At 38.8% G+C, this 144,179-nt stretch overlaps 1 protein-coding gene across 1 annotated transcript; it reads left to right on the forward strand.

Moving 5' to 3' along the window:
• The first annotated feature begins 4,799 nt into the window (after positions 1-4,799).
• HIBADH (3-hydroxyisobutyrate dehydrogenase) lies at positions 4,800-85,916 on the forward strand. The gene is made up of 8 exons (XM_042888971.1): positions 4,800-4,883; positions 12,003-12,163; positions 16,600-16,709; positions 20,576-20,697; positions 72,440-72,573; positions 73,374-73,450; positions 80,442-80,598; positions 84,920-85,916. Exons 1-8 carry the CDS (start codon positions 4,802-4,804, stop codon positions 85,076-85,078), a joined length of 1,002 nt encoding a protein of 333 aa, XP_042744905.1. The 5' UTR covers positions 4,800-4,801; the 3' UTR covers positions 85,079-85,916.
• Positions 85,917-144,179: the final 58,263 nt, after the last annotated feature.

A 144,179-nucleotide genomic window follows, 5' to 3' on the forward strand; every position in this document is an offset into this window, starting at 1 on the left:
TTCTTTACATTGGTTTCTTTTTTAACTTATTTCTTTACACATCCTAGACCTTAGTGGGCATGATGTATCAACAAGAACACTATCAGTGTATAAATAGCATCTGCCTTCTGTATTGTAAGTGCTCTGCCAGTTCTAATATTTTAACTTGTATGTTACAATGTCACAAATACCATGGAGCACATCTAAGGCCTATACACATTTTTTTCAGGGGAAGAAATACATGTCAGTCACTAAAACACAAAGGTCTTCATTTAGCATCCTTTGGGTGTGATGTGAGTAAGTACACAGAAGTTTTGGATGATGTAAGACTCTGAGATGACAGCAGTATACCGTATTGTGCAGTATCAAGGCACCATATCTTTTCCTCTGCATTTCTCAGGATTCTGCAGAAATGAGCCCATATCAGTCTACAAAGCAAGATGATAATGGCAACTATGCATTAATAATAGCAAGATAATGTGGCTTAATGAACATGGAAATAATGGCAATTAGCATGGCATGATTATATGATAGGGACAATCAAGAAAGTTCTATTTTCTTTCCCTTTGCTGTCACTGATGGGTTGTGTAACACTGGGAGCCTCAATGATCTTGAGAGAGAGAAGAGCCTCTGGGATCCACCTAGGTTTGCAGAGCAAGGCTGACTTAGATTGATCTGGCAGCCAACAGATCAGTTTCTGTAATGGCATCCATACTCTTTTTGATAAAGCACTATAAGATCGATCTAGTGATGAAAACAGATACATACAGGTTACATATTTACTATTCTTCATTCTCACATACGATTTATTTTTATGATACCCTTTTTGCTGTGTTAAAAAAGGAACTATTTTCTAATAGTAGAGTAACAAGGAGACTGGCTAGCTTGCCTTTAGAAAATCCTTCCTTCCTTCCATAGTCAGTCAGATATTTTGAAGTCCCATTTCATGCCTAAATCATAAGGTTGGTATTAATGCTTTTAAGATACAATACACCATTGATAGAACAAAACTTTAAAGCCAATTAAATGTTGGCAATCTTCCTACCACTGGCAAAGTAACACTTGTTAACAGTTCCCCTTTGTGGCATGTTTGTAGTGCAATCGCTGATTTCTGGAAAGCTTTTTTGGCACTTCAAGATATTTTGAAATATCTAATGAATTTATTTTTATAGGCAATTTTAGACTTTCCTCATATTAAAATTTCAAGCATTTTACTTTAAAAAGTAGGGCTTTTATGCACCCAAATGAGGTACGTATCCACATTTTAATATATGGGAAAGCTATTCTTTAATTTGTAGAAATAAACTGAACAAACAATAATTTGTTTATCTGCATTTTAACTAGTTGACAATTTAAGAAATCATCTCATACAAATCTTTATGAAATACTCTCTTAAGTAGGTGTGAGTAAGGAGATACTGCTGCTTTACAAAACAAAAAAAGTCAGAACATTTTTATCCTGTGTTTTATTATAAGTAAAAGCTTTCATGGCTATTTACTTAAAAATATTTCAATCTTAACAAAGACTTTTTTCTTCATTTTGCATGGAAAGAATGTGATTAGGTTGGGAAAGAAATAAGAAACACAAAATAAAGTTAACTAGCAAGGCTTAATTTATAATGAGATAAACTTTTATGAAAGGCAAAATTATTTTTAACAAAATGAGCCAACTTTATGGCTGCTAAAAGTTCAAACATCACTGGAGGGCATTTTGGAGGGGGAAAAAAAGCAGCTAGATTTCATAGATTTCATTTTAGTCTGTTTTCTTATAAGTGTTCTGCAATATTTAGTCCGTACTATCTAGTACTACAAATGTTTTCTTCTCATAGTGTCTATCTTAGAAGTTCTAAAGTATAAGTTGTATCACTGCTCAATGTGTGAGCAGAGATTAATCAAATTTCTTGTATTTTGTTATCTCTAAAATCATGTTCTGTATAAAAGCAATGTAAAAAGCACAGTAAGATAAGAGCGAACATGTCAATGGACAATAGAGTTTATTCACAGGTGTGCTGGCAAAGCAATGTAAGCCTCAGTCTGCTACACTTTTAGCTTCAGGACTCTCCTTTTTGCAGTTTCTCATGCTATGTTTGGAAATATTTATATTTTGCTGGTACGAATCTCATATACCTATATAAATAAAATCCTCTTGGACATGATAAAGTTCTAGGAATATGCAGCTGTTCAGGCAAAGCTGTGTCTTGTAATGAGAACTAAAATTCTGTGTGTGACTACCACAATGAGTGATATCAGTAGATTCTGCTTGCTTGATCCCCACCCCCCAGAAGATCAAATCAATCGTTTTCTAACTCAGTTCAGCTCTAGTAGGAGTCTGCAGCCAACTGGAAAAAGATAAATTACTCTAAAATTGCAAGGCAGTGAAGAATCAGGCAGGAAGGTAAAAACCACATTAACAAGCTGAGTAAAATTTACATGTGATTGTGTGTAAAATTTAGGTTTTAATGACTTTCAAAGACCTTATTTGGACTAGTACAGATTTCTGCCAGCATAGCTATATTGATGGGGAATCACACCTCATCTCAACAGAATTTCTGCTAAGATGTTTGTTAGCCTCCTCATCACCACTGAGGAAATAAGTAAACATAGCTCAGTAGCTTCATTCACTTGGCACTCTTCAAATGGCACGCTGGAAGAAACAAGTGAGCTTATGAAAATACTGGCATATATGAGTCTCTGGAGCTTCAAATTATTTGCAAAGTGCTAGCAAGTTAAAGAGTTTCTGTTTTTCTGTCTCTTTCCCATGCCTTAGCTGTAGGAAGCAGCAACTGAGTGAAGGCATGAGATCAGCCTGTGGAGTGGTGACACATGCCAGATTAAAGCAATTGTATAACCACAACCTTGTTTCCTGCCCACAAGATGCCTTTATGTTGAGCTGCATTAATTTAACTGTGTATCATCCACTGTTTTATAGGGGCAAGTATACAAATATACACTGTGATACTGACAGAAGAGCCAAGTGTGTATTTATGTAGGGAGAGAGAGCCTATTCTTTCTGTACTAACACATAACTGAGTGAATACCTGACTTTGTGAGACCTGAGGTCTCCTGATAACTACATTCCTCAGGGAACAGCTACAAAAAAAAAAAAAAGAAAAACACAACACCCTCTGACACAGTACAAATACCCTAATGACTAAAGGAATACCCAACGCTCCTCTACAGTGGCACCACAACAAACTAAGGCAAGTTTTGCCTTCCAGAAAAGAGAGTAGCTGTTCTGTTCATGAGACAGAGATGCATCAGTTGCACAGCTCTATCCTGCTCACCCTTAGAGCCCAGCTCTGCTCCCTTGCACCCAGTCTGGGACTTTCCCCACACGGTCTGTAGACCTCCAGGCCCCTTTGGATCCTACATTGCAGACACACAGCACAGTTCTCACTAGTTGTTTGCTAACTGATGGTGGTCAGTCCTTCTGGAACTGCTCTTGGGATCACAACACAATGAATCTGGTCATGAAGCTGAATGGAGGAGAAAGATCTGGGAGTGTTAGTTGACTGCCGGCTGAACATGAGCCAGCTGTGTGCCCAGATTGCTAAGAAGGCCAATGGCATCCTGGCTTGTATGACAGTTAGTATAATCAGCAGGAGTAGGGATGTGATCATCCCTCTGTATTCAGCACTGATGAGGCCACACCTTGAGTACTGTATTCAGTTTTGGGACTCACACTACAATAAAGACATCGAGGCCCTGGACAGTGTCCAGAGAAAGGGAACAAAGTTGTGAGAAGCCTGGAGCAGAAGTCTTATGGGGAGTATGTGAGGGAACTGGGATTGTTTGTCTAAAGGAGGCTCAGACCTTACCATCCTCTACAACAGCCTGAAAGGAGACTGTAGAGAGGTGGGGGTCAGCCTCTTGTATCAGGTAACAGCAACAGAATGAGATGTAGAGGCTTTAAGTTGGACAAGGGGAGATTCAGGTTGGATGTCAGGAAAAAAAAAATGATCAGAGAGAGTGTTCAAGCATTGGAACAGGCTATCCAGGGAGGTGGTTAAGCAATCACCCATGAACGTGTTCAAGAAACATGTAAATGTGGCACTGAGGGACATGGTTCAGTGGGCATGGTGACAATGGGTAGATGGTCACACTAGATGCCTAGAAAAGACCAGCAGTCTTTTCCAAATTTAATTTTTATATGACGAATGCCAGCACCTGTCTTGCACTCAGATGAGGAAAAGGCCTTTCTCATCACAGCCAGGGTACCATGAACACCAGACCGTTTTCATGTTACAGGGACGAGCAATGGCCCACACAAAACCGTTTGTCGCCTCAGCCTCAAAGAACACCCTACCCACCACAAAACCCGGGCCCCGCCTCGGGAGACTCTCACAGGCCACCCCACAGCCGCGGGCCTGGGGAGGCCCCACTCGTTTGGCTGCCGGCCCTGCCCCGGGGAAAGGCAAACGCCTCCGCGGCCCACTGCCACAGCGCGGCCCGCTCCCTCTCTTCAGGGAATGGCCTTGGCACAGAAGGCAGCGGCGAGAAGCGCTGGAACGCCGCCGAGGGCAGCGGAGTTGAGTTACCACCGCCAGCTGCGCTACCCCTGCCCGGCCCCCGCCCCGCTCCGCTCCTGGCACCGGCCGAGAAGAGCTAGCAGCGCGCAGCAGGCACGGCGCGGCCGTCATCGAGCGGCGGGCGGAGCCGGGCGGTCACGGGGAGGAGTCTGCGCCGCCACGGGACGCGCTTCGCCGTGCGCCGGCCGTGGTTGGCTGCCGCGGCTGCCGCTCGCGGGGCGGCGGCGGGGTCGGGCGGGGAGGTACCGGGGAGGGTGGCGGTTGGCCGGAGGTCACTCGGCGCCGGGGTGCAGCATGGCCGCGGCTGTGGTGCTCGGGGGACCGGCGGGCTGGTGGCGCTGGCACCGGGGGGTGCGTGCCGCTCGCGCGGCGATGGGTAAGGACCCGTCCTCCCCGCGGCTCCGCGCTGACACGGGCGGCGGGCAGGCTGGGCCTGGCTCGGGGCTCGGCCGGGCAGCGCCGCCGATCCCCGCGCTGTCACGGGCGGCTCCGCGCCGCGCGAGCCCCGCGTCGCCCCGCCGAGCGGCGGCCGAGGGGATGGAACCCCCGGGAGCGCGGCGGGGCTGTTCACGGCGCAGTGCGGCCGCGCGGAGCCCGCTGCCCAGATGTGCGAAGGTCGCCTCAGGGGCTCGGAGTGGCCTCGCTGCATCGGTGTTCTGTCTCTTTTTCTTCAAATAGCATGCGTGGAGAGTGAGAGAACACTCGTGTTCTTTGCGTAACCACTGACACGTTAACGGTACCAGCGATCTGGATCTGTTCTGTTCAGCCGTCTTAATCATTGCACCAAGTTATTTCCCTTACCTGAAGGCAGACCCAGCAGCACTTTTTCCCGTGAGAGTTCCACAAGTGCTAAATTGGTGGTGAAAGGAAGGGATGCGTTTCAGTGTCCTTTCAGTGCTAGGGGAAGAGGAATGCTCTGGCAGAGCGGGTGCCCAAATCTTTTCCTTCTCTGAGCCTTGAAAACAGCCACACAGTTTTACCCGCTGAAGCAGATAACTGAAAGCATTCCCTCAGCAGCGTTTTCAGTGTCATTTTGGAAGCGATGTAACCAGCCAATATCAGTAGCAGCTCACATATGTCATGTTAGGCTCCCAATAGACTAGTAGGTGAAGACTTTTCAAGTAGTAAAATGGAAGATATATGTTATTTTGTGTGGTATATGCTTTTAAAATCATGGCACTTAAAGAGATTCGGGAATTACTCAGATCATTACTTTAAAGTAAGTTTTTAAATTCTGATTTGGCCTCAAACCTCCTTTAAAAAGATCAATGAAAAGTGTTTGACACTTAATTTTGAAATTAGCTTTCAGTGTTATCTTGCTCAATTTTATCTCTGTTCCTAATGCATGATTTTTCTTCATGGTTGCAGCTCTGATCTTATGCCAGGTAATAGCTCATGTGCAGCAGGTGTATTGGTCATGTGCTAGTAAAGTTAAATACAAGATTCCTGCTTGTGCATTTAGTACCTTTAGTGATACTGCCATTTTTGTAGCAACAGCTACCAATGCATTTTGAATTTTCTGTATATGATAGTCATCAGGAATATCTGCATAAGAGCTTTGACATCCCATCCTGATCAATATCCTGGTCGCCATGTTTCATGTTAGGAACACAGCACACATGAAGATGGTTGGTGGTGAGCGCAGCTGCAAGAAGCAACCAAAACCACCACACTGACTCTTTAAGTTGAAAAATACAGTTTGTCATTGACCGAAAAACCTGATCAAGAAACTGACTATAAGGAGAAATTGTGTCTTTCTGGTATCTCCCACAGAACAAATATTCACGCACAGTATTTAAGCTATTGTCTTAGTAGTGACTGCACTGAAAGTCCTTCTGACTCTGAAAACTGTTTATGGGATGAAGAGCATTAAGCTTTCTTATCCGCTAAGCTCTATTGCACTGTTACATGTCTAGGTATCCTCATATCTAATGTCTTTATTAGATTTGCAGCCCTTTTCTTTGACTTTCAGTAGACTAGAAGTTGTATTTTAATTAGGGATTTCAATGAGCATTGTTCTGAGTGAAACACCATGACAGAGAAGGAGCTCTGTCCACTCTGACGAATCTGTCCAACACAACATAGCATGTCCAATATAACAGCTTTGTCACTGGTTTCTTGCCATTCACTTACAGAATGTTCCTTAGTTTGTTAATTGCTTTTGGACAACAAACCGTGGTGGGTTGTTTCTTCTGTACATACTAGAGACTTAAATCTTCTGGGAGGAAATAGATGAAGGCACCTTGTTTATGTATGTTTGTGTATTGGCAAACTGAATAGTTGATGGAGAAGGTATTGTCTTGTGATGTTGCTGACAAAGGTGCTTCTTGGAGAGGGTGTTCATGATCTTAAAGCACTTTTTTGGGCTAGGTGTAGATAAATCCTTCCTGAGGACTGCTAGTAGGGATGAAGGAAGAGGGATTTTTGTGGCTGAGAGAGAGAGATTTACAGATGAAAGAAATGCATCATCTGAGGGAGCTGTTCATCAAAGAAGTGATACACTACTAGAGAGTGCAAATGTCATTGCCAACAGCTTTGGATGAGTAAAAGGAACCCATTTAACTGAACAGTTTAATAACACTTCTGTTGATGCACTAGCTGGGTGTGAACTGTGGGGTGATTCCATGCTCTGGTGCAGAGAAGCATTAATTACTAAGCAAGGATTACAACTGAAAGACCTACTGCTGTAAACCCCAGCACATTACTTAGTTAAGAGATCAAGTGTACACTTGATGTTCTTTTTAGATGAAAATACTTAGTACCTGTTTTTGCCTTTATTACATTAACAAACATTTAATGAGTTATACCTACAGATAAGAAAAATGTAAGATGTAAGAATACTGACACTTAGAAGATAGTGTGTCTGTTTCTCATCAGCAAGCCTTTACAGAGGCAAGGAGAACCAAGTGGGACATTTTCAATGTAAAGCTGGCCAAATTTAGAGTCTTGTAATCTTCTTAAATTATGATTTTGGCAGAGTGCAGTTCACAAAATCATTGCATAAACTTTAAAAGCCTGTGACCTTTGGGCAATTTAAATTTTATTGGCAAAGCTTCTAGGAGCAGAAAGACCTGATGCTACACAAGTACAGCTAACCTTCCTAACTTCTGTGTTTCTTCATCTTTTTCACTCTAGGATCTACTTCAGTAGTGACTGTAGGAGTTTCCATAGAGAACTCTGCACAAAATACAGAAGCTCTCTCTGATCCTTTTTTTTTTTCGAAGCAGGAAAGTGAAAAGGATGACCTTTTTTGTTGTACCAAAACTCCATATACTGAATCAGGGGCAACAGCTTTCATTTAGTGGCTCATACTGAGCTGCTGTCATGCTTCCCTGTCCATGTCAAAGTACTTCACATTCAACTGTACTTTCTCATACAACCCCAAAAAAAAAAAAATAGCCTTCTTTTTCAGCTTCAACTCACTATGGGCATCTTCTCATACTCCTGTTAACTCTCTTCTATTGGATGGGAAAGAACCCAACATTTTGTTATCTAGAGGGATCAGGATTGTTAGTATGACTCTCAGCCACTCTGGTTAGGGAATTCATACCAGAGATGAATTAGTGGGCTCTTATCCTCTGTGCCAGTTATATTTACCATGTTTGGCATGGGAGCTAGGAATTCCAGCCCAGGAGGTAGGCACTTTTCGTGAACATAGTTCAAGATGTATTTTTTACATCCAAAAAGTCACTGATTTCTTGGGCCTGTTCTTGGCCATTGGTCTGTGCCCTAGAGTACAGCCTTAGAGTACAGTACAGGCAGACTGGACCTTTTCCAGCCATACTGTCTGTGATCCTATCCAGCCACAAGTTTTCATTTAGTTTGAGTAGAGGAGGATGGACTCTGCACAGCGTATTGTATTGTCTGTGCAGTCTACTCTTTGCAGTGAATTCCACCATGGATTTGAAATCCCTTCTTAAAGCTCTAAGGATCATTAACTCAGGAAACAGTCTAAAATGAAGTGTGTGAAGTGATCTTTTAAACTTGTAGCTGTCATTGTCAAAAAGAAAGTTACTTTAAATAGTATGTAGTAGCTTTTGAGGTCATTGGCAGGCCAGGTATTCTAAGGACAGGATTAAAGACAGGTTGCTGTCTGTGCACTTCTGACTTTCCTTTCTTCATGGATATATGTTCAAGAAAAAGCATTTTGAAATTCATGAACTCGTACTGATTTTCTTTCTGAAATTATTTTTAAGGGGAAATTCTTGTGCAATTACACAGATTTAATTAAGCGTATATATTATAGGATAACTTGTCAATGCAAAATATTTATCTGTATTGTGTATAAGCCCCTAATATGGTGGGAGGATTGTGAGTAGATCCTCATCAGTGCAGTCTTAACAGGCACAGGATTCCTTTAGCACAAACTCCTTCAATAATAATGAAGACTCTCCCAGAAAAAGCCAAAATTCTTTGGAGTTAGTGTAGCTGTAGTTGGCTTTGCTAACAATTAATTTCATGTACAAATTAACCTAATACTACTAGTCCTATTTCCAGTGAAGGAAAATTAATTGCATGTGGTATCAGCAATTATTTCAGAGTAGCTTCTGTTGCTCCTGTTATTGATGTTCTGTACTCTGTTAGTTGTTGGAAGTGAACTGAGCATTTTTTCAGCTATTTTATTGCAGTAGCTTTTCTCATTAAAGTAAAATGGACTCAGTGCCACAAGGACAATTTCTGCAAATGCTTCACAATTGATGGGATTGGCTAGGCATATATATGTGGATTTGCAGAGTATGAATCCAGAGGTTCTTGAATTACACACTTCTTAAAAAAAACAAGTATGTGCCATGTATCCTGAACTGTAATGTAAACAGTATCTAGGTATTCAAGCTGGATATCACTTTCCATGGTGATACCTGTGGAGTTTCATCTAACATGAAAGTCCAAAAAATCATGTCTTCTTAAAGAGTCTGTCTGGCAACCTCCCATTGGCTTAAGCAGTCATTATGTTATATTATGTGCCAGGATTTTAGAAGTAGCTGATTAAAATGTGATTGAAATCAGCACTGGTATGTATGTTTGTTTGTAAGGTAATTTTATCAATCTTTTAAAACAGTTTTCTTGTGTTTGAGTACCTGAGTTACCAAATTATATAATACTGAAGTGGCCGATTTAATGTTGGACTGTGAGAAGTTAATGAAGAAGACAGAAGCTGAGTCAGGGATTGGACTATTACTCTAGGAAGTCTCGTTTCCTGTAGTTTGGAATATTAATTAGCATAGAAAAGGAAATGACATCTGATTCATAAATTTTTAAGAAAAGGGATAACTACAGAGATAGCCAAAAGGGGAAACAGTAGAACACAGTGAGACAAAACTGTTAGGACTGGTGAGGATGTTGCCTCATATTACAGCTGATCTATGTCTAAGCCTTTTGGGAACGTTGTGAAATAATGGGCCTTGAGGAAGGCATTATAGTAGAATGAGTTAGCTTCATAGACATTTATACTGAGAGGAGAGTCTTTGAGAAGTCATAGAAGTACTTGCTGGCAACAGGTCTGTTGTTATGGCCCGATTGCCAGTGGCTTTTCGTGTCTTAATCATAGGATGTGATGATAGGCGTTCATGGGAAGTCATTAAAACAAAGCAGCCTTCTGTGGTGACATGGTGATGGTGGAGACAAGCAAGGCAGTGTGAAGTGAAGAAATGGCACAAAGCAGTGTGAGCAAAATGTCCTTCTCAGTTCCCTGTATTTCCTTGAAGGACAAGACAAAATTGCACACGTTGAAGCAGGTGGAAGTTTTGATGTAACTGAGAGAGAGAGAGAAGCTGTATCTCACATGTGATTAAGGTTTTCCTAGAATTAAAGTAAATAACATCTTCTGATATTATGGGGTAAAGAAGGAAAGATGCTGAAAACCGGGACTTTGAACCTTTGCAGTAAGCTGGAACTGCTGGCTAGCAAACAGAGTAGTTTTAAGTCAATGGAAGTGATATACTTGGGAAGACTGACTCATAGAAACTATGACAAGAAGGGACTTTGAGATGATCTCCGTGACCGATGGTGGTGTTTTAAGCTCTTTGTTCATTTGTTTCCTAGATTTGGCATGTAGAGCTTAAAAAAAGCAGTGTGCTCTTTCTGTGACTTATCTCAGTTTGCACTAAGTGTTTTCCCAGTACAGTTTTATTTTAAATTGTGCTACTTCTGTAGCTATATAATTACTGCAGGCATCTGTTGAAACTGTCTCAGACCAAAGTTCTCTCAACAAACTTGATCTATTAAATGTGGCACTTCCAAAATAGTGCTGGAGATGAAAGAGCATGACCGTTGCTGGCTAAGAAGGAGCTTAAAGTCAGAAAGACTTTAAAATGATTAATCAAGTGTTATTGGCCTAGAGAGGATTCTTCACTAAGCATTGAGACCTCTTAGAGTCCAGATCCAGCTTAAGCACTTCTGTATGTGTGCTTCTGAGTTGCAGTAGTTCCATAGCTAGCCTTGTTTCTGCTTGCTTTGTTGCCACATGCTTTAGCGTTTATTCTGCATAACTTTTTCCTTTCTTGTAAAGGAGGAATTATCCTGTGTAATCAACAAAGAAATCTAGGAGCCACCAAATTTGCTGGCATTGGGTCAGGAGTGTTAAAAGTGGTGAAACATTGCTTGCAGTATGTGAATGCCTGCAACACTACTTTCTATCCAGCATGCTAGAGGCCTGCAAAACTAGTGAGTAATCCAGCATTTGATAGTCACTAGCTACTTGTAAAAAGTAGCTGGCTGAAAGTGCAATGCTTTCCATTGGTTATAGAATATACTTTATAGTTCTACCTTGGTAGTACAGCAAATAGAATACAGCACACATTCCAGTAAAAATTTAATCATTTTGTATTTATACTGTATTTTGTTCTATTTTTCAATATTTGCTTTTAAACTGTAGTGCAAGTGATTCTGTGGCTCAAAGAATTGGCAGTGATTTATTACGGAGAATTTCACCTTTAAATTTGGGCTTTATGTCTGACTGCAGGATCAGAATAGTCTGGTTATTGCCTTTTTGTTAGGAGCTGCAGGAAATAAAGTGGCGGCCTCAGTCCACTTCTAGAGAACAAGTGCAATATCCCAGGGCTGTAGCCAAGGTTGCAAAGAAGTCTGTAAAATATATATAAAAAATGATTTTGCTTATCCAGTTTAGGATTTAGACACATAACGGAACAGTGAAAAGCCTGCATGCTTTTAAGTCCTCTTCTCAGACTGAAACTGTGATTTTAGCTTTCAGGGATGTTGCTGAAGTTTGATTATTACTACACTTTTTGAAACATCTACATTTTCCCCAATAAAATAATTTTATCTGACAAGTAGGAAAATCATTCTGGGATGGTTATTTGTGGTTCAGTGTAAGCTTTACAGTTTAAATTATGTGGAATAGGATTCACATTTCTAAACTTTTTAAGCTTAAATATTTAAGTTGTGTAAATCGTTGCACACTAATTACGTGCTTTTTGTTGTGTTATTATCACATTTTAAGATATGGAAATATTGATGTTTATTGTTTTGAAATCAGTGTGTTCTAGGGCAATGGCTTCCAAAACTCCTGTTGGATTCATTGGTCTCGGTAACATGGGAAATCCAATGGCAAAAAACCTGATAAAACATGGATATCCAGTTATTGCATATGATGTTTTCCCAGAAGCTTGCAAGGAATTTCAAGACCTGGGTGCTCAGGTATAGTAGTACACTTTCTGTATTCTGATGATAACTATATGTATTCAGTGGTGCTTACATGTAATGGTTTTTAAATAATCTGTTTGGGTCATTTTTTTGTTTTGTTGTGGTGAAGATCCTATTCAGAACTAAACAATTCAATGAATACAATCACAATCTGTGAAATTTTACGTCGAGCAAAGACACAATTCCACCCTAAGCTATTTTCATACTGTCAGCCAGAATTGCTACCTGTTTTGTTTGTGTGTGTGTGTGTTTTTCTGTTGTGTGTTCTTTTATGAGAGTAAGTTGATGGCCTGTTCTTTCACCTCCTTTCTGTTGCTTCCTCCTCCCCCAGGTCTAGATGGCCAGTGAGCTGCTTTTCATCTGGTTCCTACTTTGACCTTTTCAGGTTAGATGACCCTAGTTAAAAATTCCTGCTGGCATAGCTGTAAGGGTTATAGGGACATATGAGCTTTCCTGCTGCTTCAAGGTGCTGTCCTCATGGGTTGGGGAAAAACCTAATTATTTAAGTGCTTATTTTCTTGGAGGTGAGGAAGGTTATAGTGAGAGAAGAGGAAGGAACAAAAAGGAAAATGGAGGGAAGGAAATTGATCACATTAAGGAGGCTTACCTTCCTGCCATATACCCTGTGAAATCTTGGCCTTGTTCCAGCCAGTGCTATTGCTTTTGTTAGTCTGTTAATACACCCAGAAACTCATTTCATTTCTCACATGGTTGGGGCTGTCTTTTCTGAATGTCTGAAATGTATTTGAGTGGCTTTGACATACTTCAAAGCTATAGCAGTTCAGATAGTTGTGGATGAAGGATAGGTATGTAGAACATAGAAATAAAGAATGTGCTTGAGTAAGGAGAAACCAAGACAGAAATCATTCATAGAAGAAATTTTGCATCAGTGGCAAGGAAATTTTAGATAATTCTAGATAGAACTGTATGCCACGAAAGTGTAAACTTTTGGAACTAATTGCAGCCGTTTTAAACAATGAGATAACATCAAGATTTCTGATAGATAAAACAATGAAGTGCACCTCTTGATAATTAATTATAGTTCCCCGGAAATAATTACAAAATCTTGGCTTGAAGTGGGAAAATAAGCTTTTCAGCTTGTTTTCCTAACTGCTGTTCCTATTCATTGAAGTTGGTGAGACTCAGTGATGAACCAGATCTTGAGTAAGAGGCTGCATGGATGAAATGGTTTGAACAATTACTTATGTTCTAATTTCACTTTCTGCAGTGAGATCTCTTTACTGTGCCTGCCCATTTGGGTAACTTATTGCCACAGTAATAGAATCTTCAGCATCCACTGCAAGACTTCATGTGTGATATTAGGTGATCTATAATGCTCTAAGAGCCAAAGGTATGTTTTAAGATTGTAAATCACTAATAGAATACGTGAGTAGGCTTAAACACAAATAAAACACACTTAAAGAAAATATTTGAACATAACTTCCTCTTTTTGATCTACAGGTGTAAATCCTACCTCAACACTTTTCTCAGAACTTAGAGACTTGTGGGTCCAAGGGGCCTTGTAGAAACTAATGTAGAAGGAACATTGGGCTCTAAGGACTGCTTTTTCTTTCGTCTGGCTGGTAGGGTAAAACTATCAGGAATGTTACGGAAGTGAAAAGATGCCCCCCAGGAAACAGTAAACGTCCTCAAATGTCCGTTGTTTAAAGTCAGTGCTACTGCCAGGGTAGATGGAAGAAGAGGGTTGTTTGATTATAAAGACTGCATATTGTATGACTCCAATTTCCTTATCTCTGAAGTAAGAACTGGGAAGTAGTATATGTAAGGAGGCAGCCACCTGCCTGCTGGTAGTAACTGATAAGGGAAAAACTGGATGAGTGGGAGTTATTCACCTCTCTAGCAGCTGGGGTGAAAATTGCAGGTTTACAAATGGGGAATAATGAGTAGTAATGTGAGCAAGTGAACTTCCTGCACTCTTGTTCTCTGCTGTATTTTTGCTTTCCTCATATTTAACCTTTTCTTTCTCACAGTGCTGTGCATGTATATTACTTACTTTGCCTCAGCTTATGTATCTATGAGTCATATCTCAAATTTGGAAAAACTACTGATGTCAGCTGATGAGTAAAGCAGCCTAAACATGGAGCATTTTTCAGTGTATTTAGTGAGAATGGCCTTTCAGGCAACTGTTAATTGACTCACTGTAAATATAAAGAAAAAAATAGGGAAGTATTTTAGAACAAATATAAGCAGATGTACATGCTGGAGGACATAAGCCAGTGACCAGTGTGAAGAACAGTCTGAGCTATTCAATTGCATACTGCAAGAACTAGCTTGAACTGACTTATGTCAGAAGATACATGGAATTTGGACTGCCAGTCTTTCCTAGTATGTTCTATATTAGGAGTCAGCAATTATTATTTGGTGGGGTTTTTTTTCAAAGTTACAATCGTATTCATAATAACTTCGAATGCTTAATGTTTTTTAATAACATCCAGATGATTCAAGTTGACTTACTAATTCTGAGACATAAAGTTCCAAATTTAAAAAAAAAAAAAAAGCATGCTGCTTGTTGGAAGAGCTAGATAGGTTTCCTCTGAGATTGCTAATTATATTTGTACCAAAAAGTCAAGAACAACAATTCCCACTTGAATTTCCATGTTTTTTGCTATGTACTTCAAGGTGGCAAAGTGATTTTCCTTTGCGTGATTGCAGAAGCTCTGTCACAGTTAGTGTGCATTCTTAGTCTCATTTTTTTTCCTTTCTAATACATTTTTGTAATTTGAAATTACTAATTGTAAATTGTCACATTTTGAAAGATATGAATGGAAAAATGAATTTCTGTGTAGATGACTACTGTACTGTGTCTTCTATCTGTGTTGGCTGAGCTTTCTTTATCTCTGCCAGACTACAATAAAACAGCTTCATCCTATCTGTACAGCCAAGTGAAAATGTGAGGTTGTTACAGTTTTTAATTTGTGTGCAAAATATTGCATTTTTCAACTTGTTGAAAGATTAAAATGGACCACAAGATCTTCAGTTGATAGTTTGCAAACCTTTGAGAATACTGGAGAATATACTGAGAATACTGGACTTTCAAGTAAGAAGATGTACATAAATCCAGGTTCTAATTACACATTTCCTCTCTACTCCTCTAATAATACACATTGGGACTGAACTGAACCAGAGACACTCTGAACTAAAGGCAAAAGTGTCATACACAAGTCATAAAATTAACTAATCAGGTATAGAATCTCTTCTGCTTATAATTGCCTCATTTATTCTTCCTAATGTTTGTTCTTTGGGCGAGGATATGTTTTCTTTTTCTATCTGTGGATGATACCAGATATTTTGTGTAGTATTAACTTACACTTTCAAAACAAAATGGATAAGTTTTTAAGTTCTGTTTTATTTTAAAACTTTTTTACAGTGAATTTACAGTCTTCCCTTCTTTTACTTATTTCGCAGTAGTAGTGGTCAAGAAGTTTATCTTGTATTCCAGGAGTCATTTAAGACGTTATTCGTCATTTTCTTCCCAACATGTACAAAAATGCTTTCTTTGATTCTAAGACCTTAAAAAAACATTGTATATTAGAAGATAATGTATTCACATAAGTGCCTTTAGTATCAAAACTAACACAAAAAGTTAACAAATACCTGTAGGTATAAACAGATAGGGAATGTTGAAACAAGATAATCTCTTTGCTCATTTGTATACCTTAGAGAAGAGAATCAATCTGTAGAAAGCTTTTGAACTGCAATTTCTTAAGCCTTAATGCCATGTAGAATGGAAATTCTGATTTATTCATACTGAGTAATAAATGCATATAAAATTGTACTTCAAATATTTCTTAAAAGTTCTAACAATGTATTTTTCAATTTATTTAGACATTTTGGTGAATGATGCTTGAACTGATAATTTTTTTCTTTAAAAATGTTGATATAGTATTTTGAGAAGCTTCATTTAGCTTATGTGATGTTATTTATGGTGAGGTTGGAGATACAGTCTTTTTTGTTTGTTTGTTTTTTGTTTTTTCCTCAGTCTTCCTCTCTCAGTTAAAAGAGAGGAATCCAAGAACTAAAAATTCCAAAAGATTGGAATCTGAGGAAAAAAAAGAGATTTTTGTGATTCTTAATGTTGTTCTTACTTAGAAACATAGAGCAGTATTTTCTTTAGAGGCATGTTCTAGAGCAAATTGAAGATTCATGAATGGATTACAAACATTTCCACTGATAGATGTCCTGGAGAAGCAGACATCCTTTTTTATTTTATTTTTATATTTTAATTTTTATGTTACTAAACCAAATTAATTGACATTTCCATTATAAGGGTAGATCTTGCTTTCTAGTTTTTTTACCTAGCCTAGTTGTTACTAATGAATTGCAAATACTTAAACTCAGCAAGTGTTCGGCAGCTCTTTCTCAAAAAGGGAAAGCTTACTTAAATTTTCTTTCTTTTTTTACTTTTAAAGGTAACAGATTCCCCAGCAGATGTGGCTGAAAAAGCAGACAGAATTATTACTATGCTGCCTTCAAGTCCCAATGCAATAGAAGTTTACACAGGAGCAAATGGAATTCTAAAGTAAGAATTTACTGTAGTCTAAAGAATTCCCTCTTGTACTCAAATTGCTGTTACAGTGTTTGTCACATGATAGCTTGTAGTGGAAATGCTGTCAGGGCTTGAAGCAGTGATTGAGCATCTGGTGAGAAGGCAGGGCCAGCTCAGGGGAGCTCAGGTGCAAGCAATACAATGCACCTGAGTGACTGGAAAGGACAGAACCAGGATCCACCCCTTTCCATACCTCATTTAAGGTTTGGCAGGGAAGGCAAGGGTTTCTCACTGGAGATCCCTATCTACCTGAGGGCTTTACAGACCTCCTGAAGGTAAGCAGTTTCTTTCCCTTATTTCTGTTGCATCTGAGTGGTTCTTTACTTGCTGTGACCTGGGACCTTGCTGCTTTGCTGTCTTGTTGCTCTTTCTATTGTGTTACGTAACTGTTGCTATGACTCTTAATGTGCTTTCAGCATGCTTAATTTGATACTCTCTTTTTTTTATTATTGATATTTCTAATTACAGGAGAACTCTTAAACTGTGATTGTTTTGATTGTCTTGTGGCTAAAATCTAATTTTATTTCTAGTGGAATAACAATTTATGTGACTATAAGACAACTGGCTTACTTACCAAACTTCTCAGGCGCTCGTGTCTCTTACAGATAAGGTTATGCACTGCAGACAAGTGAAAGTAGAATAATTGCTCACAGCAATTTTTTTTTACTCTTTTCCTTGACATCAAATCTCATAAATGAAATGCTCTGAAAAATGTAATTGTTTCTCATTGTATTAAAAGTGTGTTAACTTAGAGTAGCTGACGAGACTCTATAATCCCAACTTTTATCGTTTGTAGTCTTGGCAGACTCCTTACTGTTGATAAAGGAATTTGGGGATTTTTATACAAAAATGAACAGGAAGGATCACTGAAAATTTTTGAATCTAGTGTTGTATATCACACAAAACCAAACTGTCTAGTATGGTTAAGCTGCAGTAACGTCTGCGTCTGTTCATACCTAAGAGCAAAGATCAATGTTACAGTCAATTCCTTACTTTACAGATAATAGGCTTTTCTGAATATAAAAGGTGACTTTCTCATTTTGGCTTATTGAAAATATTTTTATATACAACACTGTTAACAATAACTCTATGTTCTGAATAGCTTGAGGCCTTGGCCCAGGGTTCAGTGATTTTAATGGATCTTGTACAGAAGTAGCGGACTATAGGGTTCCTTCAAGATTCAGTCTGACCTATGTTTTGCCATAACGTTCTTGAAGAAGGAGATGCTCTCCCTGTTCCAAAAGCCATGATAGATAGATTAGAGATAATTAGCTTCAGATTACCAGTTGTATGTCTGACTGATTTGACTGGAGGAAAAAAGAGTAAGAATTTGTCTGAAACCTCAGTTTTATTTTGCTATTATTTCCAAGTTCAAGTATGCTTCAGTCTTCAGATCTGGGAAGAAAACTGTTCACTTTGGCTTACCTTTCCTTGTTTATTAATCAAGAAAATACCTGAAGAGTTTGTTTAGTCTGGAACAGTGGTTTTATTAGCTTTTGTGGAGGGATTCTTGCTGAGCCTAAAATCCATTATTTGCAGAGTACTGATAACAGAAATAGTTTCAGGGCTTGCCAAATTAATAAATGGATAGTATTTTAAAACCTCTTCTGGCCACGTGCTCATTGCTTTCTAGCAAGACGACTAAGGCTAGTCATTACCTAGATCTTGCAGGATTGTACTGCTATCCATCTTAATAATGTAGAGGAAGAAACATGCATACAAATGAGAAAAGTACAGGAGGTCTTCTAAAACTGATAAAATTATAGTTGTTGATTGTAGGCTATGTTAAGGAGTAGTGACTAGAAAATGAAACGGAGAGCAGTTTTTCTTTGCTGCTTTCAACACAGGAAGTAATGGTTGCTTTCTTCCCTTACTGTCTATAGTTTAATTCTGCACAAAGTAGGACTGAGCAGATCTAAGTCTGTAGCTTATACCCTTCAGGGAAGAAGGGTAATTGGATCAGTCCCATAAATCTGAGCAAACAGCTGTGGGAGAACTGTATCCAGGATGGCAGTGCTTTGAAGACTGCTTGGCAGTACTTACTACCTGCATTATACCAGTTAATCTTCTGAGTACCTAATACTGAGGGAAACAGGATACAGAAAGCTGTCCTGTAGTTTCTCAGTGTGCATACACAAAAGAAGAAAGTGTCATTTGATAGCAGTTTTTAATTGCTGCTCTGAGTGGCTTCCTCACTGACAACTGGTTTGACCTTGATTTTTTTTTTTTTTTTTTTTTTTTTTACTTTTTGAGCTTTTTCTGAAGAGAACATTGGTGTTATGGAACATTTAAGGGTTAACTTAGTCATCCTGCTGTTTCCAGGAATTTGTTCCACAGCACACTGTATAGAATCATAGTGGTCTTTCCCAACCTTAATGATCCTATGGCTCTAAGATCAAGTCCAACCACTGACCTATTCCCACTATGCCCACTAATGATGTCCCCAAGTGGTACATCTACGTAGTTCTTGAATGCCTTCCAGGATGGTGACTCCACCACCTCCTTGGGCAGCTTGTTCCAATGAGCCACCGCTCTTTCTTAGAATAAATTTTTCTTGGTATCAGCCTGAAACTTAAGGTCTGAAGTGTTAGTCATTTCTGCTGACACAAGGGAAGTTCACTTCTTCTATGGCTTTAAACTAAAAGAGGGGAAACTTAGGTTAGATGTTAGGAAAAAATTCTTTATTCAGAGGGTGTTGAGGAACTGGTGCAGGCTGCCCAGGGGAGTTGTGGATGTCTCATCCTTGGAGGTGTTCAAGACCAGTTTGGATGGGGCCTTTGGCACCGTGATCCAGTGGGTGGCAGCCCTGCCCATGGCATGAGTTTGGAGCTCAGTGATCTTGAAGGTTCCTCTAACCTAAGCCATTCTGTGATGCTTTGATTATTACTTGTCTTATCATTAGTTACTGGGGGGGAAGAGGCCAGCCCACCTTGCTACAATCTCCTTTCAGGAAGTTGTAGAGAGCAATAAGGTCTCCCCTGAGCCTCTTCTCCAGATGCAGAAAGGCTCTTTGTCTAATGTAACATGTAGCTTTAAATTACTCACCTTTTTATGACTTAAAAATTATGCTGTTAGATTTCATAGTGCTTGTAGGTCCAGTGGACGTTAAATAATAGTGCAATTGAATGGAAAAAGGGCTAAGAGTATAGAAGGTTGTTGTTGTTGAAGGCATTTTAAAAGTTAATTGCCTGTTTTTAATCATGTATGCAACTTTTTATGTTCTGCCATTTGAGATACAATTTATCTGCATAAAATTACTGGTTGTCAGCGTGGAAATTTTTCTACAGGCTTTGCTTTTAAGTCTGTAATGGGCTTTTGATGTTCAAGTTGTGATCTTTATGTAAAATAAATTGTGAAAATAATTAAAAGAATGCAATCAGACTATTCTGGTAAGATGCTTAAAATATTGTATATGGAAAGAAAAGTGTATTAAGGTATATAAAATTTTAAGCAGTATCAGCATTTAGTTCCATAGCTTAGAATGTATCTTCAGTAATCTGTATACGGTAAACTGTTAAAGCTTGTAAGATGGCAGGTTTTCCTAGGGAACTCCTTTTGTGTAAGATTTTTTTTTTAATGTAGTATTTAGTTTTAAAAAAAAAAAAAAAAAAAAAAAAATTACTTTTGTGTGCCTGTGTGTTTTTTAGTTCTTACTGTGTTTTGAGTCATTCAAACTCAGTGCAGCGTACACTCAGGAGTATGTATGCTGAGTAGACCTTGCTCAGTGGATTTTAAAACTGTTCAATTACTAGCGTACGAAAAATGTGTATTTATCGTGCTGAGAAAAGTCACTGCCATGGTAATTGCATCAGATATTTAATAACTAATCTTTATTTCAGGAAAGTGAAGAAAGGCTCTTTATTAATAGATTCCAGTACTATAGACCCTACTGTTTCAAAAGAATTGGCTAAAGCAGTTGAAAAAATGGGAGCTGTTTTCATGGATGCACCAGTTTCTGGAGGTAAGTTTTCATTAACTGTTAACTCATTGGATGTCTTGTCTTGTTAGCAATCTTAGCTGCCGCTCTGCGCTGTTGTGCTCTTGTTAGTACGGGTTGCTTTTCTTGCTGTATGTATGCTATTCTTTTTTGTTTCATTATATTAAAGATGATGTTGTCTGCTTCCTGTGTCATGGACAGATATTTACCTCTGTGGAAAGAGTTTAATGCTTTCTGTGAAACAAGGCACAATTCTGTTTGTCATCTCTTGCCTGAAGGCAGTACTGTAGCAGTTAAGAACCACAGGCTGATAAACCAGATCTTCCAGTGCAGTGTATCTTTTGTTCTTTCATGTGGTTGTACTTCAGACTTTGGAGCAGTTGAGAAAGCTTGGTGTTTAAGTTGTTTTAGGGATGTTTTTACCTCTAGGAATCTGCTTTTGTGATAGATCTGGATTAACTGAGTTTTCACAAGTTTCGTGGTCCTTTTCATTTAGCTTCCTTCAGAAAGTTGTGTTCTGATGCAGGTATTCACATCACTTCAGTCTCCATGTGTTTATGTCTGTTAGGACAAAGCTATTTGGTTATTGTTGGGCAGTTCTATTTTGTATAAATAAAAGCTAAGAGAAAGGAGAAAAGAGGATTTCATTCTCAGTAAATGAGAATAGGAGGTTTCCTCCGATTCATAATGGTTGAAGTGTATGTGTGTGTGTTTATTCTTGAAGCTGGAGATTGCTAACTACTGATTTCTGAGTACTGCATCTATTGTAAAAAATAATAATAATAATAATAATTTAGAGTAGGGAAGTCTTTCATTTTGTGGATGAAAGAGAGCAGAAGCATAAAATCAAAGTTTTGAAAGCAGAACCATAGCTAGTTGTTGTTGCTGAATTATTATCTGAAACTCCTTGAATTAGAAGATGAGGAAAATTCATTTTGTATGAGAAAATCTTGTTTCTTTTTTCACAATTCACTCTTAAAAAATAATAATAATAATAATGTAATTAGTTTTATTTTTACTGTCTTAATTAAGATGATTCAAATAGTTACCCCTGAAATAATAAAAATGTAGGAGTATGAGAGAATTTGGTTTTACGTCATTTATCAAAGGCACGATGTACAAACTAGAAAGTGTACAGCTGATGTTTCAGGTCATCAGGATGAGTGTAGATGAGGATCAAAACCTAACCATTTTTTTTAATCTTCATGTGAAAACTGAAGTAGGATATGGCAACATACTAGACATCAAAATATTCATCTCAATTCTGTTGTGAATACGAAGTAGGAAGACCCAAAGGATATTCGAGATCACAATGGGGAAGACGAGATTCTTCTTCACAGTCAAAATATTAGACATTGTTTTGTAAAGTTAAGTTCTCTGCAGAGGAATACAAAGCATGGAGAAATGTATGTTGTGGGTGGCATATTTCTATCTGATCCTCTTCTAAATACAGCATAGCTTTAGTCTTATTTCTTGGGCAATTCTGACGTCTTTTATGTGGTTCTCTTCAATCCCTTTCCCCCAAATATCTAAAGGGAGTAACTTTTTTTTTTTTTTGAGGGGTGCACATCTGTAGCCTGTTTTTACTGATGATTTTTTGCTTAAAGGCTGATTATGCTGAATCTACAAATAAAGAAAGTAAAGTTTTATTCCAGAGCAACTCTAGCTGTCTTCTGGGTTTTGTTTCTTTGGGAAATGTTAGTGCTGAGACTGGGTTTATATTACACAATGCCATTGACTAGTCTGAATACACATAGCTGTTTTGGTGTTTAGTGGTTCATCTAAATACAAATTATTTGCTGTTTGATGTGAATTTCAGGTTAAGTGATATTCTGAAGGAAGGAGAAAGTGTGCTATTTGGTGTATTTACAGATGTTTTTCCATCAATGTAAAATGCAATAGCCTTGGCAGGAGCATCAATGAGAGAATGTGTAGGGTGAAAGGAACTAGTGAGCCTAGCTGTCATTTTTATACCTGTGAGCTAGCTAGTTGTTACTGGCAGGTTATTCCACGTGTGTATTCAAGTATTTGGGGCATGCCTAATGGACATGAGTTAATCTGCACTGTAATGAAACTATTTCAAAAACCAAATAATATTTCGAAAATAGCTTTATTTATTAACTTCATGGAGAAATACTACTGATTTTTATTCTTATTCTGACACTGCAAACAAAGTGTTTTAAGGCCTAAAGATAGAGCCAGATTACAGTAGCTTGCTTGCATCCTTACTCCTGAAAGATTCTTTCCCTTAATCTCTTTCAAGTGGGCCTGTGCTACCAATATAGTAATGCTGTGCTATTCATATGATTGGCTTATAGAATTTACCTGCAGCTTACGGTCAAGACCCATTAAGTGGAAGCTAATGTAGCTCATTCAGTAGTGTTATTTTGCATTGACTAACTTTGGAAAATACTTTGCATCCCAGTAAATGCATGCAGATTATGCTGCTAATGCTGTTTAGAGATAGCACTTGCTTGTCCTGGGATTAGGATCCCTTGGTCCCTGTGAGAAAGCTGTGTCAAAGCTTTCAGTGCAGTCCTGCTTTGTGAACTCTTTGTGAGTGTATGTGAATGAGAAGATGTCTTCATAATCCTAGTTTAATTTTTTTTTTTTAAATCTAGAGGAACAAGCATATATATATTTTTTTTAAGATTAGATTCTGCAACTTTGTATATGTAAAAGGCTTTTAATGAACAAATTATCACAGTCATATCTAAAACTGACTTCCGTTGCCACTGAAAGGAGTACTGAGGTACTGAGCAAGAGGTCTAAATTTAGACTTGGAGATTGGGGTCAAGTTAGTCTTCTCACTGAAAGTTTAATTCTCACTGTGCAGTTCAGAGCAAACTTTTCTAGTGTTTGTTTTGCAGATATCTGCCAACTGTAACATCAGTCTCTGTTTGAATTCAGTACACAAAATACAGACTGTAAAGTACAGTGGGTAAAATGTTTGTGGATTATTGCTTTTAATTTCCAGTGTGGTATCTTCTTCACTTTAAGCAGTGTTTGTGTTCAGATACTGTCTGTCAGCTCCTGTTTGGTCCAAAATATGTTGCGCTGCATGTTGCTGGAAAATGTATCAGCTTGATTAGCTTTTATGTTTTTGAAGTTACAAGTACATAACTGAAAGCTGCTTAGATATGGTTCTGTAGAAACTTAGCTCTTTCCCCTTGCCGTCTACGTTTGCCAAGGTAGAAATCTATAAAAATGTCACACTGCTAATTGTTAACAAGAGCTGTCTTAGAGAACCGGAGTCATGCTAAAATGGCAATAAACACGTTTTTGTAGGAACCATGGGTTGGAGTTTTTAATCCAGCTGTCACTTCAAATTATTTCATCTTGCAGTAGTGCTTCCATAAGCCCCAGCTAACTGTTAAGAGATGGAAGGAATATTACAAAAAACACTGACAAATGGAGTAAAATGTGAGACCTGGAAGAATGAGTTGCAGGCTTGCTTATGTTCAGCTGGATCTATCCTTAGCGTGGAGCAAAGTAAAACAATGTCTAGAAATGCTGTGGAGATCTCGTTGTTGTTCTGAGATTTTATTCTTTTAAGGAAGAATAAGGACACAATTTCAAAACTGGAGAAATGAATGTGTATCAGTGGTGTAATTTATGACATGATGGAAAAGGTGAAACAGGCCAATTAGAAATTGTTGAATGTTTCTCTTGCCCTAACACTGAAGGATCATTGCGGTGTCATCTCCAACAGAAGCAGAGACTTACAGAGGTTAGGAGTATGTCTGCGTATGCTTGCAAAGATTATTTGTGAGATATTTTTCACTGTCTTAAAATGGTAATAAGTGATTCAAATGCTGCAGCTCTTGGCTTATAAAATATTTTCTAATGAAGCATCAATGATAGATTTGTCATAATAAAGCTGGTTTTATAGATCTGTCTTTTGTTGGAGAACCTCAATAGAACTGCTCCTCAAACTGGCTTTCCTGGTTTGGATCCTCTGTATTTGTTGAGCTTTATGCATTTTTAAAGAGAAATTCAATATTATGAATTCATGGGAGTTGATTGGTTAGTTGATTGAACAGGAGCAGTTTTAAAGTAAAGGAGGTGACATTTATATTAGATGTCAGATTTCTCATTGAGAGGTTGGCAAGACGCTAAAACATCCACAGCTTTTTTGAGCAGTCTGCACTGCTGAAGGTGTTCAAGGCCAGGTTGGATGGGGCCCTGGGCATCCTAATCTGGGCAATGCTGCCCATGGCAGTTGGTTGAAGTGGGTTGGCTCTTGAGGTCCCTTCCAATTTTAACCATGCTGTGATTCAATGATTGTAACATCTCTAACTTCAGAGATGGTGTACTTTTTTACTACATGGATACTTTTTTACTACATGGAAGACATGAAAGAAGGAATTCTCTGTATTTAGTGGTGGGGAGTTTTTGTTAGTACTTGCCTTTTTGGCCTATTGATGAGGTGATTGGAATATGTTACAATCCTTGAAACACCGTCAAGAAGCCTGCATCATTATTTCTGCATTTGTGCTTTAGTTTTAAATCCCTTATATGCATATTCATGTTTGCCACAATGTTCTCTTTGCTCCCAAGTATGGAACTTCTACCTCACTACTTCTGCTTCTCAGTTTCTCTGTTTACATTCTTGCCAAATGTTTCTGATCTTAATCATTTTGTTGCAAAGCTTTGTGATTTTGGGACAGTAATAAAAATTCAGTGTGTAATCTTTTAATGTTAAGGTATTATGGAAAATGTTACTGAGTTTCTGAAACATACGTGAAGCTAAATTCATGCAGGAAGTAACTGACAACAGATGGAGAAGTATCAGGCTAACTGTCATTGAAAGAGGCTGAAATGACAACAAAGAAATGCTTTTGAAATCTGATATGTTTAAAAAGCTTCTGATTCCCAATACCTATGCAATATTTGAAACTTTTACAGCTTTTTTCAAAATAAAACTTCTTTAATAGAAGTCTGTTTCCTTGGAGAGAAGAGGGAAAGGAGCGATGATCTTAAATATACATGTTGTCAAAATGACTCTGAGGAAATATAAACCCTGAGCAGAAATCACTTTGTTGGCAGTAGCTTCCATTGCAGAAGGGTTAGTTCTTTTGATTACTGATGTGCTGACTTTGAGTGTATTTTTCTTCTGTGGGCATTACACTTCTTTACATTCTCGACAAAATGGAAATAAAGATAGTATATAACCAACCAAGAATAAACCGATTTATTGGGGGTGTCATCTGAAATACTGGGGTGGAGAGAGTCATCATTCCTACAATGACTTAAGGGGTGGAATGACTGATATTTTTTATTAAAGTACAGTGTATATTTTGGCTTTGAAAATGTGTGTAGTCTGGCCAACTAGTGACCCATGTGTAGGGAAACATATCTGTCTCCATTTATTCAAAGGTGTAAAGATGAGTTATTCAGGCAGGCCCAATGGGATATAACCAGGAATAGTGGCTTGGAAATTATTAAGGAAAGAAAAATGCATGCTGTGTCTACCAGGAAAAACTTCCTAACAACATTCTTCACACTCTGTGGAATAACTTTCCAGAGGGGAAGGTTAAAGCCAAGCATCTCAACATGCTTTAAACAGTACTGGGCAAAGTGCTAGGAACTGTTTTGCAGGGAAAAATTGTTAACTGGTGGAGGGATGGCTACATGATCTAATACATTTTTTTTCCATCTCTAATGTTTACAATTCAGTGGTGTACTCGCATGGTGCTCAAAAACAGTTAAAAGAAAATTGTCCAGATAGAAGTTGAAAATCCCTGTAGCACTCTTTGAAAAAGAGCAAGGGGTAACTCTGGAATTATGGCCAACATTCCTTTTTTCAATAAAACTGCTTCTAATATCCATGGCTGCATGTAAACTATTACTGACTTCATAATAGCTCCTCTGTTTACTTGTGGTTCATCCCATCAAGCATTTAGAGAGAGATACAGAATAAGAAAGATCTTCAGGTTTCAGCCAGTTGCAAGTCCTGGGAAATGAAAACTAATTAATTATTTATTTAAGATTTACTTCTTCTAGGGAACTTTTAAAGTTAAGGAGGTACAGGTGGTGTTTGGAAATGTTTCTGGAATGCATTGATGACTCTGAAGCTTTCTGCCAGATTTGTTCTGCTTTCAAATGTCCATGAGCATCATCTTCTATTTTTGCTCATTACATAGTGTGTGATTCAAACAGTGTATTTTTCATCTTGTTAAGGAACTTAGCACGACTCTTGTGCTTGTGATGGTGGGGATGACCAGCACCAGCTCTTAGTAACACCCTGTCTCCCTCTGAATCCTACTTTTGCTGCACTAAAAGTGGATGGCACACACCAGGAATGAGCCCAACACACACCAGGAATGAGCCCAACACCATGGCACACTGGAGCTAGATGGATAAAGTGGAGCAGGTAGCACAGAGCAGAACTAGAAGTACACTACGCCCTCACTGCAGCCTGCACCTTGAGGACATTCCTCACCAGCTGCAAGCACCTGGGGTGCCTTAGAGAAAGCACAGTTTATTCTGGTCTTAATTAAAAGCTGTTGTACTTGCAGCAATTCAGTGTTGCCAGTGTACTTTTTCAGTTTGCTGGTGCAGCTTCCTCTTGTTTAAACAAAAAATATAATCCCACACCAATCCAAAGAAACTGACTTGGTTAAGTGGATTTGGCCTCTGAAGACTTAAAATGGCAAGCTTTAATTTGTCTTATTCTGCAAAACAAATCAGTAAGTCTTACACTGAACACATAAGAAGAAATGTTAATATACTAAAGAACCTGAACCAGTGTCTTGGGACACTTTCAGGCTGAAAGTGCTCTTTTTTTGCTTAAAGGAGAAGAAGACTCCTTTGTTAGCCCCATTAAATGCACACTATTTCAAAGGAAAGGAATAAAGCAGGTAGGAGAAACTTTGCTGTTGGGTCAGCTGCCCTTCATCAATGGTGCAGAGGCGTTTGAGGCTGGTCTTTGAAAGTACAGTGTTCGCTGACTCTTTCAATGGCTGAATCAAGACCAGGAGGAGGAAAGGAAGGTTGATCTTCAGTTACCCCTCATCTGAATGATGTTAGTGTTATGAATTACTTCTGTTTTTAAAAATCATGGTCATGAGTGGAGTGAGGTGGGGGGTTTAGATGGGAAAATCATTGTAAGTTGCTAACTTGTAGAAAATTGCCTTATAGTGGAGAGCGTCTTTGTTCTGACAGGTTTCTTAAGTTGTGCCATTAAAGAGAGGGGAAAAAAAGGTAATTCCCTTTGTACTTCAAACGAATACCTGAATATTACTCAATTTTTATGTTGTTTTAGTATTGCTGGCTTTGAGACAATTCAACAGATTAAACTTTTGTTCTTGATTAATTCTCAAAGAGCATGTGGTAAAAACAAGATTTCTTAATACTTTCTGCTTCAGCCACATTTAAGGAGTCTGTGATTTGTATGACAAAACAAAAGCATAAGAAAAACAGTATGGTCTCTCACTGTTGATATGCAGTTAGAATTCAGGTGTGAGCACACAAACTGTGTAAATGTTCACCTTTCAGTGTCTTCAACGATATTTAATCCTGTTAGTTCACTCCCTATATCTCCTCTAATGCAGAGGACAAATGAGTTCCTGAACTGGAAAGATAGAGTTTCTAATTAAGGTTCTCTTAATGCAAAGCACAGCATGCAACCCAAAGTGGAAACAAAGTGACTTGCTGTACTGTGCTTGGTCTTCAACTTTAACTCTTAAAATGTAGTTATCTCTTTCATTCTTGTAATTAATTTAGCTGAAGAGGAACTGTGGAAGAATATTGAATTCATCTCCAGTAAAATTGGAAGTGTAAAACGTGGTGTATCACTTTATTAAGTCCTTTATGTATTTTAAATCACATAATGATTTGATGCTATCATTATATGGTATTTAACTCTTCATAAACTTCTGGGGCTTTTTTAATATGTAATTCAGATCATTAGCAGTAATATTAAACTGACATGATTACTCATTTATTTTATTTGAGTTGTTGTAAACTATTAGATCCTAGCTGCTTTGCAAATGTGCTGTCAGAAATGTGGTGTTGTTTCTTTTTTTTTTTTTGCTGTCTTTTTGTTTTCAATCTGCTTTCTGAGAATACATGGTAGGAGTGCATGGCTTGTGGCTGTTCATGTACTTGCCTCAGTGAGTACAGAGAAGATTACTTGAGCTGAGGAGTGCGCAGCATGTGTTTCGTTTGTTAGATCTCTTGGTTTTGCTTAAATTCATGACTTCTCAGTAATCAACATAAATTCAGGTCTTATCTACGGATAGTACATGCAGGTATATGACTATATGTGGTGAGTTCTTCAGACTTGGTTGATGTCTCGTGTTTGTCTGATATGAATCTATTTCCCCAAATTGTTACAATTGATAATGGCCTGAAAACTGTATGAGAGATCAGCTATGTAATCTTTTCTCTGAATAATGTGTTGAATATGGTGGAAGAATAGATATTTTTATTTCTCCTTGAGAATTTAATTGGCAGGTGGGGGTGAGAACCTTTTTGCTTGCGCGTTATCAGCGCAGGAGGCCCTGTTGTAACAGAGCTGTATTTTAGAGCTTTCCTATCTCTAGGCATTTTCATCTTAGGGCTTACATTAGTGGGAAGTTAGGGGTGATACTAGGGCACTGTGAAGATTTTTGTAGTGGAAGACCAAATGAGAAGCTGATTTGGATCTGGCAAACGGGAGAACTTCCTAAGCTGGAGCATCTTCTCATCAGCTTTGGCCTGAATCCTGGCTGTTTCTGAGTGCTCCCACCTGCTCCAAGATTGAAGTCCCACAGTGAATACTAATAGCATCACTCACTGCCTTTACGTGTCATAAGATGTAAGGCTTGACTGCTGTGGAACAATGCAATAAATGTTTCCCAGGGCCAACAGACATATAACTGTACGCACATGTTCCAGTGCTGAACAGAACTGGGCTACAGGAAGGCATTTCTATTAGTGATGAAGTAACTGACATGTAATAAAAAAGATGGCAGATCTGTTACTGTTCTGTCATTGACACTTTTTTTGCACTGTATGAGTATGCTTAGCAATTCATACTAGGGAAGGTGATTATGTATACTTACTTAGCATGTTGTTTTCCTTAGCAGATAGTTATACCAAATTTGATTGAAGCGTGTTTTGGTAAAATGGTTAAAGGACTCTTAGAGGATTGAAACAGTAGGCAGCAAAGCTTGTTAAGTAGGTTTTATTTTACAAGGCCTCAAGAATTCAGAATATGGCTTGTGTACTACTTAAAAGTCCATATGTCCCTTATAGGCTGTTTCAGAGCCAGCATCAAATCTATACTATACTTGTCTAAAAATGCAAACATGCACTCTTGGCCCTTACTGTTTACTGAATCTGAACCCTACTGTATCCATTTGCACTGTATCTGTTTTATCATTAGCTGACCACAAAAACTAAAGTTATATATATGTTGGCATCTAACAGCTCCACTATATTTAAGGGTCTGTTGGCATATCCATTATAAACCTTCCCTTTGAGAAGTTTATAACTTGGTGGTTTTACTTTTGCTTCAGGCTCAAATGCCCCATTTTCATCCAAGCACAAATTCTTGTACAGGATTTCATTTAAATCAGTTTGGTCGTTCTTTATTTTTGAGCGTAGAAGTTGGGGAATGGAAGGGATCATAACATTTAATTTTGGTTTCAGAAACATTTTGGTCAGACTATATAATGAAAGAAAAATGGCGCTTTTATTACCTTTTTTTGGTAGGCACTTAACCCTTCCGTGGATGTGCCAAAGCTATTAAAACCATGCTTTCTTTCAAGTCACTCCCAGTACTCACATGCCAAACATCCTTTCCCACCCACACACCCATCTTGTTTGCCTCTCCCAACAACGTGTTTCAAGGAAGCATCTCCAGGCTTCTGGCATCAAACACTTTGGGGGAAGTGGATGCAGTAACACACTGTAGATGTTCTGTTGAGAAGCCTGAAGCCAGCAAAGCAAACAGATGGGGTCTAATTGGAAAAAGACAGGCCAAATGCAGTTGTCAGTCAAATATAGCCCTATGCAGCTAAGAGTGGCATTTGCCATGGCTCTGCTGTTGCTTGTGGGATGTGTGTGAATTACTACTTGGGTGCACTAATCCTCTAAGTCTAAAAGTGGTATGCATTACCAGTTTCACATGTTCCTAAATGCTGAACCACAGAGGCATTTTGGCTCCTTCTAGTAATAAATTTTTACCGAAGTACTGTAGTATTATGCTAATTAAATTCTTGCCATGCAAATAACATATCTATAATGACTCAGTAGCACTCATAGTAACTCAGTGCCAGTGTTCTTTTACATGGTGGTTTAAGAATGCAAAGGAGGAGGACTGCGTACAGAGAGACAAACTTTTATTAGACCAAATAATACAGTTGAGAATAGAAAACAAGTCTTTGAGTCAGTTCTTTCATCACATTATGCAAGAAGCAGCAAACTACAATAGCTTTTTTTCCTCTTCTATTGAATTACACAGAAGAAAAAGCTACTGAATGGAAAACAAAGTGAGAAGAGGATATGTGGTTTGGCAACTTTTTGTGTCCTCGTCATTTTGAGGTCATCTATTTCAGGTAGTGCGTTCGGATTAGTAGAGTAATTTTTACTGATTGGACAAACATAATAAAACTGATTTGTGTTTTGTTGTCTGCTTTTGTTTTCTTGTCAATAAGACAAAGGTAAAATTAGTTGTGGAGACAAGTATCAGCAGCTTTCTGAACTGTGGGCCACTGGATCCCACTGAAGCATTCAAGACTTTGTTTGTTTATGTTTGTTTTTCCTGGCTCCAGATGTTGACAAATTCCTAAGTGTTCCAAATGTTGAATGTTTTACAGACAGCTCATTTCAAATGTTATTAGTTTATTTTTAAATCACTGGCATTAATATTTAAAAGCACTGAAGGCTAAAACCCACCAAATTCAGTTTTGTACTCTGGAAACAAAAGCTTCCTCATGCAGCAAATGTCACAAGGTGTGTTATCACTTCACTATCAAAACTAAGTAATGTTGTCACTGATATTTCTTTACTGCTTATAATCAAGAAATTTAAGCTATGTGCAGTCATGAGATCCCATATCATTAGAAGTAGCTATAGGTGAGCCTGTGACCGAGTAAAGCTCCAGTGTAGCATAAAACCCCTTAAGCATCTGGACCTGAGGGTTTTTGGGTTTTTTTTTTTTTTTTTTTAAAGTAGTTCAGCAATAAGGGGATCAGTACATCTAAGAGTATTAATTATTTGGAAATATACTTCATCCTGAACTACACACAGAGGATTTGTTGTTTGGTGTCACCTACATCCAAGGATTTATTGTTTTGTTTTTCATATCTAGCCTTGTTGATATGTAATTTAAACCTTGTCAAAGTATAATTTGACACAATGCCTTCTGCTCCTTTTTGCCTTTCTTGGAAATGGGATAGTATGGATTCACAGTTTTATGGTTATTTTCAAAGCAATGTCTCCTGCAAATGTGATTTTGAAGCGGAATCATGTGTGTTGGACAAGTTATGTTTTGTTACTACTGTATTCGTGTCTCCTCAGTACAGCAATATTGGATTCATCTTAAAATCCCTCACCTCCTAATTCTATAACTCAAGCAGAAATCATGTCTGTTCTTCCCTGATCCTCTGTGTTATGTATTCTGCTGTTTGTAATGAGGTCACACTGGGAATGAGCATTCTTGACTCTCTGTTACTTGATTCTATAATGACTTGAGTATCTCCTGCATTGGCTCCTGAAATAAAGCACGTTTTCTAATTTCTGAATGTTGCCCTGGATTTCCAGTGATAGAACATACAGCACTTCATGGGAGAAAGAGAACTGGAGAAGGTTTATTAGCTGAAGGGTACTTGTCTGTAAGTACCTGCCATAGACTGCAGTTGCAAAAGAAGCAACTAGGAGTGTTTCTTTTATTGGTGTGTGGCTTTAGCATGGAGATTTTACTGTTCCTAATGCTCGTGTAGGTTGCTCAAACTATACAACTTTGTCTGCAGCTTTGCCAAGTTTCCAGGAACTATCTACCTAATCATGGTCATTTGCATGTGTTGCTTCAACTGAATCTTGCATGTTTTTTTCTAATTTTCCCAAGTTGAGGATGCCGTTTCTGACAGCTCTATAATGTGTATATGGTAAAATTTGGGATGTGATCTGTTCAGCACTTGATTACTTTGCCTCACACAGTCTCTGTGGAAACCAACGAATGTAACAGTCAATATGAATAAGTACTATAATGGGAGAGAACTCTGTAGCTTCCAGTGTATTTAACCTGCAGGAAAATCAAGGGTAGGGAGGGTGCAATTTAATTCAGGCATAAAGCCACTGTATTAAGTGTTGCACTCTTGACTTTTTTCTTAAACAAATAGAAGCAAGCAAACTAAGAAAAGGACAGAAGGATTGCCTGATTTTTTTTTTTTTTTTTTTTTTGTGCTAATTCTCACATTTGTGAAACCCTCTGATTGGTATTTAGAAATTACTAATATTGGCTCACATCTAACCTGTGTGCTGTACATCTAGAATAGGAATGACTATTGAAAAGTGCACAAAAAAATATTACAGGCTGGTATCCCTGTTTATCTAAACAGGAGATTATTTCTTAAAAATACATCCTGTGACTTCTATGTCCTGTAAGCCAGAAGTTACAAGAAGACAGTCTGTTGTGTTTGGTGATAATGGAAGTACTGTCATGAGATAAAAGGAACTGCTGCCTCTTCTAAAAGTAATTTCTATTATTACACTAATGCAGTGTAATCATAACTTCCTATAAATTATATATGCTAAGTATAAATTACAGTGTTTTAGCTATTAATTAATAATATTTGAATGTTTCACATTATTATGCAAGCGATTAATGTTCTTATTACATTGACTCCAAGTGCAGTTGATCAGCCAGCAATTTCTTACTGTGAGCTTCTTCATTGGCAGAAATGCGAGATTAATTTTCTGGATTTTCTGTTGTTTTCCCTAGCATTGTGGTATCTTTTAGAGTTCTTAGTATTGTAGAAAAACAAATAAGGATTTAATTGCATTTCTGTTCTCAGTACTAAGCCAGATACTTGGCAGACTACTGTCTTCAGTGTTTCTTTTCTCTCTTTCGCCTTGCAGTGACCCCAACTTGACCTAAAATTAATACTTTCTGTAGGAATTGCAATGGCTCAGGCTCGGAAGGGTTCTTGTCTGTCACTTTGTGGTTGCTTTGTGTGTGTGCATGTGTTTAAATTGCCTGCACTTTTAGTTCCTAACAAGATGGAAAAACTAATTACACATTTTAATGCAATTTGCATTAAACTGCTTCCTTATACTTAGAGTAGCTGTGCAGACATTTAGATAACATCTTTTCCTTTTTAAATAATATATGTTTGAAATACAGTAGCTTTCAGATATCTGTCAGTCTGTCTGTTTTAAATCCATTTAAGATACTAATCATAATTCATGTTCCCTCATTCTTTCCACATTTAGGAGTGTTACCTGGGTTTGGAATAGCCAGCTGTCTCAAACACTATCTGCATTTTTAAAGGAATAAGAAGTCTTGGCAGACACTGGAACAATTAATTGCCTTTTTCAGCCAAGTCAGGTTAGGAAAGTATTTCTGGGGGAGGGGGTTGGGTGGGAGGAGAATACAACCTTCTGGCTTCAAGTTTGGCTTCCATTAACCCTTTAGGAATGGTAGACTCTCTGCTAAGGTTCTCTGTCTTTGACAATTGTGAAATTGATTTCTTAACTAAAAGACTCTAAACCTTTATATGTAAGACCAATGGGTTTTATCTGGGGAAGATGTCGGAGATGAGATGACAAGTGCTGAATCTAATTCATGATGGATTTAAAAATCTCTGAATTGAAATAAGTACTAGAATTCTCTACTAAGGAACTGTAACCTCCTCCTGTATTATATAAGCTTTTAGAACAGAAGGAAGGTGTTCCCTGAGATGCTGGATCATGTTATCTTCCTCTTCTGTTAGGACAAAGTATTTTCATGTTGAATTTGCTCATTACCTTCAACACCTTGGCTTAGCCACCACTGCCTAGTTAAAATTTAATTTCTACCTCCATGTTTTTGCTTGTTTTCATTCTAAAACCAGAACAAATACTAAATATAGTGTTCTAAATATAGTGTTCTAATTACATACGAATTAGCATTCCTGAGATGTTTTGTTAGAAGTGTCAGAAATGTTACGCAGTCTGCTTTTTCACAATTCTGTGCATCTTTTGGTGCCAGGAAATCAATTTATGGCAAAGAATTTCCAAAGGAGTTTGTTTTAACACCTGGATGCTCCTGTGCAAAAGGCTGTTTGTTTGTTTGTTTGTTTCAATTGTCTTTTATGGAATAAACTACTAGTAGCTTAGACTGGAAACTGTGAAGTTAAACTTTTTGGAATCGTTACTGCCCAAAGTGGGAATATAAACCATATTGAACAAAATTTATTTAGTCTATTAAAAAGTCAGCCTAAAACTACTTTTAATTAGTTTACACTATTACATCACTTCTAGTGGGGAGTAGAACTTGTGCAGAGTAAAAGGAGCTCTATCAGGTGAGTTGACTGTGGCCCATATGGGGCTTTAAGATAATGATGAGTTTAAATTTCCTCTTAGAGCTAAGTGAGAATAAAACTGGAGGCAATAAATACTCTTGGCCAAGGCCATTAAATGAAAAAGCTGGGAATTCTCCAGCTCTTGACTTAAATTGTTTGTTTATCAGCTGGCGCCTAGTCTGGAGTCAAGAGCTGGAGATTTCTATCTGTGACAGAACTTTGAAACTCTTGCAGGACACTTTCATTTTAACTTAAGGTAACTTGAGTTTATAGCTTTGGCTTTAAAGATTACTAATGATTTACTCATTTCCTTACCATTTAACCAGAGAGGACTTTTTCCCAGGAAGGAATCTGTGTTTATTTAGGGCCTTTGTCTGCGGAGGGATTAAAAGGCAGCCCACCAGCATTGTGAACTTGATGGTAATAAAAGGTCACCAACACACACCATAAAAAAGTTCTTACTATGGAATTAATTATACAGTGTAATTTTACAAAGCATTTCAGTAACCCTCCTTTTAGACTTCTGCTGCATCTGATTTTTCCTCAAATGGGGAAGAATTCAATTTTAATGGTTGTGTGAACTAGGCTGTGTGTATGTGTACAGTGTAATACATTCATCAGCAAGTTCAACTCATTATTTAAAACAACTGTAAAATCCTAGCTGGTTAGATTTGAACACTATAAAGCTTTAAAACTTAAAACACTGCAACAGAAGCAATACAATAAAGGAAAAAAGACTAGTTAGCTAAGAAATGCAAATAATTAACTTAAACATTGTTGCCATGTTTGGTATTTTTATAGAATATTGCATATTTTCCAAACCATTAAACTCTGTTCACACAGAATCCTGGTATGTTTTCTAAGCCACCAGGTGGCATTGTAGCCTAGCCTGCTCACCATGAGCACTGGATAATTTATGAAAACTTTGGTACAGAGTACAGTTCTCCCCTTCACTCCATTTATTTATTTTCTCTAGGTTTTAGGGCTTAATTTATAATATATGATCATTAATATTCCTTTAAACAGTAGTGGTGCTACATTTTGTTTACAAACATTAAGAAGTATTAAAACTGCCATGCCAGAGTATTTACTCTTTGGTAAGGCAACAACAACAGAACTGTATTCCTGTTTAAGTTAATGAATGAACTTAGATTTGTCTGCTGGGATGCTCACAGTGATTTCTTAAAAGCTGTGGAGTGCAGAGACATAAGAGTATATGTAGAGGAATCCATATGGTTTCTTGTATCGAGTGTAAAGGTATCTTGATATCTCCAAAATGAAATTAAAAAAAGCAAATTTATGAAATTGTTTTTGAATCTTCTTTTGCCTTACAAATGTTTTTTAGTTACTATTTAATCATACCCTCCATACTGTTTTAGAAACAGATAAAAGAAAGCACACGGCTGTTACAGAAAACTAGGAAATCATCTTTCATCACTTAACTAAATTATTACATGCTTAATAACATGTGTCATGTGGCCTGTTTGACAAATTTAATACAATAGCGTAGTCAAAAGTGTAATAAATCCCTAGTCTGCATAAGAGGGGCTTTTTTTTTTTCCCATTCCTGTATTTTTTGAATGTGTACTTAAATGCTTTCAGCCTAAATGCTATTGCAGTAATTTACCTGCAGTTTTACTAAGTGCCACTCCTCTTGTGCTATTGCCCATTTTCTTAGTGCACTTAATGGACACAGCCCATTTTAAGAAATGTATGTTTTCAAATTAAGTGTCTCTGACCTCCCACCTTGTTCAAGTCCAAATATACGTGTTTTGCCTTAGTCTGAATGTCTGAGATGCAGCATAATGAAAATACTAAAAATCCAGATACTAAGAGAATAAGAAAAAAAGATGATCATTCAGGTAATGCTTTAAGCAAATAAGTCTTTAAAAGTAACATTGATCTGTGCCCTAAGAGGAGTAGTAGTAGAATAGGTAATTGAGGCTTTTGACCCTGGATATTAAACTTTTAAACTTGATACAACAGTCTGCTTTTAAGCTTTGTTGTATACTGATATTGCTACTTACTTAACATCAAAAAGCTGTGGTACTTTGCCTTTATAGATTGTGCCTGTGTTCTGGAATTGCCTCCTGCTGTCCTTGAACTGTTTCTTGGTTTAACGTGTTAGATTTTCTCATCAAAGCTTTTAAGCACAATGTTTAGTTAACACTTGCTCTATCAAATCTGATACAGTAGACTGTTTTGGAATAAAACTGTTCTTTTCATTAACAAACACGATAGCTTGACAGGCCTCTTTCCCAGCACATCATGCTTTCCTTGTGTAATGATATGCACATGCAGATTTTACGTTGCATGTAATCTTTATATTTGCCCAGTTTGCAGTCATTGCTCTAGGACTAGAGTAAATGACTGTTTTTTGCCAAGATTCCAAAAGTAAACTGGCCTCATTAAAAATAATGGTTGCTGAGGAAAGAATCTCTGCAACTTGGAGTGTTTTTCTTATAGACCTGTTTAATCATAACACAGTTTTGATTCTGCGTCTGCCAGCTCAGTCTGGTGTGACACCACTGCTACTGGGAGCAATAATGAGAATCATAGAGCAGGAATGTCTGGATTAAAGGAAGAAACAATATGGGTATATTTTAAGATCCACTGCGCTGAGTTAGCCTGATTAAAAAAAAAAAAATGGGGATTGGGAGAAATGAACTAATAAAATGCATTTGAACGTCTTCAGAAAAGAGATTTCTCTTTGACTTTTCACTTGATGTAAGTAATGCGTGTATGCATATTGAGTCAAAAAGGTGCTAATGTTGTGTATTGCTTTGCCCATTTTTGAAGTGATTTGGTATAACATTTTAACTTAGAAAATTCAATAAAAGCATATAATGGGGATGTTTAATTACTGTCATCAGTTACACCAACCACCCTTTTAGAGTGGCTGGATTTTATAGTATTTGTATACTTACTGCTTTAAACTTTACAAGAATTAGTTTCTATGTAGACAGTTCTGATTTTTTTTTTTCTTTCTGTTTGTAAAAGTTTTTAGCTTTTGGGTCAGTAAAAATGGAAATGCTTAAGCATGCAACGTGTGGTCCTTAGAAAATATGAAAAGTGTTTGCATACTTTATTGTCAAAAGTGGAATTTTATAAGATAACGTGTGTGTGTGTGTGTGTATACATATATAAAGGTTGTGTCTATGCGTATGGTTTTTTTGCAGTTGATGATCCCAGTGATGGTTTTTTTTACCCCTACATGAATTTCAAAAATTACAGAAATGTCTTTTCTTAGGGGAATAAAAAAATTCTGCACACTGCCAAGGACTGTTAGATCCATAACAGATGCACTGGGATCCCACTACTAAAATAAAACAAAATCTAATTATCTTTTTTAGCCCGACATTGGTTAGTGGAAAATACAGATATCACATTAATGGTACCACGTTAAATTTCTAACCTGTGGTTAATACTCCTGCTGATATGTGCTTAGAAATAAATGTAGAGAACAAAATTACTGCTACTTGTGTAGAAAACACCCTCCAGCTTTTACAGCAGATGCCCAAGACCATTGGCTTCACCTTTTTTAGGATTAGAGAGTCATAATTTTGCAAACCAGGTGTAAAACAGATCAGTAAACTGATGATAAGGTAAGAGCTAAGAAGCTTTCACCAGTTCCAGAAATGAAATCTGCAGAACATGCTTTTAAAGCAGGATTCACAGCTGACGTTGGTTGTATAATGGAGTACTACTGAAAATAGTTACGAACACTATCCTGATGTAAGTCCTGTTACAACCTTTCTACTGCACTTAAATTGTTCTGCATCTTTGTTCAGGGCTGTACCTGGCTGGGCACACTGTGGTGAGACTGCAGATCTTGTTCCTCTCGGGACAATGAATAACTATAATAAGAAAATCTCAGCTATGTAGTTCTTGGAAATGTATTGTTTTTCTTTATCTAGTACAAATGGTTAGATGACTGCTGTCACAAATAAATGGAAGGGTTCACAGGGAAAGGAATGGATTGCATCACAGAACAGGATGTTATCAACCTGTTCAGCATCCAAGTACTAATTTAATTTTACAGTGCAAAAGCAGTAATATTCTCCTAGGCAACAGGCAAAGGGTTTCCTCTCTGAAGGAACAATATACATTCTGGAAGAACAAGCATTTCTGTCTTTTATGGGTTTGTAAACAATCTTGCTGATATAAGCACTTTTGTACTTTTTTGTTTTCTTAAAAATAAAACACCAATTAGGGTGACAACTGGTTTAAAAAAAATGGTTCAGGCTTTAAGTATATCATTTTGTGTTCCCATTTGACTCTTTTTAATGATGTCAGAAATAATATTTAAAGCTAGTAGTAGTGCTCGTAAACTGTTTAAAGTTCTCACCTATGAACTGTATTTTTTTAGGTGTTGGCATATGTAGGGCAAGTTAAATAGTATGCATGTGTGCATTTATATCCCTGTTCTTTTCTCTTATCTTACATTGCCCTACCGTACACATCAGAAATGAGCCAATAAAATGAATAACAAAAAGTGTAAAATTTCCTTACAACAACAGCAACCCAAAATAACAATTTTATAATGCCAATGAGGTAGTTGACTGTGTGCATTACTGAGTAATAAGATGTTCTTTGTGTTTACTGCATTCAGCCTTTCACACAAATATGTATTGAAGCCATAAAATGACAGTAATTGTAGTAGTGTGCACCTTATTTTCTTGCTGGATTATTTCTGCTACATTAATGATTATCCAGTGAATTAATTTTTGCTGCAACTATAAACGTTTACAGAAAGGAGAATTGATAGATTTTCAGTTTGACAGTAACTTAATCGTGTTGTGATCTCAATTGTTGTGTCCGTGCACAATCTTTTGATGTTTAAAATTTACAACACTGCAATGCCTCACAGTACTGAGAGGACTTTGTAATTATTTATATATAAATAACATATATATAAGTGTTATGAAAAATGCAGATAAGTATGATTAGACACTGGAAAAAAGCCTATGACATTGCTTTATTATAAGCCCTTTATTTTATTTTATTTTATTTTTTATTATTATTTTTATTTTATTTTGTTCCACATAACGCATTGAATGAGGGATATTTGTGTTCTCAGCATAATATCAGTGTTTCACCAGTAAAAATGGAGAGGCAAGTAAAATGTTGGATTCTCTAGAAAAATCGTAGGGGAAGGATAAATAAGATCAGCCTAGCTGTCCAAGAGGCTTTAAGTTAGCCTAAAATTGTCTTGTTTGGGTGTGACATCATCTATAGAATTGTTCTTAGCGTATCTAACAGTGATCCAGTGATGTGTTGGACTTAATATTTGTGTTACCCAACTAGTTCTAAACCAGGCTTTGGGATGTGTATGGGATCCAGAATTAGGACAAGTTGATACATGAACCCACAACTTCTCTGAGCATGTGATTTTCACTGCATTGGAGTGAACAAAGAGATTGAGTCACAAATTTGCTGGGTTGTCTTTGTCTTGAATAGATAGTGACAAAGACTAAAGGAAAGGTAACAAATAGATCTCTTTCAAAGTGTGCAGCCTGCAAGAAACTGCTGGCATATTTAGTCAATCGCATCTATAGATGCTCCTGTGAAAATTTAAAAAAAAAAAAAAAAAAAAAGTGAGATAGCTATAAATAAGCCCATAACAAAGGAGTTATTCTCTGTGTTGTTTGGGTTTTTTTGTTGTTGTTGTTGTTGTTTTTAAAGTGGGTTATCATATCACAGTGAGAGAAGCTTCCATTCTTTTGAGTTTTGTGTGTCTATGCACACTGGAATTAATAAGACCTGGGAATTCTGTGAGAGTAGAAGCCTAATAATTATCTCTTTGCTGTCAGAGAGCTGGTCTAGTTGATGCTTAGTTTTTGCAATATGTAATGTCAAGGTTCTATACCAGTAATTAGTACCAACACTTCCCACATACTGAATTTATGGCACTGTGACCACATTTTTACATATGTTGAGGGGATACTTCAGTAACCCTCTCAACATGAGGATATTAAGAACTATGGTATATTATCTTTCCCTGGAAATTTAGTTTGCTGCTTTCTTTTCTTTTTTCTGTCTGACAGCAAACGTAATGAGATCAAATTGTATTATGCTGTACTGCCTTTCACTTAATTATACATTGCATTTAAGAGTAAGCACCTTGCTGTTCTGCTACAGTAATGCTGAGCTGTTTAATACATTTTTTTTGAAGACCTTTTAAACTGTTAGAAGATATTAAGTGGCCAGATAAAGCAAAAATACTGCCCTGGAGGGCTGCCATGTAAGTTATTGCTATCCTATCTCTGATGGTATTCTAGGAATGGATGAACAAAGGAATAACTTTTTTCATGAACTGGCACGTGTGTATTAGATGCAAGCTAGATAAAAGTAATATTTTAAATTTAAAAAAAAAAAAGGTACCTGGGAGCACTTCTAATAGTAGGATCCCAGAAACTGAAAACTGATCATTTAACTGAGCTAAAGGTAAAACATTATAAGAGCCAATTCTGAAAAATGTCTGGCATAATTTATCAACAGAGACACTGTCTGCAGAAGGCATGTATGCATTACTAGTCTTATCAGCAATACCGATATATTTTGCTACAGGTCAAATAGTCAAGCCCTTTTCTGACTATAAACACTACATGGGCACATAATTACTTAGCTTTTAAACTTCAGTGTTACAGACCTTCCTTTTCTGTCTGTTGCCATAATAACTGAGCTGTTTCTAGTTAGTTTTAAAGCAGAAAATACATTAGCTGTCTACGTTTTAAGCTCTAGCTTATAAAGATTCTTATTTACATGTGGGGAAAACCACACAATCTGTTTTAGCTCAGAATGTATTGTAAATAGTGTATCACTTGATACACTTCTTTCTTTTTGTTTTCACAGGATTGACATCCATGATCTTAGAGCAACTGCTATACATTTTCTCTATTTTGTGTGTATACATCTAGTATTGGTGAACTGCAGTGGTATTTGCTGGGAGCTTTATTTACCAAAGGGAACAAATGTCTTATGGTTAGCTAGGTCCACAATAGGAACATCTCCAGAAAAATAGTAAGGATTGTGAAATCAGCTCAGTTCAGTGGGGAACTAATGTACTGGGGTCCTATAAGAATTTGCTTCTACTTAAACTATTACAGAAGTGATGCTATGTATTTTGGTATGGGTTGAAGTTCATGCATTGTGCTGTGTGGTGGGATTTTTTTTTCCATGGCTCTTCTAGATGTTGTTCATTCTCCTTTACCTCGTTTCTGTGTAGTGGGAATTCTTGCCTGATTTGTATCCGCACTGTCTTATTACAGTGTGTCCAAAGCCTGATGGATAGACGGATTTCTAGCTAGCCATGCATTAGGTGCGTATAATCCGCTGCCAGAGGTCTAGCAGAATTTTGTAGGTCTGGTATTCTCCTTTATTTGTCCCTTTCACTACCCTGATAACACAGAGTGCACGTTCTTCAAGTCATTTCCACGGTTTGATGTCTATTACTACTTTTTGGTAGTGGCATTTATTTTCAGTCAGCTGTTTTTTATTTGAGTACTGATGCTGACTTGAGAATGATTGGTGATTGTTAAGAATAAATACAAAGATGTAGTTCTGAGCTTTCCTTCACGTATTCCTAGTGCTTCAGCCCATGTGTTTTCATTGGCTTTCCCAATGACTTCCTAGAGATCATAAAAATAGCTGTGTGAGAGCTTCAGAGAGTGACATTTAACATGTTATGTAAATGGCCAGTACCTTTTTCAGTGAAAGGGACAAAACACAGGAGATAAGGATGAAACTCGTGGACCATCTCCAACTGCAGATAAAATACAGATCATAGAGGTGTTTTTTCATACCTTGTGATGGAAAGAACTGATATCTGACTGGTTTGGTGACATCAATACATCTTGTTCTCATGGGAAATAATCTCCCAAACAGATCTGTAGGAAGGAGTTTATATACCTCTTCAGTTTAATATAGTCAATGGTATGCATAGATGCAGAGATTCTTTCCAGTAAAGAAAACTTTGCTGTAGGGATTTGAAACATGCTGGAGAAATATTGCCTGGGTGAACACAGTGACTCACTGGAGTGATGAACCTCACGAAATATTTCATTTCTCCTGACATACTCTTCAGTTCTGGTACCTGACATTTAGCATCACTTCCAAAATAACTAGGACACAAGCACCCTTCTTTGTGTAAACTAATACAATTTTACTGTAGGAACTGAGGTGACTGTATTGATGTTCATCTACTGCCTTCTCTGGCTGGGGAGATGTTTATGGAAATGCTCCTGTTGTATCCTCTTTTGGCAATATCTCTACATCATTACCAAGACCAGCATTATCCATTTAAGTCATTATGTGTAAGAGATACAATTCAGTATGCAGGCAGATTTGTAATGTTGCTATTGATAAGGAAAGGAAGAAAGTAACTAAATATGTCTATTTCCATCTCTGTCCTTTCTCAGAGTGTGGGAGAGTATTTATTCTAGTGATTATCATCCACTTGCACTTGTTGCAATTAGCAGAGTATCCAGAGTGGCTGTGGGATGCGTGGCCAGAGCATCTATAATTTTTATTAGATCCCTCAGCTATTGCAACGAGAGTAGAGTCTTAACCAACATAGTCAAGAGAACAGAGTTACAAGACAAGAAGGAGGACTTGACTGTTCTAGTGAAAGGAGTGCTATAAGACCACCACTGTGATGGATCTTCTCTGGTAGGGGTTTGGGGAGAACTGCAGGAGGCTGGCACATGATTTGTTGCATGGTACTGCTGTCCTGAATCTGTGACCCCTGGTTTGTGTTTTCTGTAGAACTTCAAAAGGGAGCGTATTAAGTGGCAATAAATTTAATACAATGCTTCCTGCTTTGAAGCTAAGATGAGCCTGTTGTAGAACTTCATTTTGCTTGGGAACTGATGCAGCAGGCTGTACCCCACAGTAAAGTGGAAGCAGCTAGAATAGAAAAACTGATCGTAACAGTGACAAAGCAAATTGCGAAGAAGCCATTCAAGGTACCAGAAGGAAGCTTTCTTTATCTAGGATGATTGAAAGCTGTGACTAAAACGTTCCTGCCTGTCACTCCACAAGATTAAATTCTCTGATCCACCTTCTTTTTTCTTTTTTCTATTAGGTTATCTTATCTGTGGCATAGCTATCACCTTGACAGTTTAATTGTGTGTGTCTCTTGACCTCATTAATGATAGCTCTCCATTGGCCCACTCTTCCTTGCTTTGACCAGGTGGCCATATGGCTTCATTTTAACTTCCTCTAGTGAAATATTTCAAGTGAACATTCTTCTCCCAGTCAAGAAAGACTTCCTATACAATGAATCTCACTGTAGATCTCTAGTTGTTACTTGAGGCTCCTGGGTGACAGTACTTTCCTTCTCCCGGTTTCCTTTTTGCATAACTACTTAAAGCCATCTCTGGATGTTTATCTCCTCACTCATAGGTTTTGTGACTTAAAACTTGGTGAGATCTTACCATGATGTCATAAATTCTTTTCTACAGTTCATCAAAGTACAGTAGCAGGTACTAGAAACGGTGAGGGAACTAGGAGTTTATTTTGTCATAAAGAAAAGATGGCTTGTCATGACTGAGAATATACCACTAATGGTTCACTTAAACCTTCTGACATAATTCTGTCCATTAAATGGTTGAAATTTAAATCTCAAATATTAATCCATTTTGCCAAAGTAAACTTGCCAAGGAAAATGGGGCTTTTAGCACAGACAAGAAAAACAAATGCCAAATCCAAATTTCTTAGATTTGATTAGCATAAGCTTATTTCATATGTGACCCCAGAGATGCTGCTTGAGGGATTTGTTGTTCCAGAGAACATAGTCGAAATGGAAGGTAGCGTTTATGATTGGCGTTGGCCTCATAATTGAGTAACACATCATTTCTCCTTTCTTCATCAAGGTAGTAACTATAATTTTTGCTATCAGGAGTGCTCTTGTGTTTCCATTGTGTCTGATTTTCTGTCCTTTGTGACTTGAACAGAACTAGGATTTTCTCAAGATAATTTTTCTGAAGTTGTTGGATGACTGTGTTACTGATGGTAGAATAAAATTGTACTTAGATGTCAGACTGTTCTACTGCATAAATACCTGAGTTAACTGTAAAAAGGAGTGGGAACTTTGTTGCATTGGTTATACATTCAGTGTATGTTAATTTGTTTTGTAGTTGGCTTGCTTATCTGACATAAGTGTAGAAGTTGCTGTACATATGCACAGAACTCCAATGAAGGGACACTGACATAAGGTTGTAAACTGGAAAATAATTCAATATGATTATGGAGTCTCTATTACCCGTTCTTGATGGTATTTAAATGTGAAACTGAAAAGGCAGTCCTGAAAGAAGTCTGTGTTCAAAGTAGATTTGTTTATTTCGTGCCCAGAATTTCTATAACAAGGTAGTGAAACAGCTTCAGTGATGCAATATCATCATGTCAGATTACACAAATGGAAGTCTGGGATACAGACAGTCAAGTGAAGAATTTCACCAGGCAGATCTCCATTACTGTATTGCATTTTTTAAGAAATATTTACTACTGTAATACAATCATTATCCTCAGAAAATATTTCAGTAGTAAATGTTCTACTCGTGTATTAGTCTTTTTAAATGTTTGTTTTGTATAGGTGGAATGGAGGGTAAATATCAAGTTTTGTGGAGAAAAGTACAGTGAGGAAAAAAAAACCTTTCCCTGGATTTTTCACCTAATGATAGGAGAAGCAACACCTGATTGCTTCACATAATCAAAAAGTTGTATATTTTGGAGGTTTAGCCTTGTAACATTTGTTTTTGTCATCTTAACTGCATAATCCAAAGAATTTTATTGCCACCACTTCACAGGTCCCTCCATTAGACTGCATCCTTGCCTGTGTCTGCAATTTTTTTTCTTTTGAAAGTCTCAGGTCTGCAGTTCACTTTTTGACAAGTTCTGTGAAATGTTGGAAAGTGTTTATTATATATTCTGTTCATTCATCACGTATGTTAAAATATTGCAGATTAACTATATTTGTTCTTTTGTTTTGTTTTTTTTTTTAGTGCGAGTTAGATGGAAGCTTGCTATATGGAAATAACAGCTCCCATCTGTTTTGGAATAAATTAGTTGTCATACTGTCTTTACAAGGTGAACACTTGTCATAGACATCCTTCTGTTTCTGACTTGATTATATTTCTGACTTGACCACTTCAGTTTTCAGAGAACTTGAAAATTGCTGAAGAATGACCTTACAGACTCCATTATTAATCTCACGTACATAAAGGAATGGTTTTCAAAGAAAACATTCAGAACTCTGCTCATAATGAACTGAGGCTAGGAAAGTATGTGTTCTGCTTTGTTTTCTTTCTCTTTTGGTTTGTATTGTGATAGAAATGGATAACGCTTTGCAGAAGCAGTTGAGCCAGACTGTCTAATATTTTGTACCAAATGAAATACTAAAAATACTTGCATTCAGGTCACGCGCATATATTCTTTTCTTCTAGGCCCACTGGAAGTCTGCTTTTAGTATAGTATTTGTGAATTGCATCTATTCTTAATTCGTTTACGAGAATAGCGTTTGAGAAGAAGTGTGGTAGTTGCTAGGAATGTGGGAGACTGCAGATGCCCAACAGCTGCTGTTGAAAGGATCGCAACACCAAGCAGAAATCAGCTTCAATACAAATGGTCTCTTATCTCACAACACTGTCTCAGTGAGCCCAGGAAAAAAAACTCAACTTGGCTACCAGCAGTAACATGGTAGGTGTTGAAGGGATGAGTACTCAAATAGAATTATTTAAAAACAAAAAAAAAAAAAACAAAAAAAAACAAAAAAAAAAAAAAAAAACTTTTGGTAGCTTGGGTGAGTAGAAAAGTCTGGCTAGACAGGAAGGTTACTCTTTTTAACCCTTTAAAATGCCCCTTAATTATTGGCAGTGACCCTAGGTGAACTAATTCTGATCTAGAGAGAGATTTATTTCTCTAATCTCTTTAAGATCTGTTTCTGTTTTCAGAATAGGAAAACTACAGCTGTCTTAACCTTCATTTCTGCTCTGTGCCTTTTGCCACCTGCTGCCACTGAGTCTAAAAATATTACAATTTCTTTGCCCACAACCCACCATTTAGTAAACTAGTTATGTTGAGAGGGAAAAAATTAAGACAAGCCTTTTATAAGTCCCTCAGACTTACTCTGATCGTTGGAGAGCGAAAAATAGCAAGATACATTGGCTTTAGGGAGATACAGTGACAAAAGTACATTACATTAAATTGTAAGGCAATAAATTAAGATACGTGATCAAGCAGCATGGAGTAAAATACAGTTCAGTGTTGATATGTACAAACTGGTAATCACTAAGGAAAAAAATACTCGATTAAGTCCTCATTGCTGCCTGATTTTTGAATTAGATGGGTGCACTTAAGACGTTTTCTTTTATTTCACACCACTAACTTTATCCTTGCGTACTAATTAGCAAAAATTTCTGTTTAATGCTGATCAGCGTGCAAAACAAATAAATGTTGGTGTGTATGAGAAGCAAGTCCTAAAAAGTAATGCTAAAATGTAATTCCACTGCAGTAATGAGTGATGTGCCACTCCAGTTTTATGTGTAACATATTCTGATTGTAATGCTTTTACAAGGATGCAGCTAAAATGGAGGACACTTTCAGACTGGTGCAATAGAGTTTGAAACATAGGAAAAGGAAGAAAATAATAATAATAATAGTTTCCTTTTGTTTTCAAAATTGTATTTCCAGAAGTGTACATGGGTAGGAGTATATACAGAGTACATGGACTGAATAAAACCTCATATATGCCTGGCTTTTATAAAGATATGATGATAACAGGACATTGGGACAATTGAAAGGCAATAAACTAACAACTAGAACTATTTTTTTCTAATTCAGTGCAGTTTTAATGTATGGAGTGAACATACTGCCATAAGTTATCATTTGGGGCAGAAGCTTGTTAGATTAAAGGACTAAATCAGTATGTACAGCTGCCAAGAACACCCACAGCTTCATTAGACACAATTAAACAGAAGTTGTTGAGACATATACGTTTTCATACTTCACTGCATCAAAATCCTAGGAAATGACAGAGGTTAAGAATGAATAATTTTCATGTTACTCTCATGTAAAATCTCAGCCTTTTTTTGCTTCTGGAATTTTTTTGAATGTATATATGGGAGAGAGCAGTTGAGTTGCTTTAAATGAGAACATTGAACTGTGTGAGCTTTAAAGCTGTATTTCTAATGAACATCACAGAATTTTGCATAATGCAGGGATAAAATTCGCCATGAGAATTTCATGAACAGACTTCATGATTTCTTTGGCATTTTTGAAGGAAAGGCATGGGGCTTCTGTAGCTTGATCTAGAAATACCTGAGTGGTGCAACTCTTCTTGCTTCTGGTAGGAAGGAGGTGAGAGGAAAAAGACGACAAAAGGAGCTTTTTCTGCATGCCTTCGTTCTGTCTACTTGATTATTTTTTTTTTAATTACTACTTACATTTCTTCTGTTGGTAGGGAAATAATTATGCCCTGTTCTTAGCAAGAAACTGAACAATGAAGAGCTTGGCTTACGGGGTAGTTACATTAACTACCCTGAGCACATACAATAAGGCACACCATGACTGAGGAAATAGAAAGCCACATAGAATCCTGTTGGCTTGAGGGTACTTGTGTACTGGGCTTATATGGCAAGCTTTTGATGGCTGCAGGGGTGGCCTCTGTGAGCACAGTCCAACACTGCCTTATGTCAGACCAAAGCCAACTGCCCCTGTTCCAGAAGAGACCCGCTGCTGGCCAGAGCTGAGCCACGAGTTCCCTGTAGCCTATGGAGGAGCCTTCTGTGCAGCAGTGGATGTGGCTAAAAGGAGACTGCAGCCCATGGAGAGCACCCACAGGAGCAGTCTTGGGCCAGAGCTGCAGCCTGTGGGGATAAGCCCATGGTGCGACAGGGTATCTAGAGGAGTTGTCGCTTGTGGGTACCCTTGCTGAAGTGGTTCCTGCAGGATGGGCTCTGTGGTATGGTCATGTGTTGGAGCAGTGCTTGAGGAGCTGCAGCCTGTGAGAAGCCCATGTGGGATCAGTTTTGAAAGGGTATCCCATGGAAGGGACCCCACAGAGAGCAGAGGCAGAGAGAGAGACCATGAAGGAGCAAGAAGCATTATGGACTGACCGCAGCCCCTGTTCCCCTGTACTGCTGGAGGGGCGAAGGTAGAAGAGTGAAGATGGGGAAAAGAAGGATTTAGTTTGCTTTTAGTTCTCAGTGCTCTAGTCTGTTATCAATAGGTAATAAATTATATTAATCTCCTTTATGCTGAGTCTGCTTTGCCTATGACAGTAATTGGTGAGTGAATTCCCAGTCCTTATCGCAAACCACAAGGTGGTTGTTCTTGGTTTGGTTTTTTTTTGTTTGTTTTTTTTAAATCATATTTTCTTTCCCTGCCTTTTCAAGGAAGGGAAGCGAAAAAATAGCATGTTGGAGCTAAGCTATCTACTGGTGTGAAATCACCACAGCTTCTCAGGTGAACAAGTTAGTTGACTTGATATCTGCTCTATTTTCTTGAATTACTTTTCTTTGGATTATCTGTCCTTGTCTTATTGTCAATGCAATGTGTCTTAGTATTGCTTCTTCAGCTTCCATTTATACAGTTTTATCTTGATTTGAAGTAAGTATTAATGTCACATAAATCAAGAAGAATAGATTGAGTCTGGCTGCGGTATTTGCATTATTGTTACAGAAATTTTATATAAAGTTGGCTTGGTTTTTGTCAGACATCAGTAGACTGGGAGTGATGTCATCAGAGCTGTCACTTTTATCTGGAAGGTGTCAATGAATCTGGACTTTCCCACAGTGCTAATTTATCTCTGAATAGAGGTGTCGTGGGTTTTGTGATAGAACATAGGCACGTGTGTAAGAACTGGCAGAATGAAATTCATTCTAGATGTTGTTTTCTCTGACTGTTTTAAAAACAAATGCTTTTTCATGCTGTCTCTTTAAGAAGGAGAGGATGAGGAGGTAGAAGTGAGTTTAGTGCCCATCCTTCTGTTGATTTTCAGAATGTAGTTGGCTTCTTAGGAGTGAGGCTTTTAAATCTCCTTTAAAAGCAATGATCTTCAATCAAAACCAGATGTGTCAATGATGTGCATTTCCATTCTACTTTTCTTTCTTTGTCTCATTCTAACCCTGCCCAAATCAACAAAAATAATCTCTGAGAATGGTAATCCTTTTGACTTCTTTGGGGTTATTCACACCATTTGTGAGGACCCTTCACTATTGCTGTTAACTTTATGCTTCAGTCACCTTGCTTAATTGAATTTGGATGTCTTTATAAAAATTTAAGCAAAACAGCTTTTTTCAAAATCATTTCTGTTAGTATCAGTTTTATTCTGAATTCAGACACCTGTTTTCCAGTGTCCTTCTCAGCTGCCCAGGGAGGTTGTGGAGTCTCCTTCTCTGGAGATGTTCAAGACCTGCCTGGATGCCTACCTGTGTGACCTGGTGTAGGGAACCTGTTTGGCAGGGGGGTTGGACTCGATCTCTGGAGGTCCCTTCCAACCCCTACAATTCTGTGATTCCCCATTTTATTAATTGTTCTGATTTGCAACAAACATCTTTGTCTCCCTCCCACCACTTTGCAGTCTTAGAAAGGTTTTGCTCCTCCACAGTCACTAGCAATCCCATTCACAGTCCAGTCTCACTACCAAATGTGACTAGAGTTTCTTTTTCTCCCACAAAGTTGGTTAAGTTTTAAGTATTGCTGACATTTCACCTAGATTTGTTTTAAAATCTTCCCATGCTATTGATATGACCATGGTCCATGACCCAGTTATCTCAGATAACTGTGGGTGTTTTGTTTTTTCATTTTTTTCTTGGCCTCTCATGTTCCTTTGTCTTCCTTCTATTATCTTTAACCTAAAGACTGCATTTCTTGCAAACTGCTTTAAATATGTTCCTGAAATCCTTGTCCTGGTTTCTGATCTCTGTCTGCATCGCATATCTTTGCCTTTCAAGACTTAACACAACAATGCTTATCTCTCAAACGTATCTTTTCCCCATCTGCCTCGCTCATGCCAAGCATTCTGCCAGCACAGTGTGCTGTGCCATTTTTCCTCTTTCTCCCAGAGCTTAACTCATATCTTCACTCACAATAGCTCAAGTTCCTAGGTATTAATCAACTCATAATCTCACAACTGCATTTCAATATTTTCCCTATGGTCTTCCAACACTGATTTTTTTTTTTTTAAATTTGTTTAGCTGTTGCTTTTAAAGACAAGACCATTTGAGTGTAGATGTTTAAGTTTTCAAAGTATGTCTTCCCCTCATCCTTTGCTCTTTTCCAAAAATTCACTTTTGAAAGGCATTGAGAGATAAATCAACACTTAGAAATGCAACTTTATTCCTGTGAAGGTGAAGAGCGTGGGGTTAGAGAAACTTGGCTTGACTTGTCTTCTGTCCTGAGACCTGAATCAGCTTATTGGTTTAGCCAAATAGCCATACTGTTGCTTTGTACTGGTTACAGTTGAATTCTTTGTTTCAGAAAATCCCATCAGTATTCTTGCTCACTAACAATATTTCTTTTGCTAGTTGACAGTTTTGAAAACAAATACTTGAGATTTGGCTTATATGCTAGATACAGACACACTGGTTTGTTGTAGCAAACTGCGCTATCTGCCACAGTCTCCTTATGACAGATCTTGAGTAATTATTCTAAACGAAGGCATGCAATGTCACGGCAATATTTTGTGTTGAAACTTTTATTTATATATGGGGAAACTGTACACTATGATGCCATACTCTTCCTTTCCAATTTTTCACCTAACTTTTTTATTACACATTGCCATATTTACATTATGAGTCCTCTAAGTAAAATCCTTATCTCTGCACTGGGGAAAACTTCTAATGGCTCAGACTACTTTTAAATTAGATTCCATAAATAGATATGTGAAAGAAGTAGGTGGTTATTGCTGCAGCAGTCCCACTAATTGAACAAATCCAAACACTGGTGTGCTAGAGAAAATGAGAAATTCTACTTCTCATTACCTGTGCCCCTCCGTTAAAGTAAATACCTCAAACAGAGCTCGTTTCTTTCTCAGTAATGTTTCATGTTTATCTGTTTGCTTTTTAAAATACTTGCCACATGAACTAGAATTCTGTTAGAGTTTACTACCTCTTGTTTCCAGTAATAAGTTATGTAGACAATGTGGCTTTAACTCGTGTTTGATTAGAAGCTTTATGTTTTCAAATTAATTTCTTTCTAAGCTCTTTGCAAGGAATAGTAACCCGCTGCAGAGAGGTTACAGTACTGTGGACTTTGTCTGTTCTGCCTTAATGATACAAGGGAGTAGTTGAGCAAGAATAAATGAGGTACTTTTGGTGGGTAAAAATGTGAGCTGACTGTCAGTGTGAGATCGGTTCTAGGAGCAGTTAGCCAGCAGTAATAGGGCACACTTGAGTAATTGAATTTGCATAACAAGGCTTGCTGAAGAGAGCTGACAGGCCCAGAGATTTGTCTGGCTGGAGATCTCCAGATGGACGTGACCACACAGCAGCTGGGTGGCACGTTTCTCAGCATGGCCAGCAACACCCAGGCTGTCAGCTGGCCCCTGCGATGGCGGAGCCCTGGCAGGACAGCTGGTGGCTTCTGACAGCCCGCGGCCCCGCTAGAGGAGCTTTTCATCCTGCCTGTCAGGGTACAGGACCTGCGGGGACCGGTGGGAGGATGTAACAAGTCACCAGTGAGAGTTGTTAAGATGCTTCAGAAGCCTGCTTCTGTTAAATGGCTGCTGCTGTGCCGCTGAGAGTGAGCCTCCTGAAAGCTCTTTCCATCCTTAAACAAGGACAGGACAAACCTGTTCTCCAGCATTTTGTTTGGAAATCTCTCATTTGGTGTTAGTTTCTACATGTTGGGTTTCAATACCAATATTTACGTGTCTAACCAAGCATGCCCTCTCAGTGACATAAATGCGTTTTATGGACTTGATACATTTGTAAGGTGAAACGCTGGAGCTTTTTTCTTCCTATATTCCTTCCATCTGAACTAATCCTGCTGTATTCTGGATTTCACACGTTCAGTTAAAGGGAGCAGTTCGTGGAAATACACTGTAAAGGAAAGTGTAATCCAGGCAACAACTGTTCTACTTGAACAGTGTGCACAAAATATTCAGTATAGGTAGGAAAAGAGCATGTGATTCTAGAAATCTCTTCCTCAGTCATCCTACATCAAATTATGTAAAAAATCAAATCTGTTTCTTTATTGTTCCAAGTTGCTTAACTCTGATGTTCCTGAGCCTCAGATGCTAAGCACCAAGAAGTTGGATTTAAAATTGGTCCCCCTTTCAAATTAGGAAAGTTCTAGTTCACCGCAAGTTTAGAGTCCAGGTCATCCAATTTCCAAAATAGGAACAAAACCACTACAAGAGCTGTGCTGTCTCATCATCTTATCCTTTCTGTCCCGTTGGTGTTACATTCCCCACTTACTAGCTGCCACAACTGACAGTAGTAGGTGCCGCTGTTTAACATATAGGCTTGTGGTTTGAGCACTCCCTTTTTTTGATACATGCAAATCACTATGAACAGAGGGCACTAAGATTTTTATTGGACATGGTATACCAAAATGTCCTAACTTCTTACGGATCTTTTTGCTTCATCAAATTTATTAATTCACTTTCATTTGGGAAGGCTGGAGGAGAGATGTTTCCTACTGTTCTTCAAGTATTAGAGTTCGGGCTGTTCTGAGGAGGTATCATGCAAAGACTTTGCCAAGCTAGTAGCCCTAACTCCTGCCTGTTTTCTGAAAGCAGTATATCAAAATTGGGCGTTAGTCTTTTCCTTCTTATTGCACTCTACTAGAAAGTAATGTTTAGCCTTTGTAAACATGACCAGTAGATACTGGTACTCTTTTCTGCCCTTATCACTTCATTTGTACTGTAACTTAATGATTATGACTTAACTTTTGATGACCTTTATCCACCCCTACCCTTCCACCTCTGGAAACTTCACTACCTGTAACAGGCATGCCTAATTCTGCTGTGGCATTGCTCTGTTAGCAATCTCAGCTCAGGGCAACCTGGCTGGAAGCTCTTCCCCACCCACTCCATAATGTGAAGGTAACAGAGGGACTCCCGCATTACTGCTGTAATGGTTCATGTCTCAGCAGGTGGGCTGAGGTTCCCTGTCTGCACTTGAGCACTCTGCCTTTGGTCAGGCTAGAGGCTGTCTTTCATGAAGGAGGATGTTGTACCCGACTGAAGTCGGGACAGTTGCTGGCAGGAAGGGCCTTGCACCAATACAGGACTCTATTGGTGAGAGCAGTGTGAAACAGCTTTGTGATCCATCCCAGCCACCCAGTTTTTCAACTGGGTGTAGCACATTAGCTTAGTGCTGGGTCTTTCTTTCACTAAATAGTAATTTTGTTTGATTTGAATGGTTTGTGATATTTGTTTGATTTATTGAATGCTTTGTGATAGCATTTCAGAGACTGTCCAGAAAGGGTTTTCTCTTCTAAAAGAAGTCCCCATGAATGGAGAACAAATCAGACAAAGTGACAAAATAAAGACCACTCTGTTTTGGAGACTTGTGACATTTTTAATTATTTTTTTCGTATTTACTACGTGTTTAGTATGCAATAAGTATTTGCAAAAAAAAATTCTCTTTGAAAGAAACGAGATAGTCCCATTGAGCCTTTTAATTATTTTTTTATCTGTTCGTGAAACAAGCTGACATTACAGGTTACAATTTTTGTTGACTCCCTCAATGCTGCAACACAAAATTTGCAAGATTTAGCTTGTAGAACAGTAAACTCAAAGCATTTATGTTCAAACAGCTGTGATGGATGAGCAAATCACTAATTTGTGTCCATCAGATTAAAAAAAAAAATCCCCAAAACTAGAGAACATGCCACCTTATTTTTTGGTTACGTACATTGTTTTGGAATGGGAAAAACCTTCAAATCTGATGTATGTATATTCCCTTTAAGCCTATATTCTAAATAAATTCCTTTGGCTGTGCTTTTATCTGGTTCTGGAGACGTCCTTCTTAGGTCACTTATCTTTTTTTCCATTAATTGGCTCAAATTTTGGGATGTATTGTTGATTGAACAGGCTTTCCTGATGCATTAAGCAGCTTCCCAAGGAAGAGAGTTTTGATGATATTTTCAAATGCTTACATCATCATTTCACTGTTTCGTACATTGAGTTGTAGCTATCTCTTGATACAAGATGTAAAAAAGCCTTTTTTAAGACAAAGTACTGTATCTTTGGATTCAGTATGGGATTCTGATCTGCTTGCTTTCCTGTTTCTGCACAAAGAACATGAGGAATCTTACTTGAGATGGATATAGAGGCTGCACTGAGATAAGGAATGCAGTCTGAAAAACTGCTCCACAGAAACTAAGAATTATTGAAAGGCAGAAGTACCCTTATATATTTAGCCAAAAGTGATTAAGGAGCTGGCATTTCAAACATTGTATCAGGCATCATTAACTTCCCTGGTAGGACTGTAATGTTAGGCTGTGTTTAGCAGATCTGATAATTGTCTGTGCGTTGTCTGTGCCAGTGTTAGTAATTTCTGATGTGGATACTTTTATTCCAGTTGCTCAGTAGCTGGTTTATGCATTAAATTTCTGATGCCACGTAGAATATTCAATTCACATTTTGAACAATTATTTAAATATACATAGAATTAAATATGCTTTGTAAGTTTATCAGGCAACAACTCTCTTCTGCCTTCCTCCTTCACCCACTTTCCAGGAAAAGGGTGATGTGGGTGTCATCGAAACCTCTTGAGATGCCTGTATGCAGAGAACACAGACTGACTTCCCCCTGAGGCTCTGGATGTTTAGCTAAGTATATTGAGTACTGCTATGGACATATTTCTGTATTTTTCTCCCCTAAAGTGCCCACTAAAGTGTGTTGTGCTAATTAACAAGGGGTACAACAGCATGAGTGAGAGCCATACTCATGCATGACCTCTCTCCTGTTAGAGAAGACAGTACCAAAGTTAGGAAGTTCTGCTGTTCAAGGATGTTTATTAGAATGAAGTGTCTATTCAGAATTTAGTTGCTGTAGTTCACCTATTCTTCCCATTTTCCCTGTCACTTATGAATGAAAGTCCAGATCTCTGGGGACAAAAAAAAAAAAAAAAAATGCAGCTTCCTGGTTACATGTTCTGAGACAAGAATAAGCACAGAAAGATCACAGTACAACCACTTATGAACATTTTTTTTCTGTGCTTTTATCATACAACTGCAGTTCTTTTTCATCTTCATTTCAGGGTGTAATTGAAAAGCTAGTTTGAAACTGCAATGTTATCTCCCTATTTTTTTTTCTTCTGATTTAAGAGCTTTTAAAAAGCATATTTAAATTATTTTAGCCACTGTTTTCTTTCTATAACATTTTTTGGGCATTTAATAGATAGCTGCAAACGAAGTACAAAACACATGAAATTGCACTGTTTATTCCAGGTACTTATCTCGTGATTTTTTTTGATTGAGGAAGTTAAAACCGTCTGTTGAACAATTTACATGCATGTCAAAGTATTCTAGGGAACACTTGAAGGTGACAAGTTTTGGAATACAACCCTATGAGTTCTTTCTGCAGTATTGCCAATAACTGCATTTCTTCAGTGTGCATGAACCAGTTCATTTCTGATGTAATTGATTTGTGTAAAATGTTGAGAACAGAACATAAACATGGCTCAAGATGAGACAACAGTTTATCCTGGAGGATGCCTGTTTCTTATGTATGTATCACACAAGGCTTACTAATTATCAGGTTGTTTTTCTCCGCATAGGGCTTTTGTAATTCATTTTTATTTAGATTTTGATGCTAATATTCTTTCTTCTCTTAGGAAGAAATGTTTCTGTGCCCTCACTGGGTGCCTATCCCTTGTTGCTTGGACTGCTCTCTGAGCAGTAACAATTTAATCTTGTCTACTATTACATTTTCCATGCTAGCTTTATTCTTTGTTGTTGTTGTTTTTGTAACAGACTTACATACTTCAGTGTTTTTCTTATTTTTCTCTAATTTACTGCTATTAAAGTTTGCTTTGTATGTACTATGTTTGTATTTCCTAGTCATAGCTTTTGTTTTCATAAGATACAAAGCAATTTGAGATTCCTTGTTCTAGATGATCTATCTTCCTTATCTCCATTTTCTTCATCTGTGAGCACATACATGTGCCACTGTATATGCAGCCATCATCACCAGTTGAAAACTGATCTCTCATCTGTTCCTTTAAACTTTCATTGTTCTTTAATTTTACTTAGAATCATTCATTGCTCTACTGAATCTCTACTTGATTTTAGGTCCTTGCTTTCAACAGTGTTCCTGGGCAGTATGCCACACTGTTCTCTATACGTATGAATAAGACCCAGCTATGCCTCCCCATCTCTGTGAAGATGAAACTCTTGCAAGGTGTTGTTGTCCCCTTGTTTGCTTTGTGCTCCCTTTTTGGACTTGGCTTTATCATGCAGCTGATTAGGGAAAAATTACATTTGCTCCCTTGTTCCTCCACCTCTCCAAGAGGCAAATGCAGTGAAAATTGTGTTTACTCAAACAGGGTCTTTAAAGGTGTTCGCAGAACAAGTGCACAGTGAGGAACTGTGGAAATAGTAACGTGTGGTACAGAAGAGGAAAACCATGGAGTCTTCCAACAGCAGGAATGTGCAGTCTCTCGTTGATGGAGACCTAAACATGGTCTCTCTGTGTTAAGGCTCCTTATTCCTGGGTTCAACGCTTCCAGGAATTGAGTGCACCAAGGATCTCTGCTGTTGTGTGGCAAACTTACTCAGAAAGAGATTATAAAAGGAGGTTCAGAAGAGATTTTAAGCAGCTATCGTATGCCTTGACCCATTTGGGCACACTGCAGCTAGCACTATTTGAGAACAGCCTCTGTGAAATAAGCCAACTCTTACTAGTCAACTGGCATACAAGAATGTTTTGGTTTCTGAATGGAAAAGTGAAGTTTAAACATATGTCTGTGTTGGCAGCATAAATTACTTTCCTGCATAAGTGTCCAGAATTCCATTATTCTTTCTTTACATTTCCAGCAGAGCTCTTAACTGGGAGCTCAGACATCAAGGTTCTTGTTTTGTCCAAGTTCTAGTCAAGTCGGTTTGACACGTTCCCCTTCACTTGGCTGCCAACTGTTATAAGTTAATACTTGGAATGATCAGTCTCTTGTCTCACCCACCGTCATTCTATCCATATGTGGGCAGATCTGGGGATTTCAGTCCCAGTTCTTTTTCAGTCCCTTGTCCTGAAAGTCCCATAACCTTCAGAGTACCAGGTGGTAACAGTGGAAAGTGAGATGTGAAATAATTGTTTTTCATTTTAAAAATAATTGCAGTAGTTTTCACCTATTTTGCAGTAGGGCATTTTAACAATAAGCCATAGCAGTTCCTATACTTGTGTAAGTTCATGTAATTTTACACATAGTCCCACCAACTTTAAGTTAATTATATCTTGTGATGTATAGGATTCACAAAAGACATTTTAAAAGTTCTACATTTTATCAGACTTGTGACTGGGTTGAATCAGAAGGAAGCGTGTAGAAGACAGCAGCATTGTGCTAACCTCCTTGTGATGTGTGATAGGGCTTTTTTCCTTGTTTCTGTGGCTTATTCTCTGTGGAGAATGGTTAAATTTGTAATTGCATTGAGTGGTTCTCATGATGATGTTGAATTGTATATGCAGAAATCTTCACTGTAAATGTCTCTTGGTTATTTCTTCCCCTTATATTCATGATATAGCTGGCACAAGTTTCTAGTCTATCTGATGCATATTGGTCTTATTTGGTGGACGTAGTGTTCTTCTGTGAGTCATACAGCATCACTCTACAAACCGTTCCTGTTTACAGATCAGTATTTTTATTGCCTCGTTGACCTTAGAAAAGCACGAACAATTTCTGATCATTTCCTGATATGAATTGACAGTAGCAAGTAGTGCACTGGCTTATTGTAATTTTTTTCTTTCTTATTTGTATCAACCTGGGGTTTGTGTTTGGACAGCCATTTTGAGACATTTTGTTGTACGTCAAAATAATAGGTCCTAATGGATTGCTTCCTGCTTGACTAGACAAAAAATATTTATTTAAAAATAAATAAATTAACTGGACCTTAACAAGTGCAAAAGGAAGAGCAGAATAAAGTGTATTTTCTGTTATCAGCTTTGCTTTATCGGGTATTTATATTCTGCCTGTGATTTTATTATATATTAAATTCTGACAATAAGGTAGCTTTCCCTCGCCGGGGTCAGTGGTGTTCAGATTAATCAGGCTGACACTTCATGCCGGTGGGTCATGAACTGTTGATAATAGCATTAAATGGTGATTCACTTGCTGCGGGGAGCACAGCTCATTATCCACTCACTATATTAAATCATCGCCACAAACAGCCAGAATCCAGCATGTGGACACATATGCACACACATGCACTCTCTCACTTGTGCATGGGAAAGTCAGGGGTGCAGATTTCTGTCCATTCCTCTCTTTATTGCAACTGGTTTCCAGCACGCTGGCACCATCAGCTCCACCTCATTTGAGAGACGGGAGTTGTTCTGGGAAATCTGTTTTGTGTGTGAAACAGGACTCTGCAGTTTATCTTCTAGCTTCTCCCTGATGGGAGAGTATTATTTCTGTATCCACTTCTACGTTAGACAAAAGAAAAAGTAAAGTACATGCATGTCACTTCTAAAATGTTCTGTTTTCCGACACTAACAAGATGCAAAATGAAAACAATTGAAATGAAATTGTCTGGATTTCCCTGAACGTGGATTTTTGTTTAACACTGTGTTTGAGTAACTTCTGTATTAGTTTCAGATGTGCTTCTTTCCTGTTAAAAAAATATTTGCATTAAAAAAAAAAAAAGAAAAAGCAAATTAGTTGCTGTCCTATTGCAAAAAAAAAAAAAAAAAAAAAAAAAAGTGTGGATATTCTAATGGAAAACTTAAAAACTTCCCAAATAGCTTACCAATGGGTTTGTGATGTTGAGTGAGGGGGAAATCCCACCCTCTAATGTTTGCAAAGATTTTGCGATTAGCTGCGGATCTTAAGTTGTGTTCTTGTAAATGAAATGGGAGTTGAAAGCATTGCAAGGCATCTGTTCAGCACTTACTATGAAACGTAGGGCTTATTTCTCGTGAGCTTTCTGCCTCTGCCCTGCCTGTCTGCACCAATATCATTTGCTTTACAGAATCACAGAATCACCCGGGTTGGAAGGGACCCCAAGGATCATGTAGTTCCAACCCCCCTGCCTAGCAGAGCCACCAACCTTTAGTGCCACCACTGCTTTAGTGCAGGAGTGAGCATTTAGAGGCACTGCTCACAAGCCCTTGGCCTCAAGGTACGGTACCCTGAGCTAATCAGAGCCTCTAACAAGCACTGCAAGTGTGGACATTTTTAAATAGCTCCAGAAAACATTAAGTTTAATCAGTATACCGGTATGAATTAACACGAGAGCTATGTTAGACTTACTAATAACATCAAAATTGAGAAGCTGCGTTTTGCCTGTTTTGTTTTCCAGTGCACGTACGTTTGTATCTATCTTGTGTCAGTGTGTACGTTTATAACTGCTCTCAGAAAGGGAAACCTTTTTTGAAGCCGTTAACATTAATAAAAGTAAGAGGTGAATTATCGAGGGAAACATTTTAAATTCCTCGAATTGCCTCTTTCTGGTGAGGTTTGTAGGTGAACTAGCAGCTAGGAGCTGCTAGGAGAAACAAGGTGGCATGACAGCCCTGCGGGCCACTAGAGGTCACTGTTTGGTAATCAACTTCTAATGAACCAGAACCGTCGGGAAGGCCAATAAATTACGCTGTGGATTTTTCTAATTATGAATTCCTATTTAATCATTCAATGACATGTTAACTGTGGCGGTGGTTCTATGTACTTTGCATACACAGTTATGTTAATGTACTATTATATTTCTTAGGATGGAGGTCCTCCATCATTAGAGCAGTTCATTACCAAAGACTCTCTTATCTAATCATAATTACTGATTATGAGGAATAATTAACTTTGTTACCCTCTTGATTCTGTTCATAGGCAAATGCAGTACTATTATTTTCTTCTTCTTGTGGAAAACCAGGGTGCATGTTGACTTTAGATACCTTTACATTAAAGAAAAAAGGTTAATTTGGTTTTGTGCAAAATCTCTTAAGTTGTAGCACAGCAATAGTTGCAATTACTTGAAAAACAAAAAGTACAATACTTATAGTGAATTTCTTTCAGCTGACATGTTGTACAGTTCAGTGTGAAAATGTGCTTTGTTTCATGAAAATGCAGCATTTGGAGCATTTAAAGATTGGTAAATTTAAACCATACGATTGCATATTTGTCCTTCCTGAAACAATAAAAGTAATAACATAAATAGCGTCTCTTTTTAAAAATATTTCCATATTAAACTTAGAATTAGTGTGATGTAAAGAAGTATGGCTCATAATTTAATTACAGAATTTGAATTCATTGGGTAAGAGTCGTTAAATAAATTTGAGAACATCGAATGGTACATTACATTTTAGGCTGGAGGGCAATGCTAAATCTAGTTCTATGGAAGATACATATTTTCTATTTTGCAAAGGAATAATAATAGAATTATGTGCAGAGGACTCCTAAACAGGAAATAGATATGAGAACAGCCTTAAAAATAAAAATAAAAAACTACAAGATGCCTTAAATGGAAGGTCTGGATCATTCCAATTTCATCTGCTCTTGTAGCAGATGTCATCTTGCATTTTCTACTTTCTTTTTTAGTGTGGAATAAAAATTCTAGAATTAACCACGAATATGCTGAAAGAAGGCAGCAGAAAATCCTGTATTGCTCTATGGTTATAAAGTTAGGCTTTCTAAAAATAAGCATGTATTTTAAAGGAGAAACTGAAAGGTGATGTATGGGTTCTTTACTGTATCCTACATTAAGATTCAGTGACAGGGTGGTTGCAGAAATGCTCAGCACATCTGCAGCCGTGCACTGTGATAGTGGCTCACCTGACGGAAAAAATCTGTGGTCCTCATACCATGCAAAGCACTTTAAGGGACAAAAGCCGAAAGTTATTTCAAAAATGTTCAGTGCAGTCTTCAGTCCTGCTATTTTTCCAAGTGTTTCTTTCCAATTTCATTTGGTAAAACCTCATCGGCTGTCCAGTCATAGACTGTACCTGAAGTAGGTAAAATTAAAACTCTGGACTGGGCAAGTATCCAGCAGAAAATATTTGATACTTTTAAAATAACATCTAGCCCTTCTTTCTGACTATGTCTAGCCCAGTGTTGTTCAGAATTTCGTTAGACTGCTGTTAGAAACTAGATACATTTTGTAAATATAAATGAGATCCTACAGCTTGGGGTCGGACTGTGGCATTGCTACATCTTCAGCTCTTAGATAAACCAGAAATGTGTAGGACTAGGTATGCTGTGCTCTTCCACCCTCATTTTAATTTCTTTTTTGTTGTTGATCTTTTGTTTTTTGCAATGTTTTTATTATATGACAAGAAAGAATTAATGAATGCATCAACATAAACTGATCTTTGTGTCTTTATGCTTCTGCAGCTGGCTTTCTTAAAAGGGTACTTTTTACTAAGCAGAGCACTAGCACCCATACCTGTGGAACAATTGCAGTTTAAATATATGACTCAGTGTGATTTAATTTTTTTTCTCTTAGCAATGTGCTTAATGCCTTCTTTATTTAAAAAAAAAAAAAAAAAGAAAAAAAAAAAGAAAAAAAAAATGCTGCTCTGTTTTGTTGCTTTTGGGGGCCAATCTGCTTAATATAGTAAAGAAAAGTGCAAAGGACAAAAGTGTTTTTTTGTTTTTGTAAAAAAGGAATAATGTTACACTATTACTGTTACTAGAGAAATATATGAAAAATAATATGTCGTGATTTATTCTTCTTTCATAAAGTCCTTGTTATGCTGTGTAAATGTGGGGTTTTGGCTGCAGTGTATCTATTCCACAGTGGAGTATAGACATGTTTGCGTTTTGTTTTAAGGTATTATACATGAGTGTTTCATGCTTTCTAGATAGAGACATCCAGGTCCAACCAGCAAAATCTGCAGACATGGTGGCGTATGGCAAACTGCTTTCTATAATTTACAGAGCTCAGCAAATGTGGCCAAATGTCTCTTTTTGTTGGTCAGAGACCACAGCAGCTATATGGTGCTCGCTTGAGGCTGATGAGATCGAAAGCTGTGATGCCAAGGTGGAGTTCTGTGGCCTTTGCTGTTCCACACAAACCTTAAGCTAATGTGGTGATTTGGTTACTGTTGTTTGTTTGGGTATTGCTTGTGGGTTTTGGCAGGAGCAGATGGAATCGCTCTTCCAGCATTTTGCTTTTTCTAAAGGGGACACTGCAAATGCTCATCCCTTTCAGCTTTTTCTCATATTGTTCCATAACAGTATTTTTTTTTTTTTTAAGTTGCTGATCTTCTATGCGGTGTGGAATATTCTGAAGAAAGAGGAGTTGTGGAGCCATCAGTGTATGTTAAAGATGAGGCTCTGCCATCTTTCTAATGCTAAACATAAAATATTCTTGTTTTTGCAATATGCGATTGAGAAGTTCTTTTGTTTCTAGGATGTAATGCGTAATCCAGCCAGCATGGGAATTGTGCTGGAGCCTGTCTGCTGAAAATCAGTTATGTGGAGGGATAGCACTGGCCCACATGGTTGAGAAACTGTGTGCATGTTTATGTTTCATTTTCAGATCTTCACTGAAGCCCTAGAATTTCAAACAGTAGTGCTGGCCAAGAAGATCTTGGGTTATTTTCTTTGTTTCTTTTGTATTGATGTTGTGCTTACTCAGAACTCAGCTACGGTTAATGAAATAGCTTAGTGCCATGTGCTTTTTACATTTGGACTCTCCCAGAGTCTGATTGGAACACTTGGCTTATGGGATACCTGGAACATACCACTTCAGTTGTGCACTGGCTGGCCAGCCTTCTTGCTGATGTTGGGATAAAAACTTAAATACCTGCTTTGAACTGTGCTAAACCCTATGCAGTTAGCCCAAGATGGTAGATGTTTGCAGTTGGTGTTAAGTTTTAATATTTCTGTACAGGCTTGTGGCCCTAAATGAGATTTAGACCATACTCATAGATGTTGAGGAACAGCTAACTCTGGTACTCCAGCAGGGATACCCAAGGGCTTTTCCTGTTCTCCAGGGCTTTTTATGGTGGAGTATGGATTAAAGAGAGGGCATATGAGAAATAACTGGCATGAACTACTGCTCAGAAGTGTTTCTGATGCAGAATTTGGGGTATTAAAAATAAGCTGCTAATTTAATCGATCATGCTTTATTTTCTTTCTTACTGCAATGCTGTGAACTATTCTCCTTGGTAACTTTCCAGGTACTCTGGTGTTTCACTTTGCCATTCCAATAACTAGAACTAAACACAGTGCTGCCAACAGAACAGTCTCATCAGGCCTTTCTTTCAGCTTGTACTTTGTTGACAAGGTTAAAGCACCTTCTGTGTGCATTTGTCTGTTGCATCTTATTTTCTTTGGCTAATCATTTTGGAGGTGTCAGTTGCTACTTAATACCATCTATAATTTTTTCTGGTGCATTTGCTTCATGCTAAGCCTCTTTAACAATAGCTTCGACTCAGTTTTTGCATGATTTATTGAGAGGACGTATTGTTTTCTGTGTTTTGGCATCCTTCTGTAATACATCTAAATCAGATGGAAGATTTTTATGCTAGTGTCCATGGCCAAGTTCATGCAGTAATCCCTGCGGAATTCCACTCAGTGCTTCCTCTAAAGCATAAAGCTTCTCATTACTGTTTTGCCTGTTTTATTATTTCTTCTTCATTCTCTCTACACTGCCTTCCTGAAGATGTTTAAATATTTTTTTCTGTGCTCTTGAACCACTGTAACACGTGTGTTCCTGTTGTTCACATATATGTACCCTGATTACTTCAGCATGTTCCCTCAATGTTCCTATGGGTCCTTGCATGTACACTAGTGCCTCTTTAGTTGCCATAGGGAATGGGAGAGGTCGGTGCTGGCTTTTGTCTTTGCACAGCATCTAGCAAAATATAGCTAACCACAAGAGCAACACAAGCGCTAAAGAACGGGTATTAAAGTGTGCTCTGCCCCATCTTCTGTCTCCGTACTATTCTAGGAGGCAATATGTTTCAATTACTCTCTCACACTGGGCTCTCTAGAACAGGTAGCATATTGCTCACCTCTCTCTCATCTTTCTTTCACTCTATGCTGCTGTTATGAAAATAGCTGCATGGAGCATTAGTGCTGATGCTCACAGCCTGATCCACTCCTCGTTCTTGCCTGTGCTTCTGGGAGGCAGGGGTGGAGGAGGAGGAGGGAATTATTATTCTGCTGCTGACACAGGGAGAATGAGAGGGGCTTGATGCAACAGAAGATTATGTTCCCTGAGGATAAACAAACAGAAGGAGATAAATTAGGAGAGAGCATAATCCTGTTAATATGTGCATTCCTTAATTCTGATTCAGTTTTTCAAAACATACAATTTCACAGAGGTTAGAGATTTAATTAGTAACTGTAGACCATCTCTTGAAGTTTACCTTATAGGTTGAGGAGTGATGCTTTGAGTTGGCATTTGAGAAGCACAAATATGCCCGTAAACAGGAACAGTGGGCTGCGATATGAATATCGCATGAGGGAGAAATAATAGCGTGCACATCATCATTCCTTCCTCAATTAAAAAAATAAACTTTTGTTTGCTAGACTTCTTCACAGTACTGTTTGTTTGGAATTCAGCACAGCTTACTCCTTGCAGTCTTCTGTTGCTTTTTCAGCAGAAGCTGGGCCATTGTGATATTTATCTGAATTCAAACAAGGCTAATTAAAAGAGCTGCTGACAGTTGTTGTGATCTGACTTTGACTGGAGCTTGATGGTCATTATGGGTAAATAATGAACCAGGGCTGCAAATGTAGCAGCTGCCAACTTGGGATAGAAGAACAGCTATTGCGTCCAATTTAAGGATCTATCGACCGCTTCCCTTCTCCCTGCAGATCTTCTTCAGAGCAGAAAACTAATGTTTTCTACTGCTTTGTTTTGTGGTTTCAGCTATTTCTGATATAGCCTATAATTTCCTCTTAAATATTTAACCTAGTCCATTATTAGCTTTCAGAGTTAACAACTTTTCCATGGGGCTTTCTTCTCATTTTTATTGTTTTGGTTTTTTTGTTGTTTTTTTTTCTTTTTTCAGTTTGTTTTTATGTACAACGTAAGTGCTTTAATAATTATGATAATGAGCATTTAATTTGCCTGTTCCTACAGAATAAAAATCAACTCGTTTTTTTTCTTTGCACAGCCATAATTTTGCAGCTTTTATAATTGGGTGATGCTGTAAAAGGGATGCATCTACTTCCTCAAGCGTGCTTTTTCTCCTGGAGTTGCACTGAGCTCTTGTTGTATAAATCTTCAAAGCACTGACCTGAACCTCCATTTCCATTTTTGTTCAAACATCACTAGTTCATGAGGTATGCTGGTGCGAGGCTCTATTCATCAGAAGAGTGAGGTAGCAATGGCTTTCATTAAGGCGTAATTCCAAGTATGCCATCGCTTCATCATGAGCTTTGCCTTGTCCCATTAGCAAGCAAAACCGGTGAGTGCAAGGGAAAATGGCAGATTTTAGTAATAAATTAAATTAATTTTCCGCTAGAATCCCTGCCATCAAAAACGCAGAATAGACATTTAAAAGTCACTGCAGAATTTTATATCCACAAGAACTTCCCATTTGCTCAGCTGCCACGCGGAGAGGCAGCCGTGCATTATGTAAAATGTAGGAACATGCGCATAATGCGGCACGACTCAGGGTCTTGCTGGGAGGAAATGATCCCGAGCGTGCCCCTAAAAGACAAGCCCCATGCTCCGGGATATAATGATGAAAAATTGCCCGTTTATTTGTGCCTTTGTGCTTCGGCAAAAACCAAACTTTGGGTTGTTGCCTGTGCTGCGGCAGAGGGGCTTTGTGCGCGTGGTGCTCCGCTTGTGCGAGGCCGGGCTGACGTGCTGCTGGTCCCAGCTATAGCGCATCACCCCCAGCATGTGCAGAGCCATCCGTCTGTGTCACCAGCACCCCAGAGGACATCTGACATGGGCTAAGGAACAGAGACCGTGATCGCTTACAAATCAAACATGGCACGCTCTAAACCGATTGTGCACGGCAATCTTTTCGAGAAAGGACAACTAATTGAACATGATAAAGTGTAAAGTTAATTAACACCCTTAAATTTGTTGATTACTTTCACGGGATTATATTGTTCGTTGAGTAGCAGCTTTCTGTCCCAGCTGTCGCCTTTTTAGAGAATGTCTCTGGTAAACAATAGAGACACCATAACAAGTCGTAAATGGTCCCTGTGACAGCAGCCCCTTGTGAGGCTGCATCTGTAGAAAATGATTAGAACAATTGCATTTTAAAGACGGCTCACATCGCAGCCCGGTCCCATCGGCCCTCTTCTTTATCTCTGGTGATGGCAGACTGGTTAAAACATTTAAGTTCTTTGGAGCAAATTAAGTGATTTACTGTTTCGGTTCTACAGCGATAGAATAGCTTCATAGCTCTACCTTTGGTGCTGATTTTTGTAATAGGGAGAGAAATGAGATCCCTTGGAGCGGTGGGGGGTTTTGTTCTGTGTTGTTTTGTTTTTTTAATTACCTGAGGTCGTTCTGTTTACTCATTTCTTAGAAATAGATTAAGCCCGTAACACTTCGTCTACAAAGAGACTAGAAGGGAATGACCTCCTGTTTATATTGGATAAGTAGTTTCCTCTGGGTTACTTTACACTTACGGTATAATATATATAATTGTATAATTTGTATAGTATTATATAATTATAATTGTATATGAAATTATATTTTAAAATAAATTTAAATATCCTTTATTTCCAGTAAGGATTTGTAGCTGATGTTGCCTATGCATGTTGGTTGCCTGTACCTACAGTTGTCTTTTAGATGGTTCTTGATTTATACATGTAACAAAACAATAGTAACCTTTCTGGTTAATCTTTCCTTGTGTATTTTGGTTTAACTTTTTGCGAGTTGCACAAGCCAAAATATTTCTCTTGAGCTGGCAGGTACTTAAAAGGCACTGCTTTGCACTTATAAGCACGTACACACATAGACAGATGCAGGCTCTTAAGTTCACCTAACTGAAGGAGAGGAATCACAACAAGAAACTGCTTGTTTGGGGAAACGATAGTCATTTGGGTTACAGTTTTGCAAAAATGTTGGGATAAGGGACCAGTGTTCCCTTGCTCATTGAATGTACAACACTGTAAAATAGGAGAGAGCATTCAAACTTTAACACTTTAATTTTTCTTGTTGATTTTTACATCTATTTTGGGTTGTAAGCCAGTTGCTGAAATTATGTCTTGCTCAGTAGGCTGTATGCTGAATAGGTCACTGTTGAAATGGATGTTTGCCTTCTGAGCTTCTTCATCTTATAACCCTCATCCTTAGCTTGTTCAAAGCAGCTTCATTCACGTTTGATTTAAATTTTTCTTCTCAACTTTGTCAACAGCAGAAGTTATTATCTGCAGGTGCAACACAACAGTGATCTAAGTGGCACAGGGGAATGGTTGGGTGCTCTCTGTATTCAGCAGTGTAGCTGGAATCCTCCTCTAATGCACAGCCCTACAGTGACCCTTCTTTTTAACTTGTCTGTGCCCTCCTCTTCCTTTGAAAATGTAACACAACTGAAACTAGAAGCAGATACATTCATGTAGCATCTTCATTAACTTTCTTTTTCCTAGTAATTTCTATTTTTTATGATAAGCAAACTGCTTGTAGACAAACTCCTCTTACTGATGTAGCTTTAGGGATAGGGCCTTTGTTTTTGGAGCTGGAGGCATCCGTTGCAAATTACAGGATTGTTTCCAAGGTACTAAATATTGTAGGAGCTGTAATAAGCAAGGAAAAATGAATATGGAAGTGTTTGGTGGCTGGAGAACCTATAGACTGCCTGGCTGGGAGCCTAAAACTTGAGATTGTCTGAATCCAAACTGTCTCAGGACAGCTGTGGCCAGTTGCTGCTATCATATGAGGGCCCCTAAGCTTCCATTCACTTTTTCATATAAAACTGTGAACTTAGGAGCTGCTCTATGTCAGGTTCACTGGGCAAACTGTGGGCATTCAGTGAGAACCACGTGAATTGCACTAATCCTTGCCCTGCAAATGACTCAGGCAGATGTGACAGGATGTTTTAAGGAGCTGCTCTCTATTTACCTGTTCTCATTACAAAACATTAATCTTCCAGATTTTGTCCAAAACCTTTTGGTACCCAAGTGGAAAGCCTGTCCCTACGTGGGTATACATATTGCAGACCTACTCTAGAACTTCTCACTGTGCTTTTCTCCCAGATTCTTTGTGTGTGTGTGTGTGTGTGTGTGTGTGTGTGTGTGTGTCCCTCCCACTGGCTAGCTCTCTTATCTGCAAACCTGTTCCTGTCAATTTATATCTCTGGGAAACACTCTGATAGTCTTATGATTTACTGACTCAGAGTTGAGCTACTCTGTGCAATCTGCTGGCATGACCTCCTTAGAGGATTCTGCATGTGGGCTGGGGGGCTCTTACAGAGAGGCTGAGCACAGGGCAGCAGCCATGGGCTCCAGTAGCCCTGTCTTGCAGAGGAGGAGATCTTGCACATGCTGCTCACTAATACAGTTTCTCAGAAACTGCTCCCTGAGGACAAGAAGAAGCTCTCAGTATTTTGGAAAGAACAAACAGATCCTGAATATGGACTTTTGACCTGGCACGGTAATGTTTGAGGTGGTAAGAAATCTTACAGAAGTCAAAACGTGAAATGTAGTCATTAGCTTTGCTTTTTATTACATTGAAGCTGCATTGCTTTCTTCCTTGCTCTCATCAGCGTTAGAAACTGAGAATACTTCACTGGCCTGTGTTGTTGGTGAGGAATCTGTGATTTTTGAAATAGAGCAGTGTATTCTTGTCTAATGACTTTCCATTTTTAGCTGAAGTTACAGTTCTGCTCCTCCCTGCCTAACCTTGCAGAAATTACCTGTGTTATAGACTTGCTGCATTGCTTGTTTAATTCTGATAAAACAGCTAGTAAGTGGGGAGGGCCCTCAATGATAAAAATTAGTGTGAACTACGTAGGCTTTTGTTTTTAAAAACAGAACTTTCCAAGCCTTCCGCATTATACGACAAATTGCTCTTTTTTTTCTGGTTAGCTAATTTATTTTTTCTACTTGAAATGTAAGTGTTTGAACAAGTGAGAGAGTGCAGCTGTCAGAAGATTAACCAGCTGAAAACTATTGTCAGCATTAATTTTGCTCTAATAAATGACTCTCTGAAGCTATTTAGCAGTCTGTAATCTAGATACAAGGCTATTGACCTATGATGGATAGTACTGGATTTTGTTTGTAAGCTTTGACTTAAATTGTCTACTTAATTTGCTGCAGGTCAGATCACAGGATTAGTGGTAAAGGCCATTATGTGGTTTGAATAAAAATAGCTGGAGGAATGGAATGAAAATCATTGTGTTTATTAATGTAGCAATCTTTGCGGTCGTGTACATAGTAAATTGGTAGCCAACAAGATGACAATGACCTATTTGTGTTAGTTCTAAATCTAGGCGTTACTCTTTGCCAAGTTCTCGGTATTTGCCACATGAGTTGGCTGGGGAGGAGTTGTTCAAGTGAGATTAAGGATTGGCTGCAGATAAGGTGTCTTAGCAAGAGCAGAAAAGTCTTTACCATTGTCGATATATCAGTACTAAAGTGCTTATCGAGGAGCAGCATGTTTTGTATATATCAGTTGAAAGCTTTGGGTCTGTTTTTCCAGACATTCCAGTTTGGGACTCCCCAGTAATGGAGTGAGTCCAGCAAAGGGCTGCTAAGCTGATGAGGGAACTGGAGCATCTTTCGTGTGAGGAGAAGCTTGGAGAAGGCTGAAGGGGATGTTATTATATAGAAATGTCTGATGAGAAGGAGAGAGGCAGATCTTTCTTAGTTGTACCAAGACAAGAGGTAATGAGTGCAAAGAAAAATACGTGAAACTCCATTTTGGGAGTGGGTTTTCATTTGTGACTACACAACACTTAGCACAGTGCAGGGTGTTCCACTTACAGCCTGGAAACTACTTCAATATAAGGATTGTTACGGATGTGATGGTAGCTAGTTCATGAAAAAGAATTGTGAATCGTAGCTAGGGAACAGTCTGACTTATGTAGAAGCAGAGTGGTCCACCCCATAAAGAAAGAACAAACCATTTTACTTGGACGTTCTGTTTGCAAGAACACTGTTAACTAGTTTTATTTCAAATTATTATTTCAAATAAAACTAGCGTTTTGTATCAAAGGGGCCATAATCTGTAGCTGTACGTCCTAAAAGGCAAAAGCTTGATGCGTAACAGAGAATTTATACTGGTTATACTTCTTGCTGAAGTGAAAGATAGTGGGGAAGCTGATATGTTAATTAGTTTGGGGTAAATTTTCCTAGAAGCTCTACCAATTAAATCTGTTGGTGTTGAGGAGATCGACATTATAAGAGTAATTTGTATTAGAATTAGGCATCTTTTAAGGAGTTAAACATTTCATGCAGATGCTAAATATCACATGGGGAAAAAAAAGTGCTCTTTTTGTGCTTAAGAAGAATATGATCGAGAACTATGGGGTGTTCCTACTGGCCTGTGGTAAAATCGGATTGATTTTTTTGAATAAAACCGGGAATAGTGTGTTTGTATGTGTGTGTGCCTGTCAATTGTTTTACATTGGTTTTACATAGTACTTTATATGATTGTCTGTTACGTTTATGCATAGGAAGCTAATATAAGGTTTCTGAAACATTGTAGAACTTTGCTTCTGATTAGGAACATCATAAACCGTGGCATGTCAGAAGGCAAGCAGTAGGTTTCACATGTCTGTGACTTTTAGTTGTTCAGTTACCAGTCAGCAAGCATTGATAAAAACTTAGCCCAGAGTTTGGAAAAGCTGATAAAACAAGAGCTAATTTTGAGCAACTGTTGTGAATAGTCATGTTTGAAGAGCAGTTTGGCAACACATTTTACGTAGCAATTCAGTTACAATGAATTTTATGGGGTGCAAAGTCACAGGAAGGGTTGGTTGCTTCTTCGTATGAAATTATGAAAAGTCACATTGCCAGTTTTCTGTAATTCTTACGAGTTAATTGTCTGCCATTATTGCTGAAGATACAGCCTTCTTTAAGATGGCTTTATCTTCTGAAGTGTTTGAGAATTAAGATATGTAATCCTGTAAGTACTCAGACTATATATACTTACTAAATGCATACATTTTTCATCATTGGACCCTTACTGGTCAGGTGAAGTTGTTAAGACTTTTTAAAAGTACTGGTGTTAAATCCAGTGTTGTCTTGATTCAGGTGTTGGAGCTGCTCGAGCTGGAAACCTTACTTTCATGGTTGGTGGAGTGGAACAGGAATTTGATGCTGCCAAAGAGTTGCTAATATGTATGGGTTCCAATGTAGTCTACTGTGGAGAGGTTGGAACTGGACAGGTAATGCTGAGGCATTGAGAGTTATCTCAGACTTCTACTTTGGCTACTTTATTTTTCTTGAATGATATTTACTCTTCTGTTCCACAATGAAATGCCTTGTATTATGTTTTGTCACTTGTTTCCTTATTTTTCAACCATGATGAAATAGTATCTTGGCACCATTCTCAAGTATGTTGTATAGAATCAAAGAATGGCCTGGGTTGAAAAGGACCACAGTGATCATCTAGTTTCAACCCCCTGCTATGTGCAGGGTCACCAACCACCAGACCAGGCTGCACAGAGCCACATCCAGCCTGGCCTTGAATGCCTCCAGGGATGGGGCATCCACAGCCTCCTTGGGCAACCTGTTCCAGTGTGTCACCACCCTCTTTGTGAAAAACTTCCTCCTAAGTTAGCTTAGTACCAGAACATCTGACCTGGTGCTTTTTCACATTGTCTTGTTAAATTATACTTGTAAAAGGATACAGATTTTTATTTTATTTCTTCCAAATTTAGATTTATTGAGTGTTCTGAAGGATAAAGAGAACTCATGTGCAATGTTTACAAACTGAGCTACTATACTAAGAAAAAAATATTTCCTAATCTCTAAAAGTAGCATAGGGCACCTTTCATTGGTGTGTTGTACTGCTATACGTTTATGCTTACTGATGCTACCTTAAGAGAAGAGGTGTCTGAGCATATTTAATCAAAACTATCCCCAATTTAGTTAAAAAGATCCCTGTGTATTACTTATGCATAAATGTGTAATGCATTTTGATTAGAAAATGCAAAAACTAATTGACTGATAAACTTATTTTCAGGCTGCAAAGATTTGTAACAACATGCTTTTGGCCATCAGTATGATTGGAACTGCTGAGACTATGAATCTTGGAATCAGGTTAGTTTGATTTTTGTATTGGATTGAAAGTGTTTTCTCTGTGTTAACAGTCTTGTGTTTTACAGTTGACTTTTGCTAAGACAGTGACAATTGGATGGCATAGAAAATCTTTTGCCAGAAATTCTCTTATAAAAGCCATTAGCATGCTAAAGGTGTTACTTAACTAAGGTAGGGCTCTCAGAACAGGAATATTCTCTTGTGTTGACTGTAAAGGTTGTTACGTTCTGCATCTGAAGATAAGACTTTATTCTGTTATAGTGCTCTATACAATAATGTTTGTCGTACATCACATGCATAGGGGGTAATATAGAGATAGGTATTCAGATTCTAAGCTAATGTGCAGTATATTCTGAATATTATTCTCTCACGTGGCTCATGTTGGCTTTGTTTAACTTTGTGAAATCTTCCAAAATATATTGTAAAGTAAAAGTTCTTATGCAGTGCATGTATCATATTAAGATCAGTGCATAAAAAAATAACCTTTCTGTCAGAGTTTATCACTGTGGTTTGACCTAATTTCCAAAACTAATGTGTTGTCAAAGAGCTGGAGTATGTTCCACTCTGCTCTTTTCAATGCTAAAATTACCATTTCATTTCTAGCAGGTGATGCATTTGACTTGTAAGAAGCAGTATATTATACTTTATATGAAACAAAATGATTTTTCCTCTCCACTTGTAAACAATTTATTTTTCCTGTTGTGTTTGAAATTTTTTAAATACAGTAAGTTCAAGTACTGCTTCAGTATCGCAGTATTTGAACCTTCCTAAATTCTCTTGGCCAGATCTAAAACATTTGCAAATTTATATGCAGTTCTGTGTTTGAAGAGATTATCTTCCAGTTGTGTATCTTTTAAGGGTTCTTCACAATTATTCATCGCATGGTTGCATCCTTCCAGTTGGTCTGCTAAAACTATAGGTAGCGTAGATACTTACCAACTGGGCTTTGGACCGTGTGCTCATGTGGATTTGCTGCACTGTAAAAACAACAAGAGGGCATCAAATGCTTAAATAAATAAAAAAGAACACCTACATGTGTGCACATACACAAGGCAGTGTAATGGATTCACATTTCCTCTTAATTACCATATCAAGATGCAGTTGTTTTATTGAATTGCCCTTGTCTCAGATGTTAGACTATCTTGACCTATTAAGTTGTCATGTTGTAATTGAGATAAAAGAGGAATTTGCTTTGCATCAGTGCTAATTGGTTTATCAATATCCTGTAGCATTTACATTTTAAAATTGAGAGTCTGTAAGATACAGAGGCACGTCTGTATTAAGCCATAATAAAAACAGTGGCATTGTATACAACTGTTGTAATTCAGTATGGTGTAAAGCTTTCATCATGTTCTGGTTTAAGTCATGTTTCACTTAATAAAACATATGTAATTGATTTTTCATTAATTTTTTTGTCTGTATTTCTAGAAATTACTATGTTTAAAATTAAAAATAAAGAATAAAGTCAAGTTGAAACACAGGTATTCTGGGCATGTAATCTGTGCACAGAACAAATGGATGCCTGCAGCCATGTAGTAAGATTTTTGGAATTTTCATTTTTCATTTTATTGGCTTCCAGTGAAAATTTTGGTTGAATTTGTGTTCAGTATTTGTGAGCAAAAATCCACTATTGAGGTGACGATTTACTGACCTTCCTTGCTTACAGTGTTGGCAGTCAAGAAGAAACTGTAGTTATTGTAGAAGAAACCTGCTGATTGTAACCTGAATAATATGAAACACAGACACCTCATGCAGTTTTGGACTAAATGAGATTAAGACGTAGGCAGTAACGTAAAGCAGTTCAGGACCCTTGCACTGATTTTAATGTGCCGTGGATTAAATCCTGGAGATGACTTTTGTGTACAAGTAGAATAAGAGCTTTCCACTCTTGATGCATACAGATTTCTAACATGCAATTCACAGTTTTCTAATTGTTAAAAGTTTTCAATTTTTATAAGATGGGTTAGTTGTTTGTGTTTGTTTGTTTTAAAGTATAACGCTTTAAGGGTGGGTTGACTAACTAGTGAGAAATGGTTTGACTACCTGGGGAGAGTTGGAAGCTGAACTGATAAAATCTGACTCGACCTAGCGAAGGACTCCGGAAACCCAAAAATACCCTCAGAGCAGAAACAGTGGAGCTCATAAGTATTTTTAACTTCTAGATAGAATATAAAATTGCTGTGTCATGCATCATGTGTATTTGCTGTATTCTAGTCCTGAGTTTTAAGGACTTTGGATGATCAGTTATTCAAAATATTACTGACTGAACTAGATGTCACTAGAAGGTCATATTATAGTACCTTCCAGAAATCAATATATTCTTTCTTCAAAACAGCATGGCATTATACTATTAATAAACCACTTCTCTATTGTTTTCATTAACCGTGTGGCCTCAATTTTCACTTCATTCATTTCAGATTTTTAAATTACATCTGTTATTGTTTTATTTATATTTGAAATTACAGAATTTTTCCATACTTCAGTATAAGTAGCAGATAGAATATTGTCCAGAGGAAGGAAAATTGGCATTAATGAACAAAAAATCCCCATGAGCTCCCAGAAAAAAAAGGTGGTGTTTCTACATAATTGCTTTTTTTTTATATATATTTGCTTACCGTTAGACTTTACTCAATATCATCTTCCTTTACTAATGTAGATGTCCACTTTCATTGGAAGTTATTGGACTTGGATTCCATAAGTAATATTTAAAAAAAAATTCAGTCTGAGGTCTGACCATTGAAATACCTTTTTTATTTTTCCACTAATTTCATGCTTTATGAATGTTGCCATTAAAAGTTTTGAAGCTGTGGCAGACATTCTGGAAGTGAATTTACATTTTCGTTTGTATTACTGATTTTCTAGCATGATAGTGACACTCCTCAGTAGAAAAATTTCACATAAGTAGATTTTATTACATATTTTTATGGATGATAGAATCACAGAACTGCTCAGGTTGGAAAAGACCCTCAAGATCATCAAGTCCAACCACAACCTAACCATACCACCTTAACTCTAACAAACAACTCCTAAATCATGTCCCTGAGCACCACATCCAAACTGTTTTTAAACACATTCAGTAATGTGCATATCTCAAAATGCCAAAGTGAATTACTGTGTCAAATCAATGCACAGAATATGTGTAAGCTTCACAAATAAGAAATAAAATCATTAGTTGAAACTATCCACAGTCAGAGACTACTTTTCTTACTCTTTTTTTCTTTTTCTCATCTGAATGTCAGTAGCTTACTGAGTTCTGAGTTCTACTGTGGCAATGTCTAATACTAGCAAAGTAAGGCTTGGAAATGAGTTACTGATGATAACGAGTTTGTGTTTGGGTCAGATGGAAGCTGCTGCTCATCAAGCAGTGCTTGGTCCTTGCAGAGGCTCAGGGAAGGGCTTCTCTGCTGACACAAGATAGTACAAGGCAGTTTAATGGGGTTGGGAAATGAAGGACCATGACAGCAGTAAGTGGTCCTTGGCACTGCAGCATCACCGTTGTGCTTCTAACAGCAGAGGAAGTTGTCTCCCCTAGAAGAAACTACTCTGGTACCCAGATTTGTGTCAAAAATACTGCTGTTTCCTTAGCAGTTTTACTGTATATTAGTTTGTGCTTCCTTGCTTTTTTAGATCTTTAAAGTGCAAAGATGGTGAAAGAACTTTGCCTTGTGTTGCCAAGCCTCCAGATCTGGTTTTAGTGAGCATCCTTGGGCTGCAGATGAGCAGAACTGGGAGTCAGCAGCATAAGAGAGGCCTGTGCACCAGCCTGAGGCATGTAGCCCTGAGCACATTTCCATCACAAATTTTGGGAAGAAGGCCTTAAAACTGAATTCCTCTGAGAACTCTGTCTCTGCTGTCTTTATCTAAGTCTCCTGAAGGTTACTAATGATGCTTCAGAGCACTTACTTTGTTTAAAACACCGGTAGCACGATCATTTTTAGCTGTGGTAGGAAGGTCGTAAGGTTCCATTTGAATATTTTGCAACTTCATACGGTAATTCTCCCAAGCACCTTGAGATGTGAATCAACAGTTCAGCTACTACAGTTGTTACACCATAAAATGAGACATATACACCATAATATGAGGGCATATATTTTTTTCTTTTCTGTGAAATGTCTTGTGAGTTTCTCTCTCTGTTCCAGACTGAACTCCTGGAGGTATGTGTGAAAAATGCAGTATGTTATTTTGCCAAAGCTCGGTAAATCTTAAATATTGAGCAGTGGCTCAAAGGGATCCTACTTGAAGCATTTTTTGTTGTTGCTTGTGTGCTCATTGCTTAGTTTCTGCTGTTTGTTTCATGAGGAATGTTACTGAAGAAGCTGTAATTTGAGGCAGTGAATTGTTTTGGTGCTCTATTAGAAGTACAGTTAATACGTAGACTTCTTTTATGCTTATAAGGGAGAGGAATATTTTGGTAATTGTAAATTCACATGCACATGAACAAGCTCTTCCAACATCCAATGGCAAGTTGTTATGGGGACTGGCAGACTGTCATCATTTTGATAGCTTGAGCAGTATATCTCCTGAGCAGCAATGGAGCTCTTATGCAGAGAGTATCATATGTTCCCAGCCAATTTACAGGGAAACAGCAATAACATTTTATCATGGTTGAGAGCCCAGTAGCTGCTTCCTATTAAACTTGCCCTTTCAGATACCTGTCTCGGATTAATTTGTTGATTTCAAATGGAAACTCAGTCTTCTCCACTGAAGCATGACTTTCTAGGATAGACTCTCACTGAATGACAATTACTGTATATTCTAGCTAGTTTCAGACCATTACAAGCCTTGGGCACAGTGGAAGACAGAGGACTTCTTCAGTAACTGATTTTAATATGTCTAATTTTAACTGTCAGTTATATATGCACCACTGGATGAATCCTTAGAAAGATGAAATGCAAAGCACTTCTAACTTGCTCTTATTAATGATACACTTGCTGCAAAGGAGAAAAAAAAAATAGGTTCAGGTCTCCTGCAGAGAATCTGCATGATGTTTTAAGATCAGCGGAGTTTGAAGGAGCAGGGATTTAAACTGATGCTGTCTGCCTTTTTCCTTTGCTGGAGCAAAAATGTGCCAGATGTAATGTAGGTGGTATTTTACATATCTGCCTGACACACAGTTATCTTTTAAAATGTATTTTCACAGAGAGGTAGTTGGTACACTGTGAGGAGAGTATTTTTGGGAAGGGTTGTATGCATTTGGAAATAATAGGTTCTCTGCCTTGCCGTGTACTTGTAGCTGTAATTACAGATCACTGCATGCAGGCACTGCACTGCTAAAAATACTGATCTGGGTGTAAGAACGATAAGGAAACAAACAAACTAAAAGATTTCTTTTGGCCAAAAAGCAGCTGCTTTGTGCTTGAAAGCTCAGGCATTGTGTGCTCCCAGTGCATCTGGGGTTTTTTGGTTGGTTGATTCGGTTCGGTTGCATTTGGTTTTGGTATTTTTGATGACAACAATTAAAGCCTTTATTTTGAGAGGTTGTTGACGAAGATTTTGATACGCTATACAAGATAAAAGTACAATTAAAACACTGTGAGGACATATTGGTGCTGGAAATTTTTTTTTTTTTTTTTTTTTTAAAGAAGTGGCAATTGAAAGCTTTCAGAGGACTTCAGTAAATGGGGAGGAGGATAAAGCCCAGCCCCAGGGGCTGGTGCAGCAAGTCATAAATAAGGCTGTACAGCAGTGATGCTACAAAGGTATCTTTGCAGTACAGAAAGTGATCTTGCTTTGCATTAGGAAAACAGAGTCTTGTGCTGTTGTGGGAACAGGAAGCATATTGTAGAGGTTGCTGCCTGAGACATTGTTTTTCAAATCCTAAAATCCTATTGGAATAAATAGATAAATTTAGGAACTATTCCACTGATAATGAGATTTAATCACCTAAAAATTAAAACCTAGAGAGCTGCAGAGCCTGGGCGGGGTGTTAGGATTCCAATGGCTATGGAGATCTGCAAAAAGTCTGTGGTAAAAGCTAATGTAAGGACTTGTATAAAGGGTAAAGCTCCCCTGGAATTTTGTGGGAAAGTTTTTTTTATTTTTATCCTGTTTTCTTGTCCCTGGCAAAGGGGGGTTGATATATTCATTTTAAAATGTGCTTTTCTCATCTTTGATTGCTACTGGAAATAATTACCTTGATTTCTTTCTTGTACGACTGTGACTGACCATTTCTACAGGATCAGATTAGCGTTGGTATAAAAGTAATTAGAGTAAAATTTATATTAGCAACTTGATATCAGCATTAATACAAATTCATAAAACAGTTAATTTTCTAAAATATTAATATACTTTCAGTCTACACTGAGCAGCAGTTTATGCCATCAGCTCTATTTTCAAACAAATGGAACCATTCTAGAACAAATTTTATACTTGAACAAGCTTTGTTTTACCAGGATCAGTAACCTTATCAACAGTTGTCCCAGAACTATGATGTATGTTTGTGAATAGATTGCATATGTCACAGTAAGAGGCGGACTTGCCTCATAAGCTAGAGTACGTAATGAAGATCAAGTAATAGCGAAGCAAAATGCAGATGTATGCAATAGTAATATATATATTTTTAGAAATATATCCGGTTTGGTACTTGCTTCTCAATTATTTGCTTTGTTCAGCTCTAGATAGTACAATTTTGTTACGAAAAAGAAGCATGTGATCTAGTCACTGGCAGAACAGAATGCCTTGTAACAATTAGAAGGGAGCTGCACTTCTGAGAAGGCCTTTATTTTGCTTGCGCTTTCGGAATTGCTAGATTGCTAGATTGAAGACACTTTGCTTAGTACAAAGGAAAAAAGCTCTGAAAACCTGCTGCTTAAATGGTGGATTGATGGTCTTTAATCTAAAATACAGCTCTGCTACCCCCAATATCAATACTGTGTCATTTTTCATGGCTTGTAGTAAAGGGAGAGAAATGATGGCAGAGTCCTAAAATATAAAACAAGTCACCCATGTCTTGCGCATTTTGACATTAACAGTTCTCTTCCTTGACCTTTGACAGATTAGGGCTTGACCCAAAGCTGCTGGCCAAAATTCTAAATATGAGCTCGGGTCGCTGTTGGTCAAGCGATACGTACAACCCTGTTCCTGGAGTGATGGAAGGAGTACCATCTGCTAATAATTATCAAGGAGGCTTTGGAACAACGCTCATGGCTAAGGTACAGAATACTTACATGTAAAGGTATAGTTGCTTCTCTCTGGGCTTCTAGCAAGCATTCTCAATGAAAATTTATGATTACAAGGAAATGTGTGTGCATCGACAGAGGACATCTCAACCTATTACTGTAGCTCTGAATTAACAAGTAGTGCAGTGGGCTTTCCGTTATTCTCCAGCCTCTTCCTAGCTATTCCTGCTGCAGAGCCACTCAATGAGATGATATGCACTTCTCAGTTCTCAGTTGTTCTTAAGCTCCTGATGGACTTGTGTGTATGGCAAGTGCTCAGCAAGCTTTTTAGGTGGCTCTTGCATGACTGCTCTGGAACTTAAGAGCCTCAGCTCAAGTTCAGGAAAACCCTGCTGAACAAATTAGTTGCCCATAATGGCAAAAGCATCTAAAACCTTCAGCCTAATCTCTTCCAGATACCTTATGCTGTGCTACCACAAATGCCTTCTGGCATTCTTTTCCTTGCTGAGCCAGTTCCTAAGGTGTTGTGAATGCCTAAGGTCATGTGAAATGCGTAATGCAGACAGGCTTCAACCCACAGCCTCTGCAGACTGATTTTCTACAGGTGCCTGCGCTGTGCTGTGACCTCTCTTGAATTGTTGTCAGTGGTGGCAAATGTAATCCTTCTTAGAAGTAATAACCCAGTGATTTAAATTATTTGTCTGCAAAGTGAGAGATCTGGGTTTTAGGTCCTTTTCAGCATGAAGAAGTTGTAACTTACAGCTATCCCATCCCAGGAGGGTACACTTACTGCCACACTCTTGGCTGTTCGAGGAAAAGCGTGGTCCTGACTCACTCTGTGGTCGGGAAAGCAAAGCCCTTGGAGGCCAGAGGAAAGTAGGCAAGGAGGTCAGGGCTGTGCATCATGCTGATGAGGATGCAGTTGGAGGGAGGAACTGTAGGGCACTGACTTTTGAACTACTTGTGCTTTTACACAATGATTGCCTAAGGTGAATTACAAAAACAGCCCTGGAAGAGAACTCTGATCTCATCCCTTGATGGCTGGTGTGAAGTATTCTAAGTTTATGCAACAACAGCCAGCAGCTTTCATGTCTTTGAGGGATGTGTTAAAATACTGGAAAGCAGCAGTTTTTATGTCATGTTCATGTCATTGGACATAGGAGACAAGAAAACATTATTAAAATTCCTGATTTATAAAATGCTTCATATTATGCATTTGAGGTTGGCCAGGGTTATTGATTGGAGATAAGCAACCTGATCCTGGCAGTGTCTCAAAGCTCTTGTTTCTATCACGTGCAGCTTTCAAAATCCCTTCTGCCTGTTGTGCATTGTTTCACTGTGGAATCTCTGATCTTCTGGTTCTTAACTGTTACTCTTGTCTTGATTAACCTCATAAATAGGACGGGACGTATTCCCCTCCCTTTTAACTTTCTGTGTACATGGTGAATTTTTTCTCCCTTTTGTTCTGCTTCTAAGAGGGACCTTTGTCTAAGATCTTCGTCGGAGGACCAGCAGCTTGGCCTGTGCTTGTTTGTTGAAACTGTCAGCTTTTGTTTAAAGTATTATCAACACATAAGAGGATTGTTTCTCAGATATTTTTAATTGCTCTTCACTTTTTCTGATGCCTCACCTGCCCATCTTGTCTTCTAGACAGCCTATAGGCTGCTTCAGTAGGAGGGAAAGACAATAAATTCCTCTCTTGCCTGTTCAGTGTTGATAGAAAATTACTTGAATGAGTAAGGAGCCAAGAGAAAGCTGATCACATTTGTGATATTACATGGTGAAGTAGTGACCAGTTTTAAGGCACTGCTCCTTAGTTGTCAGAGGACTTCTATGATCCCTTTCATCCTGGTATGTGATAGATCATGTAGTATATAAGTTGAGTTGGGGACTCTTGTCTGGGAAGTACAAAGCATGCTTTTGCCACTTACAAGAAGCAAAAGCCAACTGTATTCGCAGCATGGTTACTGAGTAAATGTTGTCCTTGAATCCTGAGAAAAGCAAGATTTTTATCATAGTATTCTTGACTGATTGTGCTATATCTCAAATGACAAAGTTTCGTTTACATCAGCTCCAAAATAAGTCTAAGGAACCACACATTTCTACTGTGACCATTTTTTATGGATCGTTTTGTTGTTGTTGTTGTTTTTTACTTTTTTAAAATAGGTTTGCAACTGTCTCCTGAAAGAGAATCTGTTTCCCTTTTCCAAGCTGAGAAAAAGTGAGCAAAATAGTTGGTACAGTAAGACATCTGCAAGATTTTATCAGCTTCGTAGGGTATGAGAGGACCCGTAAATTATGCTCTGATTTTCACTTCTTCAGAAAGGTCAGCAAAAGACAAATTTCCTTTAGAGTTGTTTTCTGCTATTTCACTCAAGGATCTCCAGCTTTGAGAGAAAAGATCTTTTACAACCTAAAGCTAAAGATAAACTTTATATACAATTTGTGTTTTTATTCCTTCAAAGTTCCCATTAACAAAACAAAATTTTAAACACAAACAATCAGAAACCCCTAGGACCTTCCTGACTTTGGAGTCAGGAGTCCTAGTTCAAGTAAGCGCAGAGATGCTATCTAATATTTCAGCCATCTTGGAGCCCAGATTTCATTGTAAAAGCAAACAGACCTGCTTTATAAAATTGTCCTTGTGCTAGCAGTCTGTTCAGAATTTTCAGGGACTGTTTTTGTGCAAGCCCCTTCAGAGAAAAATAAACCACTGCTACTGAAACTAAGGACCTTCATTAGTTTGGAGCAGGATGATTTTGCTGTTCTACTATTACATGAAGTGATTTAAGATTTTTTGAATGAAGTGGACAATATGGCAAGATTTCACAAAGAGGGGCTGGACAAGATCAGGATTACATCGTGAAATATCTTACTGTAAATGAGGCTAAAGTCACTATTCTTAGACTTAAGTCATCAGTCATTGCTAGGCAAAAAGGAATGATGTGCAGTGATGCAAATGAGGAATCTTATCTGAATCCTGTGGCATCTGATACGTATGTTTTTCCCATTTTCCTAGATCTTGAAGTCATTCAAGGGTAATAGGAAGAGTAACTATAATTCTGATTTGTATCAGAATGACCTTTATAGGGCCGATTTACAGATCGAAGTGACATTTAGAGAATAGAGTAAGATCTTGAATTTCCTTGTGCTAATTCAAATACAGACGCACAGAAAGTAAAGACCTGTCTTGTAAGTCATTCTTGAGAAGCCAAAAGTGCTCTCAGCACTACTACAGTCTCTCAGTTCTTCTTATTTGTCATAAATATGGATATATTTTTAAATTAAACCCAGTAAAGGTGCAAATTCTATGAGCCATTGCAGTCTTGGATGGACAGCAAATGTAGTCACACACTAGTAACTCTGGAGAAGTATTTCTGCAGCTTTCTTAAAATATGGACCTCATAATTAAGTTCCACCCTCTTGCAATACCTTATAAAGGCAACCTTGAGAGCAGGCATTACTGTCATACTTAGATCTGTTTCTGTATCCAGGCCCTTGTTAGCTATTCTTTCGTCAGTAAGCTTCATGTCTGATTCAGCTTTAAAATTCAAGACATCCTCCAATCTGACTCGTCATTTCTGTCCAGCATGAAGCTGATTTTTTTATAACTTTAGTTAGTCATTGTGTTGGTACTTGCCTTTCATTTTTCTCCTGTTTATTTTGGATTGTAGATATAGTTGACCAAATGCTCTGGGAGGATACGATTTCAAATTATTCTTCTTGACGACCTCATTTTTTGCCCCAAACTTAGTGTTTAAAAATGCAGTCGAATTAGTCTCTATTTCCCTTCATCATTCTTTCATTAATTGCATGGTCACATTACAGTAAATGTAGGTAAAATGAGAGGCTTCAATTTTGCTGCTGTTCAAATACCTCCAGGTTTGTTTTTAACCTGTTTTTAACAAAAAAAATGTGTCACTCGACCAGTATGAAACGTATGTGAAATACTTAAGTGAATATCCAGAAGAATTTTAGTTTTGGGGATAGTGTAGTAAAGTGGAGGAAAAAAAAGTCTGAGCCTTGCTATCAGGTTGCATAGTGATCAAGTAAATTCCCTCTGTCCTGAAGGAAGTTGTCTTCCTTGTAGAGCTGTGTGTGAGCTGGGTTTTTGGGTTGGGTTTTGTTTTGTTTTCCTGTTGAATAACATTGAGTTGTTGTTTTCAAAATTAAAAACTAAACAAAGACTTCTTTCTTCCAGGACTGAAATCTTATACAGTAGACTTCTCTTAACAATGAAAGTCATTTAACATATTGTATGTACATGGCTATTGATAATCTTGTCATTTTTTTGTTGACTGTTTTCCTTTCCTTCCCTTCTTCCTCTCTGCCCTCTTTCTCTCCTTCTTCTCAGGATCTTGGCCTGGCCCAGATTTCTGCCACCAACACAAAGACTCCAGTTCCTTTGGGATCCCAGGCACATCAGATCTACAGGATGATGTGTGCAAAAGGCTATGCCCTGAAAGACTTCTCAGCTGTGTTCCAGTTTTTACGTGAGGAGGAAAGCTTGTGAGCTGTCCTTTGGCAATGGACACAATAATAAACCACATTTTTTTTATCCTTACAGCTCATTTGAGAAATATATGGGTTTAATGAAATACTGTGCATTCTGATCTCATACAGACTAATAATCTTTGGTTGTCTAAATCACAGCAAACTCTGGGACTTCATCAATTCTTGAAAGAGTGAGCCAGAGGAAGGGGTTGTTTGGCAACTAGCCAGACAGTGATTTCGTTTTATAAGAACCATCAAAAGTTTTTTCACTAGATGCAATAAATAAATGAATTTTTTTTTTTTATTAAACACTTAATTGCATATAAAATAATTTACGTTACAACCGCAAACTTAGGTGAATCTTGAAGAGTAAAGTTATATAGTGATTTAATGATATATAGTGATCTATCAAAATTGAAAGTGAATACTGTATGGAAAAAGGGAAGATTTCTTTTTCAATGAAGAAACACAGCTTGAGATGGATTTTATTATTTTTTCCTTGGACCTACTAGCCTTGGATTGATATGTAGTGAATTTTACCTGGGGTTCAGGTTGCAGATTAAGTTTATAGGCACATGTTACTAAGTGGAGAGCTGTTACAGCATGTTTGCCTGGTAGACTTAGTTAAAATAACATGGTATGCGTGTCTCTGCTGTAAAACTCTTACTGTATTTTGCTAACCCAGTTTTATATTTTCTTGTATTCTGTCACACGTTTTCTGTCACACATTTTCAGAGCTCAAAAACAGCACTTTCCAGAAGTTCTAACCAAGTGTGCATTTGCTTTAGGCAACTACTGCAGTAATATAAACCTAAACCCCATTATTTTGAGAAGAAATAAAAATCTATGCTGGTAAATACTTGTTCTATGGTTATTTGCTTTTAGTTTTGATGCAATCTTGCACACACACAATTCACTAAAAAGGTACTAAGTGGTCTTATATTTTTATTTGCTTGGGTTTTTACAAATTATCTTTCAGTAACAGGCTTTTGAGGAACTCTTGACTGTGTGATGCATACAGTAGTATATTTGCCTACGTATTACCTTAACCGTTCACTGCTTCTGGCAAAATACAGGTGTATTACTTATTAGGTGTATTATAAACTTAAATTTGTAAATGTAAGTGTTCACATCCATACTGACTCACAGGTTCTAAGCTGAATCAGGTCCATTACGCATTTACATTCCAATTTTGGTTCTGTGACAGATCCCTTTATATGTGCGCATTCAGGTAAGAAAATTTTGTGTTTGAATTAGCTCAATTCAGTGACTTTGATAACTTGAACGTTACATTTTAACCTGTTAGTAACATTATATGAAGTCATTAAACTACAGATTGATCTGGCATCCTTTCAGTTTGCTTCAAAGACTATGACGTCCCAGGTTATTCAGAGCTTAGGGGCTTGTTAATGTACGAGTTGAAGACTACCAGGAACAATCCTGCTTTTTAATAGTTGTCCTTCTCTCATGTGATAAAGCTGTTGATTCCATTCATTCCTTGAGATCTGACACAAAACTATCTGCAATAAAAACTATTAAAATTACCAAGTCAACCGCGTGAGTGCTGGAAAATGCACAAATGTGGAACCACTGTTAGAGGTGTGTGGCTCAACCTTTGACTGCAAGATCACATAGAGGTGTTTTTTTTCCTACAGCATTCCTGCCTCACATAACACAAAGGGTGGACCCAGTCCATAGTGAATTTGAGACTACAGGGATGCTTTTGCTGATAGGATCCTTGTTTGCTTGTCAGTTTTACAATGAATGAGACAAAGAATGGTAGGAGAGGTCTGGTTAAGTCTCCTCTGTATTTGACTAGGAGAGCTGTCTGGTAGCCGGATTGCTGAGGATTTCTAATAGATGCATCCTTCTAGTGTCCAGCCCAGCCTGGTGCAGCAGTTTCTATCAATGTGTTTGCTTGCAGGAAGCATAACTATTTGCTTTCTTAATATGGTAGATGCACATATAAATGTTAGGAGCCATAAGGAATGGAATATGTCTAGCGAGACAGACCATTTTTAGCTTCCGAAATCATAAAGTCTTTGTTAAGCATGTAAAAACTTTTGAGCTACTTCTGTGTTTCTGCTCAAGGCTAACTCAGGCTTCTTGGGGTCCATTTCTCCTCTCCTGCAACCACTGATCAAATTTTAAATTCCTACTCTGAAGCTCACATTGGAGTAGAGACTGCCAGAATGCTCTCTTGGCAAACCAATAAAACTAAATGTTTTCTGATCTGTTTCGTAGAGGAGGATTTTGGCTGAAATTAAAAACAAAAACCAAACCAAAAAAAGCCAGCTCTGGGGCAGACAGCCAGCATGTAAAATTTTAGACCAAGCAGTTAGTTTGGCAAAGTTAGAAACAACTTTTACTATAAATCTTACTGTGGAAAGTGCCTTGAAACTTGTAATAATATCCAGTACCTGAAGCCAGTAATACAATTTCTGGTATAATACACATAGTTTTCCTAATTCTGCAGGGAAATACTGTACTACTGGATACATATAGTGGTGGTGGTATTCATGCTAGCTACATCTATTCTGCATCTGCCTGTGTGTGTAATCTTTTGCTCTGCATGGGGTATACTTCTGGCCTATGGAAATTAAGCAAGTACTAAAACTGTTGTCACTGCCAGAAACAGGCGTTGAAAACAGCAATTTATTGAGCTGAACAGAAAGACAGTGAAATTGGTTAAATTTCTACACTAATTACTTCCCAGTGCATACACACAAATTAGGTACAGCAAATTAGTTGTATATTTTATAAATGTCCCAAAGGGAAACTTGAGGTAACTTCTTTTAAAATTGTTTGGAATGTTAAATTAGCCCTCCCATCCTGCTTGCTTGGAAATTCACCTATATCAAATGCATTTATTGACTAGCAGGAAAACATTGTCAACCAATAAAACTAGTGATGGTTTTTAAAAAAATACCTAAGCAGCCTTCTCTCAATTATGATTCTGTATAAACCATCTTAAGCAACTATTTTTGGTGGTCGTTTAACAGAGGAGGCCTTCTATTAAAACTGCTGAGTATGATGTTGCTTTAACTTTTTTTATGGCTCTTACAAGCCTCAGGTGGAAGAGGAGGCATTCTGACCAAGTAAAAGTATTATACGTGATAGTCTGGCTCTGGTTTAATCAATGGGAATGTTGCCATTAACTACAAGACTGCCAGGATTTCACAGCATTTTTGGAATGGTGGGGTAGTTCCAGTGCAGCTGTGGCCAAGATGCAGCTTCAGGGCATCTCTCAGGCAGGGATTGTGCCACATTGATGGCATCAGGATTCTGAAAAGTTGGGATGTCAGCTGTGAAAGGAAGGAGCCAGCTGGAGCTGCTGGAGGTGATATTGCCAGTCTGTGTCCCAGCCTTGTCCTGCAGCAGATGATAGAGCTGCTGAGAGCACAAAACAGCTGCTGTCACTTCCAGCCTGTGAACAGAGCTGCCCACCTTTTCAGCTGTATAAATGTTACAACTGACATGAAAGGATGTTCCCAAGTGATCTGCAGAACATAAAGACTGAGCCTGTTCATGGAGCAAGCAGAGAAAACCATCGTACAGGGGCTATGATATTGATGTCTTTCTGCAATCTTAGTTCTCCATCTTGATCAGCAAGATCAAAACTATCCAGACCCTACTCAAAAGGTACTTTAAGACTGGAGTGGTACCTCTTGCTTTTGATTTGCCTTTATGTCATCATTACTGTCCCCGTCTCCATATAAAACCAGATATAAGTCCGTTTTGCTCAAGAAAAGCTGAGAATATTTTCTGTCTTACAAGAGGAAACTGTCTTACAAGTTGTAGAAACTTTGATGCAGTGTAGAAGTCTGCGCTGTGTTTTCATGGCTCACTGAAGCAATGCGTGGAGCTTGGGCCCTCTGTGGCGTTCTAGATTTATGGATTGGTAGGATCCTCTCAAAGTCATGGGACTTTACAAAGCAAAGCCTTTTTGTTGACATCTCTATCAAGTTCTTAGAACTTGCTGCAAGCCTTGCAAAACTGAAAAATTATACTTCTGCAGGGGGAGAAATTTAATTCAAGGTCTACAAATGAATAAGCAGTGTTTTAGAAAAGCACAAGCTTACAAGACGTGTTTGACATTGTGTGCGATAGCATAATGGATGTATGGTCTTTAAAGGCTACTGGTATGTTTAAGATTTGTTGCTTTCTATATATGATTTGTCACAGTCCGTCCTGTCTGCTGGCACAGTTGCACATAATTTTTTCTCCCATAAGAATAATAACAACAGTTAGAAAATTTTCTTAGGTGGACAGAGAATGAGTATTTTTATGGCTGGTGCACTCAGTAGACGTATGACATAGAATTAGGCATCCATATGGCAATGATTTTTTGTTGGTGGTAGTATTCATCATAGATGGTGAGCACTTGCAGTAAATTGAAACAGGTGGATAAACCTTTTTAAAGTACTAAATGTCTTCTTATAGCAACTGTATGATAAAAAGCCGTCTGGCTCTTTCTGTGCTGACACCCAACTCTTCCTTTTGACCTTGGCCTGAAATGAGATCTTGATTTTCGTTTAAGGTCGGAGGTAGCTCAGTGTGTTTCTTCCTTTGGTGTTGCTGAGCCTCACATTGGTGATAACAGTGTTCTGCTAAGTAAATTACATGTGAGGCCTGGAAATAATAAATATGCTAACATACGTTCTATGAATTTTACTGATTTCAAAAAAACTTGGAGTGCTGTTATATATCATGCAACTGATACAAAGGTAAGTTTGCTCATACCTGAAATACAGCTACCCTGGAAAGAAAAGCAAGTATTGTTACTATGCGTTTCAATGCCTGCAGTATTTTAAGAAAAGAAATTAATTGCATACTGAAAATTTGTTTTGTTGAAATTCAAATGAAAAACCAGACAAGTAAAACAAAAGCAGTAGTGATTTGGAAAGTAACTTAAAGAATACTTACAATAATACATATTATACTTGTTCTTAGTGCCTTCTTCCAGATGATGCCAGTGTTAACTGGGCTGTAGTCACTGGTTGTAGACACACCTGAGTCGGCTGCAGTTTGCTTACATATCTGTAGCTCTTTTGTCCCAGAGACTTTCCTGGGAATCTTGGTGAATACCTGAGCAGCTAGCCCAAGTGTTGTGTAAGCTGTTTGCAGTACCTAAGCTGGATGGTTTGTGGGCAACAGTAGGAGGATTCCAGTTATCATGCCTGTTTTTCCATGACTGTAGATGCTGTTCAATGACCAATATTTAGTAAGCTAGTGTATTGGATGTTGTTGCTTTTGTCTGCTTTATAGCATCATCTCGGCATCATCTGCTGCTTCTTTCTCTGTTTGCACGATGCCCAGGATGTATCCCCTGCCTGATGGTTCTGTTGAACCATCTTATCTGCTCAGTCTCCTGTAATTCACACAACTGTGGACTTTTCAAGGGCTATCTTTCAGATCCCAGCTTCCCACTATATTCCTGACATGTTCTGGATAGCTTTAGAATAATAAAACCATAGAACAGGATCATCTAGGTGGGAAAAGAGCATGAAGATCAAGTCCAGCCATCCACCTGACCTCCCCAGTGCCATCACTAAATCACGTCTCTTAGTGCTATATCCTTACATGCCATACTGATATGTATTGGGTTAAAAATTCTAGTTCCATTTTTCTCTACACAATTTCGTACACTAAAAAAAAAAAAGTCTTCTAGCCTGTGGGTAGCTATTTCCAGTGCCTTTATGTGTTAGTATCTATGTTTGTACTATGTATGACAGGATTTTACTGATAAACATTTGCTGACTGTTATGTTTAACTGCGATGTGAACTGTTGGTGTTGTGTAATAATAACACCAGCTTCCAATCAGTCTGCAACTCACAAGGAAGGCTAACTGATGCTACTTAACGGTGATGGAAGCTGGAGCTTCAGATATGTGGATTTAAGAGATGCATGGGTTCCTGTGCAGTCAGGCTTCAATGCAAGCTCTGCTTGTTTGCAGCTATGGATTGCATGGAACCAGAAGCCTGCAGTGTATCAGTTGTTTGAGTTTGTTAGTCCTCTGAGCTGTGCTGTGGACACTAAACTGGGCTATTACATTACTCCATCACTGCTAAAAATTAGCCAACGTCTGGTCCCTGCCAGGAGAAAAGGAGAACAACACTGCTAAACCAGTGGAGATGGTTTACACCTATCACAGGAGTTAAAACCAACATGATGCTCTTCCTGCAAGGCCACTAGGTTCTGTCACAACCCCCAGTGCTACGCTTTTTATTTCTGCTTGTCCTAGATAGGGAACTGCTAGCTGATGTGGTTGCAAACTGAGTGTGGGTGCAATAAAAAGAGGAGAACTAAGCAGACCCTGTGCCTGTGTGGCTTGCCAGGCCTATCAGTGTGAGGTGGCTCCTTGTAAAACAGATAGGGACTGCAATGGGCTCCCTCTGGCACTGTGATAAAGGTGGAGACACCTAGTCCGCAGATATCTCTAGATACTGCTGCTGAGCTCCCAGGCAGCAGAATGCAGTTCCTGTCCCCACTGCACCACCCAACGCTGAAGTTTGAGCAATAAACATCACACCAGCCTCTCCAAATTCTCCCCTGGGCCGCTTGTGGCTATAGTTTTGGCAGCTTTGTCTGCCTTGGCCCTTGCTGCCTGGAATCTACTTCTACACTTCCTCTTGAAAATTCCCTTTTCAGCTCTGTGCCTGAGCTAACTATGGGCCTTCAGTGTGAGTGTAAATAACGTTAGGTCTTACTTGCTTTCCATGTGCTCCCAGTAGTGCCAGAAAGCACATAATGAATGTGTCTCCCTTGTTTCTTCCAGACTTAATAAGTAAACGGAGCTATAAACAGTAAGCCAAAAGGATGGTGATGGTAGGCATTTATGGGGTAATAGGAATTTGTTCATTGAACCCGTCGTTGTGCTACTTCATGTCTGCGGTATCTCGGCTTTTGCTGCAAGCAGGAGTGATGTGTGTTACTTTTCATATGAGGAGGAGCCAGAACTGGCTGTCTGCAGAATTGTGGCCGTCATTTTGAAACGCTTACATTGTGTTCTTTTAAAGCTCAAATGATAACTTGCCATTTTTGTACGTTAAGTTGTAGCTGCTTTGTTTTTTTAATCCATTTTCCATAACTGGCTGCTCTAATATGTTTCCTACTTCCTTCTCCATCCACGTAACAGCCTGCATGTTGTTGGCTATATATACCATCTAAAATCGCATTCTGGAATCTATGAGAAACTCAAGTCTGGAGGTAACCCTGCCATGGTGCTGTTAATAACACATTGCAAACAAGAAAGTAGTAAGTGGAAATAATGCACTCATTTAGAAGTAATAAATCCTTTGATCTTTCTTTGAAGCAAGGGTATATGCTTAAACTACCAATTCAGGGACAACCAGATGCCCATAAAGAATGGTTCTTTGCTTTGATAGAAAATCGCTGAGGCCTGCCCAGCAGCTCTGGTCTGTAAACAGATTAGTTAAGTGCTCATCAGCTCTGATTTGCATAGGACAGTCTTTGCACTCAAGCCCTACTCCCAGCATTAACGAGGTATTTACTTGCAGGAAAGCTACTGGATTCCTTTTAGTCAGCAGTCTCAGTCAAAAACTGCTTTGTGAGAATGGGGAGCATGAATTAGAAACAGCATCTTTCCCTGCAAAGATGTCAACAAGCAAATAGTGACCAGAGGTCTGGTGTGTTTCCTGAGCATCTTTAATGCCGGAGGGTGGGAACTGCACAAACAGCTCATACCTGGAAACTGGGAAGAAAGTGACTTCCCTCTGCTTGCTGGTGGCTTTCATCCTTGGTTTGATGAAGAGGGGGATTGTGAAGCAGACATGGGTGTGTGAGTGAGAAGGATCCCAGGGCTGAAGGGTTCACCGATGAGGATTGCTCTGGGCTGTAAAATACTCATCACCTCAGAATAAAATAAATTCCTCCTGGATGCTTGCTGTTCTCGCTGTTTGTGTGCAGAAGCTGTGTGCAGCCTGCAAATTTGGGAGTTAGATTTTCCCTGTTTAAACTTCTTTTGATCTGCACAGTTGCTTTTTTTTCCCCTAATACAAAGGGAGGTCAGCCTTAGCCACAGCCAGAGCAGATGGTGGGACTCGCCCTCGAGCACTGAAGAGCACTTCTTCATCGTTTGCATTTTAAAGTGCATTACTTCTCCATTTATTTCACCCTGGCCAATGGTTTGCTGTTCTTCTGAATCAAGAAAGCAGTAAAACCACAGCTTTTTCTGCTAGAGACAAAACCAGAAAATTGGGACAAATAGAACCCGTGAAGTATTGATGAAACTGCTGTCAGCACTGTCAGAGTAAATCTGCTGCAGCTGGGAAGATCTTAAAAATGATAAACTAGATTCTTTCTGCATTAACAATCTCACAGACTTTGGGGTGACAGTCAGGGGTATCATGGAGGTACATGAGTTTTGAACACAATACCTATGTTAGACACGGGAAAGTTAATCATGAAGTTCTGACTTACCCTGGTAACTCCAGGGTAAGCGCGATGAATCTGTTTTTTCACTGCTTACACTGTTTCCCCTTTTGCTTGAAAAGTGAACATAGGTTAGTGTCTTTGTACCTGAAAAAACAGGGTGGAAGGCTGGACTGAGGAAAACACATATCATTCTCTCAGGCATGCTAAATATAGTTATAAACTCTTCCCTGTAAATCCCACTTTGGCTTTCATTTATTTATTTCACCAGCCAGATGCTAGTTTTTCACTTAGGCTACGATAGAACCATTACCCAAACACCTCCTCAAAAAATAAGATCTACATTATTACAGGGCGCTCTGCTTTAGTCCGTCAGCTGTCTGCCTTTGAAGGCCTGTGTTCAGCCCCTCCGTTTTATAGTGCCAAGATTCAAATATGGGATTGCTAGAGGAAATTAATTACTAGTAAATTTAGAACAAAGGAAAGAACCTGCAATTTCACAGCATGTAAAACACCTCTTGGAATTCTTTGCTTTCTTCTTGGAGACCAATGTGTCAAATTCTTGGAATTATTTTAAAGGGTTTGGTAAAATACACAGCTATCCAGCAAGCTGTAATAAAATCTTATGCTTAAGGATACAAATACCAGGCATAAATGTATTTTGTCTTTAGCCCCTTCAGACCACACCAGCACATTGTGCATTGCAAAGCACTGGAGTCTGTGCTTTTCTGGTGCTCTGAGTGCTGAGTATGGCTGAGGGCAAAAAGTGAGGCTGAGTGGAACACAGCTGTGGTGCAGGGTGCGACATCCTCCATTGGGGTGCCCTGCCCCTGAGCACTGCAGCTGCTGCCCAACTCCCATCAACCTCCAGAGGCCAACCAGGGGCAGCAATGGGCTCCTCGCCCTGCATGGCTTCACACTTCAGTACCCAAACAAATGCATCTTTCTGAGCTACATGGAACCCTCTTCTGTCTTCATCCATGTCTTAGGTGTCTGTATCTGCTCATATTGCTTCATGTCACCTCCAAGGTGGACAAGGCAGCATCTTCAGTGTACTCTGCATAAGCCAAGCCTTCTGTTGTTTATCCTATTGCTGATTCTCATTTCTCCCTCTCTAGCAACTTTGCTGTTTGCCTCTGGACCAGTCTGTAAAAATACAATCTCTTCTTGCCTCCTCCCACAGTCAGTCTGACATATGGTTTTCTGGCTTCTTCTGTCACACATAAATGTACATGTCCATGATCCACAGAGACACATCACTCTCATCCTAAAAACAATGATAGAATCACTAGGGCTGGAAAAAAAACCTAAAATAATCTAGCCCAGCCATCGACCCATCCCACCCTGCTCGCTGACCACGTCCCTCAGTGCTATGTCTCCACATTTCTTGAACATCTCCAGAGATGTTGACTCTACCTCCCTGGGCAGCCTGTTCCAATGCATCACTGCTCTTCCTGAGAAGAACTTTTTTTCTAATATCCAACCTGAGATTCAGCCACCACTGATTTTTTTGTTTCCATTTTCTTGTTAACTGGCATGCTTTGTCTCCCTTAGCCCTTCTGCTCCATTTGAACTGCACTTCTGTTTTCTCGTACTCTGCAGCCCCTAATATTCACACAGCTGTTACACATGTTGCATCGTCTGTTTAAAGAGCAGCAATAGACAGAAGGTCTGCTTCACGCACTTTGACTTCCTCCTGGGGCTTCTGTACACAGAGCACCCTGCAATCAGTCTGGAGAGAACTCCATATATAAAATACATAGACAGTGGACACCAGCTCCTCAAAACCAACTGTTGAACTTCCCAGACTTGCTGGAAATGTAGAAGTTCCTTGCCAGAGGAGTTGATTTTTCATTGTTGTTGAAAATCTGTTTGTTGTAACAGCTGAGATCTGTCTGTGCCACCTCAGATCAGTGTGAGATTGCAAGCCTTTGCCTTCCAGCAGTATGGGTCCGATCCTCCACTTACTGACATTGATTCTGTATATAAGCACACTCATGGACTTCTATGGGGATTCTCTTTTCTCTCATCCAAAGAGAGATCCAAACTGAAACGTATCTTCAGTTTGGTGAAACATCATCCCCAAAACCATATCCTGCAATTTGTAAGTGTTCTCTCTGGGAAGCATGCTGATACCAGCCTAAATATAAACCAGTTGCTTTTCTGTTAGAAGACTTGCAGCACCCAGTTAGCTTTGTATTTCAACAGAGATAACCAGGTTTTTACTGTGGAAACAAGATACAGCAACTTTGGTTAAAATCTATGCTCTGTGAGACCTTGTTTTTATGACTCAGACTTTAAAAGATTTCAAAATACATTTGCATTTGTGAAAAATGTATTTTAACAACATAATGGCCGACAACCCCACGAGTTGCAAAGAATTCCTTTGATGGTGAGCTACAAAGTCTTCAGCAGCCCTGGTAGAGATGCAGGGCTTCCAACCCATTAGTCCCTCTTTCATTTCATTTATTCATTTTATTTAAAAGCTTCCCTTCCCAAAATCCACAAAGGAAGAATAGAAAACAAGCATTAATGTTTTCCACTTCCTTCTCTCTCATGTTGTTGTTAACAGTAATTTACAGTTGCTCAGTTACATTGAGAAGGCTGTGATCTTTCTACCTAAAGTAATAAAAAACAGTGTATAGGTCCTACTAATTTACTGCATGCCATAAAGGCAAACAGTCTGTACTGTACTAAAGGAATATTGTCAACGTATTTGCTAAAAAGTGTTTAATATTGAAAAAAAATCCTCATCTTAAAGAATTTCCTTCCTTGCATGGGAAAATCGTGGCAGCATTAGGCATACTAATTGGCTGTGCTGTAAGGCAGACCTGAGATGTACTGCACTGTTACGAATGTGAAGGAGAAAAACCGCTGTGGGTGCAACTGATACATGTGCACATCTTCCTCCTTCTTTGACTTGAGCTGTGCCACTTGGGCACGTTTCTACCATAAGCAACTCAGAAAATCTGAATACTTACAGATTTAATGGAAATTTTGCTATTTATTTCAGTAGGGCATGAATTTTTCTCACATGCGGCTGATTTTTCTTTTTGGGGGGTGCAATTCAAATTAGAATATGGCTGTTCAAGTTACAAGAAGGATTAGGATTTCTGTATAAAAATCTTACCCTAAAGATGATCTTAGAGATCTTTTCAACCTTAATGATTCTATGAGTCCATGATTCTACCATGGAAACAAACAATTTTGCAGGAAACAGTCACCATGAAAAATGAAGTCGACTTCTACATCTTATAACCATATGATAGGATGTGTCAAAAATGCAAAAGGTACAGATCATCTCAACTTAAAAGTTGGTGGCCTAATACTAAATATCTAGAAGTAAGGATTTGCAGGGTCCCAGTTATGAAACTGCCCTATTTAAACTTTTCACAGATGAAGAGGTAAATGAGAACAAGCCGTTGGTGACATTTGGAGATGTGGCCATGCTGACCAGTGTTCTGCCATCCCCTGCAGCCTTAGGTGTGTGGAAGAAATCAGTGAGACCCTGAAGGTGAAGTCACTGATGCTACCATTATGATTGCACTGCCTGACCTGTCAGTGCTCTGTGGTGCTGTTAACAGCCGTATCAGAGGGGAGCATTTGTCTTGCATATAGCTGGAAAACTGATGAATTTAAATATCCTGATGCTCCCATAAGAGATCCCCTTTTGGTGTTCAAAGAACTGGGATTGTCGCTGAGTGGTTTCTGCAGCTAGGCCGTGGCTTGGTCTAAGGATCGCAGGGTAAAAATGCTGTACTATTTTGTATGTAGTAGATACTTATTTTTTAATTTCTCAAAGTGTGTGTTTCATAAGCCAGCTTTTGTCTCCAGGGATTTTTGTTAGTTTTCCACAATAACGATGTTTAACTCCAAATGGAAGACACTGCCTGCTGTTTTCCCACCCCAATAGCACACATTGATGAAATTCCCATGGGCAGAGTTTCTCTGGGGAGAAGCAGGGACTAAACTCTGCTTCTCTGCATGTTCTCATCTGAGGCATTTCCCACAGACAAGTCAGGCACGCTGCTCTGTGATGAGATGGTGCATTCTGCTCTGCCCTGGGGTCAGGTCAGAACCCTACAACTTCAATGTAGTGTTCTGCCAACACAACCAGAGAGGTGCCCAAAACCTCTGTGAAAGACCAAGCCATCCTTTCTAAAAGATCTTCTTGTACTATTCATTCTATAAGCAGAACTAAAGGGAAACAAAATTACATCCAGGTGAAAGCTCTGTAATGGTGCCCCAAAAGAATACATAAAGGGAGTTGCAGTGAGCGCAGCTCGGGCTCTAAGTTCGAAATTCATCCTAGCATGCAGTGGTATAGCTATCAAGTTAATGCTTATTACTGCAGGAAAGAGATTTTGTCTGAATCTGTACTTGGTGCTACAAATTTGTCTGTTTCCCTTTATAGCGTGGCCTTGAGAGCAGTGATAGTCATAATCAAAGTGAAGTGCAGACTTCAGTCCAAGTATATCTGCAATGTCCTGTTTGGAGGCTTTTCTGCTAATGCGCAGAAGAATATACTCCAGATTCAGCTGGCAATAATTTCATTTGCCATAACTTGTTGAAGTACAATGATCTCATGCCTGGCAGTCTAAATCTTCCATTGATCTAGGCTGAAGTACTGCCTCTAATCTGAGATAACAAATAGCAAGCTGATCATAAACAAATAATGACCAGAAAGAAAATCTGAACTGGCTGGATAAGCTATTTGCTGTGAAACACTCATTCAACTCTCTAAATAACATTTGGTTTCTATCCAGTGAAGGAATGGTTTACTTCAATGAGCAAATAAAATAGAATAAATAACAAGACCCTAATACACTGAATCAAATGAGAAAATAAAAGCTGTGATAGATGTGACCTTTGGAGAAATGTTCAATTTTGTTTGTCACCGTTTGGCAATAATACAATGTACTTAGCAGGAGGTAAGAGCCAGGCAGCAAAATGTCACTGTTTTCTGTTATCACCTTAATGCAGAATGCAAGTTTTTAACAGACCCAATACATTTAAATAGATTGCTTGTTTTCTTTGAGCATTCACAGAGCTTTTGTATGTTACATTGTGAATGAGTATATCCTCTCAGCCCTTCTTTTTGGCTCATCACTCTCACAGGTGACTTGAATATAGCTTTAATGTGTGAATATGTCTCCAGGTTTTTGTTTTTATTGTGCTGATGAGCTAGCCTTATACTTTGCCTCTTTCTTCTGATTTAGATCAAAAGGGTGACTTGCACATGTGCGAGCCCTTGCAATGTACCCACGTGCTTCCAAAACATCACCAGGTGACAAATCTCACTTATACTGCACTGTCAGTTTGCACATTCAATATGCAGGAATTTTGCCATGTCTTTACTCGCAGACCTCATACCCCCCAAAATTAAATCTCAGTTCTCACGGAGACCCTCCCCTAAAGAGCCACCTGCCAGCTTACTGCCAGCTTACTGCTAGCTTGCCTCCTCAGTTACCACAAGCACATGCTGTGTATTGACATGCAGAAACTAGCTCCGAAGGAGTGACCTGCTGCGTCCAACAATTTCTATACCAAGTAGCTTTCAAATTAGAGTTAACCTGAGATTTAGCCAGACTGCTCATTTGCACATCAACATCTTCACAGTCCTCTTTAGCACCGCTGATGTCCCAGTGTCGCTTTTAGGATAAGCTTTGATATTTAGAGATATGCGCACATTAGAAAGCTGGATGTGATCTTGGCAAAAGTTCCAGGAGTATTTTGGCCAACTGTGCTGAGCCCACATTAGTAATACTGCTAACAGCGACAGCCTGGAGAGTGTTAACTACACACATGCTCTCTCACAGGCAAAGACGTCTTTGGACGGCCACAGAGTGACAGATTACATCAGATGGAGCACAGCTTCACTGCCAGACCATCACCTGCATGGGGTGGCTGCCAGCAGCACTGTGTTGGCCAAGGGCCCCTCTGACCCAGCCCACCTGGCCTCCCAGTGCTTGCTGCAGGGCCGTGGCCCCAGTGTGCAGACAGCACACATAACGGATGTGCTCAGGAAGCATGAATCAGCTGGGTATCCAAAGAGGAGGCTAAGAGAGGCTTGATTAAGGCAGGGAGCCTACCGAGGCTGGTGGCCCCTGCAGCCTGGCAGAGGAACGAGCTCTGTACCAGTGACCAGCACAGAATCCTGAGGAAGTCAAGTGAGGCAAATAAAATGCTTTCTGATGGCATCAAGCAGTTAATGAGGAAAAGTGACAAATTCATTCTTTAGAATGCATCTAACAGCCTTTTCTAGCTCAGTCACTCAGCTACTGGTTTTCATAGTCAGGGTCATAGACGACAGAATCTTTGAATTTTTGTCTTATTTGAATTCAATATTAAGCAAGGGCTTTGGCCTTATAAAGAACATAAGTCAGAAAAGACCACTATGATCATCTAGACTGACTGTCAGTCCATCCCTCCACCATGCCCACTAACAATGCCCCTCAGTGCTACATCTACATGATTCTTGAACACCTCCAAGGGACAGTGATCCTACTACCTCTCTGAGCAGCCTGTTCCAATACATCACCACTCCTGAGAAGAAATTTTTCCAATACCCAATCTAAACCTCCCCTGGCACAGCTTGAGGCCATTCCTTCTCATTCCTATCGCTAGATACCTGGGAGAAGAGACTTCACAGTAACAACCATTCAATAGATTTGTCCTTTAGAATTTAGGTGGCTTTTCTTTAGCTTTTTGTACTATTAATTTGTGGTACAAGATACCCAGTGATAGCTAGATGTGAGATACAGGTGCACTCATGATGGATTTCAGCATTTACTGTTATGTCATAGGAATGAAAGCTATTTCTGGGTCTTTCTTCTCAGTGGTGTCTAGAGCTGAAGTTCTTTCTGACAAAATCAGTACTCTCAGCTGTGTCTCCAGCACTTCTTCCTCCCTGTTTGCACTAAACTGAGCTGGTAGAATTGACTGCACTTGGAAATGTGGCTATTAGTGTAAGTACTGCAATTTCTTTTCTGTGTGAATGACTGTATAGTTGCAGTGAAACAATTTATGCAAAATTGTTCCCTTTGAATTGTAGTCTTGTGTAAGAATAAACACCACATAGATCTGACTGTCTTGCTCTGACTCCTGTCATACACAGCAAGTGATGGACCTGGAGGGAAGAATGTGACAACAAGGAAAGCACAGGCTGACATTTTTCCTGCTCTCCTGCACTCTTCATGATTTCTACTCATTTTTCTAGTTCCCTACAGACCTTGCCCTGTGAGACAAGGGCACCCAGCACCTCTCATAAGTTGTTTTGTATAACTTTGTGAAATAATCTTATCTGGTCCCTGACATGAGCTGAAAACTGCACAGAAAGGAGGGCCACATAGGCAATCACTGAATCAAGATGGACTGTCCTTGGGGATGAAAGCCATGAAAGAAGTTTAAGGGGGGTAAACATCAGTATTGCTTTTTCAGTTTTGGCTATCAGAGAAACTTCTTGTTCTTAATACCACTTGTGTTATATGTACAGAAATAATCTCTTCAGACTCTGGAAATGTTACATTTCCTTTTAAAAGCCCAGGGGGATCTCAAGCACACAATCAATGCCTGTATTCTACTGTCTCAATTTCCAGACTGTGTTTCCAGCTTTCAAACAGCTGCTCCTTCCATTTTCCTCCTGTACTTCCCAGGCAAGGAGTGACTAAAATGAAAGAAATTAAAATAAAAATTAAAATAAAATAAATTAGTCTTAAAAAAAAAAAAAAAAGGCAAGAGAAAAACAAGGGTTCTGATATTCAAATAATATCCAGACATTGCCAAAGTGCTAGCAGAGCTGTATCTGTCTTATGAACCCTGTTATTGCCAGTTCAGGGCCTTACCCTGAGTAAGGAACCATTCCCAATCATCCTTTGAGCATGAAAATTTATGTTACAGTGTTTTCCTATGTAAATGCTCTGATTTTATTTAGATAGGAGGGTAGAGTATTAGTAAACACCTTCAAAGCAAGTGGAAAAGATTAGCTGTGGGATAGGTGGGAAGCTGTTTTCTCACTAGGATCTTCAAAAAGCAAAGATTTGTAAAGCTTTCAGGATGACTGGGGACAGGACTGACTTCTTGTTAAATCAGATAGGGACCTAATTAGAGATTTCTGAAAGCAACAAGGCACCCTGCAGCAGGCAGTTTCCCTGCTGGGAGAAGACTCACTGAAACAGAAGGATAAGGCTAATAGCAGCTACTAAGAAGAAAGAAAAAAACACACCCCTTTTAACTGTTTTAAACCCTCAAGCAATTGGATATCACTGGTCAAGGTTTAGAAGAGATAGTCTAACTTGTCTGATAGGAAGACTGGAGACACAAATCTGTTGCCAGAGGCTACAGGAAAGGGTTGGACAAAACAACTGTGGTGGCCAGCTGATGAGCAGATATCTCTTCTGCAAGCAGAGGATGAATTAGCCTTATAGTTGCTAAATTCAGGATAACAAATTTGCCTAAAGACTTGTTTCCTCATCGGGAAAATAACCTTTGAATGGATCTCTGGAGCAGGAGAAAGAGATCAAGGAAAATGTGTCAATTTGGGCTAATAAAGGAAGCAGAAGGGCCATAAATGGAGCAAATATGCATCCCCAGGCAGCAGGCACCCTTTTTTTCTTTCAGCAATTGACAGTGGCCCTCAAGGTGTTGTTACACATGATGGGTTCTAAGCCTTGATACTGCATTTCTTCTTACTACCATTTGCATTATATATGACCCTTTTTCTTTTGCATATGAAGCAAACTCGGGATAGAAATGGGAACACATGGGAGAATATTATCCGCGCTCCATCTGTTTTGGATCATTCAGATTCTAAATACACATTTTTATGAATGCATTTTTCCAAATGCAATGTGAAGACTAACCTGAAATTTTGATTTTGCATTTTATTTTTCTGTTGCAACCAATAGAGGCAAAAGCCTGGAAACAGGGAAAGCTTCAGGGCTAAAATCCAAGCAGCATCAGCTAGAAGCAGTCTCTTGTAGAAATAGGTATTCATAGCTCAGAAAGTGCATTGCTGAGTTCAGTGTGAGTAAGGCAGACTGGCATCATTCGTTTGCACTTTCTGTGTGCAAAAATGATAGTCATTGTTTGCTCAGGTAAAATTATGATTATTTTAATACGTTGCAGCACCAAAAATAATGAAAATGTCCAAGATAGGAAGTAGTAAACAATGAGAATTACTAAAGGCATTTACCACTAAGCTCACTTACTTAGCACTGAAGACATGATGGAGCTCGTGTGTTGGGTGATATCGTTTTAGATGAAAAGAAAACTTTCCCTAATAAATGTTGAATCCTTTGGTAATGCTAGCTTGCTTAAGTAATATATGCATGCTCTTCTAGTTTAATTTTCATAAATATGATGGATTCAGATGTTGACTTTATTACCACAATTTTTATAACCTCATTTAATCGAAACTACATGTTTATTATTTCAATTTTACGTGTTTTAGTAATTGGACTGTGTACCTTAATAGCACAGTAAGGCTTTGCATTGTTTACCAAAGAAAAAGCTGACTTGATATTGTTTCTTGCATTATAATACTCTCAATTTTGGGGGGGCCAAGCTAAGTTCTTATGAAATTACTTTACAGTAAAAGTGTATGATCAGTTTGAAGGGAATGAAATGAGACTGACTTCATTAGTTCTATCAATCCACAAAACAGTGGTACAATCCACAAAAACAGTTCATTCTTTCCTTTTATTTCACTTTCCAACTTAATAGTTGGAGTGCCAAATAGGAGTGCCAAATTCAAGATCTTTAGTGAAAACTAGAGTTGGGCAATCAAAAATGAGAATTCCCAACTTGCTACTTACTCTTGAAAAACTTAGCCTTTAGCTTTAGTAAGTGTAAGCCTTGTTGCTTGAAACCTCTTTTGGCCTTGTTTGCTGATCTTGTTTGCTATTATGACAGTACTTTTTTTCATTATTTGCTCTTTTGTGGTAGGACATACATACTGTAAGCGTATTGCCTGGATTGTTTTTCATCTCTGCATATTTCTAGAAGTTTGGTGATTAAAAAATATTTAGGACATAAATCTGAGTTGTGTCACAGTTCTTAAAGAATGTTTTTGATAACTTTCATCAAAATATGAATGTTGATTCAGAAACTTATTTTTGCAGATGCACTCTATAAAAAACAAACGGTGAATTGTCAGTGTTACTAGTTGAATCTAGGTTTTCTGGGGAGAGAGATAATCTGGGTACCATTTGAGATGTACACTTTTTTTTTCCTTCATGTTTTATATTACCAGAGGGGCTGTTATGCTTATTTTTAAAGAAGATGATGTGATCAATACATGAATTAATGTGATTTATGGATTAACCTTTATGTGCTAGCAACTATGCCTCAGCAGTATTATGTTTTAAGTAAGCTTCTTTCTGGGCTTTTTATAAATGAGATAACTGAAAGTAGATCTGGCACATTGACCAGTCTGGCAAGAAGAAAGTATAGACTGGGTGGCAAGCATTTTTTCTCTGATACTCCTCCCTGCTTTGCCACTCCTTACTCTTTCCACTATAGGCATATCATATCTTACAGGTTAGAGGGGATTTGTGGCCAAGGAGGGCTTGAGAGAAGGGTTCTGTGGAATGTGCCAGCGCTGCTGAACAAGGCATCCATGATTTAGTAGGTGGCAATCTCTCTTTGCAGTCGGAATTGAACTGCTGACCCAGCCTGGAGTTTAAGAGACTGTGCTGATAGAGCTACCATGGTTGGGGTGAAACTTAAAACCAAGGTCCTGTCTGCTTGTGGTCATTAAAGACTTCTGGCATACATCCTCTCTTAAACCACTATGCGTTATTGCATTAAGTGCTGTATTTCAGAAGTAGATTAAGAGATTCCTTTGTATAGTTTCTAGAGCACTTTAGGATTGTCTGGGATGAAAACATACTATATAAATGTAAGTTACTATAATAATAAAATGAAATCACTCTGTTCTTCACCTTTCAAACAGCAGCACATCACCTTTACAAAGAACAAAGCCAACTTGAGATTTCTTTAGTATGTAAACTCAGAAGATGGTGAACAGATGTGGTCCAAGATCACCTTTAAATTAGGGTTTGGATTTCAAGTTAAAGGCTGAACCTTGGCTGAGGTTCAGATTCTGGTTTAAAGGCAGAGAAATCCCCTAAGGGTCTCTAATGAGATTTCATCTCAACATTGTGAAAATTTCATGAAATCATCTGTTCTATCACATTTCTCATATTTGCCCTCATCTTTAAAGGGGACGCTTCTCCCCAGGTTGTGAACGACAGATATCTTTGAGTGAGACTTAGTGCTAAGATCTGAATGGCAGGGGTTCATATCTGATAGTCTCACTGGAGCTTGGTTTTAATCCCAGATGTAGAAATAGGTTTGGAAGCAGAGAAGAAAGTGCTTTAGAACATCCAGTAGCCTTACTGATCCCAGTTTAGCATAACTTTTCAAGTCCTCATAGGGCATTCTTAAGAGCCACTTGGTAAGAAAACCTGTGTAAGTACTTAGACTGTTCTTAGGCTTAGATCTAAACTACCCACACATCACTTAAAGACATACACTGTTAGCACTTTGGGAATCCATTGAAACACATGCCTTCAACGCACTGATTTCTAACTTTGTCAGTACATTTCTGTCACATGGGCTGGTGGTACTTGTCTGAGCAATATAGCAGTAGACTGACATTATCTTTGATCATGGCACGGAACATCCCACATGCTTCAAGCTTGCCCATTTGCTGTAGCATCTACAGCAGAGAAATTGAAGTTTTGCAACAGAACAGAAGTGCTTGCTAAGTGGCAATTGCAGAAGAGGCCCCATTTAGGTAAGGGTGTCCAAGACAATCTCCCTCCAGAAATTATAGAGCATGTGGTGGAAAAAGCTATTTGACGGCAAATCACACAGCTGTACCATAGTCATCATTACTACTAATAAGGTGTTAGAAGAAATATTTAGCTATTTGAAAACACTGTTGACTAGTAAATCATGAGTTACAGTGATCATCTCAGGTGGAAATACTGTCCAACAAAATAATGTGGTACGAAATCAAAGAGCTTGTGCAAATAGAAGATTGAGGGGTCAATTCTGCCATCAGTTTTATGCAGGTAGGGCTAGATGGAGAAGAGAAATTCTGTTTTGGAAAAGAAAAAAACAGTGTTTGGCATTTGCTTTTATCTTATCTTGAAGTGAGGCTTCAAGCTCAACCCATTTTGCAGGGGAAAGAAAAAAAATTCCAGCTTAGAAGATGGAACATTTCAGTAACCAAGGAAAACCTAGCCATTTCCATTCTGGATCCTCCAACTTTTGTAATATTTGTGTAAAAGACAACTTCTCACAAAATGTTCTGATGGATAGATCTGTATTTTTTTTTCCACTAAAAACAGTTTTAAAAGTTCTTTACCTGATTTTCCTTTCATTTCCATAAACAGGTGAGTATGTGTGAAGATATGTTACAGTTTGGGCAGTATTCTGTAGGAGATGGCTGTGATATACCAAAAATTACACAGCTCATTAAGTGTGCAACCTAGAGCCCACTGAAGACACTAAAAATTATCCTGAGTGATGTATTGGGCTCTTGGTGGGAAAGTTAAGTAATTTCAGTTTCTGTCAAACTTTCATCATGGTGACCTGTTTTTATATGGGTACAAGTTCAGAATATTTGCATGGCTTTTTCTGTATCTCTGGAGCCACTCAGAGTATTTGGGCCTGAGAGCCCAAACACAGGACTGGGATCAGGAACGCACTTTAAGTTGCTCCAGCAAGGGAAACTCGCTTTCATTGAAGTACTGCAAGTTGATCTAAGTGTGTTTTCTGATATAAGAAGCTTTATCTCTTTGATCTCCATGAAGAATTTACCTGAGTCAGACAGAGCCAGAAAAACATGTAAATCTGACACTACAATAGGAACATTTGCTTAAAATGAGTGACGCTTCTTGATAGCTTTTTTCATAGCTAAAATAAACTTTATGCAGCACAGTCTTGATAGCCAGGTGAAAAATGAATGGATAAAATGTGTTTTAGATCAAGAGCCAGCTATTCAGTCACATTGCTTCTTTCTTTTTTGATTTGATATAATAAAAAGTTAAATCCTCTGAAGAGTCATTGTAGCAAACTGACTGGGTCTGTTATGGTAGAGCATGTATTATTGTAAAGAGCCAGTTTCATACAGAGAATTGTCACGGCGATAGAAACTGATGCAGACATGCAGGTGTTTGCATTCTGCTAGTCTTGCCAGTGGTTGTTTGGATGCCTGTAATCAAACTGAAAGATGAGAGTGTGTGCTAGGCTGCTGCAGAGTTGTTTCCTACAAGGGTTTATGCAAACAATTAAAAATATATATTATCAAATAAAGCTTTCACTTCTTCATTCCATCTGTACTTTCTATGGCTATATTAAAAACAAGTCCCTGGAAATTGCAGATTTTGATAATAAAATCCAATAGTCGAGAATATGCATAGCGTATTTATTTCAGAATATTTAACTGCTCATCAGGTGATCAGAGTTCTATACAAGAATACAAAATTGGAAGTTCAGTGTACTCCTAAAGGTCATCGCAGTGACATGGCTCTCAGTACAGGACATCTGCAGCCAGTTCCCCCTCAGGCTGCCAGCTGATATGTTATCAATTAACCAGCAGACTGACCAAACACATCTGTGCTATGTTTTGCCTGAGACTGCTGAATCACTTTGTCTGGGACTCTCAAACAGTGATGACTAAGTGCATGAAAAAAGGCAAGATGGTGGCACAGCAAATACAAAGGAAATGCCCCCTGCTGCGGAAAGGCCTTTTTTTTTCAACTATTCTGTGCACAGCTACATTTATGTCTTTTATACTGAATCTGACATGCTGTGAATACAAGTGTTCTTCCCGTAGCACCATCAGAAAGCTGCAGTCTCGCTTCTTACTGAGGCAATTCAGAGAAACCTAATATATACATACATTTTGGATGGTAAAGAATTAAGGGATGATGGTTTTTCAGAATGATCTTTGTCAATCATTTATGAAAAAACTCAGTGAACTGAATGAGTTCAATAGCTAACGTAGTTTAATAAACTAACATAGTTTAATAAAAGCATGAGACTGGGATGAAATCTGGCTGATAGAAAATGTAAAATTTTGTGTTAGAAATACTCATTTGTTCAGGAGGCTGTGAGGGAAATACGGGTAACAATTCTAAGTGATTATTTTGGCTGAATGGAATGGGAACCTCGCTACATGCCATAATTTGTGATTTCTTACAGAGAGTGTGATGCTGGCATAGCAAGAAATAGCAAGTGAGGTGAGTGGCTGTCTGAAAAGCCAATTTAAGATGATGATAAGCACAGCAATGATGAGAAGATGTGCAAGGGTGAGACTTCCCTACATCTTAACTCCAGAAACATTGATTAATGAGTTCATTGTACGACACTTGCTTTTGTAAAAGCTCTGGATGAGAAGTATGAGCAGATAAGTAACAGAAGAGGGCAGTGAAACAAGACAGTAGGAAAACTAATCTTTCAGCTGAGATGGGAAGGCTTTGCGGAAGGTCTAATTTCAGGCCAAAAATATTATGAATTATGGAGATTATTTCTGTAAAGAGAACATTTAAATCTTCAGGGACAACTTCTAATAATAACATAGGAAGAAAACTAACAAAACATCCTGATGGAATCAAAACCATCAATGGGCAAGATGTTGATAAAATTACATCTTCTGTAATATGAATTTATTTTTTGACGCAAAGAAAAATAATCAGAAAAATATGTTCTATTGCTATGTCCACCTCTTACGCACCGTTTTGGACAAAAACTCTCTGCCTATGTTTGTTAGATGGATCTGAAAGGTTTTACCCAGCATTATCTCTTGGGTTCTGCATGCATGTGTGCACACCTCTGGAATCTCATCTGCAGGTCTGATCAAGCTCATCGTGGATCCAATCTCTTCTGTACACTGTTCCCTGAGAAACGAATGTCACCCAGACCAAAGTCTTTCAGAGCAGAAAGGCAAACATCTCAGATCACCACAGCACCAATGCAGCACGTTACCCACCTGAAGCAGTTTGATGTTCAAAATGTAGCCAACAGGGCTAAAGGAGAGTTTCAAAAATAAAATTCATGGGCTTGAATGCCTCTGTGTTGCCATGTCCTTAATGGGTCCATAACAGGGCCCACAGCTCCTTTAGCTGTCTGCTTGCCAGACGGAGCAGGGCAGCACACAGGCCAGTGACTGTCCCTGCTCTCTAATTGCTTGCACACTCACCAGCACCAGAGCTCTGGCTGTGTTGATTGCTGCTCCTCCAGACAACACACAGACATGCTTCAGGGGAGAGCATGTGCCAGGGACTACTCCCAGCAGGCAATTTCGACTCAAATACCCTCATTTTGAGGGAGTGGGGAAGGGAAAGAAGAGACCATGATATGTAAAGCTGAACCATGCTGTGCTGCTTGGCCTCAGGGCCGGGAATGGGCCCTGGTTATTTTACTTACTAGACATTTCCTGTGTGTCTTAATTCTCCGTCTGCTCAAGAGCAATAGCAAGACTTCCCTGTTTTGCAAAAATAAATGCCTTTTTAATGTGCTGCAGGAATAGGTGCTATTTTAAGTATTTGCCAGAGATGAATCCAATAATTTTGCAGCCTGCTGGGAGAGTGGATACATAGTGAGAAATCTCTGCACTGCAATCAAGATTTTGACTGGGTTTCAACCTGTGATTATCTTAGAATCTGTAGTTGCTAGAATTCACCATTTCACCTGCTATGGTGGTAGTGCTTGGTGCAACATTCAAGCTTGGAACTGAACTGGAGTGGAAAAGGAGAACTGCTTTGGTCTGCCTATTGGGTTGCTCCCTTTCTGGACAATGTGAAAAAAGTCAACAGTCTTGTTTTTCATTTTCCATGGCCAGGGCCAAAGAATGCATGAAAATTATCCAAGAGAGGGGGAAAAAATGGAGTTTTCCTCTAGCTTCAGGGATCCAGGATACTTGCCTTTCTCATCAGAGAGAGAGCAACTAGACTGATATACTATTTTCCATCAATCAAGTCAGCAAAGCCAGGCAGAGCACTTCCTTTGACATCAATGCAGTGGTGACAGTTGTAGAGTTAATGCATTCCTTCTTAATGGAATACCATAAATCTAGATTCAGTGCTGCCAAAATAATGGCTGCAGCCCTCACTGAAGAAGTCAGCTCTCTCCCTGCATTCCTATGGGCCTGAAACAGTTTGGTTATAGATCTGATATTAAGAATTTACTTTTATTACAAAGGATCTCTAAGACACTGCAGGACTGGTTTACCTATATGGAATGATTCTGTTGCTTCTTGGCTGAGCATGCCACCGTTTTTTAGAAATTGCATTATATTTAACAGCATCAGAAGAATGATTTTATTCTGATCTGAAATAAATTTAGAAGCGAACAATTTATATTTTACTGGGAAGATTTCTCAAGTGTATCAGAGACTCCCTAAAACACCGGCAGCTTCCTCAGTTTTAGTGTCTTATTTATAATGAATATCTAAGGCAGAATGCAAATGTGACGGTACTGCTATGGGAAGAAAAACCATCAATTAATTCACTACCTGTATTATATTTGGATACTGAGGGGAAAAAAAATAGCAAGTATACTGGGATAGTCAGCAAAGGATCAGATCAGATTTAGAGATGTTTTGGAAATCCAAGTAAGAGTCAGAAGACCTCTTCACAATCTTGGAGAGTGACTTTGTGACTGATGTACAGACCAGTGGGCTAAGGATGGAGGAACAAAGGGCATGATCTGCACTGACAGCAGAAGTCCCAACACTGATAGTAGCACAGTGCCTGCAGAACATCTTGATCCTCTGTCTCCTCTTCCACAGGAATGTACTCAGCCCCCAAGGGGATACTATTTGAGACTGCCTAACTGGCTGGAGTTAAACAGCTTTATGGCGCTATTCAGGCTCAAGGCTTTACCTCTCACAAGTTTATTTCGCTCTGCAGGGATCATAAAGCACCTTTCAAATTACCAGCCAGTGCAGGGGTATAGCAGAAACCATTGTGATACGAAGTCTGTTTAGCATAGGATGCAAGTGTAGCAATGTTTTAGCCCCTCTCTGTGTGGAAATCTGGAGACAGAAGGTAAATTGGTCAAAGGACAGATGGTGAAAGTGGGGGGACAGAGGTGGCCCCATACACTGGCAACATGCATTTCATAGAATCATAGAATGGCTTGGTTTGAAAGGGACCTTAAAGATCATCCAGCTCTCCCCCCGTGGGCAGGGCTGCTGCCACCAGCTCAGCCTGCTCAGGGTCCCACCCAACCTGGCCTTGTGCGTCTCCAGGGATGAGGCACCCACAACCTCTCTGGGCATCTTGTGCCAATGCCTCACCACAGTCTGAGTGAAAAATTTCCTCCTAACTTCTACTTTAAATCTCCCCTCTTTTAATTTAAAACCATTCCCCTTTGTCCTATCACTGTCAGACCATGAAAAAATCTGTCTACCTCCTGCTTATAAGCATGCTTTAAATTCTGGAAGGCCACTATTGGATGTCCCTGGAGCCTTCTCCAGGCTGAACAAGCCCTCAGCGTTTCCTCATACGAGAGGTGCTCCAGCCTTCTTAGGGATGCACATACTTTGAACTTGGAAGAAGTGCTGGTTGAATGCCAGCCACCTCTCTTGGACATCCTTACCTTTCAGTGAGATACCAAGCAAGTCCCTGAAGAGGTCAAAGCTGGCTCTCCTGAAGTCCAGGGTTGAAATCCTACTTTTTGCCTTGTTTCTCCCATGTACGATCCTAAACTCCACTATCTCGTCGTGGTCTCTGCATCTAAGGTTGCCCCTAGCCTTTGCATTCCCAGACAATCCTTCTTTGTTTGTAAGAACAAGGCCCAGCAGCACACACCTCTCCTCGTTGGCTCCTCCATCACCCACATCAGAAAGTTATCTTCCATGCACTGATGGAACATCTTGGATTGTGTGTGCCTGGAAGTATTGCTTTTCCAGCAAATATCAAACTGGTTGACATCCCCCATGAGAACCAGTGCCTGTGATTCTGAGGCTACTTTCAGCTACTTTCAGAAGAAGGCATCATCAACTTCCTCCTTCTGATCTGGCAGCCTATGTTAAACATCTACGACAGTGTCATCCACATTACCCAGCCCCTTAATTCTCATCCATGAGCTCTCAACTCGTTCATCATTTATCTCAAGGCAGAGTTCAATGCATTCCAGTTGTTCTCTCACATAAATAGCATCATCCCCACCTCGCCTTGCTGGTCAGTCTTTCCTAAAAAGTACATAGCTATCCATGACAGCATTCCAACCATGTTGAGGTGTCCTACCATGTCTCCATGATTGCAATGAGATCATGACTGTGACTGCACACAGATCTCTAATACTTCCAATTGGTATATGCTGCATGTGTTGATTATACAGGTATTTCAGAGAAGAAAAGGGAGGAGAAGATGCAGGAAGAGAGAGCAGAGGATACTCAAGCACCACATGTTCCTTATTGGTCCAGTCCCTGATCTACACCTGCCAACTCTTGGCCTGATCTTGGCTCTTACTCAGATGCAGCTTATTGTAGTCCTGGGGCTGCACAGGACCCCATCCAATGTGTCCTTGAACATCTCCAGCGATGGGGAACCCACAGCTTCTCTGGGCAGTCTGTTTCAGCATCCTGCCATTCCCTAAATAAAATATTTCCTCCTCATACCTAATTTAAATCTCCCTTCTTTTAGTTTAAAACTGTTCTCCTTTCTTCTATCACTACCTGACAGTGTAAAAATTTGGTTCAGTGCTGGACAGGGCTTCCCAGGGATCACCAGAGGGCCCCCACAGCAAAAATAGGAGCACTGTGGCTCCTTTGCTGTCCCAGGGGACTCATCGACCTATAGGTGGTCATGGAAGCAATGCTCTGAAAATGGAAATTATTGCCCTTAAGCTACTGTGGCCCATCAAATCTGATATCTGATTTAAGAATACATAAGCTGTTGTAAGAAAATCTCAGCTTTTGCTTTGTTTGTAACTGAATGCCTTAGGTCTGCAAAGAAAATGTGCAGGTTGCAAATAAAAGAAAAGCAGAAGGTAGCCTAGGGGGTCCAAGCCCTGAAGGCATGTAATGTGTTGATTCAGTTTTTGGAACTGATTTCTTGTTTATTAAACCATCCACCTGATTTTTAGTGGGAAGTAAAGGCTTGATCTTGGCACAGCCAGATCATAAATATTCAGCATGCATTTAATTCCTAGATGAAGCCAACAGTGAAGGTCAGGTCTGGAGAGGGACAACAGCACCTACCTGCTTTGGGCTGGGGAAAAACTAATCATGGGACATGAATGGAAGAAGACTGACAATGGTTCTGGCTGCAGACACTTTGATTTGGGAGCAAATAGCCTGGCTTTTGTTCCAGACTGATGAAGACACACCATTGCTCATGATACTACTCTGATTGGAGGGTTTGGCTTCTGGGCCAGACAGGCTTACATCCATCCAACTATGAGCACGGGCTCATGTGGGCAGGCATGTGCCAAAGCAGATCCCAGGGCTGTTCCCCAACAGAACCACAAAATAAACAGATGAGCATTAACTGCTTTTTAAAGAATACTGGATGTTAATAAGCAGAATAATTTGCAGTGGTTTGACTACTGACTTTTTTTTTATTATCATTTGCAGCTAATGCATGAAAGCATTTCTAATTGTAATGATGCCAATGACCTATTGTCACATCAGCTATTGCAAACTGCATTTACTCAAAAATTTGGTGGTGTTCTTTTTTATTGCACTGAAAAAAAATCAAGTGGGCAAGCTTTCAAGAATCACAGTCAGAGTACAGTATGTCTGCATTTAATTACAAGGCTGGAGCGATTAATACTTGGACTCTGCTTTGTTCTGTATTGTTCAGAAAACACAATTCTCAAAATCTTTCCATTTAAAATGCATTAAGCCTATTTATAGTTAGGATGGAGGGGTTTACGTACAACTGCTTAGGACTGTGAAGTTTGGGCTAAAGCTTGGAAGACAACGGTTCAATCCAAAGTGTTCTCTGAGACCGTGGAAAAGTCTCTTAATTTCTGCTGGTATCTCACTGGCCTGCTGGAAAGCAATTCCTTGTAATAAAGCAGGGTCTCCATTAGTTGTAAGGTGCCTGCAGTGAGAGCTGCTCCTCACTCAGTCCTTTCTCAAGTTTTATTCCTATTTCATGTGTCTAATGTGATTTATATCAGTTTTGCCCTCAGATAGCCAGAGAACTTTAAAGCCACTGCAGTACCGAACAATGTGTAGCATACATGGCTTTGCTCTTTGTTCATGAATTCTCTTAAACACCTGCATCTGGCCTAATTCAATACAATATTTCTCGAGCATGTACTTTAGAATAAAACATATGCTTTAGACCCACTGAAGTAAAAATATATATATATGATACTTAAGACCTCCTTTTTATTATTTCCCCTCACAACTTCACCTTGCAACACTTTCTTAATTGCAAAACAGTTTTGGCTTGAACTTCTATGTCTCAGTCTGCTGTACTGTGACCTAAAGAACAGTACATACACATGCTGAAGTTAACTGGTCCCTTAGGAGCACTCTTGCACTGGAGAGTGAAGGAGGAGAAGGCATATTTGCAAATAGCTATATTTTCTTTTTCCTACTCAATTGCTTCTGTTTGGAATTTTTAACATCTTGCCTTGCCATACAGTCATTTTCAAAGCATGATTGACTAAAACAAATCTGATTGCTTTTTTTATTATAATTTTGGTTGTGACATTTTATTAGTGGGCACCGTGACACCCAGAGGAGTAACAGTCAACTGGTTGTGGCACTTCTGGCATTTCCTAGCTTATCCTCTGATTAGCTGTGCTGTATTCATAAAGTCCTTTAAATACAGTTTTGTGAGAGTAATTTCCTAGGGCTTTCAGGAAAGCTCATGGAAAAACAAACTTCGTCACATGGCAACACACTGATGCTTCTATGGGCCATCAGCAGAGCTGAACCCTTAGACCTCTAGTAGGTGAGCTCATGGAGTAATCAATGGTAGTAATAAGCACTCATCCTTTTGCGAGACCAGTACTAGGAATATTCACCAGTACTCATAGATATGTGCTGGCAGAGGATCTTGTGTTCCATTTATGACTCTGGAGATATCTTCTTCCCTTCTAAAGCATGGTTCTTGGTCAGGACTCCTGCAGCCTCTCTGTTAGGCTTCACAATCCTCCTGCCGCAGAACCTTCACTGCACTGGGCAACCTCTGTCATCTGCCTGTTGTTTCATTGCCTGTTGACATCAGTGTTGCAACCAATGTGATGTCTCCTTTCTCTCATCCCACAATTCCTTCTCAGTCTGCACACCCTGGCTCCTTGCACAACTTGTTACCTTCTGTACTGTATTGTTTTCATGGGTACTTTTCCATATTTCCTTGCTGGCCTCCAATGCCATATTCACTGAAAACACTGGTCTACCTTCCTTCGTCCTCCATAAATTCAAAAATGACAGTTTCTGCTGTTGAACTATGCTGGCTTAACCTTTGTCCTTGGTACCTGACCAACACCAGCCTAGAGGTAGGATTTTTTTTTTTGTAAATATGCTGATAAGTTGTTTTGAATCTTCAGGGCACTTACTATGTTACTGAAATGGATTGTTAAAATGAACAATTTTCTAGTATTATTTTTTCTACCTCTGATTCATGTCATTTCATTTGAAAGTAAAGGAAAGATGGTGATGATGGAGACACAAACCAGGTTAACACAATCAAAAGGAAATCTTTAAGTTTTTGCAACAGTGCTCACAGCATTTGTTATCCAGCAGAGAGTATAAAGTGCACACAGATTCCCACATACAGTGCTTTGCACAGTCCTTTGATCTTTGAGAGGTATCTTCAGAGAGCCTTTGGACTGGGAGACATTCTCTTATAGTTATGGATATAATTTTATTCCAGAGCACACACTTGATCCAGTTGTGGGAGGTTTTCTTATTCTTAAAATGACACAAAGCCCTCAGAACGAGATGAAAGTACACCCCTGTAGCTTTGTACTTGTGGGAATATTAGCCATTTGTAATTATGTGGAATAAAATAAAATAAAAATGGAAATACAGGGAGTATGATGCATAGTAAGCAGTCACAGACCTGTAAGACACGTATTACTCATGAACACAGGATCAAACAGCTGCTTTTCCTGACTTTTACAAAGTGCTCTTGACATAACTATATTCCTCAGTGAACAATTACTGTATTTACTGCACTAGTGACCTTGATGCTGATTCCTCACCTCTTTCCATAGTTACTTGTTAAAATTCAAGCAATGATTAGGATATTTTGTCCTGTAATGTCTTACCACATTCTTTTCATCTCCAGGGGGCTAAATCCACAGAAACTCCTACTCTTATTCCATACTCTACCTCATCGTTGGTGAGATTATTTTGTTTGTTTGTTTGTCTATTTAAAACACTTCTTTTTTTCCCAGTCTGGGAGGTATGAGACCCTGTGTGTATCTTCAGGAACCACACTTTGCAAATTGTCATCTCATTCCTTCCATTCATTGTGTGGCTTCCTTGTGCACAGCCTCAAATCTTCTGAGCTTTCATGCACCAGAGTGTGACCACAGCTGCCACATCTTGGACTCACAGGGGATAGAGCTACAAGAAAGCAGAGAAATTAACCTCTTTCTTTCTCTGATTACAGCTGAGAATGATTTCAAGAAATCGCTATTGAGAAATGCATCAACCTACTGTGGATGCCTTTGGCCTAGTGAGTGATGATCTAATTTCTGTTTAATTGACCAGCAGCCAATTTAGTTTCAATCAAAATTTGAAATGTGTCTTGTTTCTTATAACGACCAGCTCACTCTAATAAATGTGAACCATAACTCCCCTCAGTTTGGGATTAATCCTGCAAGACGCTGCACACTGAGCAGGAGGGGACGTACTCAGTGCCACCTACCTCATTCTTTATGTCATCAGATCATGTGATTTCTCTGAAGCTAATCTGACAGTTCACGAAGTTACATCTTGTAAATGGATAAATATATGCAGACAAATATGTTTTATCATTCACTGAAGAAGCAGAAATTAATTAAACACAGTGCTCCTAATTCACACTTGTATTATTGCGGACTTAGGTCAATGTGAATCCACTATCCAACTCAAACTTGGTGTGAAATGGTCTTTCAATCATTTCTCTACTTTACTTTCTCAATTAGAGAGAACAACAGTAAACCAAATCTCTTGACCAGTCACAAATGTATCTACCCTACTTCTTTCTAAGAAAACAATCTGCAGTAACATAATAACAGAACATTACATTACACAGCTAAGAAAATGATTGGAATTAGTTAAGATAATAAAACTACTCTGTTTTCTTCATTAATGGTCTTTACCAGAGTAACTGAAAATTGAAAAGAACAGTTAAAAGATCAGGGTCAACAGCTGTTTCATTTTTATCTATTTTATTTCTAGTTCTCAATCATTTTACTTCTTATATTGAAGGGCTAAAGGAGTAAGAGTGATGAAAGAAGATGGAGTTTTTCAGAGGAAAATTCATTAGTTAATTAAAAATACAGTTTATGAGAAAAGAACAGACAGAACAGGGTTCTCTTGGTAATAACCAAAGACTAAAGCCGCTAGCACCTAGTCTGGGACAGGGACAGGCCTCCAGAATTGAATTTTGGACTGGTAACACATTTCCAGAAACCTAGCACACAACAGTAAGAAGTAATTATCTCTGATGGAAGTGGCATAGGCAAGAATGGTCCACAGCATACTGAGAGATCATGTTTTGTCACAAAGTGCCTCTAGGTACACAGCACCTTAGTTGGGCATGTTGCTCAGGCCCCTGATGCAGTCAGTGGGGAAAAAGGCAAGCGCCTTTCCAGAGGATGAGTGAGTCAGACTTTTGTGAGGTAACAGTAGCTTGCTTTTTTCCAGTCCATAGCCAAAGCAAGGTCATTTTCTTTGCCTCAACGAGCTAAGAGTTTTTTGAGAAGTCAGATGATGTCTCACTACTGCCAGCACAAAGATAAGGAGAGAAGCTCTTCTGTCTTCTTAGTTTAACTTCTGTCTTGACTGTTAACTGGGGCCTGAAACCTCTGGAATCAAAGGTGGAAAAGGTCTCATGTCAGAAAAACAAGGTCCTTCTTTGTGGGAACTCTTCAGGCTCCCCTTCATTACATGAAGTGGAGGAATCCAGCTACTCTTTTTTTTTTTTTTTTTTTCCATTACAAACTCTGCTAATAAAAACCAAAATCAGACAAGAAAAACACTTTCTCCTGATGCTCTGTTTTCTCTTCCTTTCCCTCTTCTTGGCCCCACCTGAACTAACACAGTCACACTTTCAGTAGCCCTTACTGGAAGCAATGCCAGTTTTCAGATTTTATTAAGAAGGCTACATCAGGAGTTTATAATAGTCCTTTTATACTTTTAATGCTACTCATTTTACTGCTTCTTTAACATCCATTGCCCAGACCTGGCTTGTATTCCATGTTCCCAGATCTGAACAACAGAACACCTCCATTACTTTGACCGTGTCATTTCTATTCCTAAGTTTCTTAAGCAGTACAGCTGTGATTTTGTCTTAATTTCCCTGTCACCCTTAGACTTCCATATTTTCAGTCACTGCAGAGGGAGAAAGTCAGTAGGGAATTTGTGGTTCCCTGTGCCCTCAAAAAAACTGCTGTTGTACACTGCCTTTGCACTGTAGCAAAGTGACATGCCCTGGATACACGCAGGCCATACTGGTGCTTGATAGAGAGTTTTGAGTTTTGGTACTCACTCTCATCATAAAACACCTTCCCAATGGTTTTCTTTACCTATTACTTTATCTGCTTCCATGCATCCCTTCCTTGCTTTTGGATGTGATTCAGCTGCTCATTGTTTCCCGCAGCCTGGTGAGAATGTCTGACAGAGAGATCAGACAGAGAGGAAGGAAAAGAGAAAACCCTGTTCATGCCTGTTCCCTGAGCTTTGGTGGTGGGTTGCAAGATGTTCTACTGTGCAGCTGATTATCAGATTTTCAAAAGTATTTAGGCTTCTAAAACTAGAAGTGACTATCATTTTTCTCAGAGGTACTTTGCAACTTAAATTATGACTGATACTAAGGCTAGTGAATACAGCAGCATCCAAATAGGAGTTCAGGCCAAAATTACAATTCAGAAAATTAAGACACTGTTCCCTGAGGTACTACACTTCCACTGGTGCTGTGCATTGCTGCCACAGCCCTTTCCTGGATTTAGCCATCCGCCTGCTGTATTTTCTGCTATTCACAACCTCAGAAAACTTGTCTGTCTGGAATAAAATGCCTGAAACAAATATTGATTGAGTTTGTGATGCAAGCCACTCCTTAGGCACACTGTTGCTTAAGTCAGGTCAAAGATTCATCATTCTCTTTGTAAGGCTAGAAATATCAAAAAGAAAACATTTGTGCAGTGCTGTTCCTACCTGCAGATTACTCCTGCTCTGAGGTTACACACTGATGTACTTCTCCGCCCTCACCACACTAATGAAAACAAATAGTGTGGTAGAGTGTGACCTCCCCACATGCAGAAAGCAAGCATCACTGTGTACCTAAACAGCAATATATTAACATCATTACTGTATTTAATATAGTCAACACTACCACTAATCAGTAAAACCACCAGCAGCATTATGTTCTTTTCTAAGTGACAGGTTTGCCAAGAGAATAAAAAAGCCTTTCTTATCTAGTCATAGCAACGTGAATAGAGGCATCTTAATAGAATACCTAAAATAACAATAGGTAGTAAGGAAGTCTCTTTTACCAAGGAAAAAAAATCTTCAGTTATTGACTGAGCTTGCTGTAAATCTGTCTTTTCCTTTCTAATCAATCGTTAGCAATCAAAGGCCACCTGGCTTAATTGAGCTTAATTTTCAGGAAGCCTGATCTGGCACTTCTTGCACACTGCTTGATTGTGAAGTGAATGAAGAACCAGGGAAACAATAAAGCTTATAAAGAAATGAGGAAAAAAGAAGAAAAATAAGAGACACTAAGACACCTTTTAAACACAAAAATGTGTTTTTTCAGTAGCAGCCACAAAATATGAAACGTAATGGTCATTTGACACACTAGGAAAAAAATAACACAACTCTTCTTCTCCTTAATGTTGTTAAAGAGAGAAATCACACACCCAAAATCACAGCTGTACCTATTTTTTTATATCTGAAAAGCAATGTTCTGTAATGTGACCGCTTACTTATAAATTGCAGTGGTTTTGTACAACTCCTATCTTGAACACATGCTTTGGTATACGAGTTATGGCCTTAGAAAGATTTTAGAGTATTTCACTCTGATAGAATAAATGAATATCCTTGACAACAGTCCCCTTTGGCACCAGGAAATATTTTATCGTAAGGCAAACTAGAGTCCTATCAGCTTTCTCATTCCTCTGTGGGAAGATCTCATGTTTAGACTGTGCTCCATTTTCCTTATGGAAGCAAAAGAGCAACCTCAACCTTCTGATGGGACATGACATAGTTTGCAGGGGGATGGGGGATGAGGGGGGGGGTGGAGTTTTTGGGAGCCTGGTCCTGGAGTCACTGTACTAGTCTGACAAGACATTGTCGGTGTATGAAGCCTTTGTTTTATATTCTTGCTAAGTAATTGTAATAAATATTGATAGGTGTGTTCTGTTATTAATTTATTTAGGGCAGTGTGTCTGCAAAACTGCAGAATAACCTTGACGGGAAGCAGTGCTTATCAGGCATAAGTCTCTCTGCTGAGGGCATGGCAAAGACCAGGGGACCCTGTCAACACAGCTGAAAGGTAATGCCAGGAATGGTAACATCTTTGGTGCTACAGAAAGGTAAGATTTTGCTTAAAGACAGAAATGTAGAAGTATTACTTCAATACCTGATTTCTCCTAAATGATATTATAAAAAAAATGCAATAACACTGGGGCACTGTAAGAATGAAATAAGCCATGTCATTCCTTTGCAAGGAAAGGAAGTGTCATTACCAACTTGGTTTTATTTGGGATTTAGCCTCAGGTCTGGGCTTTCGTGCAGCTCTGATTCCCCAGACACTCAGGCCGTGTTTGTGTGTGCAGTGCCACAAATGTATCTTGTCTCCTCAGGCACAGAACACTGTTTGGCCTAGTCTTTTTATTAGATCAAGGCTTTAATCTCAATTTCAATTTCCTCCATAAAACTTGTATGCAAATATTTTCCCAGCTCACAGAGCTATTATGAATGGGATTGCCCTCTGGGTGGTTGCCATTCAGCTTGGCTGCCTGTTCTGTAGACTTTACTGGTTGGCATCAGAGTTGTTTTGCATGTATAGACTCGTCTGCAATGGTATCGGCCATTTTTTCCCCAGCTTTGCCAGATACTTTTGCATGTCAGAGGTGGCAGCCTATCTGCAGAGCTTTGTTCTTCGAGGTATTTCAAATACGTGCATAGCACCTTTATTTGCAGCATCACTGACACTCTGAAATATATTTCTTTCCTCTTCCCTTGCACCCAAGAGGAAACACTCCATGCAAAGCGCTTCCAGTCACTAGTTGTTCCTGTGTTGGTTAGTGATCAATGGAGAGTTTGATTTTTCTTCTCTGTATCTGACAAGATGAGCCCCTCAGTCCAGAAATAAGTTACCCTTAACTCATACATCATCTCATAGATTACTGAGTTGGAAGGGACACACAAGGATCAAGTCCAGCTCCTGGCTCTGCACACCACCACCCAAAATTCAAAATCTATGCCTGAGAGCACTGTGCAAGTGCTTCCTGAGCTCCGGCAGCTCAGTGCCATGGCCACTGCCTTGTGGAGCCAGTTCCATCTCCACCGCCTCCTGGTGAACAACCTTTTCCTGACACCAACCTGCCCCTCTGCTGATGCAGCTCCACGCCGTTCCCTCGGGCCATATCGCTGTCACAGCTGATCTCTGCTTTGGGCTGAACAAACAAAGGGCTCAGCCGCTCTTCATACATCTTGCCCTCTAGACCCTTCACCACCTTTGTACCTAAGATGACCTCCTGTAGTTCTACGCCCTTCTTACATTGTTGAACCCAAACACACACCCAGTGCTCAAGATGAGGCTGCAGAGCACAGAGCAGAGTGGGACAACCCTCCCTCACCCAGAGGCAGTGCTGGGTCTGGGGCACCCCAGAGTGCAGTTGGCTCTTTGCTCTGCCAGGACTCTCCAAATGGGCTGCTAATCTAAATGGCCAAAATGATAACGCTTTACATTGAGGTTCTTTTAATGAGTAATAAAAGGACTAATAAATGGCTAATGAGGGTTGTTACAATTTGAATTATAAAGACCAACAGGTTAATTGGTTTCAAATAACCATGGCTTAGATCTGTTTATAATCTTTTCTGTCCATATCCATCGAACGCGTATTTACTTTAAGCCATAATATGTAACTGGTATGTGTGATATACATACATATGTAATCACTATTTTTAGTCTCTCAGTTATGAAACTTTACTACCCAGAATGTTTTGAAACAACAAAAATCAAACCAAAATGGTATGGTTGTGATGAAGCTAGTGAAGATTCATGGAAAACTTGCCCTTAAACTTTTCGCTCAGTTTCTTGACTGTAGCATGGCTTTTTTTTTTTTTAAATGGGCTGCTTGTGGCTTCTCACATCAAGTATAAGAAGTGCATTTTTGTATAGGAACTGTTGAGTCACGGCCTGAACCACTGATTGACCACCTGAGGCAAGCACTGAGTCAGCCATGGAGCACAGGTGAAGGCGATTCAGCTGTGTGACCAGAAGGGGTGGAGCCTGGCTGCACCTCTCCTAGACCCCATTTAAGGGCTGACTGCCACTAGACAGGTTCTCTTTCTGGAGATCCTTTTTCTGTGGAGTTTTCTGCTGTGAGCCTAGGATGCGGGTGAGTATTTCATTTGTTTATTTTGTCTCTTTCCACCATGATAATCTTTTCAACTATAAGCCTGTAAAATGCCATCCTAACCATGCCGCTCTTCTAACTGTGCAGTTTGTTAACTGTAGAGTTTTGTATGAAACTTTCCAGCTGTGTAGTGTTTCTCCAAGAGATGTGTCACTCTTTCAATGGCAAATCAGGCTGAGACTTCCAGTTTCCTCAGAGAATCGTGTTAGTTGCACCATAGTTATCTATACATATCATATACATGTTATGTATATATAAATATATACTGTAAGAAATAGTATCACTGGACTTTCTCCTTCTACCTATCAATTTAATTGCTGCAGTGTATTTCTGAAACTTCTGCATGTGTATCAAGTGAGACAGAGTTAGCAACAGTACAGACTGATAGCGTATTACCTGAACAGCTAATACTGCTGATCTTTGGATCATAGGTATGCCTTGCGTGTCCCAGCTCTGATGCACCATGGGTCCCCTTGTACCAATCATGCTCCTTTTGTTCTGTAAGTCCTGTGCCTGAGTTCTTGCAGTGTCACCCACTCTTATCCAGACAGTGCAAATGAACCCTATTATATTGAAAAATCTCATCCATACCATTTTCACCTCTGAAAAAGGCCTGTATCTAACTTTTTATCCTCATCATGCATAGTAAGTGTTTCTACTCAAGCCAGCATAGTGCTACTGCACTAATGAAGATGAGACCTTGGAGTCACTTTGGTAGAAATGGAGCAGGTGGAACCTAAACTTACACAATGAAAGTCTTGTGCCCCTGTCCCAGAAAATTGTCCAGTGTTGTTGAACTACTCATTATTGTAGATTTCTAGTAGCTGAATGCTAACATGTATTTCTATCCTAGTAGTGAAACAGTTCAGTAACTGTGATAGTGATGCTAGGACACTGAGACAATCACTGTAGTGTTCCACAAAAAATGAGGTGGGCACATCAGCAAGCCTGCACCAGCATGATCTACAGAGACTATGTTCTATGCTGAAAAGACAACGGCTCCACTTTAAGGTCATTCCCATAATTTGCTCTGTTCTAGGTGGAGAGAAGTTTATATGAAACAAATGCTCTTTCCTTCTCTTCTCTCTTCACATCAGTCACTGTCAGCTTGATATAGAAAATATGGCTGCTAATAGCTTGCAGTGGAACAAACATTTGCATAACTGTTACCTCAGAGCCCATAACTCTGAGCTAATTGGCTGATGGTGATTAAAATGATTAAGTGACTGCAATTTATATGATTAACCAATTAAGCCATTCTCCTGTGATTGGCCTAGGGTAGGCTCTGGGATGCGAGTTTGTTTCCCAGCATGCGTGCCGGCAGTGTGTGATATTAAATATTCTTTTTAAATACTTGCTATTGTTCCTTCCAACAGCACTCAAGGTGCTTTAAAGGTAGTTAATTACTGCACATCACTTGTGTAATGCTGAGTCGTAAGCTGAAGGCAACACATGAATTATTAACCAAATAAATCTAGCACCACTAGGATAACACAATTACTGAAGGCAGTAACTAGGACAGTGAGTTTGATCATCCAGAACTGATAGATGACTGACTGGTCTAAATGGATATGATATTGCTGCCTTGAACAAAAGTTACGCTGATTTACCCCAGCGTGGCTTCTGGATTGTGATCCTTGAAAACTGAAAATCTATCAGCAAGTATGTTTAAAAACAAAAAAAAAGGATAGTAACTGGAATTCTCCTTAGTTAAAAGAAGTGAACTGACCTGGTCAATTTGTAACTGCTTCCATTAAGAGGGCATTTGCCAAGGAAGTGTATGTTATTTGAGTGAGAGAGCTCTGGTTCTTGAAGGAACTAGGCAGGTGGGCAGGAAGCAATAATTAAGCATATTCTTTGTTAATCTCCTGCTAGGTGCACCGAAGGGAAAACTTGCTGTGGTTTCATGCCCCTCTTTCCTCCCCCCTCCCACCTTCCTGTGTGTTGCTGTTGCTGAAATGAGGGACTGCTGTGTTCCCAGCCTTTCCCCCTCTCGCCTCCTACCAGCAGACAGTTTAATTCCATGCTTCCTGAGGCTAAACACATCGCCTTCCTTCACATTACTTTCATTTTCAGCTGCTGTGTGTTCTGAAACCTTAAATCTGTTGCTGGTTAGTCTGAGCTATCTGTTCTGATGCTGCAACACAATAGGCTTTTAAGAGATGAGAGATACTTTTTGCAGTATCAGAGCAGGTTTTCCTTTGTTTTCTCTCATTTTCTTGATTAGTTACTAAGGTCAATATAATAAAAATTGCTAGTGTTTTACTATCATGTAGGTAACTAGTTCCATGTGCAGGGCTGTCCTGAAATGGTGGCCTTGGCAAGTGAGCAAATACTATACTTTACTGTTCCTGATACTGCATTAAGTATCATTGTGATGCTAACTGGGTATTCCCAGTGCTTGGCTGGATGGTTTTTTAACACACATTTTGGTATTTTAGGATAACAAATGTTTGGGATGCTGCTGCTTGCTTTTAATCTGAATATGTTCAAAAAGACTATGGCGGGTTGGCTTCAGTGTCAGGATGTCTGTTTTACAGTATGCTGCTGTGAATTTAAACAACTTGCCAATGCTTCTGTGCTGAGCCTAAGGAAAGGCAGAGATTCATCCTCAGTTCTGCTTGTTAGATGTCTCCATTCTGCTTAGGGAACGTGCCAGAAGAGCTTAAAGGTTGTCTGTGAAACTCTTCATGAGGCTTTGATCCTAGCAAATAGTATGGCGTGCTTGTGTGTCTGTCTGTTCATCCACTTCATTACTGGTACATCGCAACCACTTTAGACTGGTCCCTGGGAAGTGTTATGAATGCCATCAGCTCCAACAGAACTGAACAGCTGCAACTTAACACAATGAGAACAGCAGTTAAGGCTGAGGCTGGGGTGCAGGAGCTGCTGTCTCAGACACTGTGTGACCTTGGCCCATCACCTCACCCCTCTATGCATCAGTTCCCTGCGGTTAAAAGGAGGCACCACACTTTCATCACTCCCAGCATAGCTTGAGGACAAGGCCATTAATATACATAATGCACTCGCGTACTACTAGTATGACCTCCATAGAAAAGCTTATAAATAAACATAAATAAGGACTTGATGAGTAAAAGGCTGGGCCCTGCCCAGGCTTCAGCAAGACTTTAAAAGGACCACACAGAAAATGCATCTTAAAATAGACCATTTGAAGGTCATAGCCTCCTACCCTTACCTGTCAAGACCTGAGCGGAGGCTTTGCCTGTGAAATGATGGCCGTGCTGATGACATCAGCACTCTACATGCAGGTTTTGGCAGGTGTTAGCCATTCATTTCACCTTTGCAACTGTTCATCCAGGAATTTCTTACGAGTCATGACTCACTGTGTGCTATTGTGGCAACTACCATTCAGCTGTATGGAGGAAAAAAAAAAAAACTCATTTCTGCTAAGGATCTGCTGCCATGATATCAGAACCTGAGAAAAGACAGATCCTCTGACAGGCTTTTTGTGTTTTCTTTCTTTTTTTTTTTTTTTTTTTTTTTTTTTGGCAGGTTGTACAAATATTAAAAGATGGTAAAGTTTTAAAACTCATTTTTAGATATCTATCTGCAGCCAAATCCTGTTGGCCTAAGGGATCAATCAATGAAACAACATTACATAGAAAAGCTGAATTCATGTTATCCTGGATAATCTATATCTCAAAAATGAGACTGAGCTCTTAAATGACCTGCACATGGATTTCATCTGCTCTTCCCTTTTAACTTGTGCTTCAGTAGCCTGGCTTTAAAAAAATTAACTGTTTCAGTAATGTGGGAGTCCTTTCATTCCTACAGTCTTCTGATTAGTTCCAATAAAACTGGATAGTAATAAAGTTAAAATCCATTAGTGGGTACAAGACACACAACAGAACTCATGCTGGTATTTAAAAAAAAAAAAAAAAAAAAAGGTAGAGCCATTATAGTCTCCTGTGCAATGTTGACTATATTACAAATATTTTGCACTTTTTTTTTTGCTTATTTTTATTTTCTTGAACCTCAGCAAAGTGAGTCTAATTTCCCTGTATAATACTGTCAAAATTATTCTGGCAGAGTACTTCAGTAGCAACTCAGACCATGGCTGATAAAAGCAAAGACATGCCACAAATAAGAATTCCACTGGTTTTGAACACCTAAGGCTTAATCTATGTGTAAGGTAGTGCAGCAGAAGCAGAAATTGGTGGTGTCAAAACAAAAAACAAATTGAGAAACCTCAGACCAGCACCTCTCCTCTGCAGTAGACTTCTGTGATTCATCAGAGTACTCTGTGGTCTCTGCAGGAGAACGTTTGGTTTGATTTCACCAAAAATGATCCATGTTTTGTAATGACGCGGCACCCTGATGCCTCAGCAGCTCCTTTAGAAGTTGAACATCGTGGTAATGATCCTGGGAAAGGTGAGGCAAAATGTCTCTCTTCAGTCCCTGGTTCTATTGGTGCTTCCTAATCATCAGATTACAACTCTCCTCAGAAACACAGAATAATTCTTAGATTGTCTCTGCCCTAATGCTGTGTTAGCACCAACTCTGCTTGCTAAATTAATAAGGAGACGGCCCGATAGGCATTTCCGGATTCCTAATCTTCATTAGCAGGTTAGGAAACCTCATCACCCCCATCACTTCATTGAATCACAGATTTGGTCAAAGTAGGAAGAAACTTCTGGGTCCAGCAGGTCCAACCTATGCTCAAGCAGGGACACCCAGAGCAAGGGTGCCCAGGTGTATGTCCAGATGGCTCTTGGAGATTTCCAGGGAGGAAATCACAGCCATCTGTGCTCTGTCACCTGCATAGCACAGAAGTGTTTCCTCATGGTCAGGCGGAAGATGTGTTCTAGTTTGTGCCCACTGCCCCTTGTTCTGGCAATAAGTAAAACTGAAAGGAGCCTTAGCAGCCAGCAGAGCTTTTAGCATCCCCAGCTGAGGAGGAAACCAGCTCTGGCTTTCTCTTTCTCTGGTTAAACGCTCTAGCTACTAAACATCTATACAAAAAGACAGGCACCCCCATTCCTCCACCAGCAGCTGGGTTTTAAAAGGGAAGACAGATTAACACAGTGCATAGATGAAGTACAAACCTCTGACAAGTGCTTGGATCAGAGGGTTTCCTCACAGGAAAAACAGTAGACTTTCTCCTCCTGAGGAATAATTGGAGGCCTGGCAGGTGTGCCTGGTGCTTAAAATAAAATAAAAAATTCCATGACTGCACTTCTCAGTGAAGTCCTCTTTTCCTGGATGAAAATCAATTAACTCTTCACTGTGCCTTGAGGCTAACAGACAGGAAAGAGATTAACAACCGGAAAAGAGACTTCAGATTTATTGTACAGCAGCATAGGGCTCCCTACACTCCATCCACTCCACAAGCTGTTTAAGCCAGGCTCCTGTCTGTACCATGAAAGTCCAAGGCCTTTAAGCACGTGCTTAACTTCAGGCGTGGGAAGATTTTCAACAATCTGTAAGTCTGGCGTTCACCTCTCCTCCTCCCCTCCCCATGGCTTTGAATGGGAGTTACACACCTTGTTGTTCTCTACCCCTTCCTCTCAACATGTTCTCCTAAAGAGCGATGAACTGCTGGGCTTGCAAAGTAACTGCTACAATAGAGAAAATGCTTGTTAGACATCTGTCATCTAGGGGCTGGCTGGCTGGCTTGCTTTTGCCCTCGGGTATTAAGGTTTATTTGCATGCTTAAGAAAAAAATATTTTTTTTTCTGGTTTAAGGTGATGCTTGCCATTCTTTTAGGCAATATATATTCTCCCTTCTTGGCTAAAATATGTGTCCGTGCCTTGTATACATACACACACATAAAGCTGCCCTTTAATTTTATTGACTACCTTTCATTTTTGAATTAAGACCGATGGTAGACAAAAGTACAAAGTATCCCATCGTCTTTATAATAGACATGTTGTTATATCCTATTATAAGTTGTTAAATTCATCTTCTCCACTCAGAGAATGGTGATGCACTGGAACAGGTTGCCCAAGGAGGTTGAGGATGCCCCATCTCTGGAGGCATTCAAGGCCAGGCTGGATGTGGCTCCAGGCAGCCTGGTCTGGTGGCTGGTGACCCTGCACATAGCAGGGGAGTTGAAACTAGATGATCATTGTGGTCCTTTTCAACTCAGGCCATTCTATGATAAAGCCTCTCAAAATAAAAAGCTTTTACTTATTGTTCTTATCATCCTTAGCTGTTTCTAAGCTCTCCAATTTCTGTTATGTCATCTTTGAAATAGGAAAACAAAAGAAGCCCGGTAAGATTTATATCATGCCATAGTTCCAGGCTCAGTCTCTATCATTTTTGTTGGTTTGGTTCTTCTACTTCAGGTGGTGCTAACTTGGTATTACATAGTAGCTACAGTAAGATCAGAACCAGGTAAGTTTGGGTAGTTCAAATTAATCTTTCCTATATGCATTACTTCATATTTTATCATTTAGAATTATTATCAGCATATTGCTTTTTCATCTGATTTGGGTAGGATCTTATCTCTTGTTCCTAAATCTTGTCATTTCTGCAGCATTGCTACTTTGATCTTCACCCTTACAAAGAATGACATTTCTTCCTCCCCTACCTCTATATAATATCATATGTAGGGAAATATGGTCTTCTACCTTCTCTTTGGTTTCGTACTTGATAAGATCAGTTTCCTCAAATAAATGCTGACAAAGCCTGATCCATTATGTGCCCTCCTGGTTCTCTTTTGATATATCGATAAACAGTGAAGATTGGAGCAATAAAACATCATCTTAATGAGCTGTTTGCGCAGACTGTAGATCCTCAGATGGTGATAGGTTGTTTTGGTTCATCTGAAGCACAAATTTTAGTGGACAATCTGATCTCAATTTAGAAACATCAGGTGGCAGGAAACTTCTTCCTCTATTGTTAGCCTGTTATAGGAACAAACTTGTTCACCTCCAAATCTGCACATTTCTAAGTTTTTGTTCTACTTTTGGCCTCTGCTGCCTGGATCTCAGTGTGCATTTTTCAATTGATAGGTGTTATATAATTACTTAGAAATTCTTTCTTTTGATGGATATTTATAAATAAAAATCAGGTTAGAATTTAATTTTTACCTTTATAAACTAAATACAATGCATTTCCTTTATAAATCAATGTTTCCAGCTTCAAATTGTTCTTGAAGATATTCTTGTAACCAATGCTTTAGTATCCTTATTGAGGAAAGACACTAAAAAAGAAACATGGCGTAATATGACTGAGCTGATACTGTATTTATAGACAATATCACACTCTTATTCTCAGTTATATATCAAAACAGCACAATCTTTTGCTGATATTTTATACTGAGAAATCACATTTAATTATCTGTCTGCTGTGACCTCTCAGTCCTCTCCAAAACCACGTTTCCCAGTGCTAAGAGCATATTTTCTCTCTGTGATTTCTTCCTACATATACGACCTTGTAAATGACTGTTAAACTGCATACTTTTGCACTGTTTCCAATTCATCACATTATCAGGATCACAAAACTACCTGACCTGCCCGTGTCATAGTAAATGAATTCCTCCATCCTTATCAAAGATGCTTCACAATAGTACTTTCTGCATTAAATTAAAAACACAACTTTTTAGCATACACCCAATTCCCACAGAACTCTGCCAGAAATGCTCTCGTGTTCTCTGTAATTTATTTAAATTTCTACTTTGAGATAAAACAGTTACATAATATTTAACACGAGATCTGCTTTCAAATGTCAAGACTGCAAGAAATGTGAACGGCCTGTATCAAAGAGGTAAAAATATATATAATTTTTAAAAGGCTGGAATGGGAGGAGAGAATCAGAAAAGATACAATAATAAAAATTTATTGGTTGAGATAAAGTCGGTTTAATAAGAAAGAGGGGAAAAAAAGAGGATTAAAAATAACTACACAGCTCACTACCAGCAAAAGAAGGCCCAGCCAGTCCCTAAGCAGTAGCAGCCCCCCACCAGCCCCCTCCAACTTTACTGTTCACCATTACACTATGTGGTATGGAATACGCCTATTTAAAGTTTAGCTCCTGTTTGTTTTATGACTAAAGCTGTCTGGCTTTGTATTGTCACTGAATTTATATAGTCTTGAGTGTTTTAGATGCTTTACTTATCTCTTTTTTTTTTTTCTTACTCCTTCCCTGTACTACCTTTAAGTGTTGATTTACTCAACAGATTTTTTTATTATTATTATTTTCACTGAATAAATTTCTTGTTTCTCTTGTGCCTGTACCCTGAATACTTTCACTTGCATAAGTCTTCTCCCTTCTGGAATAAGTTAGGAAGAGCAGTATGGCCAGCATTCCTGCTTCTCAAGCATACACCTGGGCATGCACACCCACGTTCTTTCTCTTTTGGGTGGTCCCATGTGGAACCATGAGTTGGACTCATTGATTCTTGTGGGTCCCTTCCATATTGGAATATTCTATGATTCCATGATTCTTGTCTCTCTTTGCTGCTCCACTCCTGCTTAATGTATTTCTCTCCAATTTTTTCAAATGGTCTAAATGAGGCAACCTCTTCTTCAGAATCTTTATGGTTTATCAAGATGCAAAAACACAGAGATCTTACTGTAGAATTGGTTCAGATTTACCTTTTGAAAATGTCACCCTGCTTTCTGATGAGACCAGGAGCTTAGCCAACCACATCTGTCTTAGCTGAACCATTTATCTTTTCGTTAAGAAATATTAGACCACAATGTGTGTGATCGTCTCTAACAACAGAGAGGTTTGAGGTGGTTTCCCTCTTTGCAACTGGCACTTTATCTTGTGTTTAATAGGCAAAGCATCTCATTGCAAAGGCAAATATACTTTCTTGGTATGCACAATTTGAACCCTGATACTATCTTTTGTGAAACCAGTTTTACAGCCATCAGTGTTCAACTGATTGCATATCTCTTTTGTAGTTCCATTCCTCTTAACTTACACAGAATCCAGGCTTAACTAATGTGAAAAGGTAATTTATTGGGGCAAGATCATTTACTGGTATCAGTTGAGAGAGTACACTGGGGGTATTGGAACAGGACCAGTTTTGGGGAGGGTGGTTCATCCCCCATGCCTGAGGAATCTCTTCAAGTCTGTGCAAGTAACACAAATGCCCATGTCGTGCCCTTCCGGAATATCATCTGTCTCTTTCTTTTCACATACAGTGTGTGTAATTTATACAACATACTGCTTAGCATTACAGTATTTTCTCATTGAAGAGGAAGGTTATATTCAAAACTTTGGTGTGAATGGAAAGTGTGTAATGAATTTTAGTAAGTTGAAAGTAACGGAAGAAATAGAACATTTGGCATGTTTCATGAGCTACAAAGAGACAAAGGGACAAGGTGCAAGCTTCCATGCAAAACAATAGTGAACATCATCAGTCTTTGACCTAGAGAAAGGAAGGGCCACTGACAGAATATTCAAAACTAGAATGTCTCAGAGTCAAAATGTGGTGACAACTCTAGACTTAGCTCCTGATTGGATCGCACAGTTGCATTTCCTCTGTTCACAAAAGGCTTTTTCTTAGTCTTTTATGAGATTTCCTTCTAAATGTGTCTCCTAGATTTAGTTAATAAAATGTATGTGGCATTCTTTAAATCATTTCTAAATTATTTCTCCTTCACTTTGAATTATTAGGCTACACTAGCTGAAAATACAAATTTTCTTAGGCAAACCCTCACAATAAAATTTGACCTTGAATTTTTACTATAGCTTACTATTTAACTAACCCAATTCAAAAAGAATATGGGGATAAATGCATATCTTTCTGTTCTGAGATTGTAGCTGCCCATGATCTATAGCTGCTCCCCATGCTGTGGGAGATCTGTGCCTGCAACCATCTCAGCCAGCCTGGATAGTTCAGAGCTTACATTTATATATTCTGAGCTTCTAACTGTACAGCAAGTAGCTTCAGTTGATTATCTAAGAGTAATGAGAAGATATTACACCTTACTGCTTGTTCTTTGTAACATCAGGTACCTAGAACAAGAGAGGTCAGAAATGACTCTCCTCCCTCCAGGCCTCCTACAACCTTTGGTTGTGTGGGTTACTTACTGTGGCAGATGAAGATCAATTAAAGTGCCATAACCAAGTGGTCAGAGAGAAAAGATCCCTGAAGAATAATGACAAAAAATGTTTCTTGGATGCACACAGTATATTATAAAAACAGCAGTATAACCAGTGTGACCAGTATATATACTCCATTATGATAGCCAGGATTAATATCTGAGGCAATCACTGCAGTGTCTACTCCTGCAATTATTTGTGTATGCATATATGTAGGAGATGAAGCAGGGATATTGGTCAAACAATATGCTATGCCTCTTTGCTTCCCTAGCTGTGTCACACTTGAAATATGAAGCACTCTCAGAGCTGATGGCTTCCTTGTGTTGCTTATACATTATCCTGCCTGTGCAACAACCAAGTTCTGTGCAACAGTACTTCATTATTTTAATTAAGCTTATTGCAAGAGTAATCATCATTGCCATCAGTATCAATCACCGGTAATATTTTCAGTGATGTCTGAAAGTGATGAAGGTCCTAATTGACAAAAAATAATAATGCTCCTGGCTTGAGCTGACACTTCATTGGACTTTGCTGGGTTGCTCTAAATACTCTAGGGCTTGCTACAAAAAGAACTATTTATCTATGACAAAAGCCTGGTCTACGTTATATTTGTTTTGACTTCTCTTAGGGATGTGTTCCTGAAGTCTACAATATTTATCCTTTTGGTTATGCCAGCTACCATGTCTGAAACACATTTTAAAAGGAATTAGAGAGGTCTCACTCCTCTGCTGCAAACTACTTTCCCATATAGCATTAATTAATATTAATTCGAGTAATTTATTTATTTTCTTGGAAGAAGAGAGAATATGAAGTTATTTGAATTACGGAAATGCTTTTCCAATTGTTAGGGAAAAGTCTGAAGAGATCTTTCCACTCTCATCTAAATAGTCCCACAGTATCAAGATCTGATTGAAATGTGCTGCTTAAATATTTATTGCACACTATGAGTACACTTGCTGATTTTTATCATTACTCTACTTTGGTTTAAACACTCCTCTATTTTGTGCTATAAATTTTCTTAGTTGGATAAAGACATTACCGACATTTTAAAAATGGTTTTCTTATTCTCACTTCTTTGAGTGCTTGTTAATACTCTGAGGCTGATCATTTGGAATTCAGGAGACACGTACAATTGTTCCAGAAACACAGACCTTAAAATGCCAACATAATATTTCCAAGAAGTATCAAAATATTAATATCATGGACAATAAGCCTAGATTATCTTTTTATTATCTCTCATTAAAAAAAGAAAAAAGGAGAGGGGAAAAAAAAAAAAAAAAAGAAATCTAGTGCTACTCCAGAATTGCTATCTCAGCAATCGCCAAGAGCAGCTTTACAGTTGATAGCAGGCAGTCCACACTTTTTTTCTCTCTATCCTTCTTTCTTTTCTTTATCTTACAAAAGGCTGGTATCACTGGAGTCTTTGTTGGATTTAGTGCACCAAACATTAGGCAAGACTGACATTTTTCCAAACCAGATTTTCAGAAAGTTGAAAGTTTTATAATTTGCACATATTGATGGGTAGCAGAGTGTAGGAACTCTCTTTAATGACATAAAGCAGCTTTGAATACAATGCAGCTATTTGCAGGACAAGAGACTCCCGTAAATACCTGATTCATAGACTGTGGGGTGGGAAGTAATTATTCAATAAGCTCTAAAATAAAACCTTTTGGAAGCAGTCACCCAGTAGGCCATGTTATACAGCACTTAGAGCACAGGCAGGAAGCCATCCTCCAGGCAGGGCTTCAGGGCCTCTCCATCCTAAACATATGTCCGTAATTTCACAAGCTGTGTTATATGAAGCCAAAGATTTCACTGATTTTCAGCATACTTCATGGAAGTTGCCACGCCAGGGTAGTTTTGAATCCAAAGAACTGTAAAAAGAAAAAAGCTTTTTGAAAGAACAAATAGTACAGAAACAGGAGGTAGACCAATTTAAAGGAATTGTGTCTTTCCCCTGGATGAAGTGATTCCATCTTTCTCCATCTCTGCCAAGGGATACATGTTCGCATGAAACACTTACAGCACTGAAAACAATTCCCACGTTTATTTCTCACCCCAGCTCATTTCATGCATGTTTTCCTCATCCATCTTTTCTAATGTCAATATTGTGTACCTGGTTAGTTTAGGAATCACCTTCCTCTGTCTGTCTATCTACCTACCTTCCTCTGTCTGCCTGTCTACCTATCCATCTTTCTGTTTATTTCCCTCCCTCTTTCCCTCCCTTTGTCCCTACCCACCTATAGCACTCTCCTTACTGAGTCACTCAAAAACCCCATGTATAAGTGCAAACAGTACTATTTTACACGAAACTATCTTCACTGCTCTAAATGGGAGTTGCTCTCTTTCTTTCTCTCCTGCCTTACAGCTCCATCCCACCTTCACAAAGATATCTCACTCTCCCAGTTTCTTCTCCTTACAGGTGCTAGATATGCCATGTATCACCTTCTATATATCATGTTACGGTGAGCCACACTCCTGGTGCTTTGGGCTCTTTTTAAAATTACATTTTACACATCAGTAAACTTGCAATGTAGGAATCGCTTTCTTAGTATTATTTATATCCCTGAATAGCAAAAGAATTTGTCAGGGAGTAATATGAATGCTATTTATCTGACGGCTCAGCTTTATTGACTGCTACATTTCACATCCTTCGGTACTTTTTGGCAGAGGAGTAAATAACAGTGCTATTAACCTCTAGCACTGGTGTAAAAATAGGTAGTTATTAAGGGGTAAATATTACTTTGATCATTATTGCCCCAGCCTGCTTTCTCTGTAAAAAAATGAAATCCCTTAACAGATCTAAAAGCAATCCCAAATTTTATTTAAGATGTAGACAGTTATCTGACCAATTGGTTTGGATAGTTTCTGCTAGCTTCAGTGTCAAATGAGAGTTATATCATTCCTCAGCCACCTGAGTGGTAGTTCTGAAGTAAGGATACAAGAACAGTGAGAACTGGGCAAGTTAAACCAATGTGCCTGGGGCTGTGCTGACATATGTATTGCCTCAGCAGCCTCAGACAAACGCATCTAACCTCAGAAAATTACCATGTAGACTTAGAAAGGGCCCAGACTTAGTATCATTTAAACAGCAAATGTTCCATACCGTATCAGTGGAATACAAGTTAAGTTCTAGACCCTCAGCCCTTTCAGCAAGAGTTTAAAGACACATAGAGCTCACATAGAGTCATAGAATCACAAGGTTGGAAATGACCTACAAGATCATCTAGTCCAACTGTCTCCTCATCACCATTGCCACCACTAGCACTAAAATCTTCAGCAATCTTTCTGCATCAAGCTCACAGTGATTTTGGAAATTGGTGGATGTGATATATCTAAATACATTGGGGATCTGGGTCCCAGACCTCACTACAGGTGTTCAGCACCTGGTGAGATCAAGGCCTTTGCATCTGACCCTCTAAATCTCCTCAGGTGGTAATATTTCATCACAGACAAGGTGGAACAGTGTAAGTGGCGTTTCTGTTTCTGTGGCAGTTGCAGCAGCAGGAAACATAGGGTATGTTACCCTAGAGAACTCCATCTTCTGTTGCTTGATGCAATTTTCCTCTTCAAAGTCTTGTCTACTTTGCCTGTCTGCTTCAGAAAAATAATAAGGACTGGTAGCATGAAGAGACTTTCAAATATCTAGTAAACGACAGATTTTGCATATAAAGTAAAGACATAAATATTGGGTTATGTTGAAACAATGTAAAGAACTGGTAATGCCAAGTTGAAAGTGCTGTTATTTCAAACATGCTAGAATTTGTCTCAGGGAGGATCTTCAGGTAGATACTTTCAACGTCTTAGTTTCTTGTGACACTTCGGTAATGAAGGCTAAAGCCAGCATCTGCCTGTCTCTGTGAATCAGCTCAGGAAGGCAATCTGGAAATGGTGATTTTGAAAATGACAACATGCAATGCTGAAAACTTTAAGAGAGCCCAATACAGTCAGCCCCACTTACTCTCAGGAAAGTAGGGAAACTTCTGCTACGTGCCTTTTACACAGCCATTCTCATCATGCAGTTGCTGATCAGATAAAAAGCTGATGGAAAACAAAATGAACTTTAAGGAAAAAGCAGCTAAAGCCGAGTGTTCTTTGCACACAAATTTGCCTAATGAGGTTATATCTGTTAGGAGTTTAATTGCTAAAAATCAGGCCTTTGTCCATTCAAAAAAATATTAGTCACCACTAATAAAAAGGCTATGTAGTTTGTGGTCTTACTGAGCTTGCTTCCAGACACACTTTTGCAGATGTGCTGCCATCCATTTAATCCATTCCAGTTTACCAACTTATTCTGAAAGGTGATTACAAGTTTAATTCATATAACATTGCTTTAAAAGCACAAAATGTTTTTCTCTATATTAAAGAAAAAAAAAATCTCTCTGCAAGTAAGAATGCAGGAATTCAAATGCATTCTACAGGATTTATAATGGAAATCGCAACGAAACATACTGTATCTTCAAACCTAATTTAACTTCCTATTTTTAAACAAGGAGCAATAATTCCAGAGCTATATCTGAAATAAAATCAACATCTGTTTCCTAAATAACTGAATCCGTACCCAAATAGATTACAGCAATGATCCAGATAACTGGATTCAGTATAAGGTGTCCCATGTATGATATTTTTAAAATGTTTATGGGTTGGCATACATAGTATAATCCATATTATATGTCCAGTATTTTTTGTTGTAAGAAAATAAAAAAATAAAAAAGATGAGATCATATTGAGAGGGGAGATTTTAAAAGCTTAGGAGAACTTTAAATCTTTTAGACTAACAAATATGTGTTCCTCTTTCCCGCTGTTCCTCTCTCCTTTTTTCTCTCATTTTCAGTGAGATCCAAATGCATTATGTATTTTTTTCACTTGCTATTTATCAGTTATGGTATTTCTCTCAACCCTCTGAATGCTGACTTTTTCAGAAATAATAGGTCATGCAGAATGAGTCACTATGCATGAGCTCATCTCCTGCACAGTGGCAAAGAACTGCAGAAGCTCATATTCAGGAACAGATCACTTTCAGCTCAGGGGATTGCTGCGCCCTGACCTCAGGGGGAGGGAAAAAAAAAAAAAAAAAAAAAAAAAAAAGAGTAGTTACACATTTTCAGAGCTGTGGAAGTTGTGGAAGTCACTGTTTTCCCAAAAGCAAGCTGGTGGTTTCCAGTGTCTCACAGATGGGTTTTGTGTTCCTCTCAGATTTGAATCTCTCTGTCTGCACTCAAGAGAGGCCACAGCGCTGTTGCAGCTGACCCCACTGCCAGCTCCTGTTGCTAGAAATTATTCATTTTTCTAGTAAGGCAGAGCCAAAGAGAACAATCCTGGAAGAAGGCAAAAATCCAGTGGTGCAGGAGCTCAGAAAAAAGAAATATGTGACCATTAGGATTACTGAAGGAAGATATGTGAAAACTTGAGCAACTACTGTAGTTCCATTTCTAAGCATGACAGGTATTCAGAAGAACATCAGACTATAGTCTCATACATTTTAATGGCCCCAGTAATACTAATAGTCCCCTAACAGTTTTGACTGTTTATGAAATGCTTTCTAAGGACCTGACAACCCATGTTTGCTCTCCTGAAGCAGCTACAGTCATGGGGAACATTACAAAGGAAAGATTTTGGGGAGGGGCTCTGTCAGGGAGCATAACATAATGACAAGGAGTAACACTTTTAAACTGAAGGAGGGTAGGTTTTCCTTAGATAGTGGAAGGAGATTCCTTACTATGAAGGTGGAGAAGCACTGAAACAGGCTGTCCAGAAAAATTGAGGATATGCCAGATGTTCAAGGCCAGGTCAGATGGGTTTTGGAGCAACCTGATTTAGTGACCTAAAGCTGAGGATTTGGGAGTTTATGGTCTTTAAAGTCTTTTCCAACTCAAATTATTCTATGATTCTGGGGCAAGATGGCTATGGATGCAATGAACTCAGCCCTGCATAGAGATAATGGATTTGTGGGTACTGAGCACATCTTTGACTCCCACAGCTCTTCATGGTCAGGGCAAGAAAAACACATACAGGAAAAGTAATTGGGAAGAAAACACAGTAAGAGGGAGAAAACAAAATAAGGCTGATGAGAGGAATGAGAATAAATTAGAGGCTTTTGTGTACTCAATTATTTGATCAGTTTTGTACATGGAATTGAGATTTGGCAGTGAAAAGTGTCACAGTCTGGGTCCAGTAGAGAAAGAGAGATGAAAACTCACAACGCAAGCAGCTATGCAGAAAATGACCACAGTTTACCTACTAAGCACAAGGAACATTTCATAAAAATTTATCATATCAGCAAATTAGCCAGCAGAAAAGCAAACAAATTTCATAATCACCAATTTCCCAAACGCTCCCTAGTATGTCAGATAAATTAGTCCTTTACATCCTGTCTTGCAATGTGAATAATTTATCTTTTTAACTCAGGAAGCACTGGTTCTAAGAAATGTTCATTTTATTTAAAGAAAAAAGCATCCATCAGCTGCACACTTCCCAAGTGCTAATGGCTCTTCAGAATGATCTTCTCTTTTCAGAGTGCTCTTTTTAGGTATAAGCGTGGTGTACTGACACAGGAAATCCATCTAATGAAGAACAGTGTAGAAAAATATTACTTAAACTTGTGTACTGTGGCTTCCACTCTTTTCCTCTATGCAATTTTATCATTGCATTTTTTGTGATACAGGCATAGCTACGCAACCAGGCCATTTAGTCAGGAAATAAAGTACTGATTGTATTGATACAGTTGATTCGATCTTCAGAATTTTCCATAATAGCATAGTCTACACGATGTATTACTTGTGATGAGCAGAGAAAATAATTTAGGCAGTTCATTGTAATTTTAAACTTCTGCATTTATCTATATTGAAATAGAAAGGTAACCAGCAACACAATAAAAATACATCATTTACATCTTCCTACATTTAAATATATTATACACACTGAAAGTAGACATTTATTAAGAGCAAGTTATTTATTTCATACTCAGGGTTTCTGAAGCCTGCAAAATCAGCAGTATGTAAATTAGTAATTTTTGCTCATCTTACATTGTTTAATAGGTTAAACTGAGCATAAACTCTATGGCAGGATTGTGATTTACATCTAAACTAAGCTTGGTTTCTGTTTTGGTGTACTCTTTATTCCTTAAGGGTGTTTCCAATTCCCACTGAAGTCAAAGAGAGCATTTCCCTTGATGCAAGATTAGTGTGTGAGATTCAGTACATACATTGTGTGTGATCTCTATTATGGATGCATGTGCCACAGCCCAGAGATCTTGGATGTGCTATATTGTCTACTGATTTCAGAAACAAAGGCAAAACCTTCCTAGAGTAGAAACTCAGCATGTGGTTTTATCTGAAGTACTTTTGTTATCCTAATTGCATTAAGTAATTTTGCACCTTTTTAAAAACAAAATAATATCATTATTTACTTCATTATTTCTATGTTTTCTAAACTGCTAGGAAACTGATCACTTCAGAAAATATTTTTCGCCGAGTGAGTCATTCCTAATGTGAGCAAGGCACTTTGTTTTTGTAAATTACATTAATTGCTGTATTTATTTTCCCTTTGGAAGCTGTAAATACATGTATAATTACTTGAAACGGGTTTGTTTTTCAGTTAGTAGGGAATTACAGCTGGTTCTGCAAGAGGATTTAGTTGCCACAGCTACATTAGGTGCCTCCAGTGCTTCAAGAGGTTCTGAATACATACTGTACAAGGTCATTTCCTATCTGTCCATTGACTCTTACAGGTCTCTAGAGTGGGAAAGCTGCTCTTTCTCCTGTTGGGGTTGATTTACATTGCATTTGCATTAAACATTATTTAGGATAATAAGCTTCAGTCTTCTCCTTACCAGTAAAAGCTGTAATCACCTGTAAACACCTTGGGCTGGAGAGGCTGTCGAGGTAGAGTAGAACAGTCTTTCTCCTTCCTTCCTCACCATGCAGATTTGACCATCAAAACAGCTTCAACAGAAGTGGATGAATTTCTCTCATAGTCTGGGTCAATAGGGATTTTCAGAGAGGATAGATATGCATGGCCCAGGGATCAGAGAAAGGCTTTGGTCCAAAGTCTTTCACTTCTCAGAGAAAAGTTGGGTTCCTGAGCAAAAGGGAAGGGCATTATTGCTGACAGCCCTTGCTGGCTGCACTGGACGTGCTCAGGAAAAAACATGTCTGAATATATGTTGAAGCTTCTTTTCAATTGCAGCTGACTTTTTTAATGCCAGTTTTTACCCCAATCTAAGCATTCTTCTGCTTCATATAGTTTCTATTGCTTCTACATTCTGTTTCTCTTAAAACATAAATCTTACTGTCTTTAACTAGTTGTAAGAAATACCATTACTGAAAAGTGCAATGGCTTTCTTCAGAGTTTGCCTCTTTGTATGTAAAACCTTTCCACCAAAATAATGTCTCCTTTCTCTACAAATACAAAGGCAAAAAAATTGGTTCTTTAGCTGGATAATCTTTTAAACATGGGTATACATGAATTATGTTAGGAGTTGTGTCTTTCCCTATCTTCTCCACTTCCTTCTTGGTGAGAGATCAGTTACAGAAAAGCTTTTTTTTCTTTACAGAGGAGAGTTATTCACTGCATTTGACGTGCAGTCAATCAGGTCTTCAGTACTGCTATACTTAAGTTTAAGTCATGAGTTTTTTGAAAACATAAAAGCAGAAGTTGCAAATTAGCTTTTTTTCCCCCCTGGATAAGCCTCTTGGACCAGTTTCTATCCTCTTTTCTTTGTTCCCTTCTTTCGTATCTCTCTGACAGTTAATAATAGGACAAGTAAGGGAAACATCACTCAATGAGAATTTGTTGTTGGGTTTATTTACTGTTTACTTAACTGAGATATGTGGTTAGGAAGAAAAAACTAGCTCAACATTTAGCCTTTCCCACTGCTTTGATAATTTTTTTTAAGCCAGCTTCCTAGAAGGAAATCTAGGTTGTTCTTATCTTCCTCCCTTGTGTGAAATGATACCACAGAAAAAGCACACAATACTTTGGTGTCTTGTTTCAGTGACAGAATATGAAGGTACAGTGAGGGCAGTCATATGGGACATAACAGTGAAGGAGAAGACAGCAAATTAAAAAGATGGACACTTGTCTGAGAAGTAATCTTTACTTTTAGCAGCTCATAGAATACTAATGCAAAGTTGCTGGTTTGGAGGAGACTCAGAAGCCTCAGTACTTTAAAGGTGGAACCTTAAATTTGTCTGCAGAAGGTAGTAAGTGGTATAAGCCCAACAGCTATAAGTCTACACCACAAGATAGTCAAAAGCGGTGTCACCACAACTTAGTGGTAATATACCTTTCTCTCAGAAGGATTTAATTAGCTAGGGCACTACCCTCCCTGCAGCTACCTGGCTGGCAGTCAGCTCAGAAGCTGTTCAGAATGAGCTGACAATGGCTTGTAACACAACAGAGAAATGTGTAGGTGCTTCCTGTAGATGTTCCAAGATCTGACGGCCAACAGACTTGCAAGGGATAAACACACAGGCTTTGTCTCAGAGGTGGATCCTTTCTTTCATTTACGTGATCATCAACAGTAAAGAACTTTGAGGCCTTCTGTTCTCTGTGTGTGTGTGTGTGTGTGTGTGTGTAACCCTTATGATGCTTACACCTAAAAAACAAATACCTCCATTCCTGCCTTTCATTTGCAATTCTTTCTTACGTGCAATCAAATGTAGAAGGTTTTTGAAAATGAGCACCTGTAGCCACACCATGCTGACGCACCTTGCAAAGCACAGCCATGTATGCAGGAAATGTCAGGCTCACTGCTATCCCTCAGGCCCCACATCTTGATTCAATTTTTCTAACAACCCAAATCTGACCATCTAAAATCTGGGAAAGTTCAAATCTGGATTCAGATTATATGTTACAGCCATAAAAAACTAATAATAACAAAGTCATTGGAAACAAGATGCCTTCCAGAGACCTGGCATAGTGAAGACATTTACAAACTACAAAAGGAACAATCAGAAGATAATATAAATGAATCCTTTGCACTTGCATTCACTAATTGGAGATCAGTGATGTTCTTACAATAAAGTTGTTCTATGAATTTAAAGATTATTTTTACATTCTGGAGTTAATGACCCAGGCTACAGGAAACTCAATAAATTGAGCAGCAAGAAATTGCCAAAGTCAGACAATATTCAATATTCACACAGGAGGTCTAAATGAACTTCAGTATGAAAACTGCTTTAATAATTATTATACAGGTAACTTACTGATTACACATGACTTGATGCCAGATGGCATCAAGGTCATAAATGTGATGTTAGGAAGGACTGTTGGATAGATCGTGGAAATTACAGGCTAGCGAGTCTGACTTTATCTGCTACGCACCCTATTAAAGATTAGAATTATAGAATCATAGAAAGGCTTATGTTGGAAGGGACTTTAAAGATCATCTAGTTCCAACTCCCTGCTGTGTCCAGGGCTGCCACCCACCAGCTCAGGCTGCCCAGGGCCTCGTACAACCTGGCCTTGAGCATCTCCAGGGATAGGGTACCCACAGCTTCTCTGGGGCTTCTCACAGGGCAGCCTGTGCCAGTGCCTCACTACCCTCAGAGTAAAAAATTTCCTCCTAATTTCAAACTTAAATCTCCCCTCTTTTCATTTAAAACCTTTCTGCCTCGTTTTGTAACTATTAGATTGTTGGTGTCCCTCCTGTTTACAAGTTCCTTTTAGCTACTGGAAGGCTATAATGAGGTCTCCCTGGAGCTTTCTCTTCTCCAGACTGATCAAGCCCAGCTCCCTCAGCCTGTCTTTGAAGGAGGTGCTCCAGCCCTCTAATCATCTGCATGGCCACCCACTCCAACAGCTCTAAATCTTTCTTGTGCCAAGGGCTACAGTCCTGGACAAAGTACTCCACATGGAGCCTCGAAACAGCAGAGTAGAGGAATCCAGTCGAAGAGATTTTGCTGAAGAAGAGCAGTTAGTACATACTGGGCAGGGATAAACAAATATAGGAACTCCATATTTATGTATGTTTTCAGGACCTACTTGAAAGATTTAGCGTATCTTCTGTCATTAACACTCTATTGATTTTCCTTCTCTCCTTCAGGCTCAGGCTAGACATGAGAAAAAAGAAAGATATTTTTAAATTATGAAGAAAGGAGAAGGGTGTTGAAATACAAAAAGAGTGACTGTAGATTGCTTGAAGACACCAAGTTTCTGATAGAAGTTAAAGTACAAGTGTATGCTTGATGATGGCAGAATTCAAACAAAGATGGGCAGTTAAGATGGGGAAAACTGGGGGAAAAAAATTAAATATGAGGAAAAAAATAGCAGCCTCTAACAGAAATTAGTCCTTAAACAATGGATTTAATAACTTACTCATTTTTTCAATCAAAATCCTTTTTTAAAAAAATTGCAATTTGCAGTCTTTTACAATTTTCTATTAAAAATAATTTGTACTTCTGATCAACTGTATTAAATATGAAGTATTCATATGACATAATATGATGTATCTTGCATGGCATTGGTGGTCGCTCCACTTTGTTGAAGCTCTAATCAAGATTATGTTTGCTTTCTTTAGTGTAGGAATATGCTACACACTATTTCCCCTTGAATTACAGTGACATCATGCACAGTTTTTGTACTGGTTTAGGCACCTGACCCCTTCTCTTGCGTACATATCATGTCCTCTTTTTCCAGAGCCAGACCAAATGCAAAAGCCCTTAGAGTGGGCAAGGGGTGGTGGGGCAGATCACAGAATCGTAGAATCGTTTGAGTTGGAAGGGAACTTTAAGGGCAATCTATTCCAACAGCCCTGCAATGAGCAGGGGCAGCTACAGCCAGATCATGTTGTTCAGAGCCCCATCCAGACTGACCCTGAATGTCTCCAATGATGGGGTATCCACTACCTCTCTGGGCAACCTGTTCCAGTGCTTTACTAAATAAAGGTTCTCAAGCTGGTGATGATGGCTATTGGACTGG

The sequence above is a fragment of the Lagopus leucura genome, unplaced genomic scaffold (assembly GCF_019238085.1).
Source record: "Lagopus leucura isolate 7727_CA_CO unplaced genomic scaffold, USGS_WTPT01 Super-Scaffold_100157, whole genome shotgun sequence".
Lineage (NCBI taxonomy): Eukaryota > Metazoa > Chordata > Aves > Galliformes > Phasianidae > Lagopus > Lagopus leucura.

Excerpts from the sequence above, each read along its gene's own strand:
- HIBADH (XM_042888971.1), top strand. The coding sequence starts at position 4,802 with ATGGCCGCGGCTGTGGTGCTCGGGGGACCGGCGGGCTGGTGGCGCTGG. Across the intron at positions 12,164-16,599 it reads TTCAAGACCTGGGTGCTCAG|GTAACAGATTCCCCAGCAGA; the intron begins GTATAGTAGTAC and ends TTACTTTTAAAG. Across the intron at positions 80,599-84,919 it reads GAACAACGCTCATGGCTAAG|GATCTTGGCCTGGCCCAGAT; the intron begins GTACAGAATACT and ends CCTTCTTCTCAG.